The 137500-nt window shown below is 44.4% G+C and overlaps 11 protein-coding genes across 25 annotated transcripts in view; 8 read left to right on the top strand and 3 right to left on the bottom strand.

Moving 5' to 3' along the window:
* Positions 1–1564, top strand: part of si:ch211-236d3.4 (protein FAM107B) — a 21936-nt gene extending 20372 nt beyond the window's left edge. For all 5 annotated transcript variants that reach the window (XM_035520458.2, XM_035520457.2, XM_027020516.3 and 2 more), the window contains one exon: positions 1–1564. This exon is cut by the window's left edge and continues 121 nt beyond it. The gene's annotated coding sequence lies outside the window, so the exon portion shown is untranslated.
* Positions 1565–1665: 101 nt separating this feature from the next.
* LOC145653048 (uncharacterized) lies at positions 1666–5487 on the top strand. Its single transcript, XM_081705050.1, has 4 exons — positions 1666–2118; positions 3358–3479; positions 4074–4130; positions 4741–5487. Exons 1-4 carry the CDS (start codon positions 1746–1748, stop codon positions 4780–4782), a joined length of 594 nt encoding a protein of 197 aa, XP_081561176.1. The 5' UTR covers positions 1666–1745; the 3' UTR covers positions 4783–5487.
* Positions 5488–7589: 2102 nt separating this feature from the next.
* ccdc3b (coiled-coil domain containing 3b) lies at positions 7590–28435 on the top strand. 2 transcript variants are annotated; one of them, XM_027020528.3, is made up of 4 exons: positions 7590–8606; positions 15399–15573; positions 28114–28222; positions 28366–28435. In XM_027020528.3, exons 1-4 carry the CDS (start codon positions 8251–8253, stop codon positions 28410–28412), a joined length of 687 nt encoding a protein of 228 aa, XP_026876329.1. In that variant the 5' UTR covers positions 7590–8250; the 3' UTR covers positions 28413–28435. The 2 variants fall into 2 exon arrangements, with proteins under 2 accessions (XP_026876329.1, XP_026876328.2); XM_027020527.3 differs by lacking the exons at positions 28114–28222; positions 28366–28435 and adding an exon at positions 19885–21311 and having other exon boundaries at positions 7607–8606.
* A 6617-nt stretch (positions 28436–35052) lies between these two features.
* camk1b (calcium/calmodulin-dependent protein kinase Ib) lies at positions 35053–67734 on the bottom strand. 4 transcript variants are annotated; one of them, XM_035520410.2, is made up of 13 exons: positions 67323–67734; positions 61815–61919; positions 48181–48312; positions 43869–43943; positions 41775–41913; positions 40781–40907; positions 39930–40005; positions 39488–39505; positions 39014–39126; positions 38548–38626; positions 38005–38092; positions 37132–37288; positions 35053–36575 (listed from the first exon to the last, which is right to left on the bottom strand). In XM_035520410.2, the coding sequence occupies exons 2-13, from the start codon at positions 61898–61900 to the stop codon at positions 36469–36471; spliced, it is 1197 nt and encodes a 398-aa protein (XP_035376303.1). In that variant the 5' UTR covers positions 61901–61919; positions 67323–67734; the 3' UTR covers positions 35053–36468. The 4 variants fall into 4 exon arrangements, with proteins under 4 accessions (XP_035376303.1, XP_081561265.1, XP_081561266.1 ...); XM_081705139.1 differs by lacking the exon at positions 67323–67734 and adding an exon at positions 62116–62257; XM_081705140.1 differs by lacking the exon at positions 39488–39505.
* A 184-nt stretch (positions 67735–67918) lies between these two features.
* Positions 67919–74725, top strand: nek4 (NIMA-related kinase 4). Its single transcript, XM_027020500.3, has 16 exons — positions 67919–68258; positions 68615–68881; positions 69085–69282; positions 69568–69675; positions 69779–69933; positions 70114–70246; positions 70613–71119; positions 71241–71294; positions 71465–71608; positions 71718–71876; positions 72347–72413; positions 72872–72981; positions 73216–73307; positions 73679–73881; positions 74200–74333; positions 74562–74725. Exons 1-16 carry the CDS (start codon positions 68172–68174, stop codon positions 74658–74660), a joined length of 2517 nt encoding a protein of 838 aa, XP_026876301.2. The 5' UTR covers positions 67919–68171; the 3' UTR covers positions 74661–74725.
* A 1-nt stretch (position 74726) lies between these two features.
* On the bottom strand, positions 74727–76343 carry spcs1 (signal peptidase complex subunit 1). Its single transcript, XM_027020510.3, has 4 exons — positions 76176–76343; positions 75804–75863; positions 75628–75714; positions 74727–75306 (listed from the first exon to the last, which is right to left on the bottom strand). Exons 1-4 carry the CDS (start codon positions 76209–76211, stop codon positions 75181–75183), a joined length of 309 nt encoding a protein of 102 aa, XP_026876311.2. The 5' UTR covers positions 76212–76343; the 3' UTR covers positions 74727–75180.
* Positions 76344–76487: 144 nt separating this feature from the next.
* glt8d1 (glycosyltransferase 8 domain containing 1) lies at positions 76488–80501 on the top strand. Of its 6 annotated transcripts, XM_027020505.3 has the most exons (11): positions 76488–76575; positions 76703–76789; positions 77056–77139; positions 77274–77372; positions 77471–77678; positions 77855–77963; positions 78050–78134; positions 78231–78343; positions 78527–78693; positions 79119–79231; positions 79508–80501. In XM_027020505.3, exons 3-11 carry the CDS (start codon positions 77124–77126, stop codon positions 79690–79692), a joined length of 1095 nt encoding a protein of 364 aa, XP_026876306.1. In that variant the 5' UTR covers positions 76488–76575; positions 76703–76789; positions 77056–77123; the 3' UTR covers positions 79693–80501. The 6 variants fall into 6 exon arrangements, with proteins under 6 accessions (XP_026876306.1, XP_026876310.1, XP_026876307.1 ...); XM_027020509.3 differs by lacking the exon at positions 76488–76575 and having other exon boundaries at positions 76639–76785; positions 77061–77139; XM_027020506.3 differs by lacking the exon at positions 76488–76575 and having other exon boundaries at positions 76639–76785.
* Positions 80502–80777: 276 nt separating this feature from the next.
* gnl3 (G protein nucleolar 3) lies at positions 80778–86419 on the bottom strand. Its single transcript, XM_027020501.3, has 15 exons — positions 86276–86419; positions 85987–86045; positions 85703–85843; positions 85485–85604; positions 85313–85402; positions 85023–85158; positions 84818–84921; positions 84411–84555; positions 83341–83428; positions 82788–82965; positions 82175–82317; positions 81900–82036; positions 81636–81787; positions 81180–81240; positions 80778–81011 (listed from the first exon to the last, which is right to left on the bottom strand). Exons 1-15 carry the CDS (start codon positions 86286–86288, stop codon positions 80905–80907), a joined length of 1674 nt encoding a protein of 557 aa, XP_026876302.3. The 5' UTR covers positions 86289–86419; the 3' UTR covers positions 80778–80904.
* On the top strand, positions 86368–101598 carry pbrm1 (polybromo 1). Of its 2 annotated transcripts, none has more exons than XM_081705138.1 (30): positions 86368–86460; positions 87237–87385; positions 87663–87760; positions 88090–88237; positions 88325–88474; positions 88592–88702; positions 88786–88854; positions 88939–89037; positions 89117–89202; positions 89698–89789; positions 90277–90493; positions 90754–90895; positions 91077–91171; positions 91426–91705; positions 91963–92065; positions 92486–93125; positions 93355–93566; positions 94093–94278; positions 94654–94811; positions 95026–95280; positions 95638–95783; positions 95931–96088; positions 96441–96624; positions 97049–97253; positions 97771–97972; positions 98398–98469; positions 99020–99157; positions 99740–99789; positions 100493–100706; positions 100798–101598. In XM_081705138.1, the coding sequence occupies exons 2-30, from the start codon at positions 87248–87250 to the stop codon at positions 100968–100970; spliced, it is 4821 nt and encodes a 1606-aa protein (XP_081561264.1). In that variant the 5' UTR covers positions 86368–86460; positions 87237–87247; the 3' UTR covers positions 100971–101598. The 2 variants fall into 2 exon arrangements, with proteins under 2 accessions (XP_081561264.1, XP_026876298.3); XM_027020497.3 differs by having other exon boundaries at positions 98398–98553.
* A 123-nt stretch (positions 101599–101721) lies between these two features.
* rpn1 (ribophorin I) lies at positions 101722–108004 on the top strand. The gene is made up of 10 exons (XM_027020515.3): positions 101722–102091; positions 102804–102868; positions 103241–103547; positions 103924–104133; positions 104449–104641; positions 104892–104991; positions 105221–105359; positions 105648–105767; positions 106362–106607; positions 107045–108004. The coding sequence occupies exons 1-10, from the start codon at positions 101846–101848 to the stop codon at positions 107225–107227; spliced, it is 1809 nt and encodes a 602-aa protein (XP_026876316.2). The 5' UTR covers positions 101722–101845; the 3' UTR covers positions 107228–108004.
* Positions 108005–125129: 17125 nt separating this feature from the next.
* gata2a (GATA binding protein 2a) lies at positions 125130–135981 on the top strand. Its single transcript, XM_027020495.3, has 6 exons — positions 125130–125346; positions 125568–126043; positions 127241–127813; positions 130708–130853; positions 133627–133752; positions 134648–135981. The coding sequence occupies exons 2-6, from the start codon at positions 125818–125820 to the stop codon at positions 134948–134950; spliced, it is 1374 nt and encodes a 457-aa protein (XP_026876296.1). The 5' UTR covers positions 125130–125346; positions 125568–125817; the 3' UTR covers positions 134951–135981.
* Positions 135982–137500: the final 1519 nt, after the last annotated feature.

Here is a 137500-nt window from a genome sequence, read left to right as displayed (position 1 = left end):
CCCCCGCACATTGGTGCATGCACGTGCACATGAGAGAGAGAGAGAGAGAGAGAGAGAGAGAGAGAGAGAGAGAGAGAGAGAGAGAGATAGATAGATAGATAGAGAGAGAGAGAGAGAGAGAAGGAGTGCGTGTGTGCGCGTGCATGTGTGTGCGGCACTACCCCACACTGCTGTTCCGCTCCACGACTCGGTTTCATACGCTGTCAAGACGGACAGTCCCCGGAACACCAGGTCCCCGGTGTCACGTCCACATGTCACTGCAGGAGACACAAGACGAGTTGAAAAGGTTCTGAAAATAAAGACTCTGAAAGTTATCTTGTTGAGAGAGACAGTACGGACACGTGCTGCTTAGAGATGAACTTTTCTGAGACAGTGGCGAGTAGTAGTCAGACACGGACCCCGGGCAAGGGAACGAAGGTCACTCGCTAACCTTTACTCACGCAGCACGGCTTTACACAAGCGATCGGAAAACTCGATCAGTATTAGTGCTAACTGTTGGTCTCCCAACCGCCAAACGTTCTCCATGTCCCCGACACGTTTGAGGGACCAGTGGCTAACACGGCGTGCTTGTTTTGCCCTGATACCTGACGATCAGCACATGACACTTTTTCCCCCTCACGAACAAACCCGATAATAAGAGTTTTGGCCACGTTATTCAGTCAGATGGCGAGATACCGAACCACACCGTGCGGTTGCGCAATATCTGCTGCAAGCGCAGGAAAGGCTCGCCCCTGCCGTGGTGCCGCGGCGAACCGATGTCGGTCTCGCCAGCACACCGAACTTCTCCCTTCACCACGGTTGAAACGACGGCAGAGGTCGGAGAGACGGGTGGAACTGTGGATGCGCCTCCGCTCATTTCAGTGCCTTTTGGGGAGCGTTACCTGCCTGACCGTTAATGTATAACGACCAATATAGCCCTTATATTCAATCAATGGATAAAGGATATATTGCTTCTTTTGATCTATATGGTATGTAGGTTAATACTATAGCCGATAACTGCAACACGTGTGTGTGTGTGTGTGTGTGTGTACGCATTTGAGAGCAACGTGTGAGAGATGCACTTTTCAGCCATTAATTGTAATCAGATAACAGGCTAATCAATCAGTGGTAGAACAAATTTCACGTGCTAGATCAAACTAGGAATGCACAACACAAAACTTTTCTTTAGTTCTTAATGTGCTTTTTCAGTACCTTAAAACCACTTGTCAATCATTTATAATCCTGTGGGGTTTTGAAGCACATAAACGTTTGTACATGTCATTTTTGCCTTTATTGATCACTAAAGCAATTTTAAATAATCAACAATTACCAAAATTGCAGATTCTATAGATTCTATACATGTGTGTACTAGTATTCAGACGTTATGTTATTACTGAACAACAAAAATATTTGTGTTTGGGGACTTTGTTGTTTGTGTGTGTGGGGGGGTTGCTTTGTATTTTTCAGTAACTAAATTCTGACATTGTGATTGTTATCAAGAAGAGAAGGCACATACCTACACTACTGTAGAAAATTGCAAAAGATGTCATAACTTTATATAAATAAATTGAGACTGATGCTGTAACATTGCATTGCAGTTGATTACTTTTTATGGACGATTTCTGAACTATTGCTCTAACCTTCTGTAACTGCAGCCCCAACTACTCTGCTAGCTTAAAGAACAAAATGCATGTGTGCACACACACACACACACACACACACACACACACACACACACACACACACACACACACACACACACAAACATGTTCCACCCACCCTCACCAGCAAGTTCACAACACGCTGTGTGGAGTTTGGCTTACCCTTGTCCAGGCAGCAGGCCAGGAGTCCAGTGCATGGTGGAGGAGTCAAAGATCCCAGTTTCCTGCATGCAGAATTTCACCGACCTCCCTGGTGAAACTCTAGAGAATAATTGGGATTTGCGGAACAGGTCTGGGGCAACAGCAACCGCACCAGACGCAGCAAACCAACACGGGCAAAAGCATCAGGATGCCTGTAGCTGCTGCCCGTCGTGGTGGGGTCCCAGTCTAACGGCGCAGAGGTGCACTCTCACGGGTGGAGGAGCTCCATCTCTGCTGCCTGCCCGGCTTCTCGATGTCTGCTTCATTAGCGGCCGAGGTAACACTATACTCTGCTTCACAAGGCCCTTTGTCTGCCGGGCCATTCCATCCACCTCCAATCTGTATAATCCCAAAGAATCTGGGGGATCTGATTTGTTGCGCGCTAGTAAACAAGGGCTAAATTGTTTTGAGGCGGGACAGTGCTGAACCTGAACTGAATACACACCTGCTCCAGCACGCCTGAGCGTGTCCAGGTAACTGAGCCCCACAGCCACTTTGCTGCAGACCTGGTGGGAGGCAGACAGAGCCGCTCTGAAGAGGAATGGATGCTGAAAGGCATCCACTACGACTCCCTCTTCACCTTAAACAGGTGTGCTTACTCACACCTGCTCAAGAGTCACCGGCGACCTGCCAGGCGCCAGCATCCGGCAGCCTCACGCTACTTGAGCTCGTCCTCCTGCCTGAGTGGGCTTCAGAAACGGCCCAAAACCAGATATTTAGGGGCAAGACACAAACCTATCCAGTGACTACTCCATTACGAGAACTCAACTAACGTCCCCCCAGCATGCGGTGTCTTCTAACCGCTGCATCAAATATCCAGAAGGGTAGCGCCGCAAGCCTCGGACCGGGCCTGGGTTATGCAAATGCTGGACCCTGCTCCCACCTGGGGCGGAGGCCATGAGACCACACCCCTCCGGAAGGCCACGGACTCTGTGTACAGGTGGGTGGGAGGAGCCCACCTCCACAGGCTACAAAGCGACGGCGCTCAGCCGCTCCAAGCGAGAGGGAAGGATGAGGCAGTGGAGAGGCCTGACTGTGGCTCTGCTCAGCTTGGCACTGATGGCTTATATCTGTGAAGCAGGTAAAAGCAGCTTTTAGGTGTCGCTTTGTCCTCCGTTCAGAATAATGGAGAGTGTGGTTTTTTTGTGAAAGATGACCCCGGTTGGCCAAGGATTATGACTCGATGAGGTTTCTCTTAATTAGACATCACTTGGCTGTACTCTTGATCTTAATTTTCTTGAGTACTGTTAAATAAGAATTTCAAATAACTTAATAACAGTAAATAATTAAGCGGCTGGAGGAGCTTCATTTTAATCACTACATAGCAATTACTATAATACTGAGAGAGAGCAAAGACCACTAAGGATAATGGAGTAACAGCCAGAACACGCCCAAAGACACCCAAGAACCACGGCGTGCTTTATGGGTGCTCCTCTCTCGTCTTCCCCAAGAAGAATGCCAGTACCATGGCGGTTTAAACCCCTGGCGTAGACGAAGCTTGTTTGTGTCGCCCTAGCTCTACTGAGGAGGTCGTCCGCGGCGGACTTCCTGAGATTGGGCCGGGACAGGAGACTCGGCCGGTGTCCGGGTGCCAGCTGCAGCTCGGAGGACAGCGAGGCAGAGGAGCTCCCGGACTATGTGAGTGTGTTTTCCAACAGCAGGCGTGCGCTTGCGGGCTTCGCCAGCCACCTGCCTGCCAGCGTATCTCACAGCACTGGGCACAAAACCAAGGCTTGCTATGAGCTGCTGCTATGCACCTACTTTACTTTCGATTCTATTCCGGTCTTGAGCACTTCTGTAATCCAGCACTTCAACATGAAGCAACATGCTCATTTAAACAGTCTGAGCTCCTTTTTCCCCAAACGCATCATAGTGTTCAGATCATCTTAAATGAGAGAGAAAGTGTTCAGCATGATACTCGCACTACCATTTAACAATGATCTTTGTGTTACAGTGCTTTTGGGAAATGCTACCCTGCTTAGTTGCACTTAAAAGCTCAGGAAAGCCTGGTAGTCTCAGCATTCCTGTTGAGATGAAATGCTAATATTTCCACAGCATCAGTCACTTAAACGAGTGAAAATACATGACTGACTTTGCCTTCAATCAATATCTTAAATTACAGCTTATGGAAAGAGTTTTAGCTCTCCATTGTTATGCATCTTTTCTTCATGTGGAGTAAACATTTACAAACATCTAAATGATGTTGGTTTTTGGGATGTTTCACTTTTTTAGGAGGAGGACAACTCAAAGATGTTCTTCACCGGTGGGTCTCCAGCAGGATTACTGAAGGTAAGACACTGCGTGCCTGCTACTCTGAGCAGCTTTTCTGTGGGTATAAAGACACGGTCACGCCGCTGGCTTATGGTTGTCCCAAGATGTCGTTGCAAGTCGTGAAACGGTCCTGTGCTGTGTTGATCAGCATCTGTTTGTTCCGTTCTGGACCGTGATGAGACGTGATGGGTTGTAATTGCTAATGTTTTCATTGCGGAACTGAGCGCGCTCAGTGCTGCGAAAGGTTAGAGCAGGAAGCTGTCTGTTCGCTTGGACACCCCCGCCTGTAACCAGATCCTTCCCCTGGGCTTTCCGTGTACTAGTGCTGCTTCTCTGTCTCCTGCTTCCTCAGTCTGTCGATCTCCTTCTATCACCCACACACACACACACACACACACACACACACACACACACACACACACACACACATGCACATAAATAATTAGATAACTGTCTAATTCTCTCTTTCAATAACACACTAACTAAATCATTAAATTACTCCTACACTCACATAATACCCTCTCACTCTCTCTCTCGCTCGCTCTCTCTCTCTCTCTCTCTCTCTCTCTCTCTCTCTCTCTCTCTCTCTCTCTCTCTCTCTCTCTCTCTCTCTCTCACTCTCCTCCAGGTCCCTGTTGGGGAAACCAGACAGGAGGGTTCAGGTATGTAGCCCTAGGGTAGAAGGCTGCAGGCTAGTGTGCCTGTGTGTCTGCACAGCGGGGGAGACAGACATTGCCAGGGGGAATCTCCATGCCGGCTTTACACCACTGGATACACGGATCACAACTCCACGTGGAATACCGGAATATCGGCATACACCAGTGAAGCTCACAGGGGTCAAAACTACTTTATCACAAAAAGGGCACGGAACAAAGCTCATCCCAAACTGCTTTTGATAAACAAAATTATAACTGGAAGTTTGTCTGTTAGAAATAATTCCTGCCCGTTCGCCTGAGGTATATGTGTAATCAGTCTATGAAATTAATTCTGATGTGCTAGAAAAGTTTAGCTCTGCCAGATTCTCATGTTGACACAGAGGTGCTGCCAGCCTTGGAGCTTTGTCAGACTAATGCTGCTGACTGTATCCCTGTATCTGCGCAGTAGAGTGACGATGCCCAAAATATATTAAAGCAAACCAGCATTATTCATATAGATCCCACGCAACTTCACCTGCGACTTGCCTCGCCCTGCATTGTGAACGTCAGTGGATTAAAATAATCATAAAATGTATTAAAATATACTGACTTATTTTAGTATGTGCAGTAAACAATCCTATATGATGCACCATTACACAAGACTAACTAATATGTGTGTATTACATTCTGTATTGATAAAAGCAATTCCATTTTATTCTTACTACTGAATTAAACATTAAGCGAAGAAATATAATAATAGTTTCCTCTGAACATTTTTTATCCACAATACTTCTGGGTATTCGTATATCTTTCTAATGAGTTTCTTATTTCTATGTTAAATTTGTTTTCACCTTTAAAAGACTTGAAAACATCTGTATACTATAACAAGGCAACACAACAGCGCACCGAAGCACGTTTCTAGAAGTGCATTGCTTTCGAGTTTTCCTGGTACTGAACAACCACTCAGTGACTGTACTGGAGTCTCTGTACTGGTTGCTGCTCCAGCCTGGCAGTGACGGTATGAACGCGTTAGCTGGAGTGTGCAGCCACCTGCCGCCTGCATTGCGCGTCGTTCAAACCTCACGTTCCAACGACTGGAGGTCGCGCGATGAGGGAAACGCGAAAACATCCGCCTAGCTGCTAAAGTTTCGGTTGCGGAACGAACGCGCCTGCGTTGTTTCGACAGCGGTCTCGCTCGAGTTGAGCGAGAGGATGCCGACGGCACGGGTAGCGTTTGCTCGTTTGCGGGGATGACCGTCGGGAGCGCCCGTACACCGACACCCCGTTCCGCCGCTGTGCGCGCGGTCCCTAGCGACGGGTTGCTAGGAGATGCGGCGGTATAGAAGGGTGACAGCCACACCGTGGGAGCAGACTCGCCTCAGTGCATCGGTGCGAGCCGAGCTCAGAGCCCAGGGGGAGTTTAGTCCTTTGGTAGAATATTCTCTCTGAGCTATGAAAACATGCAAGCAGATGGAAACGCACGCTGTCAGCGCATTGTCGAGTGAGGGGTTTGATTTTACGATTTGATTTTATAGTTCAATTTACAGTGGTAGCTCAATGATTAAGGTACTTGACTTGTAATCGTACGGTTGCTGGTTCAAGTTCCACCACTGCCAAGTTGCCACTGTTGGGCCCCTGAGCAAGACCCTTAACCCTCAGTTGCTCAAGTTGTACTCAGTCATAATTGTAAGTCGCTTTGGATAAAAGCGTCAGCTAAATGCCGTAAATGTAAATTTTACTCAGTAACTGGCTTTGAGAAACCATGCGTTGACGGGTGTGAAATTTACGCGTATTTACACAAAGTATTAGTAAGCATGTTCAGCTATTATCTTTTCAAATATAACAGTGAATGCATACTGAATACACGCACCATAGCATAAACGGTTTTACGCTGTGATGTAACCTACATTTTCCTGACAGAATAGTTTAAACATATAGGCCTACGGTTTCAATCCATGTAGATTCACTGGTCAATTCATCAAACCATGGAATCGACTCACACTGATTCACGTAACTAAGTAACTGTTAATGCGAATGCAATTCATTCAAGATATAGAGACAGTTTCTTCTGTTTAATTTAAGTGGGGAGAGAAATTCATCGACTTTATACACAAGACTGCACACTCGCACGCACGCAAAACGTGCACACACTGCGCAAAAACGATGCTAAACTACGTTTGTCTTTACGCATTCACAAAGGAATGCAACTTTTAGACTAAGAAAGATAACCGCTCTTTTGCCATCTATAAACAAAATCCATGTTTATGCATTTAAAATAAACAACCCAAACCGATATTGTTCCCTAACGATGAGACAAAGCAACGGCGCTGGGTGGCGCGATAACACCCTGCAAACATCCTAAATCTCCTGCAGCTTTCTCAAGTAAAAGAAGCAGAGCGAGTTAACGATGGCAGAAGTGCATGTGCAAACATGGAATGGACAATATAGCCGGAGTCAGGGCGTTGTTATAGCTTAACTCTCGGTTTTAAGTTCAAGATCTCATGCTGATCTTGTACGCCCGATTCACAAAAGAACAGACTGAGCAGAGAATAATAAAAAAAAAAAAACCGTGTCTGAACAGGGATTGAAAATCTTCTATTTAAATGCTTTATTTTCGAAGATGCCTTCAGGTTTTCTTTTCTTCTGTCTTTTCCATGTCTCTTCTATGCCCCAAAACAACAGTGTGCTACTGAAACCACTGTTTGCCAAAAAGTGGCTCTTAGGTGTGTTCGGATCAGCCCTACTCTGTGTGTGTGTGCCCTATATCTGACACGCTAGCCATTCATTCATTCATTCATTCATGTGTTTGTTGATCCATTTCCAGCGTAATTATTCTAGCGGTGAGTTTATAACAACATTCATGTATGTTTTTTGAACGCATCTCGCGGGTTGCAGTATTATTGTTTCGGTTATTCCTCAGTGTCTAACAACCTCACAATAAGTTTTATTTGGTGCTTTCACAATGGTAAGTTAAATTATTTTCTTACTTTCTTTCTATCTTTCTTTAATTACTTAATTCTCTCTCTCTCTCTCGCTCTTTCTCTCACTGGTATTAATGTATAAAAATGTCCTGTAGTGTTAAAGAAGGGAATGTCCTTACTGCGGTTCACGGGAAGTTTGTGAAGGTTTAGGCTGCCAAATTGGAGAAGTAGAGGCACTTAGTCGTCGCCCGCGCGCCTTAGAGCCACCCAAGTCCGCGAGCCGCGCGTAATATTAGATCATCGCCTCGCGGAGCGCGCAGATGAGGATGGCGTAAAGACGAGCGGTTAAACGGTCCAGAGGCATGCACTGATTTACGCGCTGCCGGATATAAAACCCGGGTATCCTGACATCTTTGCCGTAACGTTTGTGTTATTACCACGTTTGCGTTTTCTGGAGGTTTACGCATAGATGCTGCGCGTTCTGAGCGGAGTTGGTCGCGGAAAGTAAGTGGGGGGGTTTGCAAGGACAATAGCGCGCGCTGCACATGGTTACTTTTAGCTGGAGGTGCATCGTTTCCTGTGATGGGTGCTCTCCTGCTATTAATTCTAGCGTCCCACCTAAGTGCGGCGTGGGGGTGCCAGCTCCCCCACGACTGGAGACCTCAAACCGAATCGTGCCGGGCTGAACTGGCGGAGATCATAGTTTTCGCCAAAGTCCTCGCCATCTACAAGGAATCTTACAGCGTGTACAACTACCTGCCGTGGCAATATGACACCGATCTGTTCTTCTCTGCGGAGATCGAGCTACTGTGTGACCAGGCGTGGGGCAGCATGTTGGAGGTGCCAGCCGGCTCCAGGTTCAACGTCACCGGACTCGGGTACTTCCCCTGCTACTCCTACAGCGTGGTGGAGAACAACTCCTATTACATCTTCCTGAGGTATGGCTGAGTGGCTGCTCTGTGCAAACAAATACTCGTTCCAACTGTATCCAGTAAAATAATAATAATAAATGGTAACTAATAATAAATCCCCAAGCCTACTAAATTAGCGCATTTCACTTTGCGATGTATTGGTCACTATAGTCAATGTGAAGTCACGTGTCCAGCTTGCAGTTTTAATCGGAACACAGTTCAAAAGTGAATATATCTAAATGTGTATATGAAGAGAATTAAACGCTCTTTATTACTTCACGTGTCTGACCTCCCTGGGTCTTTGTTTCTATGTTTGAGGGAAACTATGATCCAGCTGGCCAGGAAACTGACAGGACCTGAAGATGCTAACCTGAAACAGATGTGTGGGAGTGTGACCATTAACCCTCATTCTGGGGAAAGGGAAAGAGAGGGAGACAGAGGAGGGAAAGAGAGATAGAGAGAGGGGGAGAGAAAGAGAGGGGGAGAGAAACGGAGACAAGGAGAGAAGAGCAGGCACATGTGTGAGTAAAGTGGGTACTGCTCTTTGTGTGTGGTACTGGAAATATGTGTCTTTTAATGGGAAGTGTAAGTTTGTGGTGATAACCAGAAGACACAGGCAGAGAGAGCAACAGGTCCATTGTGCTCATATAACAGAGAAACAACAAGACACAAACTTTCTTCATGTGTCTTTTCTTTTCATAGTAATTCTGTTTGCACAGGTTGGCCGGACCGCAGTTGTTGTAGAGATAGTGGAAGCCTTGTATCTCTGGAAAAGTAGACGGTTGTACTTGTGTTCACCACGTTACCCCCACAGCCCAGCCGGCGAAAAGTGAGCGGTGGTCTCCTCCTACGTGTACGTCTGCTCTGTGTCCACATAAGTCCACATAAGTGCTCTGTGCCTTTCCACGCTGCCTGCTATTGCTAAGGGGGAGGGTAGCGTTAGGGAAGTATTCGCAAATCAGCTGTTTTATTGTAACGATCCCAAATGCATCTTTGTTTTATCGTAGCAGATGCATGGAAAATGTCTGTAGATGAAATTCTATTTTCATAAGAAGAGAAAATCAATTGTTTCTGGGAGGTTTATGACGTCGTCTTCGGCTTAAGACAGGCGAAGCGGTTTCCAGGTACACCAGGTCGGTTGCATGTAACCGGAGCAGATAAACTAGTGCTGTTGTCAGGTTCCTTCCACGCTGAGCACCTGTTCCTTCACCTGTAATGACTAGGGGTCTGTGAAAGTGTATACTTGGGTTTGGTTTGGTTTGTCTATGTTCCACAGCATGTCCTGAATTGGTAGCTCTTTGGCCGGGAGAGGTTGCTGACACCAACCCCACAGTTCAGTTGCCTCTACTACAGTACAATGCTAAGTGGACCTGCCTGGACTAAGGGACATGTTGACACACATCCTTTCATTATTACCAGGAGAACAGTACAAACATTTCAGACATTCCAATGTATTTAATGAGAAACCACAGCTTTAAAGCTAGCAGGGTCAGGCGCAGAGAGAGAGAGAGAGAGAGAGAGAGAGAGAGAGAGAGAGAGAGAGAGAGAGAGAGAGAAAGAATATGACCTTTTCCATTGGAACATTGAATGATGTCTTGAATTAAGTTGAAAATTGTTGCATGATGTTAACACAGCCATCAAGCTTTCAGAATCATAGGAAAAAACGTCTTTATCAAATCATAGCTCACAGTGCCACGTATTTTGCAAAACATTTTTAAAAAATCCCTCCAATTTTTTTTACCCAGAAACAAATTTGAACAGCAAATCCAATTAACTACAACCAGGAGGTCAAGGTATGATTTAGATTAGATTAGTTAGATTAGTTCAGATTTATGGCATAATTGCACCACTTCCAGATGTCCGTAGACGGCCAGAATTTAACACAGGGGGTAACAGATTCAAGAATGGCTAGCGGGCACCGATTACTTTAAAGGCATAAATGTGGCCCTACAGTTTAAATCAGTGTCTGCTGCAGCACGTACCAACAGTCATTATGTCCTCAAGAGTCTATAAGCCAATCAGTACGAGAAAGGACAGGTTCAGGCCGAGCCCCGCCCACCCCATCCCTCGCTCCGTTTTCGTCACCCTCCAGGCGAATATCCTTCAAAGGCATTCCAAACCACAGCAGCTCTGGATGATCACCCAGAGGTCTGGAGCCACGCACAATACTCAGTGCTGAGGGGTAAGGGTGGAGCAGACGGAGGTGGTGCTCAGAGAAGACTGAGGTGACAGATGCTTTTCTCACTGTTTCGTTGAAGTGAAGGTCCATAGAGTTCGCCCCCTGCCCAGAGCTTGACCCAGACAGGTCCCAGACTGAGGTATTCTACTGCACCACGTTCTTGATCCAAATGGCATCCTAGGTCAGCCCTGAGAGACATGGGAATACCTGGAAAACACAGATGCATGTCACCAAGGAACAAAGCTTTTGATTGGGGAAAAAAAATGCACCTGAACCCCTGATCCATATTCAAAAGCAGACAATGATTCTGATGTCATCAGGATACCTTTTGCTCTGAGTGTGCCTCAGAGTAATTGGGTACGGGTGTAGTATTCCTCAAAACGCTTCTGTTCGTAAGACGCGAACCTTCCCAGAGGTGAAAGGGTCACCTGATGTAAGAAATCAGATAGCAATACCCACAGCATTCCAAAGAGGTGCCTGTTGTCTTATGGGAGATGGGGGAAGGAAAAAATCCCATCCTTATCTAGAAACCATGCCCTTGTTTGAATGCCCCGAACAACACCCCATGCCCCAGGTGAGTGTTATGCGAGGAAGGTCTGTAGCATGGTAGAGCACAATGCTCTCATCATATCACACCGCCGAGGGCTCACGTGCCAAATCAGCAAAGACGTGTTGAAACGTTTCCATCTCTCTCTCCCTCCTCCCTCCCGCTCTCTCCCTGGTGAGTTTCCACATTTCCTGTGAAATGCACGAAACGACACTCAACGAAACCCACCATCAATCAATCACCAGCCCTGATCCCCAGACAGCACCCGAGATGGGAGAGAGAGAGGGAGATAGAGAGGGAGAGAGAGAGAGAGGGAGAGAGAGAGAGAGAAAACAAGAAAGAGACATGTGTTCAGCTCAGCTATGGGTTTGGTGTGAAACACTAAACTCTTCTACTCTGCCTTTACCGAAGAACAGAGTGTTGAGTTTCTACTCAAATGTGTGATGTGTGAACTCTGAGCTCTACAAACTGAGGGGAAGGAAGCTTTTCTCCTCATGATCACTGAATTTGCAGTACTCTCAGCACATGTTTATTCATTTTTTAAAGTTTGATCTTTGAGTTACTGTTTACTATCCAGAACAGCTGGCAGCATAGATGTTGATGATGTGATATGCAGGGCACTCTATAAAAAATGCTTTAGATGGTCTAGATGGTCTGTTTTAGTTGGTTTGCTTTAGATGGTCTGTTCTACATGGTCTGTTCTAGATGGTCTAGATGGTCTGTGCTAGATGGTCTGCTTTACTGACATCCACATGTCTTTGGTCCACATGGTGTCTAACACTCATTTTGAATCTAGTATGTGAAAGAGTTGAAACAATAAAATTTGAGTCACAGCCCAGTTACCGATGGACTACATTATATCTGCTGACAGTCACTAGACTATCAGACTAGAATGATGTGAATTGAACATCCTGTTTGCTTGTGTCTGTGTGTGTGCGTGTGTGTGCATGCATGCGTGTCTGTGTGTGCGCGAGTATGTGTGTGCGCGCACTTCTGTATGTGCATGCGTGAGTGTGTGTATGTGAATGCATGCATGAGAGTGAGAGAGAGAGATTGAGAGAGAGAGAAAGGTAAAGAATTACAAACCCAAACCCTGAACCATTCTTACAGCTGGTTCCAGTTTGGCAGGACAAATCTCATTCAAACCATCAAAAAGCTGAGAAACCAGAGAGGCCCAGCACAGAAACATTCATCAGAACGGCATGGACTATTGGGTAAAAATATACACACTCCAGACTTTTCCAGACAGGCGTCAGATATGAGTGTGGTGGGTTTTTTTTGTTTGTTATTTGTTTGTTTTATTTGTTTATACATTAAATGATATATGAAAAATGTGCCAGAACATGAGGTCAACCAGAATTTGAGGAGGTACGCTGGCCATGAGATGAGATAAAATCCCCCAGATGCCACAGAGAATACACATTACTTTCTGATAAAAAGACATCCAAAAACACAAAGGCTTACCAAGTACAGTCAGTGAAATTGTGACTGGTAGACACTGGCAGTACAAAAGAGGGAGGAATGCATTAAATTTGTCAAGCAGAACTTTGTGTTATCCTATTTTACAGGACATGAATAACAGATGATGACCATACAAAACCACACAGCAAAAAGACGCTCCTAAGTGACTCTTCACATCTTATCCAAAACTAAATTGGTCCAAAACCATTTTGCAACTGGTCTAACCCTAAAATTTAAGATGGCTCTTAACTTTCAGACAGTAATCATACATGCTTGCTAAATATTTACCCACAATGACTTAGTACACAGCAAAGTGACACTGACCTTCATAAACCTACTGAACTCCCCAAACAACGTTCTCCTCTTCCTTCCTCCTTTCCTCCATTGCTTTGCTTTCCATCAGTCCCCGTTCGGCTCTCTCATTAAACGATATTTAGCCGATATGAAAAACCTCGTGCAGCTTAAACTTAACACACGAACTAAGTAGGACAGGCCAGAGCAACAAAAAACACCTGTTTATTAGGTATTTTTGCACGCTGAATCAAAATATGAATTCAGTTTTTTTGTTTTTTACTCATTATATTCACATCTACATGTTTGGCATTTAGCAGACATGATCTACCAACTTGCTTTTAGCTGTCCACTTAGAACAAATAGTTAAGAAGCGATTACACTCATACGGCTACGTGTAGGACTGTGGAAAATCGATACCAAGGAGAGTGGAAGCCTCTGTGGGATGTTTCTGATGCCAAATAGCAAATATTCGCGAAATTCATCCACCCGTACAAGACTGAACATATTTTTTATCTTTAATAACACCCTTATTTAGGCATAAGTAATATGTACTTATTGTAAATTTCACTTAATGAACTCCAGATTGCACTAGAGTATTCCAGAATTTGAGATCAACTGGCAAAACAGCTTCCTATAGTGTAGCGTACACCAGCTCTAAGCTATCTAGGGCACTAAATGACTGTTGGGAGGTGTTTGGAATTTGTCCTGAATTTCCATCAGGCAGGCTGGGCATTGCTGGATTTAAGCGGCACAACTCTCTGGAGTTTTTGATGCTCCCATAGAGAGCTGCAAGGGGATCCGGATGGATGAACTGTGGTCTTGCAGGCTCCAAACCCAACACTTCCACAAAATACACGTTTACATGCAACCAGAGAGAGAGAGAGAGAGAGTGAATAAGATAGATAGAGAGAGATTGGGGGGGGGGTTCAGATAAAATCCAGGTGAACTGACTGGAGAGTCACCCTTTAGCTCTTAAGACTGTACTGTTTTCATCTAAAATAACACGCCTCATTTACGAGTCAACCAAACCGGAGCATCAGGAAAGATTAAAGCTTTTTAAAAATTTATTTATATATATATATTTTTACTTTTGACAATATACTGAAGTGTTTCAGCCATCAAGAAACAGAACACTGTATTCTCGTGTTCCTCAACACAAGAACACAGATGCTGATATCCCATCCAGCAATCATATTCTCCGAAAACACAAGGGGTCACTGTGTTTCTCGCCACCCGCAGCTGCTGTGTGGCATCGCCCACTAAGGACACAAAGCAAACACTGAAATAATTGCAGAAAGAACAGTTCATGCAAAAGAACACAAACATAAGCGCGCTGCCTGCCCAGCACCCATTAGCATATCGTTTGTATAGAGCCTGAGCGCTTTCCTGCCCAATGCAATGACGCACACCATTACGTTTGCCGTTTTCAGATATTAACAAATAACTGACATGAATCCTTCCTTTTGGCTGCTTTGTAATGAGTGCTCTCAGGAAGCACAACACCTTCAGCGTGTGCTGTGCTGTTGTCAGGGAGTTCAAACACGAATCTGGAGTCAAAATGCAGGGCCATCTTTCCTCTGGCTGTTCATGGCTGCCAGCCAAGACTCACAGGAAGAAAAAAAAGAGTCTGGCCTTAATCAGAAGGCAAAAAAAAAACAAAAAACAAGCTTCTCGTTTTTCTGCCGTGTTGCAGTGTAACCATGGTTTTGGTATTAATATTTCACCAGCTGCCATCAGAACTTTGATTCAGGCTTTGCTTATTCTCTCACTGCTTGGAAAGAGAATAAATATATGTATATATATGTATGTATATATGTGTGTGTGTGTGTGTGTGTGTGTGTGTGTGTGTGTGGTAGGAACAGCAAGAGACTGCCAATCATGACTTATCTTCTTCTAAATCCATCTGAGCCTGAGGGAGAAAAAATCGAATTGCCTGTGAATTAATGCCGATCATACACAATCTTTAGATTTATCTCACCATTGTTTTCATTATTAAAGAAATGGTATCTACCAGTTTCTTGTCAAGAAACAGGATCAGACACATGCGTGCACACACACACAAACGCACACGCACGCACACACACACACACACACACACACACACACACACGTTTTACTGCAGGTATAATCTTTCTGGACATGTCTGTTCAATAATGTATGAGCTTTGTTATGGCTTCCTTCCCAGGTTTATATACATTTATTGTAGCAGAAAGAGAACAATGTGATGTTTGTTTGTTTTTTTTTATTAGGGTTTTATACCCTTGGTTGCATTTCCTATGGTGTGACATGATGCAATTATATAAATGATTTATTAATTATTTAAATTATTACCTCCAAGGATGGATGAAAACTACAGCATCATTCCTCACGGAGTGAACTTCCAGGACCCCATCTTCCCCGATACGCCCGACAACCACCGCATGTTCGCCAACCTCTTCCAGTTCTCCAACTGCACAGCGGGGACGCAGGTCCACATGTACACGCCCGAGTGGGAGGCCCAGGAGGACAGCCGGGTGAGCCCTCGCCCCCACCCTGCCGCTTACAGGACACGCGCCATGGACCTGCCAGTCCGATCACCATAACTCACTCTGAACACACACTCTCTCTCTACACTTAAGATGGCCTTAGCCAGGCCCATATTTAATGAGTGCAGAACATGAACTATTGCCACAGATATGACCATATGAAAGTTGTTCAGGATGTTACCATTTTTAAAGTGACGGCCAAAAGTGGCAGTAAGGAGCATCTGCAAAATCCTCAAAAGACTCATATGTGCCCTGCAGTAGAAACAGAGCAAACTGTGAAAAGCTGATTCAGAGTGCAGTGGTAGCTCAGTGGTTAAGGAACTTGACCAGTCATCAGAGGTTTGCCAGTTTAAGCCCCACCACAGCCACGTTGCCACTGTTGGATCCCTAAGCAAAGCCCTTAACTCTCAAGTTGCGTTCAGTCAGAATTGTAAGTTGCTTTGTATAAAAGCATCAGCTGTAAATGATTTCTCACTGATTTTGTGTGAGTGAGAAAGAGAGATGCCATCCTCCTGTGGGAATGTATTCCAGCAACTGAGAAATAAGAGTATGAGAAAACCAGGGAAGGGTATTGTGGAGACATCTTGCGTGCTGCAGATTTTTTGCCTGTAACTGCCTTCAGACTCGACTCATTCAGCCTTAGACTCAGTGCAAATGCAGTGGGGATATTCCATGAGGTCCATATCAGTCACAGGTTCCAAACAAGTGTGGTTTTCAAATCTATACCACACTATAAAAGCAAAGCATTGTGGGCACAGTTTCTGTGTGGGTCAAGGTCTCCGGAGCATTGGGAGCACTGAACTGGGTGACTTTGTTTCTTTAGTTTTAGTGCTTTTGTTCTCTCAGGAGCACATGATTCTCATAAATCGTGGGTGTATTTTTAAACCCTGTGTTACTGTTTTTCTAATGAGATTCTTGTTATGGCTGACCAGGCTTGTACATTTCTGCACGACTCTGCCAGAGTTGGAGACCCACTAATGTCACGTTGCTGTTAACACCAGCCCACATGCTGCAAAACCCTGCTGGCTTTTGCATTTTTTTTCCCTTTTTTTTAAAACAGACATTTATAAATCATAGTGCGCTCCTTGCATTCTTTTCAATGACCACGAAATATCTGTCTGGAGAGCTACTTTCAATCGGGTCCTGAAAGCTTTCTGTCACAGCGAAGCAGCATGGATGGTTTATGTTTCATTAATGAGCTAGTTTCAATTCACATCAGTAGTCAGAAGGTTAAGCGAAGGAACAGCAGATGTCATTCCCTCTCTCAATTGCATTCAGATTACCGCTAAAGTAAGAGAGATATTCATTCCCAAACCCACCCCTTACATGCCCCCCCCCCCCCCCCCGCTTTTAAACTACCACCCCGGAGGTCTTAACTGCTATAATTAAAAAGCAATAACGACCAAGTTCAGAAACTGAGTGTTACCATGACGACATTTCCCAGTGGGATCTGACATCTCAGGAGCAAAGAAGGATGGAACATGGAGAACACAGGCGGAAAAGATGCCAGAGAGCTGAATTGGCTTCCTACTGAACGTAATCACTTGGCAGTGTTTACTTACCTGTGAAGCGGGAAGTCACGGGGGTGTTGACAGCTTGAGCAAGAAACAAGAAACAGGAAACAGAGTGGCGGTTTTTGCTACGCACAGCAAGGTATGTTTGTTAAAAGAGGCCTCGTGTCGAGTACAGTGGACATCATCAAAACTGTGAGAAACAGATGGTTAGATGCTCATAGATGACCCCTGTGACTGTCTTGCCCACTAGGTGTGCAGGTGTGCGGGGGCATTTACCCTCTGTGTGCATGTAGTTTTCTGTCATCTTCTGTGTCTATTTATGTACAATACAGTGTTGTGTAATCTGAATGCACCTTCTGTTAGTCATATTGGTGAAAGCACACTCTAATATGTCATGGTGTTCACCTGCTTTGCATGTTTCACAGTAGCTCAGGTCATAAAGGTAAAGGAGCATTCAGGAAAAATCTGCTTAGAAAAATGGCCATGATCACTGTGTCAACTGAGACTAATTTTCACATTCAAGATGCTCTCGAAAAAGACACTTAAGCCAAAGCCAATTCTCATTATATATACACAGCATGAAACAAGGTGTGTTGTATGTGGGATACTGCAACAACTCTAACAGATGATTAGATGATAAGACCGGACCACACGGGGCTGTTGGGAGGCTACTACAGCAGAAAGCCCAAAGGAAGAGGCCACAGGAAGTGCATAAGGGAACTGTGGATGAGGAGGAGGCCTTCATCCACACTCACAGACAAGCTATTGCTTACCCTGCCTTCAGCAACAGAAAATGAAGTCCCCTATCGCAGCCAGAGATGGATGAGATAAATGGGATATGGCATTGCCCCAAATAAACCGCCTGCTGCATCTGAAACACAACAGTCAGAATTGCTAAAGGAATCCAGGAATACCAGAGTTACAGTGGACACATGGTGTGGCTCAGCTGTGGTAAGGAAAAGATAACCATGACTTCTACTGATAGCCACCACTGTAGGCTTTCCTGACTTAGTGACAAGCCACCACCAGAGGGTTTGTGCAAATATAAGCATGATACAAACAAGTGGCATAGTTAGTTATGCTTTAACCCTAGGCTGCAACGTACAAGCCACAGGCCGCCCCCAGCACCCACTTTGAAAAAAGGCTGGAAACCAGATGGAAGTCAGAAAGAGCATCAGAAGGGTATATACATCAAATATTGTGTCTGGCTACTGAAGAAATACAACAGCGGCTCATAGGTGAGGCCCTGGAGCTGAGCAAAGGTTAATAACACTGGAAGCTAGACATGCAGATATGCATGAAAGAAGCAGAAGTCAAAACAATGAAAGCCTTCTTCACCACAGAGCCATCTAAAGTGTACTCTCACTTACAATCAGCAGAACCCTGACTGAGGATCCAGCCAGAGCTGAAACTGAACAACACTGGAAGAGAATACAGGAGAATGAACCATCGCATTACACCAGAATCTCTCACAGCAGGAACCAGACAGGACTGCAACAGCAGACATCCTACAACTGGGCAGCAATTGGCCCCGACACGATGAATGCCAACTGGATAAAGAAACTAAAGATCATCTACCAAGGTCATCAGCCAAGAACAACTAAAGGCTGTAGGCCAGTCAGAAGATACTTTATAAGATACAAAGGATTAAAGTGTAAGCTCCGCTGTCTAGGGTGAGACATGGAACATCCTTGAATACATCCAAGCAGTGGCCCCCAAGGATAACCTGGAGAATGGGGGACTCAGACAGAAGGGTGGGGGGACGTTGTCACCATGGAAGCAGAGGAGTTGCCATGGCAGGACAACGCTGACCCATCAACAGTCCACTGCTAAGACAACAAGAATTCCTTTGGTGTTTACTTATTATCGTACAGTTAAAACAGTGGCTAATATTATACATAAACAATTCAGAATCCTCCAGGAAAATGCAGACCGCATCCTTTTGATGAAATTATGATTCAAATAACTGTGGTACAGTAGCCTGAAATCACGCTAAATGTGGTACATGCAAATTTATTAATTCAGCCATTAAAATAACCAGCCCTAATGAATCAATTATCATCAGTCATTTCTGCGCATGCATCATTGCAAAGAGTAGTCTATTGTATCTCAGTAGGAAAAAGATTGGGTCTACACCCTCAGAACTTTAGAACCCAAAGGAATTAATGATTTAAGCCTCCAAGAACTAACTTCAAAAACACATTGCTACAACTTCTGAAGGACAAAATTATATATACATGTATATATAGCACCTGACAGACTAAAATAGCTTCTAAAATGAGCTATTATGGAAATGGGTATTTTCAAGTTAAGTTAACAGGCCTGAACATTCTGGCATGAGTGACAACATTGTTGCAGATCTCCCTAAAGTATGAAGAATTCCACCATACCATTTCACAATCAATACCATTTCACAATCTTATCTTAACTCAGATCAACCAATAAGCATCAAATTCTTATATATATATATATATATATATATATATATATATATATATATATATATATATATATATATATATATATATATATATATTCATCCAGTTTTATTACCTACTCATACTTTTACCTTCATATTTTGATCATGAGCTTAAATGTAATTATTGCCTAATGTAAATCCAAATATGTCTGCATTTATTAATCGTCAAATTTCTTTTGTGTGGTAAATCATTGGAAAGTGACTCTACCATTCCTATGCACTGTGATCATAGGGCTTGTCTTGTCTGCTTTTTACCAGCCTCCTATATTCTTTCTGTTTAAATTCTTTCCACTTCCTGTCCCACAGCTACTGTGCTCCATGGTGCAGAAAGCCCTCTTTGAGGAAGAGGAGAAGGTGAAAACTCTTTCCCAGAAGGTGAAGATGCTGGAGAAAGCCAACAACCATTTGAGGGACAAAGTGAAGAACATGAAACGTATGCTCAGGCAGGCCAAACGCGACACCAAGGACCAGCCAGGTGTCCTGAAGCAGCTTCATGGGCCTGAACCAGAGCGTTCTGAGCTCCCGCACCCACAGCAAGACACTCAGGACCAAAAACCTACTCACAAGAAAACCCCACCCAGAAAGTTGAAAAACTAGGCAACCAAGCCCAGTTACTGCCAGGGAGTCAAAATGACTGCACATAGGAACTTTAGCAGGTCATTGCCAAAAGCTGTGGGCCTGTACATCTATAAAGGTAGTCTAGAAATAAAATAGTTCTAATGTAGTATGTAATACTAGTCTTCCACCTAGCATTAAGGAGCCAAGGAATCCCGCCCCACCACAGGTGTAGTCATCAGGCTAGTATACTTGTTTACGCTGTTCATGTCATGTAGTGTCTTAGTATGAATATTTCAAAGAAATAACTATTGCTACCAGTTTCACATAGCAGACATATTTTCACAAATGCAACAGCAATACTGTACACATCATCATAGGAGCACTGCGGATTCCTGTTAGTTAGATCTGTCCTTTAGGGTTGTTGTAACGATGTAAATGGCTCAGATTGTTAAGTAATGGTTGAAAAGAAAGTTTCTAGTTGCATGTCATCAGATGGCAAAGAGAAAATTAATCAGTGACACACTTACAAGGGTGTAAGCCGTTTCTGCTATAGAGGGTTCAAACAGCTGCTTTCAGCTCTACTGAACACATACTCCCATCCAGACAAATGCTGCATGCTGACTTATAATGCACTAGAGTGAGTCTACAATACTTACATCCTATGCCCTATATAATCAGATATATGTGAATTTCAAATGTGGGAACCATTTTAGCTAAACCTGCAGTAGAAGTCAGTTCCAGTGAAATATGTGATGAAACAGTGATTCCCCAGTACTGGACATACCCCAGAACTAAAGCTGCAGTTTCGAGGGAGAAGTGCACAGTATTTCACCATTTATGGATGATAAAGGAAAACATGTCTTTATTCTTGAGGGTTTATGCAGATATAGAGCCAGCTGACATCAATTCCTGTCATTTTTTCTACTTCTATGTTAAGATTCCACGCTGTGTGAGTGTACTTATATGGACTGAAATGATTTTTATATTTGCAAAAAGGGTGCTGAGCGCCCAGTAAACAGAACCATTACTCAGTGATGCTTTTTCTGATGAGGACTTGTTACGTTAAAGCTGGTAATTTTATTAAAATTATGAAATGTGGTTATATGGTTTCTTGTATGTTTAACATATTTACAATTATTCCATTAAATAATGAAATAAACTTTTACTGAACTGTGCTATCTATATATGTTTACAGTTTCTCATACATATCAACACTTGTTCTTCAGTGAGACGATCATTTTTATGAAAGCTGTAAAATTCAATTCGAACTGCATGTTCAGAATTGGACTGATTGCTAACTCCCTGCCTTTGTACCACCAAGCCTACCAGAGGCAGTTGATCCAAGATAAAGAGCCCACAAAATGAAACTCATCCTCAGATTAACACCTCGTCCCAAAGCAACAACATGACGCAGATTTATTGATACTGCATATTGGCCGGCCATCATCACATAGATCAAATGCAATTAGTTCCACATTGCTTTTGAGCAGAAATGCTTCCCTCTCTGCTTCATATCAGTACTGGGACATCTGCCAACTCCGTCATTTTTTGAGGGTCACTATTTGTGGTCTCCATTAACACGGTTATGAGTTCTATAGTGATATATGAAGCCAGCGCAGTTTCATTTTGCAGCGGAGTGGAATTGGTTTTGTCCTAGGGCGTTCACCTAGAGGAGATACATACAACTGACAGCCCTGGTATTCCTTTGTTATCTTAAGACCTGGCCCTGTGGTCGTGGGAAGGAAATAACGTATTTCTTTTTAAAAGGGGGTACACAGTTAAAAATGTTTTCGGTTTCAGGACAGATTTCAATATCTAACGCTTTGTGCCTGAATCTAAATTTGACCCAGATTTTTGTAGCAATCGATACTAATGGGTTGCTGTGTCATTACACCTGGCGCCTGGGCAAGGGCAGGGCAGGGATCTGCAGAAATTTGCATTCGAAGAACAAGGACTGAATAGCAGGGGGCTAAAGTGCAGTAAATCATTTTATTACATAAATCAAACAACACACAGATTTCCATGAGCCTGTATAATTCTTTCCTGATGGAGAAAGAGGGGACCCACGTCTTAGCATCTATAACTCTGGCAACATGACAAACTGCTAAGAGCAGAATGAATAGCACAGCACAACGTTTCCAGTCACAGGCTGTTGAATATCTCAGAAACGGCACTTTCTGTTCTGAAATTCACTTGGCAGGCTATGAGCTCTGGTTATTTCCCTCTGCCCAGTTTCCTGGGCAGATAAACCCAATCTTTTCCATATGTCCAACATGCAGGAGGGGAAACTGTATTTTTAAATGGTTGACACTGAAACATCTTTCCAGTGTGTTCTCTTCCTCGATCTGAGACGGAAAAGCAAAACATGACAGAAACTTGTGACCACGATGGACGAAGTATGACCCCCACCATGGGGAGAGGGGTTAGGGTGTATAATACACTCCTTTCTGTTCTCAAAACATTACACCATGCCAAGCACCAAACAGGATTGCAACTCAGCTCTGTGGACACGTGCCAAAGACGATAAACACTGGGCCTACTCAGAGTAAACACAATGCATGCAGGCAAACTGCGAACCAGATGTGGCCACTGTCCTCCATGTGGTGCTTCTCCAAAGAGAGTTGTATACATGGTTTTATTTGTATCTTTTGGTCAACATCACCAGTGTTGTCCAGCTACACTTAAGCAAAAATCGAAGCCTGTCCAGCAAGGCTAAATTTGATGATGCCCACCAGATTAGTTCTTTAGTTTTTCATCTAGTGGGATAGACTGAAGGCTGTGGCTCCCCATCTGTCTCCAACTCTAATTACCCATAATTCCATACAGCATCTGGGGCTTCCTCCTCTGAAGAGGATCCCTTGCTCCTTCACATTGCTCTGATTAATCCAAGCCCTGTAAAAGCTGGAATTGCTTCGGTGTCTGTTTCGGAGTGGCCATAGCAATCTTTCTGCCTTCCAGGACACAAGCTAGCTCCAAACTAACTGTTTTTTCTTTTTACGGTGAGTTTTTATGGATCAGTAAATGAGTCATGGCGAGACTGCGAGACATTTAATGATGAATGCATATGACAAAAGGCAGAAGAATAGTACTTATTCATTTCACGAGTAGGAGAAAATCACCATTTCACTGGTTGTTCTGATGCATTTTTGCTTCTAAACTTGCATTTTACTCTGAATGGTTCCCTAAGGGCCTCGAGCCTGTTTTATGGGTTTCAGCAGTCTTGGTATAAGTTCTGTCAGTGCTTTTTTGTAGACAGCAGCATGCAGTTGTTCCAGAGGTACCTTAATGACTATTCCATCTCTCTCCGACATTGTGAATCCAGTGATCCCTTGAAAGAGGGGGGAGGGAGTCTCGGTCTTTCTGTGCCAAGAAACGTCCATCTGTGTCTCTCTAAAGCAGGAGAGAGGCACTCACTTGAGGTGATCATTTCAGTGGAAGCAATCGCTGTCTCATTGGGTAAGGGCAGTTGCTCCAGGTGTTCCTGAATGACTGTTCCAATCTAACTGGGCCACAGTGATTGGAACAGGTTTCACTGGAATTTTAACAGGTGGAGCAGGTGGAGCTGAAGATCGAGGCAGAGCAAGACGCCAGACACACAAACTCTGCACTTCTAGAATTTAGTGCATAATTTCACTGTGAATTTCATGTCTCTACTCGGGAATCCAAACTTGCAGTGGGAATCCAAACTGATAAACATGTCACAGGTTTTATCAAACACAGCAGCAGTTTCCCAACAAACGAGATCTCAGGTTCCGCCTGCCCTCCCGTCGTGATTCTCTTCCTTGTGACTCATGGTTCTGGAGCTTTCCCATGAAAAAGCCGTGTGAAAGCAGTTTAAAAAGGCTTTGTGGTAGTACGATCCCGAAACTGCAGTGCCGAGTCCATTTGGCAACGATTGTGCAGAGCGCCTGAATGCATCGCAGGGTAATTAAAAGCTGTTTGGAGATTTGCGGGTGTGGGTCTGGGAGAGGTGGGATTTGAATAAACACACTCTGGCAACCCCCAGGCCCCTACTTCTCTATGCAACAGACAATAAAGGAACACAACTGCCAAAAAAAGCATTAAAACAAGCCATCTTTTAAATGCAGAGCTGTAGAGAAAGCAAGATGAAACATGGCATCGAGATAATTAAAGATAACTCAAAGACACTGCAGATCTGTTGCACGTCTGCTGAGGTGCAATGCACTGTGTGTGTGTGTGTGTACACATGTTGAGATCTTGGCATTCCCAAATGCTTCTTAGTTCAAAATGCCTCAGGCATCTCTAGAGGCCAAGCAGTGTTATGCAGTCTGTTGATGGCTAATGAAACTAACAGACTTCACTCTTAGGTCATGATTTAATAAGTCTCCTCCAGATTGCATGTGGTCATCAGTTATCACCGAGAATCCACGGCTGGTAGCCTAGCTCTGCGGTTCCATCAGGTTTATATAAGCTGCAATGTGTTTTTTTAAAGTTAGATGCATCCCTTGCCTACACTGCAATTCTGGTTTTGTTCATCGTAATATTAAGACATGCATTGTGAAACACACGGATCACATTCATAGTTGCATAAGCACTGTGTGGGAGCAAAGCTCTTCTCAACAAATGCCAGGGAACCTTGGTGTCGGTAACTCTTCTGAAGCGTCTCTGATGCACAAGTCACGATGGGCAGCAACTCTGCATATTCAGCAACTCTGCAGGGATCATTTGTACTTTCCAGAGATGGCTGTACATTAGCTGGCTGGATTCCACAGGCCTCAAATGTTAACAGCTTAACCACAGTGCCCATTAAGTAAATGGCAAGCCTAAACTCCTTCACAGGCTATGCTAACTAAAATAACACATGCCACCACACAGCCATTCAGAAACACGGTCAAGACAGTCCTTTCGGTGATGTTTTAAAGTTACACACATTAAAGTTAATAGCGAGGGGAGGATTGACTAGCAGGGGCACTCCTAACACCACCGTCTTATCCATTTCATTGACCATAACCATGATTTTATAGTTTGAGCCATTAATATTGTAGCAATACTCAGAGGAAGCATAAGAACCTCAAATTTCATGCAACCAATAGAAAATGACATGGATTAGGCAGAATAAATATCTCATGCTCACTGAAACATTTTTTTGTTCAGTTGCTTTGGGCTTTTCTTTTTTTCTAAATGGCATTTTGATTGCTTTGGAAGATCAGCAGTCATATTTACTGAGAACCTCCAACCACAGGTACAGCTTCAGATCCTTTTGTTTGGAGACCAACACAACTTCAGGATCTCCAAGGGCTTTAGGAACACATCCAATCTTCAGTTAAGATAAGAGCATATTTTCTGTGAAAGGATCTTTCTGGGCTATGTTAATTATTTGTCAAATTTTGAGGCCATCGTTAAAAAAATAACTTTAAGATTTAAAAAAAAAACACTCGAAAGGTTTTGGACTGTGGATCTCATTGACATTTGATTGAACAAAGATTTTTCAAGAAGTCAACTAGCGATGAATGAAACTGAAATTCACTGATGCAACGAAGGATCCAGTAGATAGATGGATCCAGTATGTGGATGGCTACAGCAGATAGATGGATACAACATATAGACGGACCCAGTATATAGATGGATGCGCCAGATAGATGGATCCAGTATATAAATGGATACAGCAGATATATAGATCTAGTAGATGGATGGATACAGCAGATAGATGGATACAGCGGATAGATGGATCCATTTTTCAGGCATTATGTAGGTGGTGGAGCTTGTATGGAATCGTATTCAGCAAAGCCCTCTTTTTTCAAGGTCAAGGGCATGAGGTTCATAGCAACCATGAAAACACAATCATGTCCCAGCAGCAATTCAACTGAACTGCAGAATCCACTTCTCCACCCACTGCCAAGAGTCAAGTCCTATCTCTAAGATTAATTTGAAAGGTAGCACTGAGCCTTAGAAGGAATACATACCATCAAAGATAACACCTGGCAGAAAAATATACCCCATATTTGCTGCAATTTTCCTACCTCTTAGATTACCATCTCTGGGTTTGTAATGGGGCAGCTATATGTTGTCATAATTGAGGCAAATCTCCAAAATCCCAGACCCCTAAGACCCCCAATCACTCTCACTCTCACGCTCACTTTTTATGGCATTCTATCTGTGTGTCAGATGTGGGCTGTTGGCAGCTGTTGGACCAGCACTGTGATTTCATGTGCTTGTTGTTAGTGGTGCATAATTTGTAGCTCAAACTTATTCGCTGACTCATACAAAATGTTATTTACTTTTTGATGCTTTCCATTCTCCTCGGTTCTGGACCCCTGGACCGTCATGCGAGCTGCACTGGAGCACAACTCTGGCTTAAACATGAAAGACGTTCCTGATGAATTTTGGGCAAGACAGATTATTAATGTTCTCAGATGTCCAGTCGCATCCAAACTTCAAACATCATCAAGCAATTATGACCCATCTGGTATCCTTTAACATCAGTTAAAAACAGCTCGGTGCTGTTTTTACAAATGTAACTGGCATGATCTCTTCATGGAAGTAACCGAACACCAACATACATACAAAACACGTTACCCCAAAACATCCATCAGGCTATATGTTAATGAATTAATTCTGTAAAAGTTGGAGGATGAATGACAATGGTATTTTTTAAAGGATTCATTGACGTTTCTAGCAACTGGGGATTCCCGAAACATTAGCTTTATTTGTAGGGTCACAGGTCACAGGGGGTATAAACTTTTTTAGCTTTGGAAAATGGCTCTATTTTTAGCTTTGCTTTCTCCAAGGCTGTGGGGAAAAGGTGATCGTTTTTTTGGAGGTCAAACTGTAGGTGAGGATTGTGTACACAGACTCACATTCTTAGTTTTCAACTGATCCCAGCCCAATCTCCCCAAACTAAAGCCTAAACAAAAGCATCAAAAAGACACCATCAAACTACGCTCACATCAGAGACTCCATCTGTCCAGCAAATGGCGAAATTTTATTATCACTTCAGGGTGTGTATCCTCCATCTACCCCCCCCATTTGAGAGCTGATTGCAGTACAGATTTAAGGTCTTGCACACCCATCTGGAGTAGCTTAGAGGTTGGCCTCTTGGTCAACCTGGGGTCACCAGAGAAAGATGAGGTCATTACTTAGCACATCCCACTGAGAATGAAAGACTGAATGTGTGTGCACACACACGAACACACAAACGAACGCACACACACACACACACAGAGTATATTTATGAGGGTTCTCCATCATGGCTATACTAACAAGAAGAATAAAATGTCTTCAAAAATGTTAGACCTGTCATGTTCACCAATCATCAGGGGTACATTTAGTTGCCACAGAGAATATTGTAAACACACACACACACAAACACAAACACACAGGAACTGTGCTGATCAGAAAAACCTCGCAGGATTTTCCTCCTCAAGGTCATGTGGTTCACTCAGCTGCGAGTGAGCAAGGGTGCGAAATCAAAGCAGAAGAAGAGTGAAATGTTGGGCTTGGTCTTCTGTGGAGCCCTGTCCGTCTCAGCCTCCGGCAGCAGCTCACACTCTCTGAAGTGCTGGGCTGCTTGTAGGTGGACAGGCCAAAAAACCCAGAGGAAACAATCATTTAAAAGGAAATCAGTGTGCACACTGTTACTGTGCGCGTGTTTATGGCCTGTGGTTGATTGGAGAATTCAGTGAGTCACTAAACAAAAGGAAAGAACCATTTGATGAGGTTGTGTCGGGTAAACGCGATAACATTTGGTTGTACTCAATGTAAAAGTGACTTAAACTTTAAATTCCCTATGTTCACACCATATGTCCATGCAAGGAAATAGATCAGGGAGAGAGAGGTTCGGAGATAGATCGCATAAGGGCCAGAGATGGAGGCGTGATGAGAGAAAGTGAGAGACCTTCCATAGTTTGGTCAAACAGTCTCACATATGAAGTTTATCATCTCATCACATTAAGTCATGGATCTCCTGTTGCACTGTCTGTATTTGTAGTGGCAGAAGACTGTGTAATTTCATTCCAGGTTGATGCTGGTGTTTTCCACCTGTACCACAGAGGCCAGGAAAGCGCTGATAGTGCAGAGTACCCATCATATCCACTGATCAGGAAGTGGCCTTTGGGAGAGATGAAAGGTGAGAGAAGAGTGCTATTGGAATAGGCCATTTAACCTGTCATGTAATAAACCCAGGGAGAAAGCATACAACACACAGCTGGATATGTTCTGATGTTATTTTCTAACAAATGCCCTTGATTTTCTGACCTTCTCTTTCAACAGCCCTTGGAGCAGATTGTTTGATGGTCTCCTGCACAACACTGTTTTGAACAGACTTTATAAATCTACTGACATATGACTCAATAAATACTATTTAATGAGGTTAATAGTGTGACTGTTGAATGGACAGGGACTCTGGGTTCTGTCTACCTTTTCACTCCATCTGTTGGTCATTCTTTGTAGTTTCCTTAGTATACATCAAGCTGTAGCTGGTTCAGCTGTGGGCCAAAGCTCTTTAGAAGCAAAAAGACAGACCAACGCATGTTTCAGTGCCTTTGGGTTGCAAACACCAGAGGCACCCAAACCACCACTCACAAAGAAACAGGATGAAAAAGAAACAATGATGAATGGATTAATGGAAGGATGAATAAAAGGACAGACAGATGACTACACAGATGGATGGACACAGAATCAAATACAGGCACCCAGAGCCAGTGCATTTTCTGTGTAAAATCCGGTCCCCAGGGCCCGCGTGGAGGGGCTCGTAATGGCAGCGAGTTTGGTTTGGATTTGGCTGTGACCCGACAGAAATGCTTCAGAAGACAGGCATGGCCGTGAGCAAACTTTTCCTTTCTCGAGGAACCACATTTCCTTCCCTTTCCTTCTCTTTCAGTTTTTTTGAAACGCTGAGAAAAAGGGCGTTTCCTCACACAGCGGAGCACAGACAGCAGGCTCAGAAGCTAAACGTGATTCAATTGCTACGTACTGGGAATCATACTGCAACCAATAACTCCACGTAAAGGGGATTCATTTACAGGGTTTCCTCCACACTGTGCAGCATCAATACGGCATGCCAGGGGGTGGGAATCAACAGGAGCCATCCACATCGTGACCCTAACCCAAGATCAGCATTGTCTGAAGCTGACAGCGGGATCAAAACGCAGTCTGGCTACTCAGACCCCTCATGATGCGACGAAGGGAAAGACCTCTCTGTGTTTGTACCCTTCCTCCCGTCAGTAAAGTGGGCTATGGTTCTAACAGAGTTTGTCAGACGACACCCTGTGAGATTCGAATGCACCGTAACGTCCTAACATGCGCTAACGTCCAGCAGAACAACGGAGTCCAGCTGCCTGTGGTTCCCGAGACCCTCCAGGACAGGACATCCTCCCGTCATCCAGTTCCCACTTTCCGCTGGAAGGCTCACTTTTACTTCGAGTGCTCTGGATTTCTTCGGAAGCTGATCACAACCATACTCTGGAAGAGTCCTCTATGTCTGTGCAGAGTGGGTGGGGGACTTGTCCCATAGTGCCCCATTGAGGTGGGACCCATGTCCAGACCATTAACGTAATCACTAAGGTCTAAAGGGATGTAGGGGTGTGCGGGTGTGTATGTGTGCGTGAGAACTCGTATATATGCACACGTGCATGCGGGTGTCTAAAACATATTTATTTATTTATTTATTTTTAATAGTGATGACAATGTGCTCTTGGAATCATGATGGCTGAGTTCTGTGATGGCAGAATATAATGAAAAGAACACCTGTGAAGGTCTCTCTCTCTCTCTCACACACACACACACACACACACACACACACACACACACAAGTTCTAACTATATTACAGTGACCAGCTGATCAAAATTGTTCCTTAAGGATTTCTTCTATGATTCTCTTGAATGTCTTACATGCATCTGGTATATTGGGTTATATTACCTTTGCAAGCATTCAGTTATTATTCACACATTGCTCTATTTTTTTTTTTTAAATATGCACTTATGAAATTATGTATTATATTAAATAAATATACATCATAATATATAATACATAAATATATGTATTAAAATTATATTTTAATGTGAACTTATGAAATGAATTAACGAGGTTAGAGAGCAAAGAGCAAAGCGGCTGTAAGGAGGCAAATATTTGCTTTAGCTGGGTGAGATGCGACAGTGTGCATTTGACAGTCTAATTTTCTTTGCAAACGCAAAAAAGCAATCACATGCACCCATGTGTGGCTGAACTAAGTAAATTCATGCTACAATTATGCACAGCTTCATGTAAAACATCTCAACATTTTTATGGTAAATGCCTGAAGTAGGGGGGAAAAAAAATGTAAAAAGCCAAATTATAAAGCCAAAACCCGTAATTCGGGTTGCACGTTTCTGACACCGCAGCAGCCAATGAGGAAAGCTTTGGAATGGGGAGGCCAGGATTTGGAGACCTGGCACTGTGTGTCCAGCCACCACACACAACCCACTAGCAGAGAAACAGAGGGCTCAGGACATAGCTTGTTTAGTCTAGACACGAACCAGACACCCGCTAGTTGGGAAAGGAGAGAGAGAGAGAGAGAGAGAGAGAGAAAAAGATGCCACAGTATACATTTTCATGATGATGATGATTTATGACAATATCAGTGACAATGATACCAGTGATGGTGGTGAGGAAGGCTTCTATAATCTGATGTGAAATTCAAACCAAAAAGCACGAAGCAAGCAGAGAGGAGGGAGAGAGAATGTGGATGACCGTGAGAGGAGAAAAGAAATGGACTAGGGGGTCTCCAATCAGGCTGCTCGAGCTATTGTAGTTATTCAGTGAGGAGCACATGTGAGAGAGAAGGAGGAGAGCGTAAGCGAGAGAGAGAGAGAGAGCGCATGAAAGAGAAAGCGCAAGCGAGAAAGAAAGGAGAGATAGAGTGCCTGTGAGAGTGATAGAGAAAGAGTGAGAGAGCGAGTGTGAAAGAGGGAGGAGAGCAAGAAAAAGTGAGAGAGTGCAAGCAAGAAAGAGAGGAGAGAGAAAGCACGAGAGTTATGAAGAGGTCCACCAGGCATGTGGTGACGGGTCCCGACAGGCACACAGGGCTTTGGTCAAGCACAGCCACCACTCGGGGAGAGGGACGCACTCAGGAGGCCTACTGAGGAAGCCTAGAAACCTGCCAAAGACTCGTTCACCGCTGGCCGTAGTCAAGTCACCATGGTCTCCATGGTGACCCCACCTTCCTGCCAGGTTGTGGTTAGAGTCAGGAAGCCTTGTCTCCAGGTTACTTGAGCTCAACAAGGACATTTGGAGGTGGAGGATTTTCTTTGTGATGACTAAATGAAGCTGCAAGAATGAGACATATTAGGCTAAAAGAAAAAAACCTGAATCATTATGAACGTGTTTGTTTATATTGTATGACTGATATCAGGTAAGGCCTACTGGTAAACAGTAATATTTAAAGTAGGAGAATATGCAACACCACGCTAGCATATACATATACAACATACTTAAAGCATAAAGTTGTTAAGTACTGCCATGGGAGTCCCATGTAGTGATCCATCCAAACTGGCAATATAGAGGGACTACTATATTTATAGAGTGGGGGCTAGCAGGACTCTACCATTTGAGGACTGTGTATAAGGGAAGCAGGGTTAAGGCAGGTAGATCTAATTATTTTTCCTTTGTGTTTTCTTGGATGAATAGAAAGTGTTTTGACTTGTGCAAAAATATATTTTGTGTTTCTACATTGATTTCCTTTTTTCATATTGGTACAGTCCAAAGGCAAGACTGCGGCCTATATGAGATTGCCAGTTCCAGGAGGGACCATGGTATAAACTTGTAACCGGGCCAGTTCTGGTTTAGCCAACCTTTGCACACATGGTGCAGTTGCTTTTGGGGTTCTCTTGTCCTTCATTTATTTTCTTTGTTTATGATTTGCCTTTCTTTTTGTTCTGGGAGAGAAACGGCACCACTCCCATTGCCGTCCTGCCTTCTTTTCTTCAACCTACTGAAATGGCCTCAACAGTGCTCATCACGGGCAGAGTGGGCACACCACACTGGAGTCACACCATCAACCTTTGCTTCAGTAGGCTTTGTAGTCTTTGTATTTGCAAGAAAAACTGAGCTTGGAAATGATTCTTCATCTGAAGAAGAGAAAACGTCCAGGAAACGGAGAATCACGGCACTTCCAACTGGAATCCAGTGCAGCCTTGCGTGAGTTTCAATCAGTCTGAGTCCATAAGTCATATTTATAAAGTCACAGTTGTTTGCTTTTCTGACTCAGTTTTATTTCTTGATAGACGCTGTACTATATACAGATGGGGGCTGAAGCCAGATTAGCGCTGTTCCCGTGACACAGCTAGACCCCGGCCTTTCTTGCAGGCCCGGAGGACCAGACTGGTCCATGCGGTTTCACAATAAACCACAGCGCAGTAGCGCAGCAAATATCCCAAAAGCCCAGCCAAAGCCTCCTCTCCCAGCAAAACCCAAACCAGCCATTATCCTCTTCTTCCCAGGTCGTCATTCTCATTCTTCCTCTCGGACTCTGTCCGCAACTTCATTAACACACACACACACACACACACACACACACACACACACACAGAATGCATAGACAAGAGAGTTTAATACGCTTTACATTTACAAATCTCTTTTAAAGTACAAATTGTTGGCTTGAATACTGAGCTTTACTCCATTACGCATAATAATATCCATTAAGTACTCATGATGCATTGCATCCATACAAGTAAAATAGCTCAAAACAGCTTGTACAAGTCTTACAAAGAGAGATCAACATTTTCAGCGGCAATATGTATTTTCAATCATACTGCCAACATTCCCATTACAATTAATCCAAAACAAGACGGGATCTTTAAAGCAATTTAAAGACAATATTGAATTTTGCAGAAGAAAACGGTCAAATCAAGGAATTCTTTACAGCACTGATACTGGAAAGCCCTTCAGATTCATTTTGCATATAGGATTCCTGCTCTTAAAATGCCAATAACATCGTTTGGGGTGTGTAAAGCTGCTTTCTCTAGTTAAGGACATGCCCCATGAACACTTTTAGGTTGATGCTTACACATCGCCAACGTCGACCTCGTCACTGTCCTGAGTCGCTATGCAAATAATTAAATGTTCGGATTTCTTTTCGTGCCCACTTGCACACAGGAGAGCCTTGGCGAGTGCGGGGTGTACGCGGGGCAGAGGAGCTTCGAGGTAGCCATCACGCCACTGCCGTTACGCAACGAAGACGTGTAGGGAGGCGGCAGAAATGGTTCGGATGAAAGCCGGCACACTTCTGCCGTCTGGCAGAGTACACACACACCTCACTTTCCCATTCAGTTTTTCATACAATATGGATTAAATACTAATAATATTGAGAAATAATCCACTAATCCACTCAGTTTTAAAAGTTAAGAAGAATGCTCACTTAACATTCTATGATAAACATGGTAATTTGCAAAATGGAGGTTATTCAGGTAAAGTCTTAGCTCGTCATATATCTATCACTGCGCCATCGTCCACACGCATAGCAAAGCCTCGAACAACTTTTACATCTAGTATGGTGAAAAGCAGACCAGCATAAACTCAAGAAGCATACAGAAGACTAAACACTGGCACCAATTTCTACTCTCTAGCTGTTGAACACTGAGGTTCTCATATCACTTTCAACATGTCAAACAGGTCAAAACATGTTCAAATGTTTGCTCACAAACAATTTTGGTCCAAGACTGACCCCTTCAAAGCTGGCAAACAATAAATTATATTAGATTATAATATATATATATATAATCTATATTATATATATATATATATATATATATATATATATATATATATATATATATATATATAAAATATAATATATTATTAATATATATTATATATATATATAATATATATATATATATAAAATATAATCTCCCCCCCCCCATTTGAATCAGTACAACTTTCAAACAGACATTGTATAGCTTATTGTCTACACAGTTTACAATCGTTATTTTGTAAAAGACCAGGTACAACACAGTCGCCACAAAAGCAGTTAATCAATTAGATGTCATTCTCCTTCCTATCCATCAAGCCACGATGGAAGTCTGTTCAATACATGGAGCCATTTGCAAAGCGACACTGCAGTCTACACTGGTGACTGTCTGTAGATTTAGCCATAAAGAAACTCTTAAATTTCCTACAAACTCACTGGTCATTGCAAAGGCAAGCAAAAGGGTTTACATAAAATTTATATCTGAGAAAAAAAAACTGATTAAGCAAAATAAATAATTAAATTGACTTTTTTGTTTTTCTTTAATAAAACAAAATACGAACAACATTTCACAATTCAATATAAAGACTCTTTTACAATCTTACGTTTTGTTTGGCATATTGATGCATGCAGAGAACCCAGGAGAGGTTCTAGTGCACCCAGTCTGACCCAGAATATGGAGCCTCGATGACGGCTCAGTGGTACTGGGCTTCCCAAAGGAGTCTGGTCTTACAGAGAAAACCAGCATGTCCCCTGCCATACCAGTGGGACATTAGCATTCTTCTTAATGGGAGACATCTTAAAAGTACACACTCATTCCAACTAATGAGGCAAGAAACTGAATTATATCAAAATAAACATTTAAAAAGTTGCTTTATTTCAACCCTCCCTGGTGAGTTTCTATAGTTTGATCCTTGTTTTGCTTTAGTTTCGTGTCTCAGCTGAGCTTCATAAATTCTTGCAACAGAACGAGTCATGTTATCGCATGTGTAACAAATACTAAGTGAAAAAACTTAAAAGTAGAAGCAACCCCCCCCCCCCCCCCCCAAAAAAAACCCAAACAAACAAACCAAAACTGCAAAACCCAAACAGAAGATGGAAAGCTGGCCAGAGAAGCAGTTTGGGTGGTCCTACAAAAAGTCTGTGATCTATTCAGAATGCTTTAAATATAGTGTTCACCAAAAGCACTCGCACAGGAAGCCACATGGACACAAGTCAAATGGGACGCATCATGTACAACAAATTTCTTTAATTCATGTCACTTTCGTACAGATTCGACGGTACAAAGCAACGTGAATGTTTGAAATATTACAACAGAAGGCATGTCAAGGGAAAAGGTTATGTCTGGAGAGACCCTCCGGCTTCCCTCTGACGACACGCCCATGTGTAAATATCGGAATTGTCTGTGGCATATACAGCATACGGCATTTCGCAACGTAACTGTACTACCCTTTACAATCCCAGAATTCTTTAACGCAATATCCTCCCCTGAGTAAAACGGTCTTTTTTTTTTGTCCCCCTAAGAAAGAGTGTCATATAAAACACGGGAATAAAACGTTTACGAGAACGCAGGGCGTTGCAGGTGTTCCTCCACCAGCGCTGCATTGCTGGAGTGTGGGGCTACGCCATGTGGGTGGTACTACGGTACACGACTGTCCACACGTTTAAAGCATTCAGAGCCCATAAAGGTTAAAAAGGAACTGAAAGGATGCAGAGGAGCGACTGTCACCACAGCCTCACTGTCACAAAAGAAGCAGAGATGAAGAGGACAAGATGATGCTGTTGATACTGCAACCATGAAGGCACTGCAGAGGATGTCCGACGTGATGGAAACAAGGCCCCGAGAAACAGAAAATGTACAACATGCAGACTGGGTTAGGTGCAGCGCGACGAAACAGGACATTTCACTGGATAAAGTCAAAAATAAAACGGAGAGAACACATATGTACAAATGTAATGCTTTGAACTGAAGTAGACTGCGAACGAAACAAAGTGTCATGCTAACAGTGTGTGTGTGTGTGTCTCTAACTGGAGGTGTGTGTGTCTGGAGGTGTCGGTGTGGAGTGTGTGTTTGTTTACATGTGCACTGTTATGTTTCATGCCCCCCAGTCCTGCATGACTTACTCTGGTGGAGAATTTCAGCTTAACCTTTGGTCAGCATTAATAAGAGCGCCATTAAGTGTGTGTGTGTGTGTGTGTGTGTGTGTGTGTGTGTGTGTGTGTAATTAACTGTTTGTAGTGCACAGGCTAAAAGTCTTGAGGCAAAACATCTTAAACTCACTTTAGAACTAAAATGGACCTAAAACCTCTGTACTCCATGTTCAAGGATAGAGAGATGAAAGATGTAGTTTTAAAAGAGGAGCTAAAACACTGTCCAATCTGATCCAGCTCTCACTATAGCCTACATTACCCACAATGCAGCTAACGCATACCCCTCTCCTCTTTCTCCTCCACCAGTCACCTCTCCATAAATAGAATTCCATTGGCATAGTAACCCCGTTACCTCCTGGATTCTTTACATTGCAGCGCCGCCTAATGGCAAAACGCTGGAATTACTCAGTATTCCTGGCCAGACTGGGGGTGTGGCAGGGCTCCAGTGGAAACACAGTACAATCAAGTCATTGGTTGCAGCAGGTTGATTGACAGGTGCTCAGACCCGGCTGGCTGGGTGGAGTCGGTAGGCACAGTTCTGGATGTTGTCTCGCTCCGCCCCCTCTCCGGCAATTTCAGAACACCCACTACTGTCCCTCTGAGAGGCTAGAGAGAGAGAGATAAAAATAATAATATTTCAAACCTGCAGTTTTGGATAAAGCAAGTTAACGCAGAACTCCACACACTTGGCTGCGTCATTATTCCGTAGGTATGCATTCTGGGAAAGGTTAGCACACAGCAGAGGTCTCAGGGACACCATTTAAGTGAGCGACTGCACGCCTGGCAAAGGAAACAGGTATGCTGTGTAACTGAAATGCACATTAACCTCCAAATGAGCATAATTGTCCCGGGCTCACTGTGATCGTCCTGAAATGAGGGAACTTGACACCGGAAAACAAAAGAGATGTTCTCTGTGTGAATGGATGGATATGCTTCAGGTCAAAAGGTGTCAGAGTCAAAACGTTGATGAAAAGACCACAATGCATTGGCACACTGAGTCAGGGGAGAGAAGCTTCCAGAAATCTGCTCCAGTTTTAGCTGTCTGTATGATTCCTGATGGACTGTAGGCAGTAGTGGCATGTTTACGATGCCCCCTGGAGACCCCTGCGAGGTCTGGCCTGCAGCTTAAAAATGGAGCAAGCTGTGGTGCAGAGGGACTAACTGCTCTTTTCTTCCTCCTCTTCTTCCTCAGGGTCCTCGGGCAGCAGGAGGCGCCCGTGACGGGGGCTTTGGGGCGAAGGCTGCGTCTGGCCCTCCTGACTGGTGCCCAGCTGCAGACGCCGCATGTGCCGGACCACAGCAGTGGCGTTGAACGCTTGCTGAGAGAGAAAGGGTATAGGTAGAAGGGAAGAAAGACAGGAAGAGAGAGAGAGAGAAAGATATGAATATGTACTGTCAGCAGAGTCTTTGTTCAGACAGAGTGGTGAAATCACAGTGGACCACCTGTATTAAAATCACACTCGTCTGTCTACAGCTCTGGAAAAAAATGAAAGCGACCACTGTACAATTATATTTTAGTACTTACAGGCATGTATTTGAGTAAAATGAACATTTTGGTTTAATCTATTAGACAACATTTCTCCTTCATTTAATTTGAAATAAGAATACGGTCACATTTAAAGTGTTTATTTGCAGATGATGACAACTGGTCAAAAGAACAAAAACGATGCAGTGTTTTCAGACCTCAAACAATGCAAAGAAAACAAGTTCATATTCATTTTTAAATAATTCAATACTAATGTTTTAACTTGGGAAGAATTCAGAAATCAATAATTGGTGGATTTTCAATCACAGCTTCCTTGTCTTTTGGCATGCTATCCGTCAGTCTGTCACAGTGTTCACTGAGTAAGATCTGGATCAAGAGATCACATCAGTGTCTCGTTAAATAGAATAAGGTGTGCATGTGCTGGAATTCAACACACTCTGGAGCGAAATGGCTGCCGTACACGCAGAGACGCTGATTTAAGCGACTTGGAGATTTTTCCCAGCGCTGTATGCTAAACAGATGCCCAGCAGAATAGAGTCGGGCACCAACCTTCCACTTGCTCTTGGCAAAGTTCTTCCTGATCTGGGCGCTCACGGACTCATGGATGTTCTTGTCCAACGCGGTGTCTCCTGCGATCCTGGTGAGACAAAAGTGACACTAGTTCACCCGGTTCACCCTCCATAGTGGTCAGGGTCAGCCGTCTGGCTGCATTTCTGCCGTTGTGAGCTACATTTAAGGAGTCGCTTCAGACTAGCCGGCGTACATCGGAAATACGGGATTAGATCCATCTCAGTCAGAATTTCTACTCAGAGAAAAGCTCAAGTTCTAGATAATAAGAGCTTCTTCAAAGCCTCCAGGCAGTGTGTTCTCAAGCATGTGTTTCCAAAAATGATACATTTCCACACAAAAAAAAAACAAAAACCAGAGGAATCTTACACAGGAATCACAATAATGTTAAATGCAACTGTTCCAAGAGTCTTTTACCATTTCATGTATAACTGCATTTATTTACAATGTACTTTATGGTACACAATGCCAAGGTTGGCGTTAGCATGCCAGTGTGAGATGTGGTGCGTGTCCTACGCATCTCACCAGGGATGCTGCAGCGCCTGCTCACATGTGTAGCGCAGTTTTGGGTCACGCTCCATCAGATGCACGATGAAGTCTTTAGCTGAGGAACACAAGCAGAGTTAGAACACAGCCCACAGACTCTCCAACCCGGCAGCTGGTGTGCCTGTCCACCGCAGACTGGCCAGACAGTGGTTCAGAAGACCCCACATAGCAGGACCAGGTGGGCTAGTAAGGGCTCAGAGCTCCGAACACTGAACAGACTCAGAGCCAGCACAAAAAAAAGAATCAGTCTAAATCTGATCCATCGGCTTGGGGACGCATTATTGTTGTTGTTCTTGTTACTATTAATGGACAGATTGACTTCAGAAGGAACATCTTTCTCTGGAAGGCAACAGCAGCCAAGCTGAGCTTGGAGATGACAGCTGCACAGATACAGCAGAGGCAGACAGGGGGCGGAGTCACAGCAGATAGAGGGGAGGCGGCCTACCCGAGTCGGAGATGTCATCCCAGTACGGGGAGTCAAATTCATACTCCGCCTTCAGGATCTGCTCGAAGAGCTTGGCATCGTTCTCATCGTAAAATGGCGGGTAGCCACACAAACTGAGAGAGAGAGAGAGAGGGAGGGAGGGAGGATCTGAGAATTTGAGGATGCAAGATGCTTGATCATATTGTAAATAAATATATAAACTTAAAAAAGGAACAAGATATTTTGATGTTAACAGAGTAGTTCGTAGTATAGTATAATATAATATAATATCAGGATGCTCTTGTAGACACGATACACTCCGTGTCTTTCTGTACTGTTTCTCCAAACACCCTCTACCCTGTTCACCACTAGACCAGGTATTCATGGCTAACGGGCCATTCTCGACACGGGACTGACACGGTCATCTATGTTGTGCTGTCAGGAGTTTGAGAAGCACTGCAGTGATTCTGGAGTTTGAGTGAGTGTCACTGTCACCTAAAAGCATCCAGTGACCTTTAGAGCAGAGAGAGAACATTGAAAGAACATGAGGAAAACGAGGGAAAAAAAGCAAGGAAAAAAGAGAGTGTAAAAACAAAAGAAGAGAGTGTAAAAAAAACAGAAAGGAGGGCCACATTAGCTCTAATACTGGACTAAAATGTTCAGAAATGGAGCAGAAAAGCTTTTCTACTCACTTTTTTTTTATGCTTTAAAAAGGTCAAGCAGAATTAGAATTTATTAAGGACGGCAGTGGCCTGGTATGTAATAAGTACTCAATGACGCAGGCTGCACACACAGTGTGTACGTGACGGTGTGTATTAGTGCATATATGGCAATGCACTCACAGTGCACGCAACAGATGTGGTTTTACGTTACTGTGTGTACGTGATGAGACAGGCTGCCCTTACAGCGCATGTGCGATGACGTGGGCGTTACTCACAGTATATACGCGATGACGCCGATAGACCAGCAGTCCACTGCCTTGCTGTAGGGCTTCTGTGCCAACACCTCAGGAGCTGCCAACCATCACAACAGTATGATTAGTGCCCCTACCCACTCAAAACACCCACCGCTGCCCACGGCATCTCTCTCTCTATCTCTTCACCACATTTGAGAATGCACACGGTCTCAATTCGCCTACGCTAGCAGTCAAAACTTTGGGGACACACGTTTTGTGAACATGCCTTATGAACACTGCAGCCTTATGAAGGACAATTTGCCTCCACCACTCCACAGAGGCAGGGGGAACTCTGAGAAAAGTGTGTGTTGCAAAACAAGTGGAGAGTCGATAGCTTCTGAGGTTCTCTGAGCGTTATGCAAACATGAAGCGAGTTTCACAGGACGGCACTCAGTTTCATCATGTCATGAGCTGAAATCGGTGTTGTGAGAAGACGGAGGAGGGGATTATTATTGCTGTGTCAGGTTATCCTGGAATTTTTTGAGTGACTTAAAACCCACCAGCAGTGCCAACTACTTCAGACCCCATCTGGGATGCTTTGGGGGGTTTCTTTTGGAATATGTCTCCGTACTAACATTTGTTTTATATTTTCTAATTAAGCTCTGCTCTGAACATTTTTTTTTTAAATTACATATGATAAGGGTGCTACTGGATAATTAACCAGCTGAGCAGGCAAATTTGTTTACAATCATGGGCTTGATGTAAATCTGCCAGCAGGGGGCGACAAGTGTTTTGATTTGCTGCAGTGTAAATGTAGCATTAACCACATTTGACTTGTATGGCCTCTACTCGAGGGACGGAGCCACGTTTACCTGTTTGTGGGCACAGCTTACCTACGTATCCAGGTGTACCGCATGCCGTGCTCATCACGCTACCTGAGCCCTCGATCTTGGACAGGCCGAAATCACTTATCATGATCTTGGAGTCCTCATCCATGCTGTAGTAAAGCAGGTTCTCTGGCTGCCACACGCACACACGCACACAGTTTGGCGAGACACTTAATTAGCTCCACCATGCACGAAGATTAATCTGTACAGCCTTCACTTCAGTGCCTGTAAACAAATGAGCTCGTTAAGCCCGGAGACTAACGAGACTAATAACTGTGACCTCAGAAACAGGGGAGGAAAACAGGCAGCAAGCTCATTAGTTACCACAGGCAGCGGTACGCTGGGAGAGAAAGGGGAAGACCATTACAAACTAACAGATGTTGCATCGGTACAGAGAACCGGGAGCTGGCTCAGAGCGTCGGTGCAACCCCTCGTTCTGTCTGGATCTTCAGAGTAAAATTCCATTCGTAGTTCACTCTTCCACAACGGTACTGAATCACACGTGAAACAATCCGTTACCCGTGGCAACCACTATTCTATGCTGCGAGGAAGTATGGCCTACTATTGGGGGCTCTGGAAATACGCTTGTAATCTTTCTAGATTCTAATCTTTTCAGGATAGAGTGACAATGGAATGAAATCCCAAGATTCCAGACCGATATACTCAAGCCACAGAGTCACATTTATTTAGGCCTGTTTATTTATCATGATGACTTTTTTTTTTAAAAACCGTCAGCACAAGACAAAACCCCCCATATTACACCCACATTTACCCACAGAGCCACACCCCCTCACACCCACTGAGCCACGCCCCATCACACCCTTTATTTACCTACAAATCCATGTCCCCTCATAACCCCATTCACCCACACAGCCTCAGTGGGTGTGAGGGGGTGTGGCTCTGTGGGTATATGTGGGTGTAATATGGGTGGTTTTGTCTTGTGCTCACAATTTCACACCTTCATTCACCCACACAGCCACGCCCCCTTTCCAGAGCTCACCTTCAGGTCTCGGTGTACAATGCCCATGTCATGCAGGTATTTCACTGCATCCAAGATTTGCCGGATGAGCTTGCTGGCGTCTTTCTCCGTATAAAATCCTTTTTCCACAATCCTGTCAAAGAGCTCTCCACCAGACACCCTGCAAACAGGAAAATATGTTATCAAAGCTGCCCTCTCCTACACCCTGACACACACACACACACACACACACACACACACACACACACACACACACTTTACACTTTCTCTAGACAGACTGCCTCACAGCATGCACCTCAAAGCCAGCTGGTGCTGTTCCATCCCTAGTTCACCACCAGGTGGAGCTCTACACATTTTCTGCAAAAGATCTGCCACCTACTACCCACAAACATATTTGGCATGGACCAAACTCCAGAGTGTGAAGCATCATAATTCTGTTTTACACAATTTGCTTTGTGTTATTTGGAAACTTAATGTCATTACATTTACAATCTGTTCTTGTGAAATAAGGCTCTAAAATTATTTAGATGGTAACGTGAAACCAAATGTACAACACATACACCACTTACTGTGGAGTGTGTATTAACCAGGAGGTCTGGAACTGGGGAGATAACACATGGAGATAAAAAGCCTGGCAGGCTAAATACTACACAGCTCGCACGGCAGTATCCACCTGTCATTTTCTCCACACCTCTCTCTCTCTTCCTCGGTCTCTTCTCCTCCATCTCTCATGCCACCCGTCTCTCTGGACACCGTGGCTTCCCACTGGGAATACTTCCCACTCTCACAACAGCTCCATTCCTCCACACAGCGGCACGACCACCAGCTCCTGGGTGTCTTTCCAGGCCTGGCCTGCACCCCCATCTAAAGCTCTGAGAACATCCTGCTAAACCAGGGAAGACCAGGGCTTCAGGGCAGCCTGGACTAATAAAGAGGAACAATCTCTCTCCCTCTCCTTCAGCTGATGGGTGGGAAGATGCAGGTGTGAACATATTCCCCAATTTTTGCTCAGTGGGCCACCTGCACGTGTGCCTGCGCCTTGATTTCTCAGCGGACGGGTTAATAGCGAGTCTCTGAGGTGTGTGTGTAATTAAAGGAACTTGACAGTCATTCCCTTCTATACTATTTCCTGTGTCCTATATACTGACACACACACACACACACACACACACACACGGTAGGAAGTGACAGACATGCATGCCAGACGGTTGTGAAAGCAGACGTTTACATTTACGGCATTTAGCAGACGCTTTTATCTGAAGCCGCTTACAATTGTGACCAAGTACAACTCGAACATTTGAGGGTTAAGGGCCTTGCTCAGGGATTCAACAGTGGCAACCTTGTGATGGTGAGGTCTGAACAACCAACAACCTTCTGATTACCAGTCCAGTACCTGAACTGTTGTGCTTCCACTGCCAAACAAAGTACATCTGCAGCCCATATTCAGACTACTGCTGTAAGCCTGTGCTGGCCCTCTTCCACAATGGAGCAGAAGATACCAGCTTCCACATAATGGGATGAAGGGGGTCCCGGGGGTGGGGGGGGGAACAGCGCCGGGCTTCGGCGTCGCGCCAGCCTGACAATTTATTTACTTTAGACATGAAAGCACTGGACAGTGAGTTGGGAGACTCTGGATTGGACGGAAGTCAGCTCTGTGGTAGGCATTTCCTGCTGCAGGTCAGCGGCATCCCAGCGGTGTCCGTCACAGAATGTATCTTTAAAGAGAGAGGCTTAGGTCACAGGTTCCGTATCCAGTCTCCTCCAGGTTACGAGCCCTTCTTGCTTCCCACACACCACATCTCCTAATCACCAGGCACTCAGTGCTGAGTAGCGACAAAAACCTTCAAAAGTCTGGATCAGGACCCCTCACCACAGACCACAGGTCTCATTTTCCTTATCTTGGGATTTTCCCCATTATGCACCATGACAATTACACACACCCACACACACACCTCAGCCTTCTGTAACAAATGCCATCAAGATTGAGATGATAAATGTGGTTTGAAACAGGGGGCTAAAAGAAGCTACTGAACTAGATCATGACATGAGTGTGTGTTCTTCAGAAGACTGACATGGGCACCCTCTGTCTCTGGCTCAAAGACGTCAGTCACTTACAGCTGCATGACAAGGTAGAGGTGTGATTTACTCTCATAGATGTCCTCCAGCGAAACGATGTTGGCATGTTTAATCCTAAAAAGAAAGAGGGAAGGAAAGACTTGTGTCAACACCGGTGCGCACACACACGCACACACACACACACACACGCACACATGCACGCACACGCACGCACGCACGCACGCACGCGGCTTCATGGAGAGTCATGTCTTCAGAAAGTACCTCCAACATTAAGGAAATTTAGAAGAAAAAAAAAAAGAAAAAAAAAAAAAGAAAAAAAAAAAAGAAAGAAAAAAAAAAAAAAAAAAACGGCCAAAAGGAGCACCTCTCTCAGTAAACATGACCGAACACTCATGCAGGCTCAACCATTACATACAGCAAACAACTCCAGTTTGGTTCACCAATTTATTTGTGTTTGTAAACACCTTGAGAGAATTGTTTTTTTAAACTGGGACTCAAACACACAGTCTCCGAGTAATTGCACTGAGGCTTTAAAAAAAAATTTGTTATGAATTAGCCCTTCATACAGTATTTGAAATAAAAAAAAATAAGATGAAACATGGTTTACTATAATGGTATTTACATCTGTGTTAGAACAAACATATTAATCAATGCTCCCTGTGCTCCCCCCCCCCAATCCAACCACACAATATCAGGGGGATGTTAATGATTGGAAAGGTTTACAGCCTGATAAAGTGGTCATGATGTTTAGGTACCAACTCCCTCATGCTCTGCCGCATCTGGAACGCAGCTGTTCTCGGCTGTCTGCTTTTCTGCTTCTTTCAGGGGTTATTTCCCCCCCCCCAAGCCTCGTCTTCAGTAAGTAAGATTCATGCCCAGCCGATTCACCCTGCCAAGAACACTCTACTTTAAAGCCCTGAGAACTCCACCATCATCATCTTGTGGGGAGCTGGAACACCCTGCGCTGAGCGTGGAGGCAGTGGGCTGGTCAGAACACTCTGGTGAACTTCACAGTTCAGCCTTCTCTTCCTGATGATGTAATCAGAAAAAGAGCAACAAACAAGTTCTACTAGACGGCACACATAGTGCTCCACAGCAGAAGCCCTCCCCCACCAATCTCTCTCTCACACACACACACACGTTAATTTTTATTTCATCTCTCCCCAAGACTTTGTCCCCCAAAGAGGCTTTTTTATGTGTTTGTTAGCAAAACTGCAGCTGTGACATTTCTGGTCCTCATATTGAGAAATAACAGCAGCAGACAACAGGATGTAAACGACCTTTAGACTAGAACACAAAACCGAGACTCACCTTTAGACCGTCATCTAGTATTATGGAGCCTGAACTAATGACACGGTTCTCCCAAATGTGGTGAGATGGAGCAGTATTAAAATAACTGAGGTTTTTATATTCAGCACTGAGACTCAAATTAAAACAATGACTAGAAGGTTAACATGTAGGAGTATTGAAATGCTGGGAGTACTGAGTGAGTATTGTTTTAGTACTGATCTTTGTTCTGAGTTCTTAAAACGAACGGCTGAGGGTAGCTAGCTCTGACAGCAAAGGGTCCTAACGGATCTGACAAACCAGTGTCCAACCGTGTGCCTGTACAGCTCACACTATAATAGGTAAGAACAGAGACAAGAAATTGGGGTAAAACAAAGGTAGTCTGGCACCTACCATACCCAAACGTTCCAGTCAATTTTCTAACAACCAGTTTTGAGTGTTTGCCATCATACCTGTGCAAAAAAGGCACCAGGCTGGACAGAATAGCTTTGGGATGCAGAGGCAGCTCTGTAATCACGATGGTCATAGCAAGGACCAGTCGGAGACTGTCGAGAGCAGGAGGAGACCAGGGCAGGAGGCCTGGTCCTGAGGATCCATTCCTCCGTCTACTGCTTTCCCGGGTTCGACACACTCTAATTACAAACCAATTACCTCTACCATTTGTGAACTGGATCGAGTGTGTTTAAGCACTGAAAACATCTGTAGAGGGCACTGGGTTCACGGTGAGGCGTTGAGGAAACACTGACCTACAAGAAGACACCATTCTAAAAAAAGTCATTTAAACCGCTTCACATGCAGTCAAGTTCCTCCTTTATTCAGTGAATGGGGACTCGAACAGAATGTTCGAGTGATCTGGGTTCCTGTATGACGTCATCCCCCTCCTCCGTTCCTCTCCTGTCAATAGACCCCCCTCCTTTCTGGGCCTCCTATTCACCTGCTAGTATGTGAGTGCATGTGTGAGCAAGCGAGAGTGAGAAAGACATGCGTGGGCTCTAACTGGGCTGCGTGGTGGATTCCCACACACACACACACACGATTGAGATGCTGAAGTGATTCATTCCCTGTTCACTTGCTCTGACTCGCTCTCGGACATCCCCTGCCATCAAAGCTGCGGTCGCCTCCCGCACAAGACACTGACCTTGGTGCCACTTGCCCACGTCTTCACCTCCTTCACGGTCCCTCCTCCACCTCCACCCCCACCCCTCCCTGGACAGCACTACACAGGAGGCAGCCACTGGAGCAGAAAGGAATAATGGCCCTTACTGGCACAAGCTGTTTGACAGGTATCCCCACCTCCCCGAGACACTACACCGCTACGCCCCACACTCCCAGACGGTAACCCTCTACCCATCGTTAAAAAAAAAAAAAAAAAAAAAAGTGTAAAAGAATGAGAGGAAAAAGAGCAAGTTAGTGCCCTTAACAAATAAAAGCTTCAAACTGTCTTCTCTGTACATAGAGCTCAGGCGGATCCTGATTCGCTCTAAAGTGACATTTCCTGGATAGCAGATTTTAGAGATAACAGACATGAAGAAGCAGAATGGGGTGGTGAGGAGAACAACGCTTGTTCAAGTATGTTTGTTCTGCTCCGTGACAGGTCATTCATGGCTCTGGGAGCTTGAACAAACCACACGAGAAGATTAACCAAGGGCTCTTGGGCTGGTTCTTTCACTTCCTTAAAGATCATAACCAGACCATCATGGTCTAGCAAGCTTCAGGAATGGAGGTGGTTCATCTCGCCATTTCCAGTCTGCTCTGAAGATGTTTTGTGGAATGTGTTGCGCCTTAAGCGTCCCACACAGAACTTGATGTCATAACGCAGTAATGTGTTGGTGGTCAGATGCCAACCAGACAGGTTCTAGAAATCTCATGAATGTCTCTCCACAAAGCTCTAGAGTACCTCTACATTTTGGCAAGAGATCTACCACTCCAAAGAATGTTTATTTAAAAGCTTATGACTGAGTCCGGGTGTCTGAATGAATTAATCCAAAAATCTGGCACTGTTTATGTTTCCAGCCTATAATCCAATGTAATCCAAAACTCAACAGAAAGAATATCTTGGTCTAAATGTACATTTGTTTAGACTGTCCAAGTGTAAGAATATCATACACCGTGTATGTGGGGTGTATATGGAGTACGTGTGTGTATGTAAGTGCCATACTGCTAAATAGATCAAAAGAGGTTCTGGATAAGAGTGTCTGCCAAACGACGTAAACGAAATGACAAATTTATCTGAAGATTACTTAGGAGATCACAACGCCATCACCCTCTGAGATAACATTTCAACCATTAAGCAAAAAATAAGCTCCATCTTCTCTCCTTTTTAGGTGATGCAATACCTTACTTCCATCAATGTGCAAGATGCAACAAGACTGCACAAAGATTAAATATACATGAGGAGACATCTGTCACAACCTGCAAAAGTCAGGAAAAATCACCCAGAATGCAGGCCTGTGAAATAGGTTAGGCCGCACTTAGTTTAAAATCAAAAGAGGCAGGTTGGGGCGGAGTCAGGCAGACTGGGGAGGGGTAGAGACATGGATGCAGCTTCCTTTTAGCCAACAAACACGTTAGAATTTAAACCACTATAGTTTGGTGAAGTGTACAAGGCTTCATGTTGCAAACACACTAACTCTTGGCACATAATCAGGCCAGAGCAAGTTAGGGTACTGCTGTAAGCATAAGAGAAACAACAAAAAAATGAATAGTTAAAAGACCCACTCACACACTCCCATATGTGTGAATGTGACAAAGTTTGCATATGTGAGAATGTGTGTGTGTGTGTGTGTGTGTGTGTGTGTGTGCGCGCGCGCGTTTTTGCACTTGCACACACATCTCCTAGTAAATGTATTCTGTTGGCCAGATTCTGTATATACATCTGTTTAAGGCATATGGTGGCGTGTGTGTATGCACGTGTGTGCGTCTGTGTGCACATGTGTGCAGGAGTGTGAGTATGTGTAAAATTCTGCACGAGTCCTAGTGTATGTGTGAGAAAAACGTATGAATGCATATGCATGAGTGTGTGGTGTGTATGCATGCAGTAAACAGCAGATGAGTGCAGGCTCACTTGTGCAGAACGGCAATCTCATTTTCAATGCTGTTCTCTTTTCCTTCCAGTGCTTTCTTGGGAATACACTTTATCGCCACCAACTTCCTCGTTCTCTTCTCCTCTGCAAGCACCACCTCAGAGAATGCCCCACTGCAAAACACAAACACACACACACACACACACACACACACACGCGCGCTTACTTTTAGTCTGACAAATGAGTAACCAATGAAAGATTCAAATGAACATTGAACAATGAAACAATGAAAAAAATAAAAATAAAAAAATAATTCTGTCAAACAGTTTTTTTTGTCAGAGGATTAAGTGTCTGTATGGTGACGGACAGAAGCAGCTGTTTGCACCAGCAGAAAAAGTTGAAGCTAAACACCACAGCACAGCAGATCTGTTGCGTGTACTCAGGAAGAGTCGCTGTCCATCTGCCCACTAAAACCACAACCACAAAGTCTTCACTCTCCATGAGAAGCACCAGAGTGGTTCTTTAGAAACAAGAGGTCTGTTGGAGTTCTGCTTGCACATTAAGTAGTAGGTAAACTACTTTATATGTATGGGTTTGTCTTTGCGTGCGTACATGTACGAGAGTGTGTGTGTGCGCACGTGTGTATGTAGAGGCTGCTGTATGGTGAGTAAAGACTCATACTAGTGATGACTACTAAACACCTTTAACCTACTCAAGGAGTTAGACGTGTGATGTGCAGGCCTGCTCCCCACTCTAACCCATAATGGCATTTACACGCAATGCACAAGTGCATCAGCAGACATGGCTAGGCTCTGTTCACAGCCTATCAGAACACACGGCTGGAGGTGCCTGAAGTTCATTAGGTGCTTATAGCCACATATCAGGAAAGCAGTAAAGGGGTCACCTTCTCCCTCTCCCTCTCTCACACACAAACATACGTGCATGCCCATACCAAGATATCACTGGGATACATTCTTACCCGCTAAAAAAACTTGGGCTACACTGCATATCTGGTTGTAGTTGATCTGTGGTTCTCTTATACTGTATATCTGGTTGCAGATGATTGTGTGATATTAACTCTCAGCAAAGCAGAGAAACTTCTAAAATATAACAGTGAATCCTCAGCCATTTTCTACAAAGTTATGCATGACTTATAAAACAGAACATACTACTGTTGGCATTTAGACATCTGATCATTCAAAATGTTCAGTTTCTCCTCATACCAGTGAGACTGGGAGCTGAACACAAACCTAAACACCAGCCAGTGCACTCACTTAACACCCCCTAAGATAAAGTGTATCCAAACATCCTGATAGCATCAGCAAAGGGATTGGGAGAGAGAAAGAGAGATGCCAGACTATAAAGGAGAGAAAGTACATGCAAGAGAAAGATCACATTTACAGGCAGACAGAGATCAGAGCGGAGAACTGGCATCAGACTCTACTGCAAAGAGTAAACACAGGAACATCCGCCAGCTTGAGTGTATATATATGTGTGTGTGTGGGGGGGGGGTGTGTGTGTGTGTGTGTGTGTGTTTTAGCCAGGCCAATCAAGTGGTATAACTCATATCGTGAGTGGAAACTATACATCAAAGGAGAGGGGAGGAAAATACTCTGTTTAAGTTCTAGGGATGACCAAGTCTGGAATGTAGAGCAATACAGTATACATTTAGGTCTCCAAGAATGCATATTTAGACACACACAAAACACACACACACACACAAAAAAAAATTCAATCACTAACAGTAGTGCTAAAACTCTGGTGTGAGACTGGTCTACATACAGGGAACAGACAGCTACACTGGCACAGTCGAGCTGACAGTCCAGTCAGGCAAGCACAGCCTGCAGTAACGAGGAAGTGTTGGGATCCCATGGCCAGGGACGTGAGCTATGTGAACTTCGGAGAAAGCCTTGCCAGGGACTGGCACATTTGGAAGAGCTTGGGAGGAATCCCTAGAGAAGCTCCCTTTAGCCACGCCGTCTAAGCGGCCTGAGAGGGGCAAGCGCAGAAGCAGGGTGGTGAAACCCTACGAGAGGAGAACAAGGCAAAAAGTAAAAAACACCCCACAACCCACACACTTTCAATTTAAAAGGTTAATGTCTATTTCTGTGGAGAGTTCATGTCCAGACCCAGTTGCTAATGGCAACCTCCAGTGAACAAGATGCACTCCGATTACCTCTCAAAATGAGCTGCTGCACATCGATGGCTGTTTGGCGCAGGCACACGCCCGTGGACACGCGCACACACGCTCACGCATGCTGACAAGATATTGACAATGCATGATGACAAGAGACTAAACACAGCAAATGGGCAGATGCAATGGCATACACAGTCTGCAGTAACTGCAGCATTATGTAAGGGAAAGCATTGCATGGTGTCCAGTCTCCTAGGAAATGCCTGGATATCACAAATCTGCCTTGGAATCTGCTGTTCGTCAGGCTGTTCCCAGACCATTTGACGAAAACAACTGGGATTGGTCGGATCGCTCTCAAAGATCAACAGAAACTTCTGTGACGTGTCAAGGAGCTCATCTACTTGGCAGCAGGGCTATAAGGATATAACAGTTCATCCATCACTTTTAATTGGCAACCATCTCCATAGTGCTACTTTAAGCATAGAAGCCAAAACAGCACGGCACGCAGGCGCCGACCACAACTTTAATTAACCTCTGAGCGGCCAATGTAATAATGCAAAAGAGAACTCTGGGAATCTGGGCAGCTTCAGTGGCCTTCCAGAAGCTCATCTTTGTCACCCTACTTGTAAAAGTGTGACAGGGAAACTTCAGTGGATTCAAGCTGTGGTTTTACAAGTGAACACCAAGTCATCTACTAGCATACAGAGTGGAGCTACTGGAAACACTTTTTGGATGAAGATCATAACGTACAAGAAAATCACTGGTGGTTAAATGACAAAACACCTAAAGCCCAAAGAGGCTCCTTTCCAATCTGAGGTCATCATGCCCCTGTCCTCATGCAGAACGTTTATCACAGTGGGGGAGAGTTTCATATGCAAATGCAACTTGTAGACAAACACTGATTGGTCACTACCCAATGTGCAAAGTTGAATTAGAAAAGCTCTAACCAACCATTCCCTTTTCTGACCCTAGAGACTCCTGTGACAGTCCTAAACGGACATCGCGAAAAGCCGTCTGTATGCATGCAGGTCTGTGGCAGGACCAGCAGTATCACTTTACAACAACAACAAAAAAAAAAAATCACCCTTATAAAGGGTTTATGAATGGTTTATAATTATTTACATCATTTATCTGATGCTTTTTCCAAAGCGACTTACAATTATAACTGTATATAACTTGAGGAATTGAGAGCTAAGGGCCTTGTTCAGGGGCCCCAACAGTGGTAACCTGGCAGTGGTGGGGTTTAAACTGGCAACCATATACTATTCTGTTATTGGTTAATAATTAGATCATGAACACCTAATGATTAAATAAGACAAACGCACACAAGGCCAATCTCTTTGGCGCCAATGCTGTTAAACGGCTTTCTGCTGATGGCTGAGCTTCCTTACTGTCATCTCCACCATTCAGCGTTCTACCTGTCCAATATTTGTTAATAAGTCACCACATTTACCCAAGACAGGACGCTTTGTTAGTCAGAACTGATCATTTGTCTTCTATCAGGATTAATATGCAAACTCATTTCCACTTCCTTCTTCCTTCAGCAGTGACAGCACCAGCCACAGGGTCGGCACACGCGCACACATTAACGCTGCACCTGGGCCACACACACACATGGGAGTTTCCTGAAAAAGTCCCATCAAGATGCATATACCCTGCACTTTAATTTAATTCACCTCTACAGGGACCAACTCCATGCCCCCTTTTGCTTCCCCAGGCTGTTGTGTAGGATAAAGCAGTCAACTGTATTCACATGCATGTACATGAAGATGCCACCGTATAGCTCAGTGATTAAGGTACTTGACTAGTAATCAGAAGGTTGCTGCTTTAAGCGCCACCATGGTCAAGCAGCCACTGTTGGGCCCCTGAACAAGGCCGTTAACCCTCAGTTGCTTAACCCTAAAGTTGTGTTCAGAACTCGCAGTCAGAATCGTCTGTTTGGATAACAAAAACACACGTGCAGCAACCTCTCGGAGTGAAGTGGATCAGACCCTTGCCTCTGGAACAAAAAACACTTATCCTGGTTGCTCCTCTCTGTGGCTCCTTTGACACACGGGGCCATTTCTCAACCGGGTGGCTGGACCACTCTGCAGATCAGGGACCAGTCTGAATGGGCTGTCTCCAGGCACACACTAGAGGCTTATTGGACCTGAGAGCCCAGAATGCAGACACCTCCTACCCAGAATCCCTGTTCTCAAATGGCTCCGAGATCTACAATTTTCATCAGCAGAGTCTATCATAGATTTGGACTAAATGTTAATTCACACTCTACAGGCAGATTAGTTTGAGACAATTTGAGACACACACACACACACACACACACACACACACACACACACACACACACACACACACACACACACACACACACACACACACACACACACACACACACACACACACACACACACACACGACTGTGAAGCCAGATGAAGACAGCAGAGTGTTTCTCTAGCTTTGGTTCTGTGACTGTTTTACGGGTCTTCGCTGCCTGACGACGCGGGGGAGTGAGGAGCTATGCTAGTAAAAACATACACAATGCCATAGATTGGGTCCGAATTTACCCTGAAAGAGGGAGAAAGGAATCTCTGGGGGAATGTGACTGCTGACTCTGGTCCCTGTCTAAAGTCGATTGGCTATGTGCGTTGTCTTGGTTACATGTTTTGTTAGGCATTTTCTTGTATTTGTCTCTACATGTATTTGAAGTAGGCCAACCTGCACCACTGATGCATATATTTATGTATTGTATACTGGGGAGACCAACAGTTAAGACTGGGGTACCTGCTCCATTCACATGTAGGACACTGGTCTAAACACAGGTCTGCAGGCTGATGCCCATTTGGAATCTTGAAGATGAGTCATATTTTTGCTTTTTGATTCTCTAGTAGTCGTCTATGCGGATTAATATAAAAGACGAGTCAATTTTGTTATCTTTCTTCCTTTTCTTTGGCACCATCCACGTTGGATCCTCGCCCATTCTTGGCGTATTCGTTTGAACTTAAAACAAAAACAAAAAAACAACAACAACCTAGAAGCTGTTTACACTGCTCATACTTCTCTTACATGAACACAACGTACCGTAACATAACTCAAAAATGTGCCCTCCGTGCTGGCCTAGACCTTCGTCACCCTTCTTTCGTTTCTTCTGTGTTACTCGCACAGCTCGTCATGAGCTGCTGTGGGTTGCAACACACACACACACACACACAAAAAACAAAAAACAAAAAAACAACTAAACCAAAAATACTTGGCACCAGATCACATGCATTTGCCATCATTCTCCAGACAGGGCCCGTGTGCCGGAGCGTCGTTGTTCAGACTTGCAGTCATTCCGGGTCACAACACGTTCAGACACAGGGACCGTGCCACGAACATTTGCACATTACTCCCCCTCTCTCAGTCATCGCCGCCCAAAAGATTTCACCTTTTTCTTCCCCCGTCTCTTGTTCTCTCTCCATTCAGATGGAAACACTAACCAATTTCGGAATCAATTAACCAAAACTTATACACCATTATTTTTAACCCTCTGGAGTTATGGAGCAATGCCATTCTAGTTGTTGTTTGCTGTCGATATACTGAACAGAAACTAGAAGTTATGTCAGTTTTACATATTTCACATTTACAACCTGTTTTCATTTTCAGTCTTTCAAATGCTTCACTGAGTTTAAAAAAAAAAAAATATTCAAATCTGATTTTATGTGGGCTAAGAAACAGCTGAAATGTTGTTCATTTCAGTTATGTAAGCTCCCTGTAGCTCTGTAACTTCATCCAGTCAGAACAAGTGAAAGTACAGAGAACATTCTCGATTCCTCAAAAATTAAACTACTAAAATTGTCGATTTTCTCCACTACTAAAAATTGTTGATGCTTCTTATAATCCATAGAACAGTGATGCCACTGCAGTTTTACAGAAGATTGGTTGGCAGAGTAGCCAGTCCGCTAACTACGTGAGATTAATAGTCATGTTTTTTGGCAGACACGTCGAATTTGACATTTTTGGATATATGCAGTAGGCATTACAGTAAACGGACTTATATACAATCGTACTCGAATAAATTAATGAATTTAATGAATAAACAAATATCCCTTAAGGGAATCAGCTTTTGTATAATGTGGACGCATAAACTGCCCCACGTTCTGAGAAATCTAGCTACTGTTTTCAATGTGGCAGTGTACCAAAAATAATTCAGAGAATGCACTTCAGAGAATGTTTTATTTAAAACTCAGAATTTAAATATGGCAAATACACTAAAAATAGGTTTAGATGACAGACACTGTATGCAATGTAAGCAACAAATATTGATTTTTGTTAAAATAGAAAAAAATTAGTTGCTCATTTTTAGAGACCTGTCTTATATTCTCTGTTGTACATTTACTACTGATCTTTTATGAAGCAAAATGATTCCTTATCCCATTACTTGAATAATCGATGGACTAATAGATAGAATACTTGATTACGAAAGCAGTCTATTACCGCAGGCCTAGAAGTCTTGTGATTAAAAACAACCAAATTACTGTCCTTTTTGGGGTTTTATTTGGTCCATTTAAGCAATTTAACCATTATTCCCTTCATCCTGGATGAAGACCTGCATGCTGAAACGTAATGGTTGAAAAAGTGTCAAGTGTTGTTGGTTTCACTCTTTTCTATACCTTCATGAAATAGACACAAAGACATGAAGGAACAAACTATAATGCACCACCACTGTGACTGTGAATGAAATCTGTATCCATCCATCCATCCATGTATGTATGTATGTATGTATGTATGTATGTATGTATGTATGTATCCATCCATGTATGTATGTATGTATGTATGTATGTATGTATGTATGTATGTATGTATGTATGTATGTATGTATGTATGTATGTATGTATGTGTGTGTGTGTGTGTGTGTGTGTGTGTGTGTGTGTGTGTGTGTGTGTGTGTGTGTATGCATGCATGCATGCATATATTATATATATATATAATATAATGTATATATATATATATATATATATATATATATATATATATATATATATATTAAAAAAATATAATTAATATATATGTGTTTGTGTGTATGTACGCATGCATGCATGCATGCATGCATGCATGTATCTGTGCATACATAGAGATGATTCTGTTTATGGTTCAGGCACAGTTGCTAAAGAGAAATTAAAAAGTAGAGAGGGTGTCATCAGACACCACCTTGATCTGATCTTTATCTAGCCAACCCCACAAGCCAGAACCAAGAAGTAGGAAACTGGATTCATTACCCAATTCATAGAACTTTTATCATCATCGTCATCGTCCTCATTTCCACGTGGGTTTGGAATGTAACTAATCTCGCACACCTACACAACCGTTAAGATCGATTCCCAAGAATTGTTACAAAACCAAAACTGACATCAGAACAATCATGTGAACAGACATACTAAGTCAAACCCAATCTACCAATCTGTTCCATCACCTACTGCTGAGCATTACCCACTTTTTAAGATCCCTCTACATCTGTCTGTGTTAACTACGACATGAATGCTAATTTTTTGATGGGGAGCCAGAGCAGGTTCACTCCCGGTGTAGTAAACCCTCTCTACAGTGAGTCATGCACAATAAATAAATAAATAAATACTTTTTAAAAATAAAAATCAACTTTTTGCTTCACTTATTCCTGTAAACATTTCATTAGTCAAACTGCCATCTTCCACCTACAAAGGACCGATCCCCAAGCGGACTGTAGGCGGAAATACAGAAGCGATGTCAGGCCTGATACCACAGACTAAAGTCAGTTTGTACAAGATAAGGACCTGGGAGGCCAGACTCAATCCCTCCCATAGTCTCAGTCCCAGCTGTAATTTCTATGCAACAACCTCAAAGTGCTAATGAGCACCTCAGGAACAACCACATGAAAACATCACAGGGGCAGGACACGCAAGACTGGCCTTTGTAAATAATGAATCGTGCACCCCTGCACAGCAGTGGGTTGCACAATCGACACTGCATCTCAGAGGATCCCCTTCTATCGTTTGCTGATTCGCTGATATGAGGGACAGACACTGAACACTGAAGCTATTGCACCAGTTTCTTGTACATTTCTGTATCTGAACCCGTTTGTCTGGTTTGCATTCCATGACTCTATATTATAGCTGTTGCAATCAAACCCCATGTTCGGCCTCCCATCCTAGACAGGGTCGTAAGCAGATGTTTAGCAGTGTGACATACTAGTGGTCAGCGAGGGACTGGGGTCGCAGCCCCATATCAGCATGGCCACATCACACACCAACCTGACAGGAGGCAGGGGAGGGAGAGGACAAAAGGTCCAAGTGGCTTACTTGAGATCAGGCTTATGGATCGTATTTTAACAGCTTTTGAAGAGGCTTTGCGTGCGGCCATCTGAACACAGACATCTCAGCTAGTGTGACAGGAAACGTGGTAGTGTGGATGACATCAGAAAGATGAAGGGCCTGGTGTCAGTTAGAGTGAATGTCCATCACTTTTGTACGTACAAGTACCCAAAACGGTGCGTTTGTGGTGTGAAGCTTTACAGTAGTTTTAATTTGTTGTATGCAAGGGAAAGTGTGAGCAGGATGTAGGTGTGTGTGAGAAACGGGAGCAGCCTGTTAAACACTGGGAGGTGTGTATCGATGTATTATTTATCCATTCCCCCCCCCCCCCCCCCACACGCACACACCTCCTGTTGTGCAAAACAAATGATATATATCAAACGTGGAATTTCTCACTGTATTGCTGCTAATATAATACATACCAACATACCAAAGTACAAAACCTAATACCCAGGTTGTTGTTCATACCTCTGCCCTGTCCTCCTGCAAAGCATGCTGGGACTGGCCACAGGTGGCATGACTATGCAGAGGAGGTTGTGAGCTGGCACATACTGGCATGATTCTCTGCACCAAAAGCAGGATGGCGATCTCGCAAACCAAATGCGTTCCATAGACCAAAGCCATGGATGGGTGTGCCAACCCAACTGCCCAACTCTGCATGACGGACAGCACTACTTTGAGCAGACCATACAGAAAAAGGATTCCTATAATAACAAATGGCCAGCCTTTTCATAGGGTCTTGCAGGAATATTCCAGCTCAAGTTGCGCATGTCCAATCAGTCACCTTTGATCCTATTTATCACAACGAAGCCTTTTAAAGCAGCAGTAGGTAACCTGTATAAACAACTGTCATATTTTCTAAAGCGGTCACTATGTCCTGACAGTAGTACATCAGACAGATAATTGGCTCTTCATGTCCCACCTAGTCCAAAATCAGAGGCATGAAAGAGTGTGACGTAGGGTCACGCGCTGCCTGCGAGTGCCTTCTCTCGCGCGATCAAACGATCAGTGAGCAGCTTCAGAAGCGGACAGCCAAACACCGTTGGTGAGAAAGATGCTGTTCCCTCCTGTGCCAGCAGCATCTTACACGGCAAAGACAAGCAAAACTAGGACAAATGAACAAAAATCATTCAAAAAAAGAAAATCAGACCGAGCCCGAGATAAAACACCGGAGCGTCAAAACCGAGAGTTAGCAACATTAGCAACAGTGCTACGTGACGGGTAGCTTAGCCGCTAGCTGGCTAATTACAACTAGCTGTATTAATTGTGATTTTTTTTTCTTACAAAAATCAAAAGCTAAGATGGTAGTTAATGGTTACAGTAACTCTCCTTAGCGCATTTCTCATTTCACTGTGACGTTACAGTTGGACTAACGTTAGCTTGCTTCTGACATTAAGGCTAATGGTTATTATTTTATTGGAAAGTTGCCAAAATGTCTTCGGATTGGTTTGGTGTTGGTGCTGAAGTATGTACCTGTGCTCCAAGAGCTAGCCGGCTAAATGTTTGTTGCTTATTTAAAACTATTCACGAGCGTTTCTATTAGACCTTTTACTGAATATATATTGTAAATTAATTTTCATGTCTAAAAGACATGGGGCGGGGCTAGCACAGTGGTTAAGGTACTTGATATGTAATAGGAAGGTTGCCAGTTCAATTCCCACCACTGTGAAGTTACCACTGTTGAGCCCCTGAGCAAGGCCCTTAACCCTGAATTGCTCAAGTTCTTAGTCATAATTGCAAGTCGCTTTAGATAAAAGCGGCAGATAAATGTAAAGACTTACTTATGCTTGCTTGTTGACCAGCAGTGACATTTTATATAACGTGCACAGCAGCCTCCTGTCCTGGTTATGGGGCTGGAAGTGTAGTCTCTTGAATCATCAAGTACACTCATTACAATCTTCCCAACTGCAGCTTTAAAGTATATTTTGGACTAAAGGAACCCTGCTACGGTCATGTTAAAAATCACAGTCAAAATGTAATACTCCATTTCCAAGCTTTGTGAATAACCGCAGGAAAACACGGATGCAGTCAGATGAGGTCAAAATTGGCCAGCAAGTCATGTTGGGTCCCGGCTGCCTCCCAATAACTAGGCACGACTCAAAAGCTGAAGAGACTGCCTCATACCATCCAAGAGCCGAGGTATGAAACTGCAAGGAAAACTATTAGAAGATAAACCAACCAGCAGACAGAGATTATGATGTCAGTAAAACAGTATGGGGGATTTTTTTTCCTCTTTTAATTAGTCAAGAAACTGAACTACAGAAACAAGTATTCACACACCACTATCTTTGTACACTGCTGTCCCTGAAGAACTAGAAAAGAATTTGTTGGGTAATATTTTTCTCTTTTCTCTCTCTAGAGGGGAAAAAATGCATCCTCCACAAAGAACGTCTGTCTAATTTACGCAAGAGCATCCACAGTAGTTTACTTAACCAGATATTTACCCAAGACACTTATTGGCCTCTTGATAAACGAAGCTGGCAGATTAATGGCATGATAGCTGTCAGAGGAGGGGATCTTTAAGGAAAACAACACTTATCAGCCTTGAGTCTATTTACATTTGACGATCTAGTCAGAGTTTATCCAAGAGTGTTTTAACAGGATGCAATGCCACTGGCCCTGCCTATGAACAGGATGGACAGAGTGCGTAGTGTGGTGAATGTGATTTGGAGGGAAGTGAAGGGATACTGTGTCCTGTGACATAGCCCGGCACAAGAAAAAGGGCCATTGATTTTTCCAGTTCCACTTCCATTTTCTCAGTCACTTAAAGCTAGATTTATGTTGCCCATCACACTACTAAAGACTGCTCAAACCACACACACACACACACACACACACACCACTTTATAGAAGGAAAGCTTTGTGTTCAGTCAGTCATATCACCTAAAAGCAATTTTTTCTCCTTGTAAGGAAAATCAATGTGGGACGAATGAAACTCCAATTGAAATTTAATGAAGGTGTCGAGGCGTTGTGCTCCTCATTCAAATGAATTGGAAAGTGACAGAAAGCCTGGAACTGTTAAGTTCCATCGAGTTATCTGTTGTTGAGAAAGGAGGGAAGAGGACAGAACAGATTTAATGGAATAAAATAAAATGTAAATTCCAGAATCTCCTGCACAACTGCATTTGAAAACTGAAGTTCCAAGAGTCCTGGAAACTTATTCTAGGCCCTCAATTAAATCTGCTGCCTTTGAATTGACCATTTCCTGTCTCTCATACAAATAATGGTTTTCGGACAAAAAGGAGAAGTAACAGTAAAAGCAGAATATCAGCATCAACTGTAAAGGTTTTGATGAATGTGGAAAACTGTCCGCTTGTGAATGTCCATGTGAAGAAGGGCTTTCCCAGGTAACTGCCTTCACCATACATGGATGAAAAAACCTTGATTAAAAAAAATAATAATTTCAGCCAGATTAAACTGAGCTTCACAAATGCTCATATGTTCGCTAGCCAGATTATTAATAGAAAATAAAAAAAATAAAAACTTTGTTTCCATAGCAACTGTTGTAGTCCATATGGAAAGTGTCTGCTGCTGTTTCCAAGACAACCAACCCACAGTGAACTCATAGCTAAGCAATGCAGAGAGCGAGTGATCTTTCCCCAGCCGAGCCTGGACAAAAGACGGAGCTGAAACTCACATCCATGACTCTGCCTGACCTGCGCGCTTTTCCACAAGCAGAAAGAACACTTCCAGAGAAACCCACTGAAGGCCTGTGGGGCTTAAATGCCGCCTTCCTACTCGGCAGCCCGGACCGATGCAGTAACCACAGACCATTTGTTTTCCTGAGCACAGGTTAGCCTGCTGAACTAACAGTATATCAGCAGTAGCCTTCACACTGAAAATTAATTTCAGGTCTAAAAAGTATGCAACTGCAAACTTAACCCTACAAGGTCAGATGATCCTGGCTAGAGTGTTTATGACATAAAACGCTGCAAAAATCATACAGTTCACACTTCATAAATACAGGCTTGAACAGCTGAAGTCACTACAGGGAAGCTGCTATTTTCCAGAACACAGGCTTAAGCGCTCTCTCCCCTTGCCTGCCCTCTCCCAGGACCCCCCACCCCCATCCCACCAAGCAAAGCAGGACCTCGGACTACTGTCTGATAACTCACCGAGGGCCCTGGAGACTTTGCTCCACTCCAGAAAGCTCAGCTTGGGAAAACTAGGCCTACAAATCCCTAGCTGACCCCAGAGGTCAGGTCACACATCCACACACCAACCGGGACAAGGTCACCAAAGACTGGCAACATATGGTGGAAGTGGTTGATAAACCCCTTGAGAGATGGGGGGGGAGGGTAGTTTTTATATTGGCTGACAGAAAGGTCAGGCACACAGTACCCAAGTTTAGCCTTGTGGTTCCTGTATTGGAGTACATCCTGGTGAATTGCCTTTCATGAAATGGGGTTTCTGTTCCTTCTTCCTCTCTCTCTCCCCCTCTCTCTCACCCCCCCCCCCCCCTCAGAAAAAGAAAAACATCATTAAACCGCACATTAAATACAATCCCTGTTCAAGGCCTGGGCAAATAGTAAACAGAGACGGAAGTAAGCCAACCCCAATGTTTGCCACTGCATTTTAACACAATAAGGCCTAATTGTGTTGAGCAAACCAGCCATAACAATTAAAAGGAAATGGGGAACACCAAATGAGAAAGCGGAAACAAAACAACTGCATTATCCTCTGCTCCGCATCCATTACCTTTTTTGTGGATTAACTGGAAAACATCAAATACCAGCAAATGAATGCCACAACAATTTAATATTCCAAAGGGCAGGGCAGATTTTGACCACACCAAAAATGGGCTAAAATGAAGTTTGATCACATGCATTAAACTGCACATTTAAATACCCTGATAAAATCTGCAGCTAATTCTCGGTTAATGTCCCACTATTTGGCAATTTTTTACAGAGTCTTTATCATAGCATCATGTCCCAGTGTAGAATTTGGCAATTACTTAGTAAATAAAGTACCTTCAATAGCAAATTTAACAGCAGCTCAATGTATCCTGCCTGTACTTCTCACTCCCAAGATCACACTATTAATACAAGCATAATACAATTTAGAATAATATCATTTTGTAGAAGAAGAGTGCTCATTCCTGGCCGTATTTATGTCTCACTGCACTGCACGTTCGCTGAAGCAATGCTGTGGGTTAGGGTTAGCACAAATCCACTAGCTGTGCATCGTCAGTGTCCTTTATACTGGGGCTAAGACTTACGTGCCCAAAACATCTTTGAAGTCATAGATCTCCTTGATGTCGGATGTCTTCTTCTTCCAAGAGTGTCCGTCCTCACCCAAGGGCATTTTGTAACGGTCGAATATTCTGACAGAGACAGAAAGAGAGATTTCAGTCACATTTCAAGCATATTTCAGTCATGTGGGCTAGACAATACCCCCTCCTTCCCCCAACAATGGTGGCCTCATTTTAAATAGGTTAATGCAATGCTGAAAATATTAGATTTGGGGCTGTATTCAAGCTTCAGAAAAAAAAATTTGTACTAATCTGTAGACACACTTACCTGCTTTACCATATGTTCCATAAAGTCTTTTAGTGAGCAAAAAGGGAACATCAGCATATACAAGGCTTTTGTCTATTAGTGCAGCCTGCCTGTGTCTCACACACACACACGAAGTAGGAAAAGGTAGGATTCCTAGGCTCCGTCTTGCCACACAGAGGCAGTGAGGTCAATGTAGCAGCCCATCTGCCAGAAAACCATTAAGCCCATTACCAACCAGTCTCAGGCGCCAGAAGAACACCAACAAATCAGATCAAGTGGTGAGTGGGTGCCTCACCACAAACTTATATTTAACCCCCATATGGTTAAAGTCATGTTAGTCCTCCATGGGCATGTGACTACTTCATGGATTTTTGGTGGAGACAAATGTAGGGTCCGATTCAGTCACGAGGAAACACTGCCCACTGCACTGTCCCAAGACTTTTTAAAATGCAGCTTGAGCTAACTGGAAGAGGACTTGCAAAAGGAGGGATTTTTTTTTTTGGTTTTTTTGTAGTGTTTAGTTTCCTGTATGTAATTTGTTAATGTGTAGTAAAGAGGGTTGAAGTGCATGCAGGCCAGGACTCATGTTGGTAATACATTCAACACTACCAATAAAAGGCCCCTTTATGGTGGATTTATAATGTCCCTCAAAACCAGGTCATAAACAGAACTGAAGAGGAATATAAGCCCAGTCCATATTTAAGATGATATCCAATGATGGTATGTAATGTTCATATTGATTATCCAATTGATTATCTGAATACATATCATTGTATAATTTGATCATGTACACTAGTAGCAGGGAGGAATGCTGAATGCTGAAGTGTTTCCTCCTGCTCCTAGCAACCAAGCAGTGGTTAATATGGCAGAAATTAACTAATCATTGCTCGAGCTGATCAACGTTATCACGGTCACTCAACGTTCTGAGGACAATTGCTGTTATCAAAAGCAACCATTAAACGTTTTCAGCAGGAACCAAGCCACAAAACGCACTGACCAATCGAATTTATGGGCCGTACCATTGTGCAGCTATGATCAATAAGGAGGCGATCAATGAGCTAAAGGACAGCCACACTGGCGGCACTCTCTCCACGCAGGCGACGCCTTCCTCCCCGTCTCAGAGTGATGACCCCCTCGCGAGCTCCACAGATGAGCTCGTCAGCTGCTTTGAAACCAACTCCGGGGTTCAGAGATACTCCCATCAGTCAAAGATGACACATGGGTCTGTCTTTCTTTACATTACTCCAAAACTCAGCTCTAGATATCTGAAACGAAGAAGTGCTATACCACTCAGCTTCTGATAAGGTTGACAAGTCCCTCTGCACAGGGATATCCCAGCATTTCAAACGCAGTCAAACAAACGTGTCAAGCAGGTCTTTAATCTTAAAGAAGGGTATGAATTAGTCCCTTTTCCTTGTAGCCCCTTATGCCAGGGCCATTTGTCAGTAGCAGACTAGTACACAGGGTGGGGCAGCAGCTCAGTGCCCTGCCATGTCGGGGGTATGCGCACTGTGGCTATTTTTAGGAACCATGGCAACACCACTGCAGACAATGAACAACGACATCAGCCATCGCACACGGGGCCTTTGAAAGGCATTAATCGAAGGGCTTCTCGCACCAAAATAGCCCACTAATAACAGCCCATATTCTGGGACCCTATAGATAGAGGTGGGTGCTCTGCCAAACACTGCTTTCCTTGAGTCTCCACTGGCAGACTAACTTAGTCTAGACCTAATGATGGATTCTTTGAAAGATATCACCGACAGTTTTGACTGACTTTAGATTTAATGATGTACATTCATAAGCTATGAATGACCTACCTCCTAACCTACACATTAACTACAATGTTTCCGATTGAATCTTAATATTCCTCCCAGTGGTGATGGTGGATCTGCCGTGAAATCTTACTGTGAACTGATTTTGAAAACTGAGGGTAGGCTGCCCCTATACTGCTAACTGATGTTTCTTGTCCTTGGCTGGAGCACTTAGCCTCTCAACTGATTGTTAATAGCCTGTGATTTAAAAGTATCGAATTTAAACACCCACTGCAAAAACACATTAAGTTTTCTGCAGATGTGTTTGGTCCCCTCTGCCAGATTGAAACATCACCTCCAATAATTTCACTTTCAGTTCCCTTCCTCTGGCAGAAGAACAGCAGCAAGCAAATCCCAAATGCCACCAGCGGTCCACTATATTCATTTCCCATGGCGCCAGTTCTGAGAAGGTCTCCATGGATACCAAGGAGCGGCTTCTCTACGTGGACCCAAAATAAACGCCGGTGAAGGTGGTAGGCCGAAGTGACAGAGGCAGTCATGCTGCCATAGCAAAGCTCGCCTGCAGCTTGGCAGAGAGTGGAATTAAAACAGAGTGCTACTCTTCTGAGTGGCAGCTGACCGCAAGACGTGAAGTTTCACTTCCCTCACAGTGGCTGAAAATAAAAGCCTGATATGTTGTCTATTGTCAGACTAACCTTTACAAGTTGCTGTGGTAACAATTGGTAAGTGACAGTACATTTAGCTGCATGAGTGCTGTTTAGCATCAAGTGCACTTGAAACAGAACTGAAATACGTAGCCTCACTTGGCTATTCTGCTGTGGACATTAATGTACTGTGCTTAGTTTCAATTAAAATCCCGGAGTTTTCATCCATCTGTCATCAAGGAAACATCAGAGCTGGTTCAATAAACAGATTTCAAAACGTTATTCGAGATTTGAATGTACTGAATGAATGCACTGTATTAAGTCTAATTACGCTGTCGCTTGGAGTCATGGAAATTATTTTGACAGCTTTCTCTTATAAGAATAACTGGACGGTCTCAAATTCAAACAATATGGACCAGATATGGTACTCATTAGAACAAGCTACGGTCTTCAAATTCAAACAAATCAGATGATCGATCTCCTAACATCTCACAAAACTGTCTTGGGGAGAATATGCTTCCCAAGTAGCCTTACACGTGGAAAGCTTAAGACAGCCATCTTACTAACCAGGACAGCAAAGAACGCAACGAGCTAGAACTCTAAACCTCTAAAAGCATGATAACAATGGCATTGCCCTTTGCAGTGACAAATGCATTTTCTATTAGAACATCACATCTTTCAGAGCTGAGACTTCAGTACAGCACATGTGAGGTATATGCAGAAAAGGACTGGACTCGCTAAGACAGTCCTGAGGGCGTGCACGCAGGATGAACGATCCTAAGGGTTCAGGGTGCCACAGGTTGGTATGAACCAAGGAAACGGAAGCGACCAGAGAGACTAAGCCAAAACGTGCAGGACGGTAAAAAAAGACGACTGGCTAACCTATTCAGACACATTGTTGCAGTCGACTCCAGCATACTGCGTTCATAATATTTAGAGTTCATCACAGACAGAAGACGTAGGTACACACTGGTTTCCCATGGCTGCTCAGAAGACATGAAAACTATGACATCACAAGGAATCCTTTACCAGCACAAGAGTGCTAGTAATGACTTCAAGTTTTAAATTTACATAACAGCGATATAGTCGCTCGCGACTGAAGCAAAGGTCTGTCTTCATGTCTCCGTGTTCTGCTCTCTCCTTTCAGGTGCATTCACTTACACCCAGGAAGCCAAAAACCTCTGTTCCCACCATGGCCCATGTGATGTGCTCAGAGCACACGGCTGCCTTTGGTCAAATAGTATGCAAAGCAGGGCCGTTGCATGACCGTTGCATTTCCCCTCCCTTATTGCTGCTGTGCCAGGTCCAGAAGCAACTATACTGATCCCACTCAAGACCTTATCTGTTACAGCACACAACACATCACTCATCAGGCCCAACAAGTAATGCTGTTTCACATCCATTTCTTCTACAAGTAAACCAGACTCTCTTTTAAGTGCCTGAAGTATGATCAGACAAAGAAGGCTGGACAAATCAAGTCGCAGGTCATAAATGGATTATCATTTCCTTCACTGACCGTGTCAATGCAAGGAAGAGTTCTGTCTGTCAGCATTATATACTGTATACAAACATTTATTTATACACACAGTTCTAAACTGACTGAGGGTCACCATAATGAGCATTTTGTGCTGCTAATGACATGAAGATGTTATGCTGTGAGGAAGCAATGGTTCGTTGCTGCCTGGTTTATGATACTGGGTTATCAGTATCACACAGCCATCTGTTCCTGGTTTTTAGATACTTTCAACACACTCATGTTAAAATATGAAGCAAGCCTGTAGCAGCGGTGAGGTCTGCACAGGTTCAGAGACCGGTGTAAATGTCACAAGGGTCTGAGGAGGAAGCCTGACTTCTGTATCTGTCTGTGATGTGGGTTTCACTACAGCAGTGAACAAGAATGAGCTCAATGCCTTTGGATAGATAGATAGAGAGGGACCCACTCACGGCTATCAAATTATGATCTGCAAACTGACAGACAATTTAAATGGGTCCAAGCAAATGAAAGGACCAGGAACATAAAACCACAGAGGACTGTCTGAAAATGCACATAAAAGTAGCAGAACAATATTTCATAGAGAAACAGAGAGAGAGAGAGCAATCTGAGAAAGAAATCACAGATCCTACATTTTGATTAACTTGAAGCAAAATGTTTACTGCACGCAGTTAGGCCATCTTAAGTTTTTTTTTACCTTTTATGGAGTTTTGTGAAACAGGAAACCTTTTTTAAACCAAAGCATCAACCCCCCGTACTTCGAGTTCTCCCTTTACAGTCCAACAGCTTTACTGCCATCAGACCTCGTGTTAAGCATTTGTTTTCTTGCCTTTTTGTGAAACCTCCATTTCCCCTAGTCACCGTAGACCATGCTGAACCATGTTCACTCCATTCGTAGTAGCTTTTATTCAGTCGATTGTGGTTAAGATAAGGCTACCTGCGTCTATGATGGTTCATATCAGATGAACGTTACCTGCGCCTCACTATAGATTATAGATTACATTAACGCACGTTACGACCTACTTCAGACACAGTACAGGCTTCACCCAAGCCGGCTGCAAACCCAATCGGTTCCGGCGATAGCAGAACAGTAGTCTAAGAAAGAAGCTACATTGAATCACTCATCCTACACGTTTGTGTCGAAAGTCTTCACCGTGTCGTTTGGGCTACAGGACTCAAATGAAGGGACACCATCGTCTCCACGCAGTCTACAGCAAGGTGGGTTTGTAACTTGCAAGCAACAGCAGTAAAAGTGTCCGCATATTTCCGGGTTGCATCTTCCACGTCAAACAAGAGTGTTACAAACGCCGCTCTTACCGAAACCTTGGAGAGGAGCAGATGCGTTCTCAGCCGGCTAGCGGTGCGGTTTAGGTCGGTGTAGGAACTGGTGCCTTCGATAAAGCCAAAAGGAGCGCACGCCTGAGCGTCAAGGCGGTCGATGAAGGGGGGCGGGGTTGGAGGGCTGGGGGCAGGGTTTCGCCCAGCTCTTAACCAATCAAACACAGCGTAGCGCCTCAGGTAATCAAGGCGTTGTTTTCATTGGCTGATATTCTCAGCTCTTTTTAATCGGCAAGCGGTCCGTAAGAGGAATAACTAAAATACTTCCAGCAAATGGTTAATGGCTGATGTTCGGTTCTGATATAGTCCATATAGTCTTGATATAACACTGAAGCTCTGTAACAGTTTAACACTCGCCACCACATTAGAAAATGGAAGATTAAGGTACAATTCCGATGTTGCTTTGAACCTGCACAAATATATCCACAACTTGCTTTTCTTATTAAGATTGGCACTGAATAGAAGGCAACGGTCTTTCATAACACCGTGTCCGGCAGCCAGTTTTACGTCGTCACTGTTTTCACTGAGTGTTTACAGAGCTTAAAGTGTCTGACCTGCATTGCCCATGCCAGACCGCTGCGGGGCGCTATGAACCAACCCCGGGGGGTGCCAGCATGCGGCGGGTTCCCTCGCGGCGTCTACGGTGTTAATGTGGGCAGTTGCCTGGTGACGAAGAAGCTAACGCTGACCGTTTCCTGCAGCGTCGTTATCTCCGAATAAGTTTAACGTCGGGGAAATCTCCGCCAACGGTTTAAGATAACCGATGTCGTGTTAACTGGCCGCCCCTCGGACTGGCCGCGATGTGACTCCGTGATCCGCTGCACGGAGATGGAGAGCTACCTCTTCGTCAGAGTGGTGGGGAAGGGCAGCTATGGAGAGGTGAATCTCGTGAAGCACAAATCCGACCGAAAACAGGTAAGTTCCGGCGAGATCCAGCCCACGTCAGGGTTCGTCTTCCGTGTGCTTTGTGTTGCGAGTAACTGTGGGTGAAGACGGTTCTTTTTACCGTCATTTTTAGTTACTTAACTTTCCTGATGCGATCTAGTTTGCGAGCTGATTTCCTCGGGCTCACGAGCCAAACTGGGGACTGTGTTCATAGCTCAACAGGATGTATGCAGCGGACACGGGGGATGAAAGGGGTTTTGCGTTCCCGTTATGCTTTCTGCCTCTGCTCTCAGCAGAAGAGAAAAAGCAGTGTCGGGTCACACATTGTAGAGCAGGCCGGGTGTCCTCCCTAAAGTCCCTGTTCTCATTCAAACAACCCACACCAGTATGTCATCAAGAAGCTGAACCTGAGGACGTCGTCCAAGCGCGAGCGGCGTGCGGCCGAGCAGGAGGCCCAGCTCCTCTCGCAGCTCAAGCACCCCAACATCGTCACCTACCGGGAGTCCTGGGAGGGGGAAGACTGCCAGCTTTACATCGTCATGGGTTTCTGCGAGGGTGGAGACCTCTACCACAGGCTGAAGCAGCAGAAAGGAGACTTGCTTCCTGAGAGGCAGGTGGTGGAGTGGTTTGTGCAGATCGCCATGGCCCTCCAGGTGAGTTCCAGCCGCCGGGACTCCAAACAGAAAGACATAGAATTGTGGCAGACACTTGACGTGCGTTCTTTGCACAAATGGTGGCGTCATTGGCAAATGCGCGCTTGTGGTGCTTCTCCACTTTGCGTCGTTGCTCTAACGTTACTTCATTGTACAGGCTTTTCAGTGCGTAATGGTGATCTTTTATTTTTTTTATTTTTTAGTACTTGCATGAGAAACACATCTTGCACCGAGATCTGAAAACACAGAACATATTCTTAACTAAAACCAACATAATCAAAGTGGGTGACCTGGGTATTGCACGTGTGCTGGAGAATCAGTACGACATGGCGAGCACCCTGATTGGGACGCCTTACTACATGAGCCCCGAACTCTTCTCCAACAAGCCGTACAACTACAAGGTACACAGTATACTTGACTTAACTTCTGTTTTATTTACAATTCCTAATTAAGACTGAGAATCACGATTTATGTTATGGATAAAGTCACTAGTCTGTGTTAGGAATCTGCTCTGTCTGCATTTTAATGCAAATGGTTTACAATAACACAAGTTGCTTTAAAAAAAATCCAAGCTGTGTAGTAACAGACTTGTTTTAGTAAAAGCTCAGGAAGTCGATTCTTTTTTGAGTACATTTTGCCTTCCTTTCTAAGCGGTCACTTTTAGTCGTGCAATTCTCTCTGCCCAGTCGGACGTTTGGGCTCTGGGCTGCTGTGTGTATGAGATGGCCACCCTGAAGCATGCCTTCAACGCCAAGGACATGAACTCTCTCGTGTACCGCATCGTTGAGGGGAAGGTAACGCGCCGCCTTGCTCTGCTGACGTGACGCGTGCCTGTAGGTTCCGGTGGGAGTTTTCGGGGCGGTGACGTGTGCTTTTGTTTTGCGCCGATTTGCGCAGTTGCCGCAGATGCCGGGCAGGTATGCTCCTCAGCTCGGGGAGCTGATCAAACGGATGCTGTGTAAGAGACCCGAGGACAGGCCCGACGTCAAGCACATTCTCCGACAGCCCTACATCAAACAGCAAATCTCCATTTTTCTGGAGGCCACCAAAGAGTACTCCCACCAGCTATACTTTACAAACTTGAGCTTTGTATTTAGTTATTTATTTCTGTATTTAAGGAAAGAAGCCTACAATAATTAGCAAGCCAAAACTATGTAGTGTGCCGTTTGTCTTTGCCGTAATGGTACGATGTGCATACCGAGCCTCTGTAATAAATGCTGCTGTTTTGACAGGAAAACCGCCAAATCCCGAAAAAAGGCACCGAACAGCCGAGCGAACAGTGCTGGTCCGAGTGTGCCGGCCAATCACCAGCTGGGTGTTCCGTTGCAGTGTGTCCCCTCTGAGCCAGAAAGCCACGGGAAAAGGGTAATGGGTCCTGCACATCACTGGAGACACAGAAATGCAGAATACGTTCTCAACCAAGTGGGATATTGTACCTGTGCTGTCTAAAAGAAAGTCCCAGAAAAATCACGTTATTCTTTCTATTTCAAGTATTGTAGAGGTCTTTATTCATTCTTTATTCCCATACTGAACTTTATCATGTTCAGTATGGGAGTTAGTTTGACATCTTCTTACCTACTTTAAAGCCACTGGAGTTTTGAAATGTATTTATTTTACGAAAGATATAAGTAATTATTTGAATGTTTTATTATAACCACAAATATATATTTGTTTGATTTTTCCCACAGTCAGATAAAAACTAAACAGAAGCTTTTCTGTTTCCATGAACAGAAGCTGTGCAACGGTGTAAGAGATGTTATTTCACCAGACTCACTGCTACCCCCTAAAAGCCTGAGGGAGGACATCTTTAACTCAACAGGCCAGTCAGTAGTAACCATCAGCAACATAGATGTCGCCATCCAGCCCAAGGGCAAGCTAAAGGAAGCAAAACCACCCCGCCCCAAACCTGCCTCCAAGCCTCATTCAGCGCCTGAGCAGAGAGAGCGTGAGGAGGGCGGCACCCCCATGCCGAAGCAGCTGTCGGGGGTCTGCAGCGGAGAGGGAGAGAGCGCGTTCCCTTCCAAGAATCCAAGCACGCAGGAGCCGCCGGATCTCATAGACCGGACTGGATTTTTAAAAAAGGGTGTGGCTCCTGGTGTAGGCGTGGCCATGGAGGAGGACACATTGACGCTGCTGCGGCAGGGGCCTGTAGAAGACGATGCCCCCGGCCCCCGGCACACACCCTTCACTGATCTAAAGACGGAGAACTTGAGCCTAGCAGAGGCTGCCTTGAAGGAGGTCCCTATAGAAAACTAGTTAAACCCAGCCACGAAATGCATGCCAGTTCTTTTTTTGTTGTTGTTTTTTTAATAGTACGTTTGCCAAAATGAACAATCTTCTGTTTCACTGTACTTTATAGAGCCTAGGGTCCACAGAAAAGCTACTTCAGCCATTTATTCCTGTAACACTAGAGGTAAGAAGAGATACCCTGGCCTGCATCATACACATTTTACATACAATTATTTTGCAATTGATGCATACCTACTAAATAGTATTTTCTGAATGTTCCATCTGCACTTTAGTAATGACGTGGTCACCCCAGTTTGTTCCATTATATAATGTGATTCTTGTGTCTGCATTTAGGAGGTAAACAACCAACAGGCACCTGCCGTCCCCTCACATCACAGCACACCACCTCTTCATCCTCTCTCCTCTTCGTCTGAGCCATCCACGTCTCATCAACGCAGGCAGAGAAAGAGGCAGGAAGCCCAAGAGTGTCCAAGCAGAGTGGGTGAAACCAGATGACCAAATTCTTTCATTTGCTAATTAAAAGTTTCATATCGCTCTGGAGAAAAGGGGGTTATTGGGAACCTCTGTGTTTCTTGTATCTCGGCAGGTAAAAGCAGCCAACCTGAGACCGTTGCCTCCACTCCGGGAGGGCGTCCTGACGGGGAATGCAAAGGAGCGAATCACGGGGGATGGAGAGAACGCTAATTCAACTGCGGTCTCTGCCACAGCCCACCGTGCTTCACACAAGGAGGACCCTGCATCACAGGTATGGCCCACCTGGGCCGAGCAAGGGCCGTTTAACGTAAATGTGCAGGTTTTTTAAAAAGATAAAGGAAAGGAAAGGTGGACCCAGCTACCAACAAAAAATTCAGCAGATAGGAAAATAGGAATATTTAGAACAGTTTTTCCAAGTGCTGCTCTAACGTTCCAGGCTTGTAAATCAGCCGATTCAGGTGTGTTGGAGCAAGGACAAGGAAATGATGTGCAGAGAACACCAGGAGTCAAAAAAGAGCATTTTCTTCTATATCATAAATGTAAATTCTATAAAAAAAAACTAACCATATCTTGCATAATGCTGTACTGTAAATGCCTCAGTCACCCAAAGTGTTTGTGCTACATAGCTGATCACTTCTTGTTAGCCTGAAACTCTTCACTCCTAAAGAGGAGATTTGGACTTTCTCACAGAGAGATGTCCCAGTTTTTAAATCTGCATTCTAAACTGTGCTTTCCATCCAGAATCGGCTGCTCTCAGCACGAGAGAGGAGAAGACTGAGACAGTCAAAGGAGAACCAGACGGAACTGGGTATATGAACATGTTGGATTATTCTAGAATGGGCATGTGAACATGCTGTATTATTCTACAGTGGGTATGTGCACATGCTGGGATATTCCAGAATGGGTATGTGAACATGTTGGAATATTCTAGACTGATAAAATCAAGACATTCCTGTAGGTATAGATTGTCACTGCGAAAATTGTTTTTCTATTTTTATTTTTTAATTTGTCTGCTTAGGTTGAAAGTTGTTACGGGATTAACTGAACAGATCTTAGACTCAAAATCCTGATTATTATTAATCTCATGCTGACTTGACATTGTGGAGATGAAAGATTTTCTTCAGACAGTGACAATATGAATTCATGAATTTGGAGAATCCTCACCGCTCCTCCGTGATCAAAGTGGGCAGGTGTTTGCGATATGAAAGGGCTTATTGTGTGTTGCACTCTGCGGCCTCTCGTTAAAGCTTCTCCTTCCCTTTGAAGCGGCTCCTGCCATCCAGAGGGCATCATGTGATGTTCCCTCGTTAGTCTCCAAGCACACTGACCAGCCAGACTTCTCCAGACCTGCCAGCGTAGTTGCGGTAACGCACAAGGTAGGATGGACTACAAGGTGATCGATTGTCTAGACAAAGTGTTAAGAGTCCAATTTCTCTCTTACTCTACAGTTTAGTGCCCATGATGTCATTCTATTGATCGGTTCAAATGTGGATTTAATAACTACCTGATAAGTTAAATCAGGTATATTCAAATGGGAAGGGGGGTGGGGGGTGTTGATTTATGCAGCATTTTGGTGGAATTAGATATAGAAGTATTCTGTCTTGAAACAGGAGCAGAAGTCGTCATGGCAGGAGTCAGACGAAGAGGAGTGCAGTTCCTCAACCAGCTCCACAGAGCGCTGGGAGGGAGACTACAGAGAAGGGTGAGAGGCTTCTCACACACACACACACACACACTTCTGGAAACATGGTCTGATCCTGATCCATGGACTAGCAATCTATTATTAAACAGGAAAAATGAAAAACAATTATACTTGTTGCATCTTGTGTATATAATAGAGTATTTATTGATGTACTTATAATTAAATGTATTTATTTAATTAAGGAAAAGTAAAACTGGTTTATATATACAACAGACTTATTTAACAGTCAGTTTACTAAGCACACACTGAGCCCAAACCAAAACTAAACACTTTCAGTCAATAGTTCCCCATATAATAAAATGTATAATTGCCCAGGTAATTTCCATCATATCTGTTTGTTAAAAAGCAAAAGTGTCTCTGTTGCATTACAGAAAAAGCGAGACCAATGAGATGCAAGACCTGGTCCAGATGATGACGCAGACATTAAGAATGGATGCCAGAGACGTGTCATGCGAGCAAGAGGACTCGCACTGCCACTCTGACACACTTCCTGAGTTCAGACTAAACAGGAAATACAGAGACACCCTGATGCTTCATGGGAAGGCTCAAGAGGGAGAGGCCAACTTCCCCTCAGGTCTGGTTCTCTCATTCCACAATGGCCTTCCAATGAACATCCATGCTGCCAGTTCATGTGACTGTGATGTACATAGTACTTTGTGTAAACTATGACTTAAAAATATAAGTTTAGCTTTTTTATGGAATTTAGGTGAATTTGAAGCAGCTTTTCCAAAAAGATCTTACCATTAAAGATTTTCTGGCACAGAGAGCTCAAAGCAGTTTGTCCTGCTGTGTCACTGTGAGATGTGTGCTCTGACGTCTTGGGGAAACTCTATCCCCTCGACTTGCATTCATAGGCAGAGTTTGGTTAAGGCCTTCTTTCCTCTCTGTTCAGACGACTCTTCAGGGCAAGCCAAGATCCGGAGAGCCATCGAGCACCTGCGCACAGACGTGCTTAAAGGACTCGGAGTGAAGCTGCTCAACAAAGTCCTGGACATCATGCAGGAAGAGGACGAGGACCGGAGAGAGGTGATTCAGTTGTAGTTTCCTAGCCCAACATGGACCGTTAAGTAGAACTCAACCTTCTGATGTTCGGGGGATAGCTCAGCATGCTCCAGCTACAGATTTAGGCTGCTTTGACACTGTTGGTATCTTTAAAGAAGAGTTTAAAGAACACTTTTTTTAAAGAACACCTTTTAAAGTACTGGACACAGGCAAAGCAAGATTATAACCATTTCATCAAACTTTTTCTTGCAGGTTCTTCTTCGGCAGCAGATGGGGGAGGAAAAATACAAGTTATATGCTGTAATGGTGCGACAGCTAAAATTCTTTGAGGATGTTACTTTTAGGGACTAAATACATCTGATATACAGATCTGTCACAGCTCAACAGGCCACCACTAATGAACTACTTTCGCCAGAGTTTTGACAGCCAGTTCAAATTTATTACGAACAATACGTTTTGATGCTGTTGAAAATAGATATGCAATGATGACACTACATATGCAGTCCATCTACATTACTGTTCCATTGGTCTATGTTGTGTACATAACCCAATTATTCCACATTCCTTTTTCTTTTAAAATGTGTACATGATCATAAACTTTAAATTGGTTTTACATAGCAAACTTGAAACCATGATAGATGTTAAAGTTAGTTGTTTTTCTATAATCTGTACAATGCACATTATATTGCTATGGGTACAAATGTAGGGCCATCGATTTAGATAATATTGTACAAAGATGAATATAATGTTGAACGTTTTTATTACACGTTTGATTTTACATGAAACAATGACATGAATGAGTGAAATATGTCCAGCCGCAAAGTTCGCAGGGGTGCTAATGAAAGGGTTCCGTGGGAAACCGGAAGACACTCTACTTATGTTTTTTCTTCTTTAAGTTCTCCTGAGGTTTTTCGCGGTTTTCTACCGGTGTCTCTGGTAGGGCGGGCTGCCAGGTGAGCGGGTGTCGTCTGTACATAGGCCATGGCGGTAGCGTGAGCTGCAGCAGAGCAAAGATGTGTGAGAGAGACAGAGCTACTCAATTCTCACCATGCACACAAAAGCAAGCAGAAGGTCTGAAAACCTGTAACCAATAAGTGCTGCGCTATCTGCATTCAAAGGAAAAATCATGCTTATATTTATCATATTTTATAAATTCATATTGTTCATATGCACGTTTGTGAAAGAAATCATTTTTGAAACTTACATTTTCACGCCATTTTAGTTAATAGATAAATATGCATTTATTTGCATAAATTACGGTGCACCTGGTTGGACACGTTAATACATTAACTAATGCTGAAAAATATCATCTGCTCACCAAACAGGAGATTGCAAATCCAGCTATCATTATGTAAACAGTCCATCCAAACTGCTCAATAATGAGACCATAAATGAATCCGATGACCTGAAAAAGGAACAAGGGACTGAATGAAAGATGGTGTGGGATGCAGAGAGGGAAGGAGGCTCTGAGATGCAGGGAGGGCCCGTACTCACCGCTGAGACGAGGACAACGCCTTGGAAGATCTGTTCTGCAAGTTTCTGTCCTCTGTAGTCCTAAACGAGCCAACGTGTCAGATGTTCATGTTCAATAACCGCGCCAATGAACATATGTTAACCATATCGTTTTGTGTTTTACAGTCCCGAGGTTTTTAATGTGTATAACTCAGTATTGGCGATTGAGGATACCAGGATTTTATGATAGTTAATTATATAAAGAATTTATAATGGCTCATTTTAACGCCGTTAATGCTATCGTTAGATTTGCTAGCTAGCGAGTTAACGAAATAATAATAACCGTTTGCGCTAAACACTGGATGCATGTTATGCTAAGAAATGCTTATTATTAAAGAAGGCAATGCGTCTTACCATGTGAGCTGGTATGGATTTAAACATAGACAGCATTTTGAAATTAACAGAATTTTCAAACAAGAAATCGCTATAAATTTAAGATTTCCTGTTTCAAAAGCGCACGTAGATTTTTGAAGGACCCGGACCAAAACATCAAGCGGTTTGAGGTGCACTCCATTTACGCAGCATGGGCCTGCGTACTTTAAATCCGCATTTGAGTCCGTTATGTACGCTTTTGAAAATGGGATTTGTGCTTACCAAAAACGTACACCGCATATTTAAACAGATTATATGTAAGACTAAACGTTTTCGTGAGCTCAAACAAACCAAGCAAGAAACCTTTTTAAAAATCTGGCAGCAAGCTGGACACCTCTTTAGTGCCTTCGAGGAAGTAAAGAGGTGGGCAGATACAAGGATGGTCAGTTACCTTCACTGATTTATAAATTGTACGGACACGCGGAAAGCCTCACGTTTAGTGTCGGCTTTGTGGAATATTGTTTGCCGGTCTGTGAATGTTAAATGCGGCGTTTCATTTCGTCCTACAGAAAATTAACATGCGCTATTCTTCGTTTGCGATTTGTTGATGTTGAGTTGGCATTTTGGATGAGACTCCAAATATAGTTGCGCGGTAGGTAAGTTAGCTGGATAGCACCCTGTGTGTCCTTCCTTACGGATTTCTGTTTTATTTGTATCTTTGGAAATGCATGCTCTGGTATTTTTACCGTTTCAAATCACGTTATGCACTAACTGAAGCGAGAAGGTAGCTATATATCTCTCATGTGTGTTGCAACCAGCTAACTAGCTAATGCTATCTGGCATTATTTCTGATGATTGACCAGTCGACCGTTAACGTTACTTTCCTCAGACATGTGCACAATAAAATGATTTCTGTTTCCAGAACAGCTCTGCCACTGCTAAAGAGGTGATGCAGTATCTCTGAAATAAGAAAAGACAACAGTAAGCGAGATGACCCTGCGTAGAGGTAAGTAGGATGGCTGGATGGCTCTCTCTCTCTCTTTGATTGTTCTACTGGAATATGTAGATCCTACTCTCTATAAAATGTCCTGTTTAACCTCGGGTGGGATTAAAGTACGCTTTATCACACGTCTGTTTCAGTGAACGTGCTCATCCTCGTGCTGCTTTCAATAGCCTTTTTAATAATTTTGCATCGGAATCTGCTCAATCTCAGTGACTTCCTAAAGCAAGAGGATTCAGGTAATGATCCCTCATGTCTCTGCTGTTTTTGTTCTTCTCAAATGCTTATTTTCTTCTGTGTTTTCATGTGGGTCTTAAATTCCATCTGTCCATCTCAGATGCAGCAGCAGGCATGATACTGCCCTTTGAATCTGGATTCTTTGCTGATCATAAGATCCGAACAGGAGAGGAGATCCCGGTAGTGATCACCGCCGCAGAGGAGAGGCTGGGGGCAGTGGTAGCTGCCATGAACAGCATCAACCGAAATACTGGCGCCAACGTGGTTTTCAACATTGTGACACTTAACGAATCTGTGGCACATCTCAGGTAAGAGTCTGGCTGCATGGTCTTTGGAACTGAGACTGCTGGCCTAGGATCAGTTCTCTGTCTGCATAACTGCCTGCTTAAGTACGTAAAAGGCCCCCAAAAAAGGTCATTTTGGGGTTTGGTGACACTCCTACCGGGTTTATAAGTGTAAGTCTAACGTGTCTATCTCTAACCAGGGCTTGGTTGACGAAGACCGACATCAAACATAAAATCATTACATTTGAGCCAAAGATCCTTGAAGGGAAGATTTCCAATGACCCTCAGAAGGCAGATTTGGTGAAACCGGTAACCATGTGCACCTGTTATAACATGTTGGACTTTGTGTGTTATGGGAACATGAATTCTCCATTTTGAGCATGTTTGTTTCTTAGCTGACCTTTGCTAGATTCTACATGCCATTGTTCATCCCCGATGCAGAAAAAGTGATTTACCTGGATGATGATGTTATTGTACAAGGTACGTATAAAAGGATATGGATGCCCAACCCCAAGAACGGGTTGTTCTGGTCATTCGTGATTTAGCTACATTGAAAATGCGATCTCTCTGTTGCAGGTGATATCCGGGAGCTTTTTGAGACGAGCCTGAAGGCTGGACATGCCGCTGCGTTTTCTGACGACTGCGACTCTGCGTCCTCCAAAGGCTTTGTTAGAGGAGCGGGAAACCAGGCAAGTATCGGTCACATCAGCACCAGAGAATAAAAGGTTCAATTTCACTCAGGAAACTAATGACATACCAAAAGAAACGCACCGAACACTGATGACAAAATTACTATATCCAGATCTTATATTCTGCGTAGGTTTACACAGCAACATGACTGCATACACTAGTTTTGCGCTTCCCTTTTACAGAACAATTACATTGGCTTTTTGGATTTCAAAAAAGATGCCATAAAGAAACTTGGAATGAAAGCAAACACATGCTCTTTCAACCCTGGCGTTATCGTGGCAAACCTAACTGAGTGGAAACACCAGAATATTACAAGGCAACTCGAGCAGTGGATGCAGCTGAACGTCAGGTGAGAGGCAGTTGTGGGCCAGGCCTGTCCCAGGAAGTGTGGAAATGTTATGTTGCAATGTGATATTTTTGCAAGGCAAAGAACAGAAACCTTTCAAGGCTGGATTTTATGTAGATTGTATAATTAAGACTCTTATTGAGGCATGCATCTTATTTGTCATTGCACATTATGACTTGAGATCCATGTTAAATCTGCAACATGCAAGCATTATTGGATCCTAAAAGGTGTTGCATGCCTATAAAGTCCCAGTAACATGATTACACAATACAGCTCAAGATCAACTGGTAGGACCACAATGCTTGTGTCAAGCTGATTTCATTACGCAAGTTGAATGCTTAAGCATTGAAGTGGAGCATTTTTCACACCTTCATTACCTGTTTCCATCACTGACAAGTCCAGCTCCTATGTCCCATCTGTCTGAGCAGGGAAGACCTCTACAGCAGAACCCTAGCAGACAGCTTCACCACCCCTCCCTTACTTATTGTGTTCTACAAGCACCACTCCAGCCTGGACCCTATGTGGCATGTCCGACACCTCGGTGAGATTAAGCGTTTTTTGCCTTTCACTCGATTCCAGTCATTTAAAACTTTAGCACTGTGAAGAGATCTAGGTCCTGTTTTCCAAGTTTTAAACTTGGTGAATCAGAGAACCTAAGGTCCATATAACAAGAATTATTTGTCTTTCCTGACCTATGGTCAGGATTGATACACTTAAACTGACTGATGTTCTCCTTTGATACCAAGTAAATCTTGGTCTGTGTATTAAGCATAAATAGATTGAGAGTCTGTTCTTTTTGATATGGAAACGTTTTCAGGAGCTGTTGGAGCTGGAAATCGCTACTCTCCACAGTTTGTGAGAGCTGCCAAACTTCTCCACTGGAACGGACATTATAAGCCATGGGGGAGAGCCGCCTCCTTTTCTGACATTTGGGACAAGTGGTACATTCCAGACCCCACTGGTAAATTTCATCCAATCAGAAGACACCCTGGGGACAAGTAGGGTCGGAATCAAGATCTGAACAACGCACAGCTACTGCCTCACGCTCGGACAGCCTGTGACGTTGTCAGAACATGGGTGCGGTGCTATAATCAGACTATCAGAACACAGGTGCAGTGCTGTAATTTTGCAATTCTGCAAATGGTGTTTTAAGGGTAGTCAGGGATTCAATTAATGCGGCTGCTTCCGTCACGTCCTTTCTGAGGAATGTATCTTTGGAGGGGAAAAAAAAACAAAACACAATGCTGAATATTTAGGAATGATTTTTCCCTTCAATCAATTACACTAGTGCTTAGATTTGTGCACACGACACAATCTCCAGTAAAACACTACCTCAGCCGTCTCCTGTACATTTAATGAGGAATGGTCCAGCTTCTCCTCTTTAAGGACAATACTTTATTACACTAGGTTCTCCCAGTGTTCATTTATTTTGGTGATATTTCCCCATACAATGCTGACACTGCGACCTGTTTCATTGAAAGTTAATGAGATGCATTCCCCCCCCCCCTTTTTTTTTTTTCTTCTTCTGGCTTGCCAAACATGGAACGGAACCACTGCAGCAGATCTGTCACATTGATTGCTTTTTTTTTTTTTTGCACTAAATATTGATTTGCTTACAGTGTAAAGTGAAAGTATGCATGCATGTCATTCTGTAATTATTAAATGCAAGTTAAAGCCCACAGCAGCAGCATTCCCACTACAGTATCAGTTGATACTCCTGTTAAGAACTGGGCCGTTTTATATACAGAGAAGCTATTAATTGTTTCTGTATTGAACATCACTGAGTAAAGTCAATAATCATTTGTATCTGACCAGTTTTCTTTTGTTCACTCTTCTGAAACATGCAATCACATTACACATTAACCACTTCAAGTTTACCAAATAGGTCATTCTGGTTTTGCATCCAACGGTCACGGTCAGTGAAAAGGTATGAGAACACCTGCATGGGTAATGTAGGTCAACAATGCCATAAAGCTGGGTTTTGGAATCAGACCACAGGCTCTCGTCTCAGTTCCTATCTGATTCAAATCAGATGTGCAGATCCATCAGGTCCCTATTCAAAGGTTTCTAAAAACCACAACACAGTATTAAAGTCTTTGTTTAATGATCTATATGTACAACAGGTCCTATTTTGCTCCCATATCCATATCAGTCAAGGGAGGAAACAGGATCACACACACCAATGGAATCTGTTCTCGATGTGGGCAGGACATTTCATACAAAATCTGTGCTGAAGTCATATGCATCATCGTTGTTCCGCTGTGCCTCCAACAGATCTGTGTTTACAGAGACAGGTTGCGCCATTCCTTTTATTTGTTTACCTATGGAGACAGAAGTATGTTAAGCACACTAAGTGCGTCGTTTCTATCATCACAGCTGAGAGAGGCACCTACGGGGCATTTTCACATGCTGAGCTAAAGCAGGGGCAGTAGGCACAAACACTCAAGGTCTGAATGCTGTAGTAAGGAAAGCCTGAGGAACTTGCTTACACATGCTCTCCTGTTGCACTGTTTGCTGAGGCAGTGTTCTTTCCGAGTCAGGGGTCTTGACCTAAAAAGGCAGTTTAACAGTGAAAGATTGGTAAATATGCACCACTAAACACCACCGTATGAGAAAAATGCTACAAAACCATGCAAATGCCACCAGTTTTAATCTTTAGGACTAAAAGTGGTCACAGGCTAGGGAAGAGGATTCTCTGTGATGAGTTCAGAGTTGGATTAGAATGTCATCAGAGGTGTATGTGACACATGGTCTCATCATGACTCATCAGATGAAACCAGAAGGAAAACCTACAGAGTCACTTCAACAGCGAACTAAACTAGGTCTTCAATACAGGGTTTAACTTGCAGAGGATGTTAATCCAGTTCAGGGATTAATTGTTGGTTAGAAGACCCCAAGTTTGCGACGACAGATTTAGAGGTGAATCTGGGGACGTGTTAAAATACCTCTTTAGTTCCCTCCATGTCCTGCGTTTGCTCAGAGATGTCCTCCTCAGTCACCACTTTCTCTTCTGGAATCTCACTGACTCTCAGAAGCCCAGCAGTCAGACCCTTTGAGCTGAAACAGATGCTGAAAGCCTGATTAGGGCATCGTACTCCTAAAAAAAAGAGGAAAACATCGTTAAATGCACTTTAGTTACATACAATCTCATTTTCACGCGATCTTGTAGATAAAAGGATGTCCCAGGTGGAAGGTGTGGCAGAACGTACGTTTGATGATCTGCTCGTTGGCCATGTGGATTCTTCCCATGTTCAAACCCCTGTGCATCTCCGTTACCATGGCATTGGTGAGGTGGGGAGGGAGGCCCCGCCTCTCTGGAGTTTTGTTGTAGTAGCTCAGTTTAGCCCTGACAAATTACACACAAACCTTTACTGTAATTCCCATTGCTAACAAACAAAAATCTCAACGCATCCTTTAGGTCACCGATGTAAGAAAGATGGCATAGCGCAGATTTTAATATGAAATCAGGTCCATTCCGCCCTACCCTGTCCAGTCACCGAGGAACACGGCTGCAGCCTGCTCCACGTTGGGCAGCGCGCCTTTCTGTAGGTAACCACGCTTCTTGGCCAAGAATGTCAGAAACTCCAGAGAGTTTCGGTAGTCTGGGACATTGTACTGCAGCATGATCTGCAGAGCACAAACATGGTAAACGTTAAGTGTGCAAATGCAATTTATTAGGATTGCAAGCACCATTCAAATGCTGATGACTCCTTCTGTTGGGGGATGAATCTTTCCGTTACTATGGCAGACCAACTGTCAGAACATAGTGGCCGCATTCCAAGAAAAGTCATGGAAATACATGAAAAGCAATTTTAGGAAAAGGGACTCTGCGAAGCATTTGCTCCTACTGCTACAGATGACAAATCATCCATCCAGATGCGCCCCGTGAACGAGACTTGCTTCTTTCTTGCATTTGCCATTACAAAATTTTATATAAACATGCAAACTAACAACGTGACAATTGCTAAAGAAAACAGCGCTCACGAGCAGCCTTCAACAGAGCCGGCAATTAAACAGAATGCACAGAGTTACGACACTGAAGTCGTGAGTGCAGCAAAGGGCTCAAGCAAAGACGTGTCTCCGCGGGCCGTACGCACATGCTCCTGGGTGCACTGTTTCAGCAGGACCCTGGCTGCCTCCGCCGGACTCTCCTCTTCCTCCTCCACCCGCAGGCTCCTCAAGGCGAGCTTCTCTCCAGAGTTGGATGGAGCCGCCACTATGGCCGGGCTGTCAATCATCTTCACCTTCTTGGAGATGTGCACTTCCTGCATACATCTGGACAGGGAAGAGGCGAGACACTTAAAGACGGGCAGGTTTCTTCGCGAACGGTAATCAAAAGGTACCCGTGACACGGCACCTTGAAGGTCAGGGTTGGATTGAACGCAGACTCCATGGTCTTTGTCAGATCAGCACAGTTCATCACGTTTCAAAAGTCGCCCACGGTACCAGCCAGAGGCCCAAGTTCCCAGTCCAGTTCTTTCTGACTGAACAATCTCATATATTTTGGGTCTTATGTGGATGCCAACAAACCAGACCTGATTAGCCAGCTGAGGAGTATTAGAAATTATGAGGGATCAAACAGGATTCTGACTGTGTTTGGACTGGACTAGGAAGCTCAGGGGGTCCAGCAGGTTTCCAAGATGAACGCACCTGGTCATTCCTCGCTGTACGCCAGCGCAGCACACTCGGATGCCTTTGAGGCTGTTGATGATGCTGCTCTTTCCCACGTTAGGAAAACCTGAAAAGGCCAAGTAGAAGCACACGTCACAGAACGCATCACAGAATGCACAACCAGCATCGGACGCGAAAGACGTGTGAAACAAGTCGTGTCATTGTGAGCTCTATTTTTGTGGACCCAGCGCAAGTGCCTGAAATGAGGCGGAAGAACACGGCATACACGTGTGGCTGCAGCAGACACGCTGTCTGCCCTTTTCAAGGCTGGTGGCAGAGGCACTAATCTGGTACTGGTACAAAGAGGTGGGGTTAGCCGTTTCACACAATCAACAGGTATGTTCTTGTGTGCCGCCTCAATATCCAATCAGATTAACTCCTCACATTCCCTATAAAAGCAGAGCTGAGCCAGCAACACGGTGCAGCAAACATGCAGGAAAGGCAGCACCCAAAAAAATGAACAGATAAGAAAACATCTTGGCAGGGAAGTACAATCTCACCATGACAAAAATATATGGCACTCGTTAATAATACATATCATGGTTGTCCACTGTGATGAGAATAAGATTAATATTTACATAATTGTGATAACTATTTAAATGATATACGTTTCAACATTTAAATGACTAACTGTCCCGATTCACATTTAAAAGCCGCCACGGAATTGTTTTTCCTTAAGAAATACAACTATCGTGTTGATAATTAGATCCGCTCTATTCACTCAATAACTGGGAGATGTATTTTTGTTTGATGATGTCCATGGTCAAAATCCCTTTGTGAAATGTTGGGACTGCTTCGAGTGAGTACAATGCCGTGTTGCACCTGCACTTGCGGTAAGATCAGGTCAAAGGAGCCGGAAGCACAAGCGTAGTTTAAAGCTAGAACAGGCTAGATTTTAAATGTTACATCCCCACTTACGCCACTGCACCCACTTTATTAATCTTTCAACTAGATTAACATGTCCATAAATGTCCATGCAGTTTTAAATACCTCAGCAAAGCTACAAAATGAGAGCCTGGTAGGCTCAACCATGCATTACCCCGTCTTACCGACAACGCCAACTTTGAGCATTCCGTCGCTGCACTCCTTGCCGGCCAAGTCGTTGAGCGTCTGCATCAGAGAGTCACGGCCAAAGGTGAGTCCTGCTCGGCTGTGATCCATGAGGCCACTGGCATCCCTCTGCTTCTTTTCCAGCTGCAACAATCCCACACGGGGTTGCACCGGTCATCATCTACATAACAGCTAACACTCCCATGACCGGGGACTGAACGGCCACACACTTTACAACACCGGAGAGTTGTGGTGTGCCCAGACACAACATACTTACTTCTGATGATTATTCACAGGGCCTGAACATTTGAATCAGAGAATATTCTCTTGGAGAAGAGAAAACCACAAACTTGGCCAGGCTGGACTCTCTTGAAACCCAAATTAAGAACGAGTGCTTTACACATACCACAGTCCTGTCCTGTAGGCATGTGGTAGACTTGAAGACAAGTGTCGGGCACTCGACCTGAAGATATTCAAGCCACTTCTCAAGATTGTCTTTGGGCACAAGATCTAAAGGACAAGAATGATACCGCAAAAAAAAAAAATCAAATGTGTAAAATGTTTTCAGCTCTCATCACGTCAGAACCAGACTGAGAAAACCATGACAGTACCGATCTTGTTCAGTACGAGCAACAGTCTTTTCTTGCCGCCGTGCTTCAACACGGCTTCCTCCAGCTGAGGACATCGACAGCCCAGAGGATCCCTGGCGTCCAGCACCTCCACTATCACGTCAGCAGCCTCAATTACCTGGACATGACGTCACTTGGTGAGCATGGAATATACATTTCAGTCTCATAGCCAGTCATATTAGCTACTGTGTCCTGAGTTATTCTGACCAAAATATCAAGGTACCTTTTTTTTTTTTTTTTAATAAAAGTGTTTAAAACATTAAAAGTTTCACCTTATTCAGTTCGCTGCATCTGAATTTCTTGGTGCTTTTCTTCTTCGCAACCGCCGCCCTCGCTTGCTTCTGCGCCTTTGCCTTCTCCTCCTGGGGAATCGACAATGTCCGACTTAAACAGAAGAAGGAGGGCCCTGCAGCTGTACCACCGCCATCATGTTCACCACTCTACCTTTTTAGCCTTCTTGGATTTGGGCTCGGCGTCTGCAGCGGTTCCGTCCGTCTCCTGCTTCCTCTTTTCGGCTCGCTCCTTCTGCTTGGCGAGTCGGTTCTTCTCTCTCAGCTCTTCTAGCTGTCGGGGCGCGAATGCAAACAGGTTTCCTATGTAAAACGCTAGCGATCGCTAATGCAACACCTGGCATGGTGACCCTGCATGACGTTCAACTGCACCTCCTGCTTCTTCTGCTCAGCTTCTCTGAGAACTTCCTCCTTAAAAGGGGCACTGTTAGGAACGCCAATATCCTTCTTGGCTTTCCTTCGTATTCCGCTCTTCTTCGCCTCTTTTCGTACTTTTCTGTGATGTTCCCGGACCTAGCAGACCAAAAACAAATGCAGAAAATAAACCAACATATCTCAACAGCTAAGCTAGGCTAGCAACGCGGCACTACTGCAACATGCAGTAACTGTAGCGTGAGTTAACTCACAATCCGATGTAAACGCACACGAACTCTTACCTTTTTCAGAATTTTGAAACGTTTTGCGCAGGACAGGCGCTTGCTTGCCTTTTTTAGCTCTAAAAAGAAATAAAGTTAAAACATTTGAACGCGACTTTACCTGAGATAGTCTAGTCAGATAACGCTAGGTTAGCTAACTTAGCCAGCTAGTTAGCTCATACTCTACTGCTACACCTCAACTATTTCACAGAAATTACTCGCTTTAAGTCAACTGTAAACCATAAAATACTTGAAACTAACAAACGTCCCAATATGAACACTATAATTTGACATATAACGGCATAATTACTTGGACGCTTCATGGCTCGCAACGACGCACTTCCACCGCACGTGGACCCTGCGCGAACGACGTTCTGTTTCCGGTTCCGTTTGCTGACCCGAAATGGTTAATTTTTTTTCCTCTAATAAATCAATCGGGCTTTTCGAACATTTGCTCCCCTCGCACTCGCAAAGAAGCCCGAAAAGGAACAGAAGGTAAGCCTCGGCTACCACCAAAGCGTTTAGCCATTAAACATTTGATCCACGTTGAGTTAGTCCGCCCGTCATCGACGAAGAACGACGTTGCATCCAGCGCGAGGCTTTGTGTGCGTGCACCGTACCGACGCGAGCTGTCATTCCTGCACCACTTCAACTGTACACTGCACAACACTCCTACGGTCGCTGTCTGCAATTATATCCGAATTATATATGCGTGTGGGTTTCTTATTTTTGTATGCATTCGCGAATGTTACGCATTTGCGAAACGCATGAGAATTGTGCATATCGCAAATAAAATCTGCTGCATATTGTGGACGTTGTTTTCTTTTCTTTTACATTTATTTTTTTAATGAAGCCCGAGCTTTGATCCACGTCTAGCCGTGCGCCTCAGAAATGTCTGGCAACGTGATAATACGGAGTAAACAATTAAGATCTACAATGCGTCAGGGATATTTACCATAAGCAGTAACACATTTGCAGCAGTACAGCAATTCGACTCTTTTAAATGACCATTTAATGACATTGTTCGTACTGTGATGCTGAAGTCAAGACTGCACGATCAAAGAGAATGAAAACCTCCACTCAGTAAACCGGGATTAGGCTCGTCATTAAAGAGATTTGCCTTCATTTACCACAACAGTGAAATCTGAATTCTAATATTTTTGCCCAAGCGTCAGACAAAACGTTCCGACCGTAGTAATTAGTCGCCCTCGGTGTTATAATCCAGAGATTATTTGTTTGTTAAAATGTAGGTTTTTTTTTTCCTTTAAAAGAATCCTTTGTAATGGGGTCTAAACGGAAGAGGACTACATCCCCGTCCAGCAGTGTGAGCGGCGGAGACTTTGAAGACAGCCAGCCGGCATCGCTACCCTCAACCAGTCGCAAGAGAAGAAGAACCGCCAACATTCCTACAGTTGATCCAGTGAGTCCTATCACATTATACCTTTCCTTTAACCCCCGCCCCCCGCCAATACATCTGCACCGTAGCTGTAGCCTAGCCAATAAAGCTAACATTATACTCAGGTATAGTCTGTTCACATACTAGTAGTGGAGTTGTGAATTAGACTGTAAAATGTATGGCAGCCTACAGTTGTTAAGTGTATGTTTACCTAATAAAGTAATCAGATGGTGTCGTATTCTTTTAGTTCATGAAAAATAGGCATTGGTTGATTTAATACCATCCACCTTTAACCTCTCAGATTGCTGTGTGCCATGAGCTTTACAACACAATCAGAGACTATAAGGATGATCAGGGGAGGATGCTGTGTGAACTCTTCATTCGGGCTCCGAAGAGGAGGTGAGCTGCTGGGCTATTTCTCACTTTTTTTACATTTTACATTTTACATGGGGTGGGGTTTGTTGGAATAAATTTTGAATACCAGCAATGCACCTTGGCCTGGCATTTCAAATGCTTTGTGTTTTAGACCATCTACTTTAGAGAGACCTGAATTCTTACATTTTATCCATCCCTGGTGGTAGTCTAATCATACTTGATCAATCCCAGTATCAGTCCCAGACTGAGTCTGTGGATCTGAATAGGTTTTGAGTAGGTGCTGTCGACAGTCAATGATAGGCTGGACGGTTGTGTTGCAAAGAGCTGTTTACTGATCCCGCGCTCCCCAAAAGGAACCAGCCCGACTACTACGATGTGGTGTCGCAGCCTATCGACATGATGAAAATCCAGCAGAAGCTGAAGATGGAGGAGTACGATGACGTGGAGCAGCTGACGGTCGACTTCCAGCTCCTCTTCAACAACACTAAGGCTTACTACAAAGTAAGGCGTCATGATGCACATGGATCTGAACAGCTCGGCGACGGGGCAGTAAAATAACCCACTCCCCTACTCTCCCTCGTCCTGCAGCCCGAAACTCCGGAATACCGGGCTGCGTGTAAGTTATGGGACCTCTACATCCGCACCAAAAATGAGTTTGTGCAGCGAGGCGACTATGAGGAAGATGATGATGACGTGGACGACTCCCAGGACAATCCCGGAGGTTCAACGGAGGACGAGGTGAGAGGGGATATAACACATCTACCCATTCTTTCTTTCTTTCTTTCTTTCTTTCTTTATTGATATGGAAGTAAACCTCATCTTCCTCACTTCGGCGTCTCCTTCGCTTTTCCTCAGCCTGTGTCCAGTCTTCGGGAGGTCTTGGAACAGCTGCTGGACACTGTGTTAACATTCACCGAACATGGCAGACTCATCAGTGAACTCTTCCAGAGGCTTCCTTCTAAAATTGTATTGAGTATACTGAGCACTATCATATCCACAAATTCACTGTTGACATTTTCCTTCACAATTCACGATTCTCTTTTCGACAGCAATACCCAGATTATTATGCTATCATCAAAGATCCAATCGATCTTAAGACCATTGCTCAACGGATACAGGTGTGTATAAAATGTGTCTCAGACTTTCACTATGAAATATTTCCCTTGTTTTCATTGAAACATGGAATATTTTTATCCTCTTAGATTGGCTACTACAAAAGTGTGAATCACATGGCCAAGGACATTGACCTCTTAGTCAGAAATGCCAAAACGTACAATGAACCTGGATCACAGGTGTTCAAGGTAAATTGTAATGAAATGCCTAGTAAATCTCTACTTTGGATGCTCATTTGTACAAGCCAGCATTTTACTGAACTTACAGGATGCCAACAACATCAAAAAGATCTTTGCCCAGAGGAAGATGGAACTGGAGCACACTGAGCCTGTTAAAAGCAGTATCCGAATCCGGTGCGTCCCCCTGCCATCTGCCCCCGTCCCGCATGTCCTATCTGCCCCCGTCCTGCATGTCCTATCTGCCCCCGTCCCGCGTGTCCTATCTGCCCCTGTCCCATGTGTCCTAGCTGCCCCCGTCCCGCATGTCCTATCTGCCCCTGTCCTGCATGTCCTATCTGCCCCTGTCCCATGTGTCCTAGCTGCCCCTGTCCCGCATGTCCCGGCTGCCCCGTGCCACGTGTCCTTGCTGCCCCGGTCCCGCCTGTCCTAGCTGCCCTGTCCCGCGTGTCCTAGTTACCCCTGCCCCCCATCCTGCATGTCCTAGGTGGTCCTGTGTAGGACATACAATGAAGGTATTAGCTGGGAGAAAAATGAAATGAAGAAAATCTCTGAGATACTTCACAGCAACAACTCCTTGCATCTACACTGCAATAACACATGGCATTTACAGTGCGGTTTACACAGACAAATGCAGAATACAGTGTTTGGGTTCGGTTGGTGTTTGAACAGGAACAGGAGGTCCGCTCATGGAGAGCGTCTGTCCTCCATCACCACGGCACTGCAGTACGGCTCGGAGAGCGATGAAGACAGCGTTCTAGCAGGTAGTCCTCCCGCATACCTACACAGTGCTGGCATATCAGAGCTGGGGCTGTTGCTGTTGTACAGTCTAGTCAGCTGACCAAACGTAGCATTTTGATTTCTGAATTTATTTTGGCACTACTCACTACGCACTGCTAGCCTTTGCTCGATAGTTTTCTGCACACAACACAGGTAACGTCTGATGTGTCTGGTACCTGTTTCCAGACGGAAAACTTATAATAGAATGGAATAGACTGTGGAATAGACTGTTACATACATTAAGGGGAGCGGATGGGGGGGAAAATACAAACCAAACATGAATGCATCTTCCAATCATCTGAACTAGTTTAAGAATATCTCTGCCCTCTGTCCTTGCCTCATGCCTTACTATTTTTGAACAAGAATTGGGATCGTGCACACAAAATAAAAGAAAAGCAACCCGTGTGCCTGTAGGACCACGGTGCGTGTTTCCCAGCAGGTCCCTGACACCTCTCCCTCTCTTCGCCCTAGGCTCGGTGCACTACGACGAGGGCGAGTCAGAGGCCGAGAGCATCCACTCCAACATGGACATGTCCAATCCCATCTTCCAGATGTACGAGGTCGTGCGAGGGGGCAGGAACAGCCAAGGACAGCTCATAGCTGAGCCTTTCTTCCAGCTTCCCTCCAGGAAGGACTACCCTGGCTACTACCAGCAGATCAGCCAGCCCATCTCCTTGCAACAGATCCGGTAGGCAGCGGCGACACCAAAAGCTACACGACACTTGACGTAACCTTATTTATGCAGAACACAAGTTGGCAATGGACATCCATGCGCAGCATGTTAATTTCCTGAGGTTCATTTCTGTACAACAAAATAGAATATCTTCAACATCACTCATGTCATTCATGGCCGCTGTTCGTGTGTACTGCCAAGCGTAGGCAATAGTTTCTCGGTTACATGTTTTTTAAAATGTAGGCTGGTTAAAGTGTGTTGTCTCATGACTTCAGAGATAAGATGAAGAACAACGAATATGAGAGTGTGGAGCAGATGGACAGCGAACTGAACCTGATGTTTGAGAACGCCAAGCGGTACAACACGCCCAACTCGCGTGTTTACAAGCGGGCCCTCAAGCTACAGCATCTCCTGCAGGTGAGCTTGACGTTCAGGAAGAGGGTTCCATCAAAGCTAGAACAGTAAACCTGTATACCATAAACTGAAAAGCGATTAGTTTCAAAGTTGTGACAAGATATGAACATGGTTTTGAGTCATATTAAACTTCAGTTGTCGAGTTCTCCCACTGCAGTAAGGCCGTGTGTGTGTGTGTCTTTAGCTGAAGAGGAAGGACCTATTGCGGAGAGAGGAGGAGGATGGTGATAGTATGCTCTCATCCACGCTGTCAGACGGTGGTTGCACCAAACGTAAAAGGTAAAGTCTGTCGGACAACTGCTGTTCAACACTGCTCCTCACATCTCAGTCAAACAACTAGACTAAACTTCAAAAACTCCATCTCTGCGGTTCATTTCAAACTTTTCTTTGCATGTCTTGATTGCGATCTGAGGTTTATTCTCACCTGCATCGCAGCTCATCTAGACAAAATTTCCTATGAAGCTTTGTTTACTGAAAAATTTAGAGTCTCTTTTTTGTTGTTTCTTTTCTTTTCTTTTTTATTTGAACATCAGTCATAAGAAGAATACCAAGAAGAACCGCATGAAGGTTCTGTTCCAGGCAGTGACTGAGGCTCGCGTGCTGGGCACTGGCCGCCGACTCTGTGACCTTTTCATGGTTAAACCCTCCAAGAAGGACTATCCCGACTACTACAAGATCATCCTGGAGCCCATGGACCTGCGCACTGTCGACCACAACATCCGCGCGGACAAGTACGCCAATGAGGACATCATGGTGGAGGACTTGAAGCTGATGTTTCGCAACGCCAGGCATTACAATGAAGAGGGCTCCCAGGTGGGTGCTATAAAATAGACTTTGTGTATTTCCAGAGACAGGGATCTGGCTGCATAGTTATTGGGAATCCTTGTGATTATTCAAGTGGAAAGTTGACTGGGAAGTCACTAATGTAAATCACTTTAGACACAGAAATAACCGTCAGTGATGCAGTCCAAATAGTGTCGCCGAGAAGACTGTGGACAGTATGAGCTGGTACTGCGTTCATGCTTGGCCATCATACTTGAATGCTGAGATCACATGTGGCTTTGCTCCAGGTGTACAACGACGCCAACACCCTGGAGAAGATCATGAGAGAGAAACGGAGGGAGCTCGGGCCCCCGCTCGACGACGACATCGTCTCTCCAAAAATCAAAATAAGTATGTCACTTATATGAGTAAATAAAATCTACACACTACCACAAATACGCAGACACAAGAAAAGCTCAGATTAAGACACAGCATGAATTGGGGATATTGCTTAAAGGAATAGTCATCACCCAACGGTGCTACCATTGCTAATAACAAATGATAGCCCTATAGCATTATGCAAATTAGATCAGGCTTATTAGCCCACACTCACTATTAACCATGTTTACATTTACATTGATGGCATTTTATTCAGAGCGACTTACAAAAGTGCTTTGTCATTTACTCATAGAATACATCCTAGCCAGTCCAGTAGGTGACAGTCCAAGACACCACTGAACTAGAATACTGTTGAAATACAGGGATCAGTGCTGACACCTAGAAGTGCAAAAAATGTTAGCTGCTAACATCTCCTCCACCTCCCAATGACAGGGAAGAGTGGCATTTCACCGAAGAAGTCCAAGTACTTGACCCCTCTGCAGCAGAAGTTGAGCGAGCTGTACGAGGCGGTGAAGAACTACACGGACAAGCGTGGCAGACGCCTCAGCACCATCTTCCTGCGGCTGCCCTCGCGGGCGGAGCTCCCGGACTACTACGTGGCCATCAAGAGGCCAATAGACATGGAGCGGGTGAAGAGTCACATGCTGGCCAATAAGTACCAGGATGTGGATGCGCTGGTGGAAGACCTGGTGCTGATGTTCAACAACGCGTGTACCTACAACGAGCCCGAGTCACTCATCTACAAGGACGCGCTTGTGCTGCACAAGGTCCTCCTGGGGACCAGGCGGGACTTGGAGGGCAGTGACGACGCCCACGTCCCCGACGTGCCCCGCCTCTTGCAGGACATGATCCGCAGCCTCTTCGTGTCCGTGCTGGGTCACCAGGACGACGAAGGCCGCTGCTACAGCGACTCGCTGGCGGAGATCGCGGCCGAAGACCCCAGCCATCCCGACAGGCCTAAGCTGAACTTCGAGATCATACGCGCCAACGTGGACAAGGGGCGTTACAAGCGCCTGGACGTCTTCCAGGACCACATGTTTGAGGTGCTAGAGAAGGCCAGGCGCATGTACAGGTAAGGCCCTGTCCCAGTCCCCGAGTCCTCCATCCTCCGCTTACACGCGTCGGAAGCTGGAATGGGTAAAAAAGAAATTTAGACCGGACATACGATTGTAGATATGATTCCACGCAGGTGAATTTTGTCTTCAGCCAACACGGTCATATGCGTATAATATTGGCTCAGTCAGTTACCGTAGAGAAATGTAGAGCGGCTGTGTCTCGTGGCGTCCCCTGTCTCGTGACAGGACTGACTCGGAGATCTACGAGGACGCGGTGGAGCTGCAGCAGTTCTTCATACGGATCAGAGATGAGCTGTGCAAGAACGGCGAGATTCTCCTGAGCCCGGCCCTCAGCTACACCTCCAAACACCTGCACAGCGACGTGGACAAGGAGAAGAAGGAGAAACTCCCCAAGGAGCTGGAGGAGGACAAGCTGAAGAGGGAGGAGGAGAAAAAAGGTCAGTGGAAACGTGCTGAGCGTCGCTTGGAGGCAACCTCGCATGTTTGTTTGTTTGTTTGTTTGTTTGTTTTCTGAATTCCTGGAGACCAATAAAACGTAAGCCCTCCTACTATGGAAGCCTGTTGATAAGCCCTTCTAGTGTGTATTAAACTCTAAGAAGAAGTCTTGATGCAAGGGTTCGGCGGTGCTGAGCGAGGATTCAGAACTGGCTCAGGACTAATCATGTCATGACAGTCCTCTCATCACACCTGAAGCGTAAATAAAATCCGATAACCAATACAACGCACACTGAATATATAAGGATTTAAGGGTACTAACGTTACTTTTGATTTTAGGATATATCTTAATTTAATTAAACAATTAGTTACATATTGATTATATGCTAGTAATACATGAAAATATTAGCACTAGATGTCAAATACTAATTTCTCTTGTATTATTATTACTATTGTTGTTATTATTTATTGTTGTTGTTGTTGTTGTTGTTATTATTATTTATTGTTGCTCGGGCAACCTCAAACCAGAAGCAGAGAGGAGTGAGGACTCGTCTGGTGGGATGGGCCAGGGATGTCTCCAGCGTACGTACAGTCAGGACTGCAGTTTCCGTGACCGGATGTACCACGTAGGAGACTACGTCTATGTAGAGCCCGCCGAAGCCAATCTGCAGCCCCACATTGTGTGCATAGAGCGCCTCTGGCAGGACGACGCAGGTATTACACTGACAGCGTTTGTGCAGTTCTGTGTGGTTTTATGGAATATCTTAAGACGCAAAGATCGGTACTGATCTTCATCAGCGCTGAAACACTGAAGGGCTTGAAGGTTTTAGGACTGGCAAAGTGAAAAAATTGATGTTCTAAAAACTCCAAAGGGGATTACGGGTCACTGGTGAAGAGGATGTAACCTGTGTAGGAGGGGGTTTCTGGAAGACCGAATAAGCGTAGTCCTAAACTAGATTACGCTGTAATTAACTGCCCTTGGAACATGCTTATCTGTAGGAGTGCTCCCGCAAAACTCTTCATTTCAATACCCAGAAAACACTTAGTGTTTTGTGGCGTTCACACCAGGCGTGTCTGTCTGTGCTGCAGGGGAGAAGTGGCTTTACGGCTGCTGGTTCTACAGACCAAATGAGACCTTTCATCTGGCCACACGCAAATTCCTGGAGAAAGAGGTTTTCAAAAGTGACTACTACAACAAAGTCCCCGTCAGCAAAATTCTGGGCAAATGCGTCGTCATGTTTGTTAAGGTACAGTTTCCCTGCAGCGTCTGGTAGATGGGTATTTTCATGAAGTATTTATCAAATTTTGATTGGGGTTGGCAGAACCACAAAGTGGCGCAAAACCGCATTCTGCGTTATATGGTAGAGCAAGCATCATTTTTAACATTAGCCTTACTACAGTGCCGTCGTTTTCCAAATCTTTGTAAAGTTTAGTTTGACGACCATTGCGGTTCCTTGGCAGGAGTACTTCAAGCTGAGCCCAGAGGGCTTCAGAGCCGACGATGTTTTTGTCTGCGAGTCCCGTTACTCGGCCAAGACCAAGTCCTTCAAGAAGATCAAGATGTGGACCATGCCCCTGAGCTCTGTGAAATTCTTCCCTCGCGACACACCTTTGCCCGTGGTGCGGGTGGCCTCTATGTTTGCCCCGAAGCAGGACAGCGAGAAGACCTCAGAACCAACAGAGGACAACAAAACCACTGCCTCCATTATTGATAAGGTGATCATCAGAGACCCACATGATTTGTTCAAAAAGCGAGAACTTCAAAATGATGAGGTGGTAATGCCTGGTTAAGAGAATTTGCATCTATGTGTTTTTAGAACACAAGAGAAACTTAAAGGAAATCTCTGGAACTAAGTATTCATCACTGTGTCAGTCAGGCAGTGTTTAGCAAGATCACAGTAACACCTATTAATGAATTAAACACCTAACAATTAATGAAACACCTAGTCATTAGAATTCTCATACATTTAAAATTCCTCTCGCTCGATAGCACACGTTACCTGTAGCAATGACTTAACCACGTGCCGTCCTTCGCGTCGGGCCTCTGCTATAACCGCAGCGTTGCGTCTGCAGGAGAAGGCAGACGTGCCGATGGAGGTGAGCAACGGTGAGCCGGGCTGCCAGTACTACGAGCAACTCTGCTACAACGACCTTTGGCTCAAAGTAGGCGACTGTGTCTACGTGCGCTCTCACGGCCTAGTGCGCCACCGCGTGGGCAGGTAGAGCAAATGCACTTTTCGTTGTGCACCTTCCTTCGTCATTTAGCTCACACTCGGCTTGAAAAAAAAGCTCACTGGAAACGTTTGCATGTGATGTATGTTACTGCGATGGACCAACATCCGCTGATCTGGCATGACTCGAAACAGGATCGAGAAAATGTGGGTGCGCGACGGTGCCGCCTATTTTTTCGGACCGATCTTCATCTACCCGGAAGAGACCGAACACGAGCCCACCAAGATGTTTTACAAAAAGGAGGTGTTCCTTAGCAACCTGGAAGAGGCCTGCCCCATGACTTGCATTACAGGTGTCCTTCACAGCCCCACCTGACTTAAACGTCAAACTGTACTTTGTCACACACCGAGATCTGTGCTGCACACGCTGATTAAAAGTGACAGGACTGAACGTTTTGATTAACATTTATTTCTCTTTTCCTCTATCTCTCATATTTTAGATATTGAGGTCTTGTATATAGGTTTTTGCATTGTTTCTAGCTTGATTACACTACTTTATAGGAAATCCTTTTTTCTCAAGGATGTTACTTCAGTTGTTTGTTTTGAAATCAAGTCTGCATTTTGAATCAGTCCAGTCTGTGCAGTAAATGCTTGTAACAGCTCGCTGTGGTTCCCTCTCCTCCACCTGGCTTGTGTGCTCCTCAGGCAAGTGCGTGGTGTCTTCGTTCAAAGACTACTTGTCGTGCCGTCCGACTGAGGTGCCGGAGGAGGACGTGCTGCTGTGTGAGAGCCGCTACATCGAAAGCGAGAGGCAGATGAAGAAGTTTAAAGGCTTGAAGCGTTTCCCTCTCTCTGCCAAAGTAGTGGAGGACGAAATCTATTATTTTAGGTGAGGTTCTTCATGGCTGTTTATCTATCTATCTATCTATCTATCTATCTATCTATGACGCTCTCTCTCTCTCTCATATATGTATATATATATATATATATATATATATATATATATATATATATATGTATGTATGTGTGTGTGTTTTTTTTCCCCTGTCTCTAAGCAGTGTTCAGAGTAAACATCTTAAGAAAGATCACACTCAGATAGTCCCAGTAGACCCAGTAGACAAGGCAGTCGTGAGTAGACATGGATGAGTCTCCTAAAAGCGTCATAGCCCAGATATCATTGTACAGTGCGAGGATGAGAGTTAATCCGAACACTTTCTCCAGTAGCTGAGATGATGTCAATGCTATTAAACTTGCGGGGAAACCCATCCGGCCGTCAGAGTGTAATAGTTACTCAGCTGCTGCTGCTCCCACAGGAAGCTGATGGTGCCCCAAAAAGAGCCATCCCCCCTGCTGGATAAGAAAATCGAGGAGCTGGAGGCCAAGTTTGCTGACATGACGGATGAGGAGCTGGAAGACCTGGGTGACGACGATGGTGAAGGCTCTGATGCTCAGGGCATGCCACAGCTGCAGACGCCGCTGGCCAGCGACCTGGACATTATCCCGTATGCTCCTACGCAGGTGAGCCGGGATCACCCTCAGCTTCCGCCACGCCTAGACCACAGTCGTCACCGCATGCCCACAGGCACATGGATGGACCGCTTACATAAGCCTGTAGTATAATGTAATGCCACAAGTGTGTTTATGTAGAATAATGCAGGGGTTGGCAGTCTGAACCTCAAAGGCCTGAACCGGCTGCAGGTTTTTGTTCCAGCCAAACAGTAGCACACCTGACACACCCACACAACTAATACAGCTAATGAATGATTTGAAAACTGATACCTGCTGGTGTTCTCCTGCTTGGTTGGAACAAAAACCTCTCCACCCAGCTGGATGCTTCACATATAAGACTGGGCCACCTGGTGTAATCTCCACACCACACACACACACGCCCGTGGACAACCCTGCCCACAGTTTACACGAACCACCTGTGTTTTAACCTAGTGTCCCAGAGGGCTTAGTTTTGTGCTAGGCTGTAGAAAGCTCAGAAGGAGTTTGAGTTTGCCCTCGGCTCATCTGTACTCTCTGTGCCCCAAAGTCCCTGCCCAAGTCCATAAAGGGCCTGTCGAAGAAGGAGGGTTCGAAGAGGAAGATCAATATGAGTGGCTACATCCTGTTCAGCAGCGAGATGCGGGCGGTGATCAAGGCTCAGCACCCAGACTTCTCGTTCGGGGAGCTGAGTCGCCTCGTCGGCACCGAGTGGCGGAACCTGGAGTCGGCCAAGAAAGCCGAGTATGAAGGTGAGAGCGGAACGCCGCATCTGTCCGGTGAGTGTCAGAGCTGAACATGCATGAAGTTCAGCTCTGACACTGTGATGGCATGACGATACTGATACTGATACTGTGACGCAAAGATGAAGCTGTTGGCTGCCTGGTTGTTCACTGAGTTGACTGGATCATGCTTTCATGCTCATAAACTGCTTTAAAATTCATCACAACGTGGACTTCACACATTTAGCTGATGCTTTTATCCAAAGCGACTTACAGTTATGACTGAATAAAGTTTGAGCAGTTGAGCCTTAAAGGTCTTGCTCAAGAGACCAACAGTGGTAACTTGAACTGGCAACCTTCTGATTTACCAGTCAAGTGCCTTAACCACACATACTGAAGCCTGTTGCACTGTCGTTATTCAAGGTCAACAGTGTGTGTTTGTTTGTTTGTTTCAGAGCGGGCAGCCAAAGTAGCCGAGCAGCAGGAGCGCGAGAGAGCGTCCCATCAGCAGAACTCCCCGAGAGCAGGTACCCCAGTAGGGGCGCTCATGGGGGTGGTGGCCTCTCCGATCCCTATGGGGATGCTTAACCCCAGCATGACCCCTATGGCAGGTAACCCCTCCCAGACACGGTGGACACACCTCACAGGTGCCGCACAGAGCTGCAATAAGAAGCCTAACTGCTGCTGGTCATTTCTCCAGTCATTCCTTCTTCTTCCTCATTCACCCTTAACAGTGTGCTTCAGATTCATGCCAGGGCTGTCACTTTTTTAACATCTTACATTTACACCTTGAAACAGTTATGATTTTTAATGCATTCCTCCCGTCGTCTTCTTAAAAGCCCCAAATCTCGTTTTTTCCTTTCAGTCAATCAGGTGCATGTGCATGAATTAACGGTCCATGTAACTCTTACTGCACATGCAGTAAACAACGTTGCATCATCATGTCTCTGATGCACTAAGCTTCCTGTCTCTTTTCCTAGGCACCGTGCATGAATTCCCTAATCCTAGTTAGGCCGCATGTTTTACTGATGCATGGATCTCTTGTTTTGCCATCTTCCCTCCTCTCGCTCCTCAAAGGCATGATGGGTAGTTTCCGGCCGCCCGTTGATGGCATTGTCAGTGTGGCTGGCATGCCGTCACATCATATGGGGGTGCCTGTGTTACCCCACCACTTCCCACCGGGCATGTCCAGCTTCCCGGGCATGCCGCACCTGGGTAAGGACAGCTCCACCCTCCCCCAAACTCCACCTTCACAACCACTACCACCCACCCCTTCTGCAGTTGCTTCCTGTCTGCCTCTCAAACTCTACCTGGAGGGGCTACCTGTCCCATAAGGTTCCGGGGCTCCCTCTCCCCAGAATGAGCCAGCCATGCAAACCGGACCGAATAAGAAATGTGGTGTTCATTTAGCGATACGGAAAACCCATTTTCCTTTGTTGTGGGAGGTAACGGCACATTAGAGGACTTAACCTGCAATCACCATGCAGTTACTTAACCTGCAATCAAACCTTACGTAAACTGTATTATATCATATTGCCCAATAATACCCAATAATATTATCCAGTAACAATATTTTCCAGTAACTTTTTTTAAAAAATCTTTACACATCTTAACATTTTGTAAATAAGGGTTAATAAGATTTCAGTGCTTTTATTAGCGGTAATTTCTCTCAGACAGCAGTGTACGGAGGCATGAGTGTGTCAGTAGGCTGCAGTTGTTTCTATAGTCCAGTTTCCAACAGGCATGACCTCAGCCAGCGATCTCATTTGGCACATGTGCTGCGATTACCTTTCACAGGTGTGAATGGCATGGTCGCGGGGCCTACAGGAAACCCCTATGGATCTCAGGTAATACTGAATAGAAGCACTATACCTCCTAATGCTCGTACAAGCTACACTCAAGAATCAGAAGTGCTATTGATTTGTGCCAAGCAGAAATTCATAAATAAAGTCATATGTATGTCTTTATAGATGAGTTCAGCATAAAAAATGGGTAAGTACAAGTACACGTTTACAAAAAACCACTTGGTCTTGATCAGTGGGAATCTAACCTAGAACGGTAATCTTGATTGGTGGGAATCCAACCTAGAACGGTAATCTTGATTGGTGGGAATCCAACCTAGAACGGTAATCTTGATTGGTGGGAATCCAACCTAGAACGGTAATCTTGATTGGTGGGAATCCAACCTAGAACGGTAATCTTGATTGGTGGGAATCCAACCTAGAACGGTAATCTTGATTGGTGGGAATCCAACCTAGAACGGTAATCTTGATTGGTGGGATTCCAACCTAGAACGGTAATCTTGATTGGTGGGAATCCAACATAGAACGGTAATCTTGATTGGTGGGATTCCAACCTAGAACGGTAATCTTGATTGGTGGGATTCCAACCTAGAACGGTAATCTTGATTGGTGGGAATCCAACCTAGAACGGTAATCTTGATTGGTGGGAATCCAACCTAGAATGGTAAACTTTTTCATTCCCACACCACTTTGCCTGGTCCCTGTTTCGGAGCTCTCCTCTGAATCACAGTCACATGTTTCTCTGTAGGTGGGTGGGATGGGTCCTAGCCAGCAAGCACCACCACCCTACCCAGGGCAGGGGCATGTGGGACAGCCTGCCCTTCTGCAGCCATCCACCCCTATATTTGTGGCACCTCCACCCAAACCACAACGACTCCTTCACTCTGAAGCCTACCTGAGGTACATAGAGGGACTCAATGCTGAATCGTCCACTGTTAGCAAATGGGACCAGACTCTGTCAGGTGAGTGCTTTATTTTTTAAAACATCTTTTTACATCCCCTAGTTTACAGTACGTCGTGTACATTAAAAAATGCGTCCGTGCGACACCTCAGCTCGAAGAAAAGATGTACGCCTCACGAAAGAACAAGAAAGCAGACTTCCCACTCACTGGCTGAAAAGCAAGGGGGCCCACACCACCATGGCCGACGCTCTGTGGCGGCTACAGGACCTCATGCTCCGAGACACCCTAAACATTCGACACACTCACAACATACACAAAATCTAACTCTGACACATCCAGCGTCAGTACCGGATGGATTTTCCTTGCTCTAACACACCTGATTTGACTGATTTTGGTGAAGTTAAGCTAGTGTAATCGGCTGTTTTGAATCAAGAAAATACTAAATTCTGCCACCTTGGACTGGTGCACCAGTGGTCTAAACCATTTCTGTTCATTCTGTACTAGAGAAGTTCATTCTGTAATAGAGTTTTCATATGTGGGTTTGTAAAACATGTACGTCTGGCCAGTTGGCTTTTTATTGTTAATTCGATTCATAGCACTTTGAACACGTTTGTGTCTTAAGTTTGTTATTAACTGTAGCTATTAAGATAGACAAACATTTTCATAAAATGTTGTAAAACATCAATTGTTGATTCTCTTCTCCATTACTTTTTAAAAACTTTAAAGTTGAAGTCTTTGGGCACTTTTGAAATCATCCTTGGTTCAGTAAAATGGTTACCTACCTGAGGTGAGTGGGGCTGTTTATGGTTTTGCTTGTTTGTTTTTGGTTTGTTGCCATATGAAGGGTGATTTTCATAATTTCTTATTTTGATTAATTGTAATTCATTTCGGTGCAAATAACATTTGCTGCTGAATCAATGTTTCAATAAACCGTTTCCAATTACATTTTGAATGTTTGTTTTTTGTTTTTTTTAAATGTCACCATAGATATGCAAGAGATTTTTTTTTTTCAATCTGGAAAAGTGGCTTATAGTTGAGTTGAGAGCGCTCCAGCCCGCCCTGATGCGACGTCACCGCAGGACTGAATGAAGCGTCATCGTTCCCACAGTAGAGCGCGCGTCTGCACGGGCCTCGCTCCAGCGATCGGGGAAATTTTATTAGAACGTTCAACACAAATTTTCCAATAGGTGTCTGCAGCCATGCAGAACAGAGGTACCGGTTTTCGTTTGCCATCTTGCCTTCTGCGGCTCGCTTGGCTGCTCTGTGCAGTTCGCGCGGACGGTTTGGTCAACGAGGAGGTGAGACGCACGCTCGACCTCAGCACGCACCTCGCTAAGGTGTCGGCGGAGGTGCTCGTGGCGAACCACGGAGCCTCGGCCGTGCAAAGCTTTACCCTCGCGCTGGAGTCCGACCTTGCGCCGCACCTCGCATACATCGGAGCGTCTGTAAGTAGCGTCTGGAAGAGCTGCGAGTCGCATAAACGCCTGGCTAGTTAGCTTTGAAGCTAGCTGAGAGCTAAAAGCTATTAACCCCTTAGCGTTAGCTTGGTGTGCATGACAGTTGAGCACGTTAATATAACACCGTGATCATGAGCCAAGGAGCCGTGCGTGGATTATTTCAGTTTGGTTAGTTATTCAGTTGCTAGCGTCCACCTTTCTTGTGCGTTAACGTTAACTGGCCAGCTGGCGCAGGCCAAGCTTGCTAGCTAGACAACCTTCCGGTGGCCGCGTCCGACCGGTAACGATCTAAGGCTTTAACGGCATACGCCGGTGAATAAAGGTGTAAGTTGTATCGTTATGGCGATTATTCCGTGCTTTGGGACTTCTATATTAGCTCGTGCTTTTACACAGCACTTCCGCGTGCACATCGCTTTGTCAGTGGCTGCGTGACACGTAAGCGCTGCTTGAGCGAGTCACTTCCGTGTATTCCACCAATCTGCAAACTGCCTTAAATGAAACTACCATAGAAACATAGTGTAGATGTAACTACAACAGGATAATGTATTTTCAATGTTTGCTGCTTTTGTCTTGTATGTAACTGTTAGTTTGCTACACAAGAGACCGCACGATCATAGCAAACAGACATAACGTGGATTTGTTTCCAATGTGCATTTCCGAAACAAAAACTGTCGCCCTGCCAATCATCTGTCATGACCAGGTGAAAGGTGACGAGGAGGAAGATAATTCCCTGGCGTTGAAGGAGACGTCCATCCAAGGCCGCAGGTGGGTGCTGCTCCAGGGATGGTGAAGGAACAGTTTATGCAGATATAAGCCACCTGAAAACTGACAAGCAAAGTGTGTGACATTTCACCGCTCTGTGCTTTGGAAGTAGATTCCCTTGCAACACATGATCTTAAGACTCTCTCTGTGTGTGTGTGTGTGTGTGTACGTACGTACGTACGGCATGTCTACTGTGATGCTGCATATGAATTACTATGCATGCTGTGGGTCTTATGGTGAAGTGATGCACATTTCATCCTTTTCTCTGAGGATGTACCATTTGCAGTGGTACATTCTTCCATCGTTTATGGTTTACTGTGCACACAGGCATTGAGAGCAGTTTCTTATTCTGTCACCCCTCTCCTATTCTTGCAGTGGTACGTTCTTCCAGGTGCAGCTGCCCTCCGCACTGGCCGTGGGCGAGAAGCTGCGTGTCAAGGTGGAGACGGTGTTCACACACGTGCTCCACCCGTTCCCTAGCCACATCACCCAAGCGGAGAAGCAGCTGGTGGTGTTTCAGGGCAACCACTACCTGTACTCCCCGTACCCCACCCGCAGCCAGACCACCCGGGTCAGACTGGCCTCCAAAACTGTGGAAAGCTACACCAAGCTGGGCAACCCCAGCAAGAATGATGAGGTGATCGAGTACGGCCCGTTCAAGGATGTCCCAGCTTTCAGCCAGGTAAACGAGACGGGGTGTGACGTTGAGAGATTGGACCGATTAGTCATTTTGAACCACTATGAAGTAATTAACAGCCATGCATCTGCAGCTGAAATTTCTTACTTTGCTTGTGATGCAGGTTATTTTAATTATATGCAACCTATGGTTCTTTTTAAAGGGTTTTAACCAGCAGTTAAGTATATTTTGCATGGAAGTTGCATGATGGGACTAAGTTTTAATGGACACACATGCATTTTAGTCCTACAGTTAGGAAGGCTTAACTAATAAATGCAGTTTGTAGGTCTAGCGCTGTGTCAGGGAACCCTGGAGTCCATGCGATGCATTTGTACGTTAATGGTTGCCTGACGTGTTGGAGCACTGCTGGCATTTCCTGTAGGACGCTATGAAGATCCACTACGAGAACAACAGCCCGTTCCTCACCATCAGCAGTATCACTCGCACAATCGAGGTCTCCCACTGGGGCAACATCGCCGTGGAGGAGACCATTGACCTGAGGCACACTGGTGCGGTGCTGAAGGGACCCTTCTCCCGCTACGACTACCAGCGACAGGCTGACAGCGGCATCTCCTCCGTCAAGTCGTTCAAGGTGCGCTCTGCGTCCATACACGGGAAGCTCTCAGCGCCTAGTGCATTTAATCGCTGAGCTGGGCTCATTTGTGGGTTTGGGTTCAACACCTGGTTTAAAGTTGTTTAAACTGGATTTTTTTGGATTCACATTCACGATGATTTTGTATTAAGTTGTATTATTAAATTGGTCTAAGCTTCGTTTGTGTCATGAAAGCTGATCTGTGTTTTCACTGTTCCGTTTTCATTATTGCTAGTCCACGCGTCGTCGCAGGCCAGAGATTTGGTTTTGTTTTTCTTTCTGTGTGCTCATGCGCCTCATTTCCTGTCTCCGCAGACCATCCTCCCTGCCTCGGCTCAGGACGTGTACTACCGCGATGAGATCGGCAACATCTCCACCTCCCACCTGCAGGTGCTGGAGGACTCTGTCGAGGTCGAAGTCCGTCCCCGGTTCCCACTCTTCGGAGGCTGGAAGACGCACTACATCATTGGTTACAACCTGCCAAGCTACGAGTATCTCTACACCTTGGGTGCGTCCATCTGTGTGGTTTGCTTTAGAGGAAATGCTTAGAAATGTTAATGTCTCCAGTATTCGCGGCCTGGTGTTTTATCAGTTGGCATTCTAACCGGAGTGATGCCAATCGGTGTCCGTAAGATTTTGTTGCTCGTTGTATTTGGCGGTAGAGGCGTTACGAAGTTTGAGGGGACTTTTTTTGTTTAATTACAACCAAAATGCTTAATGCTGTGTTTTATGGTACATCTGTGAATCGTGCTCCCCAGGTGACCAGTACGCCTTGAAAATGCGTCTGGTGGATCATGTCTATGATGACCAGGTTATCGACCAGCTCACCGTCAAACTGATTCTCCCCGAGGGAGCCAGGTACCGGCCGTTCGCACCTTAAACCGGCCCTGCCACTGGTCTGCTGTTATTTTATCATCCCCCCCCCCCATGATGTACTGACTCAGTTCTTTTGAAATGGTGAACAAAAAAGTTTGGACTATCGAGGGGTTAATGGAGAATGAGTTTGGGAGGCGGGGGGACTACGCTTCAGATAACCATGTATCCCTCCTGTTTATACTCGGTCCACACATGCGTCTCTCTTGCACAGAAACGTGCACTTGGAAACGCCCTACCCCATCGTGCGTGGCCCCGACCAGCTTCATTACACCTACCTGGACACGTTTGGCAGGCCTGTGCTGGTTGCCACCAAGAAGAACCTGGTGGAGCATCACATCCAGGACATGGTGGTAAGGCTAGACTCTGCCCACATTTTAAGTAAACAAATTTTATAGGTACTTTTTTTTTTTTTTTACAGATTTTTACAATTTCAGATGTGTAGTCCATCTGTTGCTATGCACAGCTTGATCCATCACTGTACATCACTGGACAGCTTCAGACCTCAGGACCACTGCCCACAACATATTAATGGTTTACACAATTAGCGCACACCTGTGAGGTGCTTATTGAATTAATGTAGGCGATGAGGGTAGATGTTTGAATTTTATATACTGTGTGTGTGGTGGGGGGGGTACCAGGTTCACTACACCTTCAACAAGATCCTGATGATGCAGGAGCCGTTGCTCGTGGTCGGGGCGTTCTACATCCTCTTCTTCACCGTCATCGTTTACGTTCGCCTGGACTTCTCAATCACCAAGGTTACACCTCTAGATGTTTACACACAACCCTAACCTTGTGCTCCAAAATTGCAGCGGTCTGTGTTTAGTCAGGCTTTAGTCCCATGCTTGTGTGTCATTCTCCAGCACCTCTGATGCAGCTCTGCTGTGCAGGTGTGTTGGCGGAGACGATACAAAAAAATGTGCATCCCTGCAGTATCCCCTGCCTCAGAGAAAAAAAAAAAAAAAGTAGTTTAAATACTCCCCTTCAGAACACCACGCAGTTTAAATACTCCCGTTCAAAGCAAATCAACTGCACCCACTCTGAATCTAAATAAACTTCAGATATAAACCTAATTTGGACATCTTGGCCTGAAACGGCTAATATAGAAGCTGTATCCCCTCTGATAAAAACCAAGTGCCGATATCTTCCAAGGATGGAGACCTGGTGTAGTTATCGCCCCTGATCTAACCTTGCTGCAAACAGCACTCACTGCTCAAAACACTAGCAACCGCTGCAGTAAGTTACTGGTCCATGACACAAAACCTCCAGCAGGTATCCGGCACACAGAAAAAGTTAACACGCGTGCATCTCTCTCTCCGCCCTCCACCCCACCCATGTCTCCTACGACCCAGGATCCAGCGGCGGAGGTCCGCATGAAGGTGGCCTCTATCACAGAGCAGGTGCTGACGCTGGTCAACAAGCGTCTGGGCCTGTACCGGCACATGGATGACGCAGTGAACCGCTACAAGCAGTCGCGCGACTCCGGCACCCTCAACAGCGCCCGGAAGACGCTGGAGGCGGAGCACCGTGCCCTCACAAATGACATCACTGCTCTGCAGGCTCGGCTCAAGGCCGAGGGCTCGGATCTGGCAGAAAAGGTACTCGCCTCCCTCCTTTTTCCGCCTGGGGTGTGGTGGGTCACAAATGATGAAGGGTGATTTTTAAGTCTCCAGGGCATTGCTGTCAAAAGCTAGTAATTGATGAGTGACACACTCGTGTAATTCTGGACATTTAAAAGATGTGTTAATCGGCTCAGTGAGAAGGACAGTTCCCGTGATGAATTGACCTGAAATTGTATGTAGGGAGAAAGTGACGCAGAATTACTTTCAGGTGTTGTAAATAATCACTGCTAATATCTGGGGGCTTTTTGGTATAATGGGAGCTGACGTTACCACCAGAATGGTCTCTCCTCTGCCGTTTTCTGTTCAAGTTTGTTGCTTCCATATTTGTCTGATTTATTTATTTTTTATTTTTTTGGTGCTTTCAATGCCATGAGATGAGGATGCTGACCGAGGACTGACTCTCTCGCTCTCAGGTGGGGGAGGTACAGAAGCTGGATGGCCAGGTGAAGGACCTGGTGTGTCAGTCCTGTCAGGAGTCGGAGCGACTGGTGGCTGGGAAGGTGAAGAAGGAGACGTACATCACGTCAGAGAAAACGCTGGCTGGCAAGCGGCAGGAGCTCATTGCGCGCATCGACGGTCTGCTTGACGCCCTGTAAAGCACATGGCATGTACGCATCCAAATGCGCGCACACAGTGTAGTCTTGTCTTGTGGTCATCACTAGTCAGGCCATGAAGAACTACATCCGAGCCTTCCTTTTTCACACACAAACACACGCGCGCACACGCACACACACACACACACGCATGCAGGTAGTCTGCAAGCATGTCCACGTTTGTACACTCAACACCTCAAAGTCTGTGTTGTGCTTTCAAGATCTATAAACTGCATGAGAAGAGGTTTCTCAGAGTGTCAAGATGTTCACAGACTTTGAGATTTGAGTTAGTTGGAGTTTTTTTTTTGGGGGGGGGGGGGGGTTCCTGGTAATTAGGCAGCAGGTCTTGTTTTGGATGCATTTCATTCCCAGCATGTTCTGCGTATTCTTCATTTGGGGGGGTGTTTGGTTTGGGTGAGGGTGGGTTTTCACCTCCGTTGCTTGTACCAGGGTTTTATTTTGTTTCTTTAGTGTTTTTGTTTTTATAATAACCGTGTGTCATTGTGTCATTGGTACTTTGGTCTCTCAAATTTCTGAAGGTCCAATATGACATTGATTGGCATGGTAACCACCCCCCCCCCACCACCTTTTTCTGTTGAAATGTTTCTTACGTATTTGTGTGATTTCCACTTTTTGTAAATTGTGCTTTCAATGCTATGAGATTAGCGACCGAATTCATGAGATTGGTGTCTGTCCAGATTTAAAAAATTGAAAATGGAAAAAGACTGACGAATTCCTCCAGTGTCAAGTTAGAACTACAAATTAAACTGTTGTTATAAACTGCTGTCTAGCTTGATTTGTTATTGCATGTTGAACCAATCGGATCCTCCCAAACTCAAACTATCAGTTCAATTTCTTAATCACTTTTATTGTATCCTAAGTTCCTGTAATTGTATAACTGGCACCTTTTCTCACGACAGTCGTGCCGGTCTGTACTGGCGTGTAACTGCATCTCAGCTTAGGGTTTACTGGAACGCTCACAAACCACTGGGGGGCGCGAAAGTGTTAGTGTTACCAAATCTACCCGAGAACATGCTGAGAAATGTCCCCTAAGATCGCTCGGTCTCCCTTATATGTCTACATTCTCCGCTCCTTATAAGTCAGACTAAGTTTTGAATAAAGGCATTTTTGGCTCTGGACGTTTCAAGCAAACTGTAGAAAGAACTCTGTCTGGAACCTGTTTATGCTTGCGTTATCTTTTAATTCTTGCGTGCCGGTTCCTGAGTGAGAGATTATAGATATTACCATTAGAGGCGTAATTTGGTCCAGATATGCACTTAATCTCCGCGCAGTAAAATCCACTTTAAGGTAATAAAGATGTGTGTTTCCCCCGGTTCCTGTCACTCCGCGCCGTTCGCACCGACGCGGGACTGTAATTGCGTCTAAAGTCTCCAGCTGCGTGAGAAAAGCAGGTTGGTCTGCAGCAGAGAAGCGCCAGACTGAGGTTACCGGGTCGCCGGATGCCACAGCCAAGTCGGTTTCCTGCACCAGAGTAACACGAACCCGTGCACGTCATTGTGCGTCCCGTGCAACGACGATACCGAGAGCGTGGAAGCGTCTCTGAGCGGCGATGCTTTTGGGGCGTAGTGAAAGTCGACCTTTTGGTGCTGAGTAGTTCTGCTGGGGTTTATTTTTTGTCTTGGGTAGGAGTAAAGGGTGCCTGCTCTTACGTCTGCTAAAGGGTTACGTCGGAGTGGATGTTGTCAGCGCGCTGCGCGCACGTGCGTCCCCGACTCGGTGCACAGCAGATAAGGGACAGGCGCGCGTGACGGTCGGCTCTCCAGCCTGGGCTGCCACGTCTTAAATCCCAAACCCAGCACGGACCCCATGCACTGCTCTATAAAGGGTTTTAAACGTTTTCTTTGTGTTAACATATTTGATTCAAATGTCATTGTATAATCGCATAAATGCTTGATTAATACAAAAGGTATATAGGACAATGTGATATCTAAGACTGCTCTGAGGATAAAATCCCTTTTGAAGTACCTGGATTTTCATATGAATGGCTTCTAAAATGTCTAACTGTTAACTAGGTCATAATTATAATAGCGTTATTCAACAAGCAAAAAAAACAAAAAACACGTTTTATGTTATCGTGCCTTTTTGTACAATTAAGGTAACTGTTGGCACAGATGAACTCTTATTATTACTCTTATTAATTAATTGGTAGAATGATTTCTGTGGCTGGTGGTCAGACCTGTTGTGGTCTGTGAGGGTTAATTTTCTCATTCAGTCCGTTCCAATGCACAGAAGTGTTTCAGTTCTAGTAACCTTTCTTTTGCAGCAGTCTTGCTGTTTTGGTGATTCTAAAACACATTTTCTTCTGTTCTAGCCACTCGGGTTGATTTTATTTTGGCTGTGAATCACAGACATGCCGATATTCTGCTGCAGAATTTCCTGAACTCGGAGTTCTTTGGCCCTTTGCTCCGATCTGTGTAAGGCATCCTTCCCTCCGTGGAACTGTGGACTAATGGAAGTCTGTAGAAATCCTTTTGTATCCCTTCCAGCTCTACAGACTTCAGACTTCACTTTTTGTTCTGGTGCCATGGTGCAATTCTTTACATTTTATTTTATCGTTATCTTATTGTGTATTTACACTTGAATTGACCGGAACACATTAATCCAATTACCCTCTTTTCATTTCAGTATCCTGGAGGTTCACATACTTTGTCCATCAATTACCTGTTTAGCTGTTTAAACCATTTCTTCAATGAAGATATAAGAATATAATCATATGGGAAAATATGTGTTTGGCTCATTAAATAAAACCTAATTATTATTATTTAGATAAAGATGAAATTACATTATAAGAACCAACCCAACAAGGTTCTTTAGCGTTTCAAAATATTTCAGTTTTTTCATTTAGCTATAACTTATTTTCTTAACCTGCTTTATACTGTATATGCTAGTTATGTGTGTTCGTTTGTTCTTTATTTACAACATAAGCTGATTGGTAGAGAGAGATGGCTGAAGTTCGTTAGTGGGGATACTTCTGGGCCTCTCCTCCTTTTTCTCTCTACCCACCCACCCCCTCTCTGTTTTTCCTTCTCTATATTCCCTCTGCTGTTCTCTCTCTCTCTCTCTCTCTCTCTCTCTCTCTCTCTCTCTCTCTCTCTCTCTCTCTCTCTCTCTCTCACCCTCTCTTGCTGTGTTCTATTGAGATTGCAGACAGGTAGTTGTGCCAGAGTTGCGGTTGAGCTGTTGACCAAACCGGAGCTAAAATTCTGTTTAAACCGGAATCCACAAGCAGCACTGTATCCTGGCGTGGTGTACCCTGAAAGCTGAGATGCAGAGACAGAGGTGTGTGTATGTGTGTGGGTGTGCAAGTTCGAAGGGGAGGTGGGGGTTACAGGTTAGACGGAACCATGTGGTCACACACACACACACACACACACACACACACACACACACACACACACACACACCTCCTGTGTGTGAGGCTGAATGACAGTCTCTGAAAGCACAGACTCCAAGCTCCAGCCGCTAAAGCAGACTAATACACAAAGCAGAGGCTCGGGCTGGCTGGTGTTAATTAGTGATAGAGAAGCCAGACTGGCAGGCATAGTGTGGACTGGGCACAGGCCTCTGCACTAGCGTGCCCTGGTGCTGATTGATTGTGCCAGCCAAGGCTCACCTGCAGGCCCTACACACACACACACACACACACACGGTCCCTGACAGCCTGCAGAGAGCACTCAGTGTCAGGGAACAATATCCTGCACTGTGCACCTCGCAACAGAGCACGCTCATAAATCACCACGGTGACAGAGACAACGCCCTTACTGTCCACACTCCATCACACACGCACACACACATGCACACACGGGTGATATGCATACATATGCACACACACATACACATATGCACTTGCACACATAGACTGTCAAAAAACCTCAGAGTAGTTGTTACTGACCTAAGGCAGAAATGAATCTTCAGCTAATAAATATGCAAAATTAAGTATCCTCATATTTTTAGATTTTATAAGAATATATACATTTAGTGTAGTACATTTTCTAGTTATACAATGCGCAGTATAATGTTATTTTGGTAGTGCACAGTATTCGTTTAGACAGGAAGCACACTAGATCCTGTAAACCTCCCAGTTAGGCCTTCCACCTGCACTGTAGGTCACCCAGATATGATCCAACCTACATCACTCATCTGATCGTGTGAGGACACACTGCATTACCCCTTGACCTCTGCACGTTGAGCTGATCTGCCAACCCTCTCCTCTCTTCACCCGCTTTCTCGTCTTCTTCATCCCTTCCTCCTTTTCCTCTCTTCTCTCTTCTTTTCCATCTCCTAGCACCCCCCCACCCACCCACCCACCCCCCGCCCTCTCTCATGTAATTCAGCCTCACTGCCAATGAAGAGTGTGCACGGCGGTCCGTAGGTGAAGGCCGGACGCGCTACAATGGGCCCTGTGAGAGTAGCCTCCCCTAACTCTGTCTTCCTGCCATACCAGAGTGACAACCACTCGCCTTAGCTCCACACGGCAGAGAGAAGGGGAAAAGAAACAGAAAGAAAAGCAGAGAGGTGGGAGAGGGAGAGAAAGATGAAAGGTTGGGGGTTGGGGGATGGGGGCACGCAGGTGTCAGGTGTGATCAGGGCGGAGGCTGACGTGAAGACACAAAGGGCCGGTCTGTTCCACTCCTGCAGCTGCAGGGGGCGGAGATGAGCATGGCTGACAGACAGACGGCCGCCGTGGACGAGGGGACACAAGGAGACCGGGAGGTTGAAGGAAGAGCCCGACACTGAGACTTCAAACGGAGGCATCAGATCCTGGGTGCCGAGAGACGGAATTGGTGGGGGGGTGGGGTCAAAAGGAATGAGAGGAAGAAACAGAGAGGAAGGACAACAGTGAGCCCCGTGTGTGTGAGTGAGTGAGTGTGTGTGTGTGTGTGTGTGTGTGTGTGTGTGTGTGTGTACATTTTACACGTGCAACCATAAGGAATGCGAAGAAAATCGCTGGGTTTGGGTTCATCACACACTCCAATCTGCTTGTCCAAATGCACTAGCACTTCATCTTCTGTGTGTTACTGTGCAGAGCTCCTGCTAAGCCCCCTGATCTCTACCACATGGCATCCCATCAAAGGCTCTGGGCTCGGGGCTGCTACAGGGAGCCTCTTCCCTCCACTGATCCATCTCTGGAGAAAGCGTGTGCGTCAGATCTCGGCCTAATGTTTTTTTAATGCAGGCAGGTTATTCTTTGCCACAGCTTGACTCTAAATAGCATTCACATCCAGCTTCCTGTCAGAGTAGCCTTGCTATGTCTTACCCATTTGACATAAGAAAAAACACAGCTTCTCTATCCACCCCTACCCTCCACTACCACGTATAGATGCGGAGGTAAATACCCCATTTATCCATCAGCACTTCCCCACATGAGCACGCTGTGCACACACACACACTCACAAAAGTGCAGATCTACATGCATTATTACATGTCTTTTAGGATTTCTAAGCTACAGCACCATACTTCAACTCACACACAGACGGAAGCGCACACACACACACAAACACGCACGCACACACATGCGTGCGCATGCGCGTTCGTGAGCCTGATTAGAGTGATGGGCCACTTCCCATTGGCCACCAAGTCTAACCCTGTGATTTCCAGGGCAGCCAATTTCCCGTGCTGATAGGAAACTCAGATAGTCTGCTGAGCTTAACACGGACAAAGAGATTCTTCCTTCACATGTCTTCCGCAACACCACATTCTCTCTCTCTCTCTCTCGCTCTCCCTCTCTCTCCCTCTATCTCTCTCTGTTTTTACTTTCACTCCTCCTTTCTCTTCCTTTGGCCTACTCTGTCCATCCTTCCTCACACTGTTAACTCTTTGCCCTCTGCCCATGAGAGGAGTGTCCGGCGACAGAGCCGTGTGTGCCGGGAGTCTGCTCCAATAGCGCCGTCGATCGCTCCGCTCAGATACCACCGGGTCGGGGGCTCAGCTGGCGGACAGGAAGCAGCTTCCTGTCATAGCTTCTTCCTGTGTGTCTCTCCTGTTTACCTCTTGACCAGCTGGCCTGCCAGACGACCCCACCCTTTAATATCTGACCTCATTGATGCTAGCCAAGTGCCAGGCTATAATAACCCCTTCCACGACTACAACGGATAGCTAACAGCATCTGCTCCTGCAGTCTAGGGTTGACTGTGTTTTCTTTCTAAACAAGCAAAGCAGGTTATCTGCACAAGCTTAATTTTAAATACACTGTGTAAATTGTCATCACAAAGTTCACTGATACATCCTGGTGTCACTCCTGTAGTTGGTCCTGAAGTATCTTATAAAGATGTTCTTATGTATGAGAAACGTGTGTGGAGATGTTGGTGCAGTGCTGATATCTGCCATTACCACACTGAGCAGACAGGACTGGGCTGAATCACACCTTCAAAAAACCCCAAACCAAAACATGTTTGCATCAGCGGTGCAACAGGCAGTTTTTCATTTAACTCCTATAATCACCTATAACAGCTGCAGCCACCTTAACAGCTGCAGTTGGAGATCTAATCATTGCCATTTCTTGCTATTCCAACATCACCACAGATCTCCACAGTGCTCTAATGAGGACCAAGATGATGGTTTTACCAAGTATGGCAAACTGCATATACGTGAAACTCTTAAAGAGAATTAGGGTTATGGTTAGAGTTAGGGTTAGTGGATAGGCATTATGGTTAGGATTAGGAGTTAGGTTTGGGGTTATGGTTAGGGTTAGTGGATCGGGGTTAGGGTTAGGGTTAGGGATACCCTAACCCAGATCCAAAAATCACAGACAAAAAAATTTCCACAAGGTGTAAGAGGTGAATAACGCAGGTTTCACTGGCCACATTCATAGCACTGCTGTCAACTAAACTTCAAATGCTGACTAAAGACCCATCTATTTGTGAAATATTTAAATGACCATTAATCCTGCACGTATGTTGAGTATATGAAACCTATTGTAGGTTATTATTTATTGCACTGATTGTTGTTTTTTATAGAGCTCATACGTGTTTTGCAGTTCTAGGCATAAGCACTGATCTACTGGCTAGGATGTATTCTATGAGTAAATGACAAAGCACTTTTGTAAGTCGCTCTGGATAAGAGCGTCTGCCAAATGCTATAAATGTAAATGTAAACTGTGGAGGTGTGGAGAATGATTCTGTCAGGACTGGGTTGATTTTGAAAAATAATTTGAGAGAACCTGGGGTTTCAGGGAGGTGAAAGGACAATGAGATTTGAAAGGAGGGGTTTTGGGGAAAGAGAGAGCAAGAGAGAGAGGAATGCTGTCACCGTCCTAATCACATGGGTCTTTCTGAAAAACCAGAACAACGGAGCTGGAGCTTGTTAAGAGGAACACCATGCAGCAGGAAACAATCCCTGCACCCCCACCCACACCCCCACCCAAACCCCTACCCATGCCTTTTTTCTCCCCACCCAGGGCTGCCCCACCCAGCATCCACTTCCTGCCAGAACTCAACACACTTCCTCTGCAGCCATCAGGAATCCCTGCTGGGACATTCCATCCATGAAATGCAGTCTCTCTCTGAGACACACACACACACACACACACACACACACACACACACACACACACACAAACACACACAAAGATTTTGTAGGCCTATGGGAATCAAAGGTTTGTTCCAGTTTGTTCCATGCTTTTACAATTCTTGTTCCTCTTGAGATGTGCGGTGACTTATAGGTTCAGCACGTTTCTCCGTTTCCACTAGAGGGCGCTACATTACAAAACATAAAAGCTCAACGACTTCGGTCATCTCGTCATCTAGGTAACATCGTTACACACACGGCGCGGTGCTTTTCCCAACACAGAACCGGTGGGTATTACGTCCATCTTTGATTATGCAGTTGCCTGACTTGCACACAAAAAGCAATTATTCTGATGAAATTAAAGTAAATGAAACGAGGCAAAGTCGCGCTCTGTGCGTATGCATGCGCGAGGACTTGCAGGAAGGGTGAAACTACCAGGTTTCATGACTTTGTGTTTGACCTTTTCGGAAAACGAGCTAATCCCGGGATATAATAGACTCTGGTGCCGATATGGAAAACTGCTGCGCCGTTATCTGGGTTGCCTTGGAGACCATCAGAGAGCAGTCCCGGTGAAGATGCCGCGTTATTAAAAGGGGAGTTTGTATATATTGGAACAGGCGTTTTTTGTCATAAGTGTCACTCAGGGCTGCACAGTGGTACCTGTTCCATTATTAATAGAAACCTGTTTTCTTTCCAACATAAAAAAAAACCGTTCTGAGCACAGTTAAGCAAAGAAATCCGTTTTCTTAAGAATGAAAGGGCCTACTAACACAAATCATCAACGATTTGCGTAACACAAAGGCTCAATATCCACCATAGGATAAAGCTATGATATTACATTAATTAACTTACCAGCTATTAATTAGCTTTAGCAAATTGGCCGACATCTGGTGATACCGAAAAAGAAAATGTTATATTTAACATTGCTTTTCTACTATTGCTTTCACGGCTATTCTTTCTACTACTACCAATTATTATTATTATTATTATTATTATTATTATTATTATTATTATTATTATTATTATTATTATTATTATTATTATTAAGTTTAAATTGGATAAAAACGAGGTCCACAACATGTGTGGAGAAATGGCCCAGAGAACAGTTCTGTCTTTTACTAACGGTACAAATACCATCGCTTATAAGCTCCATGTAGTGTGATGTGTCGCCCAATTAACTCGATGTGCTTGCGGAACTCAGCGAACGGATTTATAAAGGCCTGACTAATGATGGAGGACTAAACAGGTTAGTGCTCTGGGCCCATTCCGTGGATAGGTGGTAGGCAACAGGAAATGTGTGAAAAATCATCCGTAGCTTTATATGACTCTGCTCCATTAATATGTGAATCCCGCGCGCCTTTACGCCGCACGTATGCAGAAGCCTGTATTATTATTATTATTATTATTATTATTATTATTATTATTATTATTATTATTATTATTATTATTATTATTATTATTATTATCAATGTTTGCGGACACAAACCATCCAAAAAGGCCATATCAAATACCTAGTAAAAATACTGATAATGCGCGTCACAAACTTTGAAAGGAAGTCATTAGTTAATTTGTTAATGGTCGCAAAATGCTAGTCGCGCGCGCATATGACATTCGATAGTTACTAACAGGAATTTTCTCTTTAATTTGACGCGTAGGGAGCATCGCGAGCGACACAGCAGTCACATGAAGCCAAGCACAGAACAAGAACGCGAACAAAAGCAAGAAACTGGCAAACGTGGCGATGATTCGCTGATATCAACTGGATAAACAAGTGAAAACAAGTGTTTGGAAGAAACTGGCTAATTTCACAACTAATTCAACATGTTACAAATCTAATGACAAGCGAGAATAATCACACAGATAGCCATCATCACTGGGCTCCGATATGAATGATACTGTCCGCATTGATATGGTAAGTGTGTGTACAATGGCCCATCCAATAACCCAGCTCAAAACAAGCTAATATTGGCCCGAGCACTGGGGCGCGTTAAATGTGTAAATATTCCTCCGATGGGCAGCCTGTCTGTCTTTATCAACCTGCGCGATCTTTCCCCTCAAATGATGCATTAGATGCATTGAATGTATTTGTTGTGCCAGTTTCAAAAGGCAGCGATAATCTGGGAGGGTGAGATAAGGAACACCAATTTATTCAGCGGCACTTTGGACCCTGTTTCCAGTCTGAGTCGGTCCTGACACCTCCAGCGGTAAGCTGATAACGATTAGGCCATTTATTATCTTCACGAAGAACAAAGATTGCCTCGCGCCGATGAAATATTACCACCGGTAATAATAAAAAGGGCTCTGGCATCTGATGCATGCGCATATATAAATAATAACTTAGAACGCCCTCATACAAAAGGAAGGAAAAAGGAATCACAGGCAAAAGGGGAAAAAGATATTCTATTATATCGACATAAAATCTAGCAATAAACAACAACATCAATAACAAACAAACAAACAAATAAATAAATAAATAAATAGAGAGATAAATAAATATTTTAAAAATGAAATTGTAATAATAATAAATCCCATATTAGATAGACTTGTAAATGAAGTATATAATATACTGATACTAGCTAATATACCAATAAAAATAAAAAGCTTTTTTCAATATTTGTTAAATTACTGCTTCCTACCGTATTTTGTAATGCACCTTCTTGTGTAAATAACTGTTGCCTGACGAAAATGTTGTTACTACGGAGAACTTGAACATTTTAATAAACAAATAACGGGATAACACTGGGATACATTAAGCCCAAATGAAGGCACACTCGGGTAATAAAAGTGCCACCACTTCACTATTTATTTTGGAAGACATACAGTTTACTTTTATTCCGCGATTATATATATTTTTGCTGTCTTTGATGAACAACGCAAAATGGAAATGACGTGTCTGCAACTGCACGAGCAGGCGAAAGCGCGTGCGAGGTTAGTGGGCGCTTCTATTGGACTAGAGTGTTCTTTTTTTAATGCGCTGGAGATGCAAGCTTGCAGGAGATAAGCCTTTATCACGCGCTCATCGCGAGTGAGCCTCTTAGACCGGTCAAATCGCAATACGGTCCTGAAGCAAGCACATGCTGGTCTCAGCTCCTTACCATGACAAAGAGTGCATTAATAAGATCGTTAATAAATTATGAGAAACATTAAGCCAGAAAACAATTAGTTTGGTCATATATGCTATAGTATAAAAATATGGTGAATAATAATAATAACAATAATACCACCACCACCACCACCACAACATTATTATTATTAGTAGTATTATTATTAACAACAAAAATAATACTAATACTAATAATAATAATAATAATAATAATAATAATAATAATAATAATAATAATAATACTACTACTAATAATAATAATGTTGACCTACTAGTTTTCTGTCAAATCAACTGGATATGACGCAGATTGTTGGAGGTGTTTTTGATCTCAGCTATTTCACCCACGACTTCATCACTAGAATCTAATCCAGGGGTAACACTTATGGAACCACTGGACTGGGGCGTCGTTCCTTGCGCGCACAGCGCAAAAGATGCGCGGGGCAGACAATGGCGTGCATCTGTTAAAACAGGGTAATAGTGTAAACAAGGCAGAATGCAAGTAGTGTACAGCAGCCAGTGAAACTGGCAACAAGATGAACACTTAGTGAAGGCCGCTATGGCTTCCAGGTTTTGAACTGTTGATTCCAGCTTTTCGCTATACCAGCATTTGCGCAGCGGCCACTGTTTATATGTACAAAATAACACGCTGTCAAGTGCTTAAACCTATAGCGTGCCCATTTCAACAGACTGTCTTAAAATTGTAGCTAATTATTGTCAATACTTTGAAGGTTGTAGGGAACCGCTGAAAGGAGAGCGGAAATGGGTCAGGCCCTGCTTGGCCTGTGTTGACAAGATCTCCCAACACACCGATAACCCCGCTAAATGATATAGGCCTACGAACTCTATGTAACGAGGCTATAAGCTTCGATATTCTTGTGCAGTAGGCAAGTTTTAAGGACTTGGCAAAATCTCCACGATTGAGGGCCCGAATAATTGACTATCTCTTTATCTTTCATTCCGTTCTCATTGATGAGAAGTGGTAGAAAGGAGAACCAAGGATTTCAGAGGATTCTGATTTTTATCGTAATCCTTGGGCAAACTAGCTCACCATTCTGTTATGACGACCTGTTATAGTGTTGACAACTGATTTGGATTCTCTACTGCCCGTGGACTCTCTTGGATGAAAGCAAAACAATGGTCCCCATTGAGCATAGCATTATTTATTTACTGCATTCTATATAATTCAATTAATTCTGTCAGAGTTCACATCTTCTTTCTCGCGACCCTCTGCTCTCTTTGTGCGCTCACACTCTATAGGGACGCAGGCGCGAGAGGCAGCGGCTCAGGCGCCCTGCACCTGCCTAGACTCAGCAGCGGCACACGAGCCCATGGTCTCGTGCCAGAGATTTGCCGCGGCTTTGCATGTTTTAAAAGTTGGTGTTATGTGTGAGTGAGTTAAAAAAAAAAAAAAAAAAAAAAAAAAAAAAAGGAGGCAGGGACCGCAAAGTCGCTTTTTTTCAACCCTCATCACTTTATCGACACGATCAGGCAGGGATAGAATTCATTAAGTGGGTTAGCTCAGGGGCGTCTTCTAATGTAGCCACAGATATACATATTCAAAATACTCCAGGACGCATCTGCAAGAGTGCGTCACATGATGATGGAGGAAAAGGACAACAAGTTGATGAATCAAACTAACGATATACTATTAGTGTACATTATCGTCAGTCGCGATTTTGTTCAGAAATGGGCCTATTCCTAGGATACTTAGATAACCTCAGCATAAGCTCTAAAATAACAAAGTCCAACAAGCAGTCGAACGTGTCTCAGATTATTATATCGAATATGTATCACGTTCATATCTGTTAGACCTTCCTTCCCAATTTAAATGTATTATTTATGTATGCATAGCAATGGTCACTTCCAATGCCAACTCCCGTCTCTGTGGCGAAGGGGTTCGAGGGATTGATTAGACTAGTGAGCGCATAGCAAACGTCCCAGTTCTACCCATGGAGGACCCAGATTGGTTGACGCGCGGCTACGTATCTGCAGCTCGACTTTGTGCCTCAAGTTTCCAGAGAGAGAGAGAGAGAGAGAGAGAGAGAGAGAGAGAGAGAGAGAGAGAGAGAAAGAGAGAGAGAGAGAGCAAACGGAGAAACTGAGAAGAGTTGTCTGAAGGGACACAGCACCCCACCACAAGCCACTGGAGACGGATCATCAGTTTGTTTTATTCATTTCTTGGCGGCGGAGCTCGGTGAGCGCGCTGCCTCCGTTGTCAGTTTGGCACTACCACCCGGGCGGATTCGGAGAGGAGGTGCAGATCGTGCCAAGGGCAGGAGGCCCCCGCAAAGCGAGTTTCCTCGACTGCCCTCACAGGCGGCGCGACACGGATTTGGCTCAAAGACAGGTTTCGCCTGACTGCGAGATTTTGAGAAGACAGACCGTAACCATAAACACGGGTAAGATGCGTTTTATGTGTCGGCAGAAAACACACATTTGCAAAACAGCTTCCAACAGCGGTTTAGTTCACATCAGCAAACTGATTTACTAGGATCGCCGGCTGCGGCGGCCGTTTTGGAATAATTATGTTTCCCGCGGTGCTTCAGACGCGCTTTATAATATTGCTATATATTAATAAAGCTGGGTTTTTAAATGGTGCATTGCCAAACATGCAATTTTGTATTGTTAGTTATTGTTACTGTAACCATTTGCAATGTCAATGATGATGATGATGATTATGACGACGACAACAACAACAACAATAATAATTATTATTTATTATAATCATTATTGTAAGATGGGAAATTTTAGTGATATGATTTATGAAATTAGAGGCACAAACATCTAATTTCATAAATCCTTTGGCCTAAAATGTTTTTTTATTAAGTCAAGCTCGATTAGTGACTGTGAGGGTGATTATAATAAACAGTTCCCGAAAAATTGACATGAGCAAAAGGTATAAAAGGTCGCTGTTATCGATTGTTAGGAAATTTTAGAAAATCAATCAATCGATATGATTAACGTTGTTCTAAAACAATGAATAATGACGAATCATTCTCCAATATCCGTCAGTTTTTTTTGAGTCGTGTAATAGAAATTTCCGTGAAATTCGAAATGGCAAAGATCTTTTATAATAACCAGATATGCCTATTTAAAATATATTTGAAAACACATTTTACTTTGCCATAACAAATATTCTGGTTATATCAGCAAATGGTAAACATCTCAGTTTAATGCATAAAATATGTCAGTACAGTCACTCTTATTCGGGAACAATAGCGTCGTTCCGTGCACTGCTCGCTGCACACGAATTCCCTGCAGCAGGCTACGATTTGAATGCCGAAGGTTTCCAGCCTTCCTCGCCACCATTTCGAAACAGGGTACTCAAAGTTCTGTCAAAAAGAGGGGGGGGGGGGTCCCCGCTGTCATCACTATGGAGATTTATGACCGCTGCGGGATCAATTGCTGATAGAAGTCACACTCTGACTCTAAAGAAAACTTTCAAGTGGCTTGCAGAGCGTGCCTCGCACCTCGCTCCTTGTTGACAGACACTTGCAGCAATCGCATTTGATCGGAAAATGACCGACACGTTTATGTTAACTTATGAAGGAGAGGGTTCCTCAGTTACGCGCCTCTAATTGTGGACGTCCACTGAGGTGAAAACAAGGGGACGCGTCTCGCAGGCACCCACGCCGCCCGTGCTGCAGGGGAGGGCAAGCGGAGGCTTGGTGACTTTGCCGTGCTTGTGACTGGCCCCCAGTGCCCTGTCACAATCTAATTACCCGTGAGTAAAGGACAATACTGCTTCAGCTGCTCTGTGTCATTCCCCCATCCCCGCGTCTGCTTATCTTCACAAACCCTTCTGTGGCGCGCTAGGGCTCGCGCCCTCCCCCCGTTAACCCCGCGGAGAATGATAAACGCGCGACGAAGGGGACGAGCGGGCCGAGAGAGGCAAACCCATTTCACGGCACCTGTTAATTATGGGAGCGATTGCGAACCGTAGTAGCAGAGGCTTGTTTCCACCGACTTAAGCAATAAGCCAGCGTGCGTATTCTGAGGCAATTAATTTGTCCCGAGATGGGAAAGTACAGAAGTTTGATGGCATCATCATCGCGGTTGGCAGATAACTATTTGCATCGTGCTTCGTCAGAGATGATGCACTAATCATCGGAAATCAACACTAGCGCGAATGATACGCAGAGGCACGCGCACGCCGGGGCTCACGCGCTTTTGCCAGGAGAGGCTCTTAGCCTATTGCCCAGCGCGTTAGAGCCCTTGGCTGCGTAAAAGTGCTCTTGAGCTCGCCCTCCCCCTGTGAAGGACAGCTTCCGAGGTTTTCACAAAAACTCCCCCTTTGTTCCAGCGGTGATACCTGCTGGATTACCACAGGCATTTAGCACAGGTACATTTCAAAGTGACCTGCCTGGGGGAGCCATTAGCATCCCTGCTTGCTGAGGGGAGGAACACAGGACTTCAGCACGTGGACATTTACTGTAATCACTCAACATGGCCAAAAAAGCAACCTCTTTATAAAGTAGTTGTACAGCTATAATAAGTCAGTAATTACTATACTTTAATAGCCATTATTATTGGTACTTTTGGGAAAGTACTATATAAACTAACATTTTTAAGGGAAGGAACTCAGTGCTCCAAAAGAGAGTGAGAAAAATCTCAAAAAAGGATAAACAGAGCAGAGAGCGGTTGGTACAGCGTCACCGAGATCCATTTTGGTGACTTGTGTTTTAACGCTGATTTATAATTTGTCCACCAATCCCAAATTACAAACATTTATTCCCTAATGGCAGTGGTGCTCAAAGTATGTGTTATCTCTGCAGGCGTCTGGTTGCATATACTCTGGTAATTCGCCTAATTTCGCGTGAGTCTAAATAGATTGTATGATAACGCAGGGAAGCCAAGCACCTTAATAATCAATACACTCTAATTTGTTAGTTTTAGTGAGCTTTGTACACCTCTGGACAGTTGCCAGGAAAGCAAAGGATGTAGGCACGCGATACACGGCTATAGATCAGCTACTGGACCTGCAGATGCAAAGGCGTACACACGCGACCATGCATGCTTCATTCTACGTGTGCATTCACATGCATCACACAACTCTGCAAGGCGCGCCGTGAGTGACAAGACGATGTCAACACGGAAAATTACAATAGCATACATTTGAACTGTGCAAAAGGCCTAATTGTAGCGCAGCCTAACAAGCATTTTAAATGAAAACGATGCAAAGGCAATAGAAACTTCAAGGACATCGAAAAAAAAAGACTGAAAGAAACACATAAAACGTGCAATTTACAACCTAATATAAGTGAAATAACCTTATTACACACACACACACACACACACACACACACACACACACACACACACACACACACACACACACACACACACACACACACACACACACATATATATATATATATATATATATATATATATATATATATATATATCTCTTCCTTTGCTTGCTCCGATTCAGTGACGTCAGGTGGAGGCGTCAGTGTGGCTGCCGGTCTGGGCTCGGAGCTACCTTCAATTATTATCTGTCAATCTTTTTTTTAGATGAACCGCGCGAACTATGACCCCATACCTTTAAGTCAGCCAAAATGCCACTGTTCCGAAAGTGGAATTGAATCCAAACCATAGACAGGACAATTATCTTGCCTTCAGTTTGTATCTGTATTAATAAAGCCTGATTCCTAACATCGACAGACCAAAGACATACAGACTTTATCCTATTAACCTCGATAGGCCTTTGTAAGTGGGCCATTTACATGCGAATTAAATTTTCAATAACACAGGAAAGCTCAAGTAAACTAAGTTGAACCGTTCATTCGTAACCGCACGCCAAGCGAGTTTATCCTGTGCTGTGCAAAGCGTTTTAAAGTCTCGTTTTAGGACAGACAGACGACTAAAATAAATAATTAATAAACACAAAGTGTTAGTACAAGATGTCAGAGACCGCAGAATTGCAAATGGTGCGGCGATGCATATCAGGAGTACGCCATAATGAAACTAGTTAGGTGGTCTGATGTCTTAACCTATACACAGGTGTGCTGGAACGCAGCACTGACATTTCTGAACGTTAAAGAAAAGAAAAGAACTGAAAACAATTACGTCATGCAAGTCAAAGGTTCGTCCGGTTTTCTAGAAAATATATTCTCGCCCCCATTTAAAACACTAGAGGTAAAACAAACAAACAAAAACAATACCAATAAAAGAAATAAAAAAGATATGTAAGATTATTAAAGATGTCATAAATTGTAACCCAATTTATATTTCAAGGGAGAAATCCATAATAGCCTGTGAGACGTTGACCAGGTCTTCAAATGACCTCCACGGTTTATCTACGTACTTATCAAGATAATTGGCGTCGCTCTGTCTTCGTGCCTGCGGTGGGTAGCCCTGCGTGTTTCGAGAATTAACGAATTCTCGCTAATGGCCACCAATTGGCTCCTTCTGGGCAAACCCATGCGACCTGTCGGCACCACTAAAAAAAAGAGAGCCCCTGCTATTGATATGTAAAGAGACGTTTGATCGCTCAAAATCGCATACAAAAACAATGTTTTCACAAGAAGAATGTGATGACTACTAATTAAAAACAATTAGACTCGCCAAACAATAGCTCCACTTTAGGCACCATAAAGCGCTCCTCCCCAGTCAGTGCCCGAGGTGTAAGGATTTGTGTTTTGTTTGTGTTACAGTTGTGTGTGAAAAATCAACATTTGTAGTTTTGGTTATTTTTAGCACATCCTAATGAACGCATACAGATTCCTGCTCACTAATATTAGAATAATGATTATTTTATTTATAGCATCGCTAACGTTTGTCCCAAAAAACTTGGGATTTTTGAGCCGAGATCAAGTAGACTACAAGTCAAGATCGGATCAAAATTGTAACAAAATTGTAACAGAAATCAGGTAATATTAGATTACAAACAACAAACTCGCGGACTTCCTAAATGTCGTGAAATATACGCATGAACGTCGTTATGCTCTCATACACAAAATGCAAGAAATGAATTTCACCCCCTACCGCTCTGTTTGCGCGATAGGGGACTTTTGGCCGGTGCGCAAAAGGAAGACATTATCAATGCGGACCATGGAGCTGTAAGAACGCTTAAAAGATCTCAATAAATTGTTCCGCTGATTGATGTGTCTCTCCGCTCTCTCGGTGAGCAGCACTGTAGACCGATAGTTCGCGAGGCACAAGCACGAGCCAATTGCAATGGACGCGACCTGCCATTGGTTAGCGGGAGGTCACTGCCAGCTCGGGACTCCGCCCTTGTTCGCATGATATGGAATTTACTGGCGCCAGGTCCGACAGAGCACAGGCACAATTCATTAATGAGCCTACACCGAAATACGTAGCGCCTCAGAACGCAGCAACGCCTAGACTATGTTTAACAACGGCGCAACAGAACATCCAAGCGCAGCTCCGAAACGCAAATGTCAACAGGCGGTTTGAGGATTACCATTCTTTGAAACGGACTAAGACAGGATAAACAGTGCTAAGGAGAAATCAAACGTCGCGCACCGTAAGTCTGTCGATGTGTATTTTACTGATCGCGTCTCGATCGCTGAACTCCTAAAAATGTCATGATTTAATTCGCGTTTGAAATGTTAGGCTATCCATTTGAAGTTACTGAGGCAGTAAACCGAACTGCTTTCACAAAGATACATCCTTTCGTGCTGTCTGTATTTTCTAATGACGCGTAAGTACGTGTAAGCTCATGTATCGTGTGTTTTTATTTTCCAGGTGAACTCCTGTAAACAAGGGACTCCATCTCTCCGTCAGACAAATACTGTGCACAAAGTGAAAAAGACATTGCCAACCAGTGTATATATATATATTTTTTCCTCTTTTTTCCTGTATAGTAATCATAATTACTCTTCGGTACATTTGGGGAAATATACATGATCTCAGTTCTCCGAAAACACCTCTCACATTGTCCGTAAAAATCCAGAAAAAGTTGTATTTTTCTCACAAATCCACGGACGCTTTAGACATGGAGGTTGCGGCCGACCAGTCTCGGTGGATGGCGCATCACCATGCAGTCCTCAACGGCCAGCACCCGGAGTCTCATCACCACGGCCTCACACATAACTATATGGAACCTATGGCACCTCTTTTGCCACCGGACGAAGTGGATGTGTTTTTGAATCACTTGGACTCGCAGGGCAACCCTTACTACCCCAACTCCCGCGCGCGAGTGTCCTACAGCCAAGCGCACGGTAAGAAGCAGTTTCGTGACATCCGCTCGTGACAAGACCAAAGCATTTCTACGGCTGCAGAGAGTGTTTAAAAAACAAACTGTTGTGTTGGGTGTTATTTTCCATGTACGAGTAGCAGTATAATGAATTGCTAATTTTTGTGGAGTTCGAGTTCGTGTTTGTTTATCGTGTGCTCTTCTCTACGAAAGGGTTAGAGAGAATAAACAAACGTAACCCTGGTGACATATCTGCAAGCTGTGGGTCAGTCTGAAGATTAGGCCATACTTGTGCTAGAAAAATACTTGCGTTTGAAATCGAAAAAAAGCCAGTAGTATCGAGGGGACTGGGGCCTAAAGACGCACCGGGTGTCCTGTGGCCCGTGCTTGCACGCGCTGAATATACGTTTATTAAAAACCACACGTGCATCGCCTGACATAGATGACACAATAAATCTCAGTCACATAATTATCGGAGCCTCTTTCACGGGATAAATTGTGAAATGATAGGCTTCGCTAGAAAAGAGATTTGGCCGGTCTAGATAGCAAATCGATCGGCTGCGCTATTATGAATTGTCACCTGGACAGAAACGCGCTGAAATGTAAAATTAGAAGAAACAGGGAAAAAATGTCTAGAAAATGACATGGAGAGGAAAGGGAAGTCCATGTCACTTGTTCCCCCGGCAGGGAGAGGGAGAGGGAGAGGAGAGAGAGCGATGCACTTCCCGGATACAAAATCAAAACGAAAAATCACTGATAACGTTCTTAGTTGACGCTCGTACTGTAACTTGTGCGAGGAGCACAACTCCGTGATTAGATGGCTGTATAATGAGATGCTTTATTAGTTTAATAAACAAAAGTTAGTTTTGTGTCTTCGCGTTCATGGAACACTTATAAAGTCTTATTGGGGAAAAAAATGGAACAGAAAGATCTATGAAGGCGTTGGCTTAGCGTTCGACTGCACTGTAGACTCATTTACTTTATGTGGATCTGCCAAAAGTTACGTAAATGGTAATTCAGATACTTTGGATTTGAACTCGATGTTGAGTTTGCATTGTTCGGAAACTGAATCAACAGGTAGGAACGTAATGCCTCCTTTGAAAACTATTCTTCTTAGTCTGATGCTACAAATTACAAATTGACAGCTACTCTTGGTTTTAACGAAGGCTATTGTAGTCTTCGCACTGATCACGAACTAATGTAAACATCAACCGTTTTACAGCTCGCCTCACGGGAAGTCAGGTCTGTCGGCCACACCTCATCCACAGTCCCGGCATACCGTGGCTGGACAGCGGTAAGGCGGCGCTCTCTGCCGCGCACCACAACGCGTGGGCCGTCAGCCACTTCAGCAAGCCCGGCCTGCACCCCGCCAGCACCGGCTATCCGACCAACAGCGGCTCCAGCGCCGCTCCTGTGTCTTCGCTCGCTTCAGCGGCCCACTCGAGCCCGCATCCCCTTTACAATTTCCCCCCAACGCCTCCGAAAGACGTGTCCCCGGACCCCGGTCCTTCCTCCCCAACGTCCTCTAGCACAAGGATGGACGAGAAGGAGTCCATTAAATATCAAGTGTCAATCGCGGATGGGATGAAAATGGAGGGGTGCAGTCCACTGCGGAGCAGCCTCGCGATGAGCGCGCAGACGCCGTCCACGCATCACCCCATCCCGACCTACCCGACGTATTCCCTCCCCACTCCGCACGACTACGGCACGAGTCTCTTTCACCCGGGCAGTCTGCTCGGTGGATCCTCGTCCAGTTTCACACCCAAATGCAAAAGCAAGACCCGGTCATCCTCAGGTGAGTTTCAGAATTTACAGATAAAGCTGTTCAAATCCGAGGGCTCTTTTTGTCGCCATGTTGGACCTCGAGATAGATTTAACAACTCCAGTTAATTTATTTTTAATGGGTTGTTAATATTAACAAAAAAGACCTTTAAGGGTTAGGCTGTTTCAAAAGGCATCTGATTAACAGTCAACCTGAAAAAAAAAAGCTATTGGCTAGGTAACCCAGCTGCGAACCCGCACACAGCAATAATACACTGTTGAAATTCACATTATTATTATCATAAAGGCACTTATACCAAATAAGCTACAAACTAAATGACAAACTAAATGCCGTAAATGTAAATGTAGACAATCTCTAAGACAGCACTGACATGTGTTTCCATGATTGGTCTTTCTGTTGAATATTTGCGGTCAGGGACATTTTTTGGTTTTTCCCTGAGGCGTCTCTAGACCTTACTTTTCTTTGTCCCAAACGACAAATCTTGACAGTTCGTATTGGTGTCCACTCAAAATTAGTCACCATTAAAATGACCCTTTACTTAAAAGAAACAATTTAAGTGAAAGGGTGGTTAAACCAACATAAAAAGACCGATGAAGTTATCAGGTTGCATATTAAATGGGCTCCAACGAGTTTAAACAATAATTATACAAATATGCCCAAACTATATTGCTAAAGCAGGTTTATATGAATCCGAAATAATTACAGACTTACTACGAAAAGAAGCTTGCAAGGTCAGAACAAGTCAAGATTGTAGTCTTGATTAATTACATTTTTCATAATGAATAAGCGCACACACTTTGAACTCTTGGTTTCGATATGCAGACGTTCAACCTCTCGCGTTGTTTTCGTTTAAAAAAGGGCTTCGTTTAAAAACACGCAGGAGTCACGACGCGCTGGCTCCTGCGACATCCTGTGCGCCTTTGCCTGAACAAATCACGACACACTCCCCCCGCCCTTGCGCGGTCCCTGCACTAACAAAGCCCCAACGGGACACGCCGTCACAGCCGACATGAGTCTGGCTCTTGTGTTTTAAACGGTCTGTTGCTCATACCGCTAACGACTAATAAGTAGTTATTATTATTATTATTATTATTATTATTATTATTATTATTATTATTATTATGATAAGATCTAAGTTGCCACGTGTAACATTTACCTTCCATGATAAACAGCTGTAAAAGGTCAATTTTGGCACTGCGGACAGGTGAACTCTTTAACACTGTCGAACACACCAAAGCTGATTTAGGAGTCTGCCGTCTTTAGAAAGCACCACGTGCAATCACCATTAACCGTTGACAATCCCGTAATCTCTTCACGTCTTCACATGAGTGTCCTTCAGGCTAAAGAATATCATTGCAAAACCAGTTTCAGAAACATCCCAAAAAAGTGTGTTTGGGTTGGAAAATTGCTTCAATTCCTATTGTCTTCTTTTATGCTATAGGCTCATGAGCAAATGGAACAGTATAATAGTGCTGATATTACATTTATGAGAGAAGACTGTATATCCACTAAATTCCCTTTGATCAATGAACTCCTAAGGGGCTTGTTTGTGTCTTGTTGAGCACAGTATGATGTAAATGGCCATTGTAGAAGTAAACTCATTACTGGTGACTTTACTCTGTTCACCTCTGTGAAGCAAAACTATTCTGGTATCCTAGTCATTTCAAGGGTTAGTACAATGCAGTTTCCTGTTTGGTTGTCTTTAAACAACAGAGGCCATGTCTACCGAGCTAGCCTGCGGCTCCGGGTCCGCCATACCAACCCTGGGCCTCGGTAGCTCCTGGTCTTTATGTCTTCATAATCCCAGAATGTTGGGGTATGTTATACACACCGATACCTCATCTAACGCTCGACAGGAACGGTGACACAGACGAAAAGGGAGGCGACTCGACTGAATTACCAAACATCATACATTTCAAAAGGACCACCTCCATTGTCCTGGGTGGATTCCATTCTCTGGCTCGGGTGGGACAAGCAGTCCCTCACATTGGACTGGGAATAACGTTGATGCTCCAGGGAGAGACAGGCATGAGGAGAGAGGGGAGGAGGGAAGAATGAATTTAAAGCACCGCACCCTACTCCAACAGGTTCCGGTCTTCTGCAGTAGTGAGGGCATGGTAGAATAATCCAGTAGGGCAATGGAGCCCAGAAAGATTCCATGCGGCCTTGCCATGTCACACCTGCTCGGTAGTGTGTGTAACGTTGATACTGAAAATACACAAACACCAAATTTCTACCGAGAATTGTATGAGGTGCCTAATTATCTTAAAGTGGATGTTTGGGTGAAAGGCAGCTAACCAGGATACCCTGTCAAAGAGCAAAGGCAGTCATGTACATCCGGTTCATTTCAACATATGACATGCTGAGTGCATGGTGAGACATGCCATGTCTCTGTAACATTTACACACTCACAGAGAGTGTCACTGCAGGGTTCGATTACGTAAAGCCATTTCTAATCGGGGGCCTTGCGTTTTGGTTATGCTCCTTAGCTATAGTGGATTATTTTTCATGGAATTGTCAGTGTCTATATGGAGCCCCTCCTCCCGTCAGTCACACCTGCGATCAGCCAGGCTTGGATGTGGATTGTTCCAATCATGCTAAGAGAGAGAGATTTAATATCATGAGCTACAGCTTAATGCACTATGGATGCGAATGGTCCGATCACATATCAGCTAATTAACTTGGACGGTTTACTTGATCTGATTCCTCCTCTGTGATCCATGCACTCATGTACAATAAAATCAAGTTTTAAAATGACTCCCAGAGTCTTTGCTGTGGTGGAGTGCATCCTGGTTCCTCGATTTCAGTAGGAGCTTGTAGATTTAAAATTTTTTTTTTGAAGGAAGGTGAACTTTTTAATTATATAAATTTCCCTTTGATTTTTCCGCCACCTGAATTCTACACAGAGGGGCGCGAGTGTGTGAACTGCGGTGCAACCTCCACCCCTCTCTGGAGGAGAGATGGAACAGGCCACTACCTCTGCAATGCCTGCGGCCTGTACCATAAGATGAATGGTCAGAACCGGCCCCTTATCAAGCCCAAACGCAGACTGGTGAGTAGCTCATTAACACACACACACACACACACCCATGTGAGAAAGAGGGTTAAATACGAGCCCAGAGCAGAGAGAATAAACACAATTCCAGGAAAGTTATATTTTCCCTATGATCTTCCTGTAATTGTTTGTCGCCCTCACCCTCTGGTGATCCCCTACACTGCCTGTTACAATACTGCTACCATTGCCATTGTTACTGCTATCATTATTGCTACTAGTCCTGATACTGTCCCTGATACCATTGCCCACATTGGCTTAATTAACACCACAACATGCTAGTTGGCAAACTACATAATCCGGCCTTCATCGTGTACTAGCGGCCATGGCGGCGTCTTTGAGATACAGATTCCCTCACATTAAGTTCGCATTTTCGGATTCCATTTAGGGATTTCTAAATTTAAATTAAGGAACACAACCCTTACTGGTGAGCCAGTACTGAGACTTGTACAGTTGATGTTCATGTAACTAAAATTAATGGTTTAATTTAGGAATTAGTTTGAACCGATTGTGACTGCGTGTGCTATACACACACACACACACACACACACACACACACACACACACACACACACACACACATATATATATATATATATATATATATATATATATATATATATATATATATATTTTATTTTTTTTTCCTATCAAATTCTTTGGTCAGTAGGTTATTTTTATATTTATCAAACACGAAATAATAAAAAACAAGCAATAATTTACAAAGGTGCCATAGAAAGCAGGGAAACAGGGTTAGAATTTTATAAAGAGTACCGCTCTTTTCAGAACGTACCATAAGACGTTATCTTAGTTATAACCTATCACGGTATCTTTTACAAATAAAATCGCACGCACAAGCAACCTAAAGCACCAGATTCGAATTCTCGCGTTACCCATAGAACAGATTTAGTACATTCACGACATTTGGATTCACTTAAATCGTTTATATCCATAAAAAAAATAGAACCCCAAAACTACACATATTCTAAAAGCGTAGTACTGCCTTCTTATCGTTGTTTTAATAACTTATTTTTTTACTCATCGAAGCATATTTTTATATTATTCCTTAAAAACCACACGCCATTATTATTGCGAATAGCCTACATTGGCAGGAGCCAAGTTAGCCTAGTATAGCCTTGTTCTGTCTGCCATGTATATCTCTGAGATAATCTTTATTTCTGAATTTCGCTCGAATTAAAGGTGTTTTTACATGAGTTGGTCTTTGTAAGATTAAAAATACCTCAAGAGTAACCAGCATTCAAAAAGGAATATCGAGTCGTTTCCAAAATGAATAATTATTTGCATGAAAGTAGTAGTACAAATTATTATTATTATTATTATTATTATTATTATTATTATTATTATTATTATTATTATTATTAAAACTTTCCAGACATTAGTCTGCATCTTTGACTTTAGTTACTTAGTGACTGTTGTGCTCTCCAGATGTAAACTCCGCGAGGTTTTCCATGGAGCCAGGCAGCAGGCTTATGCGTTCTCAGATGAAGTGTTTTCAGAGCTCTGTTCAAAGGCCATCCAGTTGTTTCCTATCCGGATATCTGCCCGGGACCGATAAGGAAGCGAGGCTCCCGGGTGTTTCCGTCTTCAACAAACCCCGCTGAATTTTCTATGGCCCCGGCAGGGTCGCGTCTGACACATAGGCCTATACTGTAACGCGATTACCAGAACACTGCAGGACCCGGCTGTGTGTGAGGGGAGTGGGATGATGTAGGGGATTGGAAAATAAATGGATTTATGCTCTCGCGCTCTTGTTTGTCACGCTCGGTTGGCACTGAGCATAAACATCGGAATGCGCGTGTTTTTGTTGTTGTCTACCTTTTTTTTTTTGTTTAATTTAACGAGGGGCAGGGTCGCCCTCCTTTTCCAAAGGCTCAATTTTGCATTAGGCTAAAAGGAATTGTTATGTAAACCGCGCACGGACAGAAAACACGTACCCCGCACGTACTTGGCTGCGGGGGATTGTATTGTATGCCTGTAAATGTTTCTTATTATGTGTGAAAAATTGATCTGTAATGGACACAAAGGAAAGAGCAACGCGGCGACCCGGCCGCGCGGACGCCCCGCCCCCAGACGCGCGTTCCATTCTCTGCGTCCGGGGATGAATCGCGGCCTGACGGGATAAACTCGTGATTAATAACCTGGTAGCGTGCATGTAGGCTACCGATATTTGGTAAAATACAGGAACAGCAAATTTCACCAGGCGCGGCGTTTTTTTCCGCTAATCGTGGCACGAATTGGAAAATGTAATTAAGCCCGAATAAATGCACAGAATATATTCAATTAAGCCAACAGAGGCGACTGCCTGTAAGCAATTTGGTGTGTTTAGACGATGCTGCCTTTGATGTTATTTGGTTGTAGTTTGGAAATGCTGTCTGGACTGGAGTACACATAGCTACGGAAAGTCATAATATTCGTCACCCCAGCAGCTCCAAAAGATCTTTATCGTAGCCGGAGTGTTGACTTAAGAGCGAGGCCTCGGAACCTTTATATGATACTCGCGCTGTGGCTGGACTGAATCGGTTATGAAGGAACGTCTGAAAAATAACAAAGTGAAAGTTAACGGGCCCAAATTACACACACATATCCAGGAACCTATACAGACATTTCCCTTATAAGACTACGTAGGTACCAGGAGAGGGACAATATATTACCCTAAGCCCCCAAAAGACGCGAAAACCCGAAATATGGGTGTAATGAAACTTTATGAAATCGGACTTTAAAAATCACTGTTTACATGCCGGTTTCTTCACAGTCCGCTGCGCGACGAGCCGGCACCTGCTGCGCGAACTGTCAGACGACCACGACCACCCTTTGGAGGCGCAATGGCAACGGCGACCCAGTGTGCAACGCCTGCGGCCTCTACTACAAACTCCACAACGTAAGTAGCCAACGAGGAGCGGCCGATTGCGTAGCCGAAGTGCTCAAGGGGGCGGACAGTTTCTATCGATTTAGGAGATGGGGAAAGAGCCCAGGACGCAAAGCCGGCTTTTCCTGTCAAGCACAACCCGCTGACCGTTTGTTTATTTATTTATTTATTTTTTGCTTTTGATTAATCCAGCTTTGTTTCAATGGGAGGCGGTATTCCCCGGAGAGACCGGAGGATGGAACTGCCATTCAAGACGTGGCGTCTGTTTTACCAATTCAGTGCTGTCTGAAACCAACCTTTTTATGTTAAGCTTGGCTTCCATTACGTACTTTGTCCAACGAATAAATAATTTTCACTCTAATGAGACAAGCGCGACGAACTGCAACAAAGTGACCACCCAATAGAAAACTATTAGCCGACGGCTTTTCAAGTCATCTTGGCAATGGCAGTATTGCCGTTTGCTAAGTGATTGTATTCATGACAGAGCTTGAAATTCATCGTTAAAAAGATTATAAGTTACGACGTGCAACATTTACATGGTTATTTTTTTTATAACTGAGAAAGGTTTAGCCTCAAATGAACGGCTAAATAAAATCCCTTACATACAAAGCAGTCAAATACAGCTAATTTCCCCCAACAAGAAATGTCTTTGTTATACGCGAAAGATTTTTTCATTGCTGATAAAACGTAGACAGTTATCTTTAATTTACCTGAATTGAAAATGCAATGGCTCCCCAAGTACAGACAGAAATGAACATCTCTCTCTCTCTCTCTCTCTTCTCTCTCTCTTCTCTCTCTCTTCTCTCTCTCTCTTCTCTCTCTCTCTCTCTTCTCTCTCTCTCTGTCTCTGTCTCTCTCTCTCTCTCTCTCTCTCTCTCTCTCTCTCTCTCTCTCTCTCCTTCCCTAGGTCAACAGACCGCTGACCATGAAGAAAGAGGGGATCCAAACACGCAACCGCAAGATGTCCAGCAAGTCCAAGCGGAGCAAGCGTGCCGGCGAAGCCTTTGACGACCTGTCCAAGTGCATGCAGGACAAGACGTCATCGGCGTTCGCCGGCGCAGGTGCCATGGCGGGTCACATGACCCACATGGGTCACCTGGGGCCCTTCAGCCACTCAGGCCACATGCTGCCCACACCGACCCCCATCCATCCCACCTTCAGCCACCCCCACCACACGGGTCGCTCGCCCGTCTGGCCCGAGCCTCATTAAGCTGCCCGGCTTGGCACGAGCCTCATCCCTGGATGCAACTGCCCCCTCCACACCCGTCGCTCCTGCCCATCACGGGGGGGGTTGGGGAAGGGAGAGGACCGAAGGCCAGGGGGTCAGCTTCCAGGCCGTTCCTGGTTGGACGCTACATATGGCGGGGGTATATGTTCACACAAACAACCAGAAAGAGTCACAGTTTGTGTGTGTATGTGTGTTTTTTTTAAGTGGCCGGGGGGTATAGAGGACATTTAGTTTGCTGAAAACACCACTCCACCACCCAGGATTTATGGACATGGATGTATTGGAAGTGTGGTGCAGTGGGTGGAGCAGTACACGCAATGCTTCTGCCCTTTCTTTATTTTGTACTGAGTCACTTTGGTACTGCCCGGTAAGAGAGGATGTGTGTTATAGCCGAGTCACTGTGTGCATGTGTGAGCGTACGTGTGTGTGTGTGTGTGTGTGTGTGTGTGTGCGCGTGCGCGTGTGTGTGTGTGTGCACGCATGCCATCAGCCACTGCCACTGGTTAACCCAACAGATGCAGATCAAAGCTTGCAAAGGCCTGGCTGTTGAACTCTGAAACAGAGAGAGAGCTGGAGAAAGAGAGAGAGAGAGAGAGAGAGAGAGAGAGAGAAAGAGAGAGAGAGAGAGAGAGAAAGAGAGAGAGAGTGCTTATTCTACCCGTAACATGCTGGGATGTACACACTGCACAGACACTGCATCTGAACAGACTCTATGGACACGACTAGCAAGCAAACAGATGTTTATAAAGCTTGATTGTTATTGTTATAATTGTTATTATGATAATTTATTTTCACACTTTATTTCTTTTCTCTTTTTTTGCTCTCCTTAAAACCATATTGGTATATTGTAATAATTATAAATATTATTTGATTGTTATTATTATCAAATGAAAGAAATGATTAAAAAAACAACAAAAAAACACTGACTTATCTTAGCCAAGGCGATATTGCTGAACTGTACGTTTTTATCATTTTCCATTACACAAATAAAGAAATAAAGTTTTAATACTTAATCATACTTCACTTTCTTTGTTCTGCTTAGCAGGTCTCATGTATGCTATGGAAAATCAAAGTTATATTTGACACTCATTTTCACTTTATGCAAATGAGCAATTTAAATCATAGAGATGTGGATGCACACACCCATGAGTTGCACACCCTCTTACACACACACACACACACACACACACACGGACAAGAGTAGACACATGGACAAACACATGCAATCAAGCATATGCATGAGGATGCGCTACCAACATGCGTATCACCTCACATCCGTACATACACGCACACATGAATCGGTTGTCCTTGAGTCCTGAGTCTCCACTAGACATAGTCCTCTTTTTCTTCTGGAGCCAGAAAGAGAAGTGAGAGGAAGGACACTGAGCCTTTAGCAAGAGAGAGAGAGAGAGAGAGACAGATAGAGACAGAGCAAAAGAGAGACAGAGAGAGAACGAAGAAAGAGACATTTGGAGAGAGACAGAGAGAGGGAGAAAGACAGAGAGAGACAAAGTAAGAGCGAGTGAAAAAGGGAAAGAGAGAGAGAGAGAGAGAGAGAGAGGGAGGGAGGAAGGAAAGGCAATCAGCCCAGCCGTGAGCAAACACGTGGGGGGCAGTTTGGACCCTCTCCTCTCCCAGATGTTCTAGCAGTGGAGGCTGCAGGAAACAGCCCTTAACTGGCTCTCATTTAGAGAGTGCTCAACCCCGGAGGAGCGAAGGAAGTGCCGCCTAGGCCAGCCGACTAATGAGGAGGCCGAGAGGAGCGGGGCCAGGTCTGGGTCAGAGCTGCCAGTCTGCCCCTGTCGACAGGCCACGCAGCCAGACCCCGAGCACTGCGTTAGCAGTGGCGGAGAGACTTTAAAGTGATAATTCCTGCCACTGTTTCAGAACTGCTGTTGGGTTACCATGGTTATGGAAAACTGATGGCAGGCTAGTCTGTGTTTTATCTGGGGATTTCAAAAGGGGATGACTACCAAATTTGAAGCAGGAGACCACTCAGCACATTCTACTCGATTTGATTTGATTGGTCTTTTAATCATTGTTCTACCTTTCCCACTTAAAAAATGACACCCATCGCACATGAAAATGATATTTGCCAAACATGATTGTTGTTGGAAAGATGGAAATGAACATCTGTGAAGGGTTTTGGAGGACAACGCCTTGCTTCAGCGGAGCTTAACAACACAAACAGCCCAAACGCAATAGGTCCAGATGAGAACCCACTCGACTGGAATCAAATTCAGTAATCTCTCTCAGGTTCTTCATCTCGGTTGGAGTCTTCCTCACATCGCTGAGCGTGGCTTCTATGAAGCAGAGGTGGCGATGGTTGGGTCCAGATGAAAATATGACATTACTATATCAGCCCCTGTTTTCCCACTGTGTGTTTGCTAGCTTCAGACGCCGTGGGCTTTTCTTTCTGTTTGTGCGTGTGTGTGTGTGTGTGTGTGTGTGTGTGTGCGTGCTGTTCCGTTTGGCCCAGCTCCCAGAGCATGAAACTCTGGACTTCAATGAGGCCCCTCCAGAGGGAAAGAG

This window comes from Electrophorus electricus, chromosome 22, assembly GCF_041902795.1.
Source record: "Electrophorus electricus isolate QZ-2024a chromosome 22, ASM4190279v1, whole genome shotgun sequence".
Lineage (NCBI taxonomy): Eukaryota > Metazoa > Chordata > Actinopteri > Gymnotiformes > Gymnotidae > Electrophorus > Electrophorus electricus.
This window is presented reverse-complemented; position numbering and strand designations above follow the sequence as displayed.

Excerpts from the sequence above, each read along its gene's own strand:
- LOC145653048 (XM_081705050.1), top strand. The coding sequence starts at position 1,746 with ATGTTCCACCCACCCTCACCAGCAAGTTCACAACACGCTGTGTGGAGT. Across the intron at positions 3,480-4,073 it reads CAGAGGAGCTCCCGGACTAT|GAGGAGGACAACTCAAAGAT; the intron begins GTGAGTGTGTTT and ends TCACTTTTTTAG. Across the intron at positions 4,131-4,740 it reads CTCCAGCAGGATTACTGAAG|GTCCCTGTTGGGGAAACCAG; the intron begins GTAAGACACTGC and ends ACTCTCCTCCAG.
- ccdc3b (XM_027020527.3), top strand. The coding sequence starts at position 8,251 with ATGGGTGCTCTCCTGCTATTAATTCTAGCGTCCCACCTAAGTGCGGCG. Across the intron at positions 8,607-15,398 it reads TCCTATTACATCTTCCTGAG|GATGGATGAAAACTACAGCA; the intron begins GTATGGCTGAGT and ends ATTACCTCCAAG. Across the intron at positions 15,574-19,884 it reads AGGCCCAGGAGGACAGCCGG|CTACTGTGCTCCATGGTGCA; the intron begins GTGAGCCCTCGC and ends CCTGTCCCACAG.
- camk1b (XM_035520410.2), bottom strand. The coding sequence starts at position 61,900 with ATGCCCTTGGGTGAGGACGGACACTCTTGGAAGAAGAAGACATCCGAC. Across the intron at positions 48,313-61,814 it reads TTCAAAGATGTTTTGGGCAC|TGGGGCATTCTCTGAGGTGG; the intron begins GTAAGTCTTAGC and ends TGTGTTTTGCAG. Across the intron at positions 40,006-40,780 it reads CGGTACACCTGGATACGTAG|CTCCTGAGGTGTTGGCACAG; the intron begins GTAAGCTGTGCC and ends GATGGTTGGCAG.
- nek4 (XM_027020500.3), top strand. The coding sequence starts at position 68,172 with ATGGAGAGCTACCTCTTCGTCAGAGTGGTGGGGAAGGGCAGCTATGGA. Across the intron at positions 69,283-69,567 it reads ACAAGCCGTACAACTACAAG|TCGGACGTTTGGGCTCTGGG; the intron begins GTACACAGTATA and ends CTCTCTGCCCAG. Across the intron at positions 69,934-70,113 it reads TTTCTGGAGGCCACCAAAGA|GAAAACCGCCAAATCCCGAA; the intron begins GTACTCCCACCA and ends CTGTTTTGACAG.
- spcs1 (XM_027020510.3), bottom strand. The coding sequence starts at position 76,211 with ATGCTGTCTATGTTTAAATCCATACCAGCTCACATG. Across the intron at positions 75,864-76,175 it reads AATCCATACCAGCTCACATG|GACTACAGAGGACAGAAACT; the intron begins GTAAGACGCATT and ends TGGCTCGTTTAG. Across the intron at positions 75,715-75,803 it reads GCGTTGTCCTCGTCTCAGCG|GTCATCGGATTCATTTATGG; the intron begins GTGAGTACGGGC and ends TTCCTTTTTCAG.
- glt8d1 (XM_027020505.3), top strand. Across the intron at positions 77,679-77,854 it reads GAATCTGTGGCACATCTCAG|GGCTTGGTTGACGAAGACCG; the intron begins GTAAGAGTCTGG and ends ATCTCTAACCAG. Across the intron at positions 78,344-78,526 it reads TTAGAGGAGCGGGAAACCAG|AACAATTACATTGGCTTTTT; the intron begins GCAAGTATCGGT and ends TCCCTTTTACAG.
- gnl3 (XM_027020501.3), bottom strand. Across the intron at positions 85,403-85,484 it reads AATCCAAGAAGGCTAAAAAG|GAGGAGAAGGCAAAGGCGCA; the intron begins GTAGAGTGGTGA and ends TCGATTCCCCAG. Across the intron at positions 82,318-82,787 it reads AACAGTGCACCCAGGAGCAT|ATCATGCTGCAGTACAATGT; the intron begins GTGCGTACGGCC and ends TGTGCTCTGCAG.
- pbrm1 (XM_027020497.3), top strand. The coding sequence starts at position 87,248 with ATGGGGTCTAAACGGAAGAGGACTACATCCCCGTCCAGCAGTGTGAGC. Across the intron at positions 88,238-88,324 it reads ACACTAAGGCTTACTACAAA|CCCGAAACTCCGGAATACCG; the intron begins GTAAGGCGTCAT and ends CTCGTCCTGCAG. Across the intron at positions 95,784-95,930 it reads GTGCGCCACCGCGTGGGCAG|GATCGAGAAAATGTGGGTGC; the intron begins GTAGAGCAAATG and ends GACTCGAAACAG.
- rpn1 (XM_027020515.3), top strand. The coding sequence starts at position 101,846 with ATGCAGAACAGAGGTACCGGTTTTCGTTTGCCATCTTGCCTTCTGCGG. Across the intron at positions 104,992-105,220 it reads ATTCTCCCCGAGGGAGCCAG|AAACGTGCACTTGGAAACGC; the intron begins GTACCGGCCGTT and ends TCTCTTGCACAG. Across the intron at positions 105,360-105,647 it reads ATCACATCCAGGACATGGTG|GTTCACTACACCTTCAACAA; the intron begins GTAAGGCTAGAC and ends GGGGGGTACCAG.
- gata2a (XM_027020495.3), top strand. The coding sequence starts at position 125,818 with ATGGAGGTTGCGGCCGACCAGTCTCGGTGGATGGCGCATCACCATGCA. Across the intron at positions 126,044-127,240 it reads GTCCTACAGCCAAGCGCACG|CTCGCCTCACGGGAAGTCAG; the intron begins GTAAGAAGCAGT and ends ACCGTTTTACAG. Across the intron at positions 130,854-133,626 it reads TCAAGCCCAAACGCAGACTG|TCCGCTGCGCGACGAGCCGG; the intron begins GTGAGTAGCTCA and ends GTTTCTTCACAG.